This window comes from Zingiber officinale, chromosome 7A, assembly GCF_018446385.1.
Source record: "Zingiber officinale cultivar Zhangliang chromosome 7A, Zo_v1.1, whole genome shotgun sequence".
Taxonomy (NCBI): domain Eukaryota; kingdom Viridiplantae; phylum Streptophyta; class Magnoliopsida; order Zingiberales; family Zingiberaceae; genus Zingiber; species Zingiber officinale.
In genome coordinates this window covers 15,917,376-16,039,299 of record NC_055998.1, presented here as the reverse complement: position 1 = coordinate 16,039,299, position 121,924 = coordinate 15,917,376, and the positions used below count along the sequence as shown (strand labels likewise).

The following is a 121,924-nucleotide window of genomic DNA, read 5'->3' as shown; positions in this document are numbered from 1 at the left end:
AAAAATATATAAGTATGAATAAAAAAAATTTTAAAATAAAATTAATTGAAAATAAAAAAATTAAAATTAATTAAAAATATATAAGTATGAATATATAAGTATGAATTAAAAAAATTAAAAATAAAATTAAAACAAAAAAAAACAAAAAAGATAGAGGGTAGAATGGTCAAACAAGAACCCTCATCTCAAATGTGTCGTCACATTCAATTAGAAACCAGATACTTACAGGGAAAAACAAGATCAGAAGGCGCAGAGTTACGATCTCAAATCACTAACCTCCGTCGACAAGTCATCAGGAGCCATCGAGAAGAATGAATGCTACACCAGTATTAGGATGGGTGTATTCCACCAGAATCCAGTAGCTACCGATATACAACAACTAAAAATAAAAAATAGTTGTAAAATCCGATCACACAGGAATTAGATCCAGAAAAAAAATCGATTATAAAGGCCGAATCGTACTTACGGTAGATAGAAGTGCTCTTTGGTAATTCTACTTCTCTTTAGGAAGATCTTCGCAACGATACAGTTCAAGGTTGAGTAGAGTCTCCAAAGGTCACAATCAATCGATCGATCGATGGGAATTACGAGCAAATAAATAGGGGAGTTCCTCAGGAGCTTCTGACACGGAAATTGGAAGCAGCGTTCCCACTCCCCACAAAGACGGGTCGAGTTTATTTAAATATATTTTTTAAAAAATATAAATAATTAAAAATTATCTCAAATTTTAAAAATATTTTTTTTATTTTTAAAAAATATAAATGTAATTTAAATTATAATTTTATTAATTTGAAAAAAATAAAAATATTTTAACAAAATATTTTAAATACAATATATTGATTTATTAATTTTCGGTGTGCCATATTCAAGTTCAGATTCCAACACAGTAATCTGTATTTAAAAAGTATTTCAACATAGTTGCCACAATTTTTATAAATACTCACCATTTAAAAATGTAGAATATTTCTTATGACAAAAAAAATATATTTAAAACATAAACAAATAAATCATGAAAAATATTTTATCTTAATAGGAACCCTACATCCCACCAACATATGAAAAGAGAGCCTCCTTAACCGTAAAAAGTGAGAACCCAACCTGATTATAATGACCTTTTGCATTGGATAAAATTAATCTCAACATTTATTGAAATAAATACCCTAGTCTGTCAAGGAGAAACACATGGTCGTCGTTTGCAAGTCATTTTCATTTTTAGTTGATTTTAATAGAATAATCTATATTTGACTCAAAATATAGATTCAAAATTTTGGCAGCCACAATTGTAATTAATTCGACAATTTGAAAATTACTGGAATTAATGTTAAAGCACAGAAAGATTGCAATATGTTTTCCTAGTAGCATCCCAAATGATATCACAATTCTGAATCTAGAGATACAAGGCTGACAACCAATTTCACATTCATCAGAAGGGAGACATCCACAAGGCACAAGTGTGAGGGAACCATTGATTGAAGGCACCAGGCACTGGCAAGGTCTATCTCTTTGCAACTGTAACTCCGAAGAACTTGGAGAGTCGTACTGGCCCGTCACTCTCCTCACTGTCGCTGCAGCTGCTGCTCGAGTGTTTTGCCCTTGATCTATGCTTCCTTTTCTTCTTTGATCTCTTAGATCTAGATCTCCTTGATTCTTTAACATCATTGCTGTCGTAATCATCATCACTGCTCGATGATTCAGAGGGCGAACCAGAGGAGCTTGACTCAGATGATCTCTTGTGCTATTAAGAATCAAGATTACATTCAAAAGAAAGATAAGGTCGGATGCACTTGTTGATCAGTATGATGAATTTCATGCAAAGTAACATCAAACATGGTGCTGACACATGAGAAGAGAATATTAATCTATGTACAGATTTGGACATAACAAGTGGAAACAAATGTGGTTTACAATTATATAAAGCCTTTGCGAGAATCAAAGACCAGACTACCACATTCTTCTTTTCTTTTTCTTATACTACAAATTCCAGAAAAAGATGACAAAAGAAATAACATAATGAGAAAAGAGAAAAGACTACCAAACAAGTAAAGAGTTGCTATGTTCTGGCAATCAAATTTGCAATGGAAACAAAAGGGCATCACAAGCTGTTACTAGGGTTCTTAACTTGTGTTTAGTTCAATTGGACAGCTACATAAGACATCGATCAATGATGGAAATATAACAATACGAATGATATTATACAGAATGGTGTTATTTCTTTTTCTTACTAGTGAGGATTCAACCCCACTAGTGCAACAAACCACTAGTCACGTAAATCATATAATTCCTGACCCCCAGAGCAATCAAGCATTGAGGCTACCTTCACCAAACATTTAATATTTTAAGTTATTTTCAAGCTTTTGCAACTAATTTATTCAAGTACTTCAAGAATAATTACATGCATAAATATAATAATAGGTTATTTGGTAAAAGGGTAGGAAGAGGTTTCCACTTGAAGCTTCCAATATCTGATTGTATGTGTGATATTTGCATACTATATTTCCAAATATTGCTGGTCTTTACTTGCTTAATCTGAAGCAGAGGCCCTCCCTGACAAGTGGTAGGCCTGGTACAATGAGGAAAACACCCTTTGTACATAACACATGACAGCTTGCTTGAACCCATCTAGTTTCTTGGTGATAAGACTAGTACAAGGAAAGATAGTTTCTCTAGCTACACATCTCGTGATTTACAAATTTGAAGAAAACCTCATCACAGTTTTCCAATTTATATTCCTCAAAAAAAATGTTGAAATTAAATGAAACGATATCATAATATAGTCACTAACAAGTCATGGTCATAAATCCCTACAAAATAGTTTTCACAATTATGCAGCTACTACAACTCCCAGATATTTATCTTTGATGGGCATAAAATGGAGCTTCTTTTCTCTATGACAATAATAAGAACAATAAATACTTGGAGTGTGTTGCCTACAAATCCTTATAAGTTTGTGAATATTACATTCACTTTCAAAAGTTTTCACAAGAAAAGAAATAGTATCCTTGGGGACTATACCGTGTAAGCAAACTCTCAACAAATACATTACAAAATTCGAGGAAAAATTATGTAATAAGCAAAGTTACACTAGCATTTGAAAAGTGGCTTAGGTTGAGAATTCTGAATACCTTTCTCTTCTTGCTACTTCGTTTCTTTGACTCTTTACTCTTCCGGTCTGCATAAAGGCAACAAGGTAGTAGAGTTTAAAACCAAATCAAAGGCAGTTTGAGCAAAAAGCATAAGGTCTAAGATACTGGATTAATGAGAGATAAATGCAAGGATGACTTCTGTGTACCTTTTTTGTGATGTGATTTACTGGCAGAGTGGTTTCTTCCAAGGGCCAGCTTCCTAGCCCTTTCAGCATCTAACTGAGCTCTGTATTCTCTCATCATTCTATCCTTGTCAGCCTCAAGCTCATCTCTTTTGAGCTCATCCTCCTAAACCAAGAGCAATATATGTTGTACTTACAAGATGAATAATCGAGCAGATATTAATATTGTTGAGATGAAATGCTTAAAACACATACTACAACAAGATATCCTAGAGGCTTCATGACACAGGCAAGAGAAGCATTCTCGAAAGCAATAGCATATCAATCAAACATAAGGATGCAATACCTTTATCACCATGATTGGCTTTATTTTGCTTTAGGTACATCTATGCCAATGTACGAGCAAGGAATTGCTTCAGCTATAGTTAGTTAAAAATTTGAAATGCATGGCTAACAACCTTTGTGCATTTTCTATTTTCTATATAATTTTTAATAATTTTTCCAAAAAAAATCATTAAGTAAGATACAAAGGATACAACATATTTCTAACAATCTGCAAACATCTAAGGACTCTTCTTATCCTATTCCTGTACTAAAATATAAATTATAAGTTTTAGTTCCATGGCCCTTGGTTCACAATAGAAATCTTCTCTTTCAAGGGAAAATGGCATTGAGAACATCCCCTAACCTACTGCAGATTACATCTTCACTTGTGTTATTTTTCAGCCAATCACGTGGGATACTCTTAATCAATTCAATTTATGAAGTTCAGGCAAGATCAATATTTTACCTGTTACAGTTACTAAAAGCACTATCAAAAAATCACAATACCAAATACTAAATCAATAGAATCATCTACAGACAAGAAAAATAACCCTAACAATAATAAGAACTAAAGCACTTTATGAATGGTTAAAAAAACAAAATGATAGGACCTTTGGAGTATCTTAGTGGTTCATTATACAAAAAATTCCATGCGAGAATCAGAAAGATCAATGAGCAATTAGATCAAAATTTAGCCATTGTAGATTTCCTACAAATACCTGAATATAAGTGCCTTCAAATTACTAAATTTAGATCATAGCTCCTCAGGGGGCAATCTCCAGTACAATAATTCATCCGTCATAATAAAATGAATTAACATGGGAAAAAATTATTGAAGTTTGTGAAACCCAAACAAAAGAAACATTTTAGATAATATATGATTATATGCCCCTCAAATGAATTTTATAAATGTTTTTAACCCTCAAGTAAGATTGAATTGTTAAATCATAAGAGAATTGGTAGACACTCAAGCTGAGCCACAACCTTCAGCCCGGATCGAACCTCATCCCATGGCCTAGCCTGAACCATCAAAAACAGTATAAATGCAACTTTATGGATTTCCAAGGAGTCAATCCAATAGGACTCTTCCCTCAAAACCTCTGCTGCTAAGGACAAGGAAGAATTCTTCAAGTTCACTGACTCCACGGACAAAAGGAAAGCTCCACTGCCAAGTATCAAGTTGTGTGGAATTCTTCTCAGGATCATCAGCAGCAGCTTGTTTGGAGCTGACTGATCGGGATCAGCCCCAGAGGAGCTCTTTCAATTGGAGGAGAATGAAAAGTTGAAACATCATAATAAGAGGCCAGGAGAGAGGAAGATGTCAAGATGGAGATCAAGAGGTAAGGATGAACGGCTAAGGACCTAAGAGCCTCCCAGACAAACCACAAGGAAATAACCATGATTTCAAGGGCTAATACTAGGAAGTCTTTTAATTGTCAGGGAACAAGCCAATTATGCCCTGAAGTCCATGGATGACCTAAAGTGGACTAAAAATTGTCAATGTTGACCATGCCGTGGACAAGTATAAGAGCTTCAGCTTCCCAAGGATGGTACTCCTTAAGTGCAGAAAGTCCACATTTAATCTTGGCAAAAACCTCCAGCACCAGCAAGCTGTCTGGCAAGACCAAGAATTGAAATTTAACATCATAAGGATCCTGGAGCAATAAACTTCCAAAGGGAGAAGTTGTTAAATGATTCCATTGGCCTATCAAATCATCTCAAGGAGTTGATGGTCTAGTAAAAAGCACGAAAAACCAGGACAAAACATGTTAGCACTGTAGAAGGCCTGAATGGCCCTCAACAATTCTCTCGTGATTTTCATTTGAGAACTATGTACACACTTCACATTAAAAATGAAAATTTTACCTTTATGGCATATCTGAATGTCTTGAGCATTATGTTGTCTTATTAGTTATGGTATACATATAGTTTTGAATTTCTTTTTTCTTTGTCAATAATACTTGGTAATTGAGAACTACTTCATATATTTTGGAGTGTCTTATAATTGAGAACTACTTCAAGAACACTGGATCAAATTACAAAAATAGTTGCGTGGATTTGCTCAAAAGGATTTGAGATGGATTTTCAATGGAATGCATATCGTACTGTGTAACAAAATTATCTTGGCATCCACTTATAGGCATTTTTGATGTGAATAAGTTGACAGCGAAATAGATTAGTTTGATATTTAAAACTAAAACTATTTGCTAAAGATGAAAGGTTGGTAGATTCATTAAATCATCAAAAGTATGGATTGTATTTAGCAATTATGGTCTAAAGTCACATAGATCAACTATGCGTTACATACACTGAAATCAACAATCAAGTGTTGGCGTGTAGTGGACAAAAGAGCCTGTAAAATTAACAAAATATTTCGGAACATGCTATCTAAGATTAATAAAAAACATGGCGTATAGAAAGAAACATAACATTAAGATAGATTCAAAATTTTAGGTTTGCTTTAATTGCTCAAATTGCAGTAACGAAGTCAAAAAATGCCTTACCTTCTGTTTTTTCTTGAATTCTTCCCATGTTACGGTGTGGGATGTTTTTAAGCTGGCCAAACGAGCAGCATGCCACTCTGGTGAATGAAATGAACCATCCGTCTGTGATGGTCCTCATTAGTAATAATCCTTTTGATTGAAATACATGACAAAACTCATGTTATTTTGAAGAACATCACAAACTATTATATGAAAGAAGATAAAACAATAAATAACCACATTACTAGAAAGAATTAAGAGATATTGCCAATCAATTCAGTTGTTTAACAAAGCTATAATCAAGAAAGTGGCTAGTAGTTCATCAATATATGTACAATTTTCTTTGCCCAGGAAAACCTAGTATTTCACCAGCGGAAAAAAAAGTACAGAAGCATAAAATAATTTTAAAAAAGAGTAAATAATTTCATGGGACAAAACAGAAAAAATGGTTTGAAAAAGTAAAAAGCCAAGACGCCAGTCCTAAGATCTACGAGAGAAGAGAGTTTAATATGTTAACTCACTTCAATTTAGGGGTATGGTTATATCAGTAAACTAACCAGCAAATTAAAAATCAGAAAAAGTAATTATAGACCCTCTGTTTAACTAGTGTTGTGTCAAAATACATTCGAACTTGTGAAACATGTACAATTTACTCAGTAGCAATGAAGGGAAAATCATTAACTAAGTCCATATGTAAAAAAGAACACACTGCTATGATGTAGGTAAAGTATCAAGGATAGAGCTTGCCTAAACTTGGGCTAGGTGGCATCATAGTTGTCAAAGGCGAGCACTTCGCTCACTTAAGCACAAATCAACGTGAGACACAAGTCCTATGCTTCAGAGACCTCGGAAGCGCATGAGGTCTCTGAAGCACACACTTCATTGCGCTTTGCTTTAAAGTGCAAGGCGTTGCGCTTCAAAGAAGTCAACTCTCTCTCTTTTTTTTTTTTTTTTAAGTTTGCCGGAGTGAATAAGTGTGATTTTCACTTACCCCTATTATTAAATTTTTTTAAAAAAAAGTGAAGGGCTTAAGCCCTTTGGCCCTCTCCCTCCCGTCCGCCTCCCGCCTACCTGGCTGTCACAACCCATCCGCCTTGCCACATCTTCTGTCGTTTTCCTTGTTGGTGCAATATCTCTAGGTCAAGGCTAAGCTTGAGTTGGCTCAATCTTGAATCTTGATGTTTGGATTTCGATGTTTGACAATACATGGAGATTGCAGGTGCAATCGTTCGGTTGGATAGATTGTTGGTGCAATTCCCCTCTGATCAAGGTTGACCAGTTAAATATGAAGAAGAGTTAAGTAGGTCAAAGGTTTGACCGGATACTTGACTGGGAAAGTTACTAATTGGAGGTTAGGCAAGGGAAAGTCCTAGTGAGTGAAGCCAGGCAGTTGGGAAATCCTGGTGAGTGAAGCCAAGTGAAAGACCTAGTGAGTGAAACTAGGCAGGTAAAGTCCCGGTGAGTGAAGCCGGGCAATTGGGAAATCCTGGTGAGTGAAGCAAGGTGAAAGACCTAGTGAGTGAAGCTAGGCAGGTAAAGTCCCGGTGAGTGAAGCCGGATAGTGGGAAAATCCTAATGAGTAAAACCAGGTAAAAAATTCTAGTGAGTGAAGCTAGGTGAAAAACCCTAGTGAGTAAAGGTAGGTGAAAGTCCTGGTGAGTGAAGCCAGGCAGATGGAAAACCCTAGTGAGTGAAGCTAGGCAGAAAGAAAGACCTGGTGAGTAAAACTAGACGCATGGAGATTCAAGTGGGTCAAGGTTGACCGGCCACCTGGTGTTGGGAAGCCCAAATAGGTCAAAGGATTGACCTATTTGGCACAAGAAAATTCAGATGGGTCAAGGTTGAATGGACATCTGGTGAAATTCCAAGTAAGTCATGAAGGACTGGACACTTGGCACGAGACGGTAAGTCCAAGTGGGTCAAGGTTGACTGGACACTTGGCACGAGAAGAAAAGTCCAAGTGGATCAAAGGATTGACCGGACACGCGAAGAGGTCCCGACAAGTCAAGGTTGACCGGATGTTAGGCATGAGAAGTTCCAACATGTCACGGTTGATCGGATGTTGGAATTGAGGACCCTAAACTTGAGTTAAGCAAGTCAAAGGGAAGTCAATCGATCAACCGATCAATTGAAGGTGTGCTGCAAAGAAGGTTGGTCCAATCGATTGACCGATCGATTGGGAAATGAAATCGCGAGCACAGAATGTTCCCCAATCGATCAGCCGATCGATTGGGCTCCCCAATCGATTAAGGCAAGTTTTCTCGCGCAGACGCAGGAGCATAGAAGAAGGCTGAATCAATCAACCGATTGATTCATCCTCCCCGATCGATTGGGATGTGATCGTTGCGCAGGTAGAGAGCGATGGACGGCTGGGATAGCGCGGATCTGACGTGGCAATCAATTGAGAGCATGCCCAATTAATTGGGAGCCCTAAAAGCGCGAAGTATATAGCTGTTGGCGAGCTTCTTCTCCGGATCTCTTCCCCCGATTCACAGACGTTCTTCCTCGACACTCATCGCCAGTTCTTAGAAGCTCTTGGAGACAAGTGCATGTGCACTTCCAAGGTTCAAGAGACATCAACAAGCAACAAGTGAGCAAAAAGAAAGTTTTTATTTGTATTCGTGTATTTTTCTTCTTGTGTGTGTTGTATTTGTTGTGAGTGTTGTACGAGGTTTCTCCATCTCCGGTAGTTACCGAGAAGGAGGGTTTTTCATAGTGAAGAGCATGTCGTGTGGATCCTTGGATTAGTCACCTCTTCTTGAGGTGGATACTAAGTAACTCCTAGCGTTAACGTTACAAGTGTGCTTTGTGTATATTTCCGCTGCATGTCGTCATCAAGAAGCAAGCAATCGAAGCGCGACGAGCTATTCACCCTCCCTCTAGCTACAAATCAACCCTAACATTCCTCTCCTATTTGCTTCCTCAATATTGATAAAATTCTTATTTTCTATTAATTTTTTTTACTATTTTGTATTTTTTTTATTAATTGATTATTATTGATTTCAATTTTGATTATTATTGATTTAAGTTATCTTAATCCATGTTAATTTATTTTCTGTTTTGTATTTTTTTTGATTGATTTCATTTATCTTAACTATGTCAAATACAACCATCCCATCACTCAAAATGATATTGTTTGGAATTATACAAAATGTTCAGATCCTAAAAATCCAAATATTGTCAGTTGTATTTTTTTGGTAAAATAACAAATGGCAGGATTTATCGTCATAAGCGGCATTTAGTTGGAAGTAATAGAAATGTGAAAACTGGTCCAAAATGTCCCGAGCATATTTAAGAAGAAATTAAAGAGTTCATACAAACAAAAAGAGTAATTTGAAGAATTAAATGGATGATATTCCTCATTCTGATGATATTATTGATTTGGAAGATTCGGAATAATATAAAGATGATCTCCAAACTAAAGTAAAAGGGAAATGACCAATATCTTAGACATCCATCCTACAGTCTAAGGTAAAAAGTGTAAAAAAAACTAAACCTATTAATCTTTATTTTATGAAAGATGTTATGAAATTATCAAACAAATACATACAAAAAATAAAGGACAAAAATAAAAATAAGTTGCAAGATATTGCAGTTGAGAAATTTTTTACATGGATGTATGATGTTAGAATTCCTTTCAATGTCATTAAATATGATTCTTGTATTGAAGCTATTGGGCAATTTGGGTCGGGGATGAAACCTCCATCATATCATGAAGTGAGGGTTAAGTATTTGAATGAGTTGGCAAATATAAACTCGCTTCTCAAATCCTACGAAGAAGATTATGCTAAGTTTGAGTGCACAATTATAGCAAATGAGTAAACGGATAATAAGGGTAGGGCTTTTATAAATTTTTTGGTAAGTAGTCCTAAAGGAAGCGTATTTGTTATTCTCACACAACTGACAAGATGTTTAAGTTACATTCTAAATTTGTATATCGCATTGGAGAAACGAATGTGGCTCAGGTTGAAACAGATAATGCAAGCCACAATGTCAATGCAGGTAATATTTTAAATTTATGTTACTTTCAATTAAAAATTAGATCATATTTCTAACTTTTTGACTAAATTTACTTTGTTTTTTCATATCATCTTTTGGAAAACCAATTTCCATACTTGTATTGGACTCCCTATGCAATTCATTATTTAGATTTATTGCTCAAGGGTATTCAAAATTCCTCATCTCAAAAAATTACATGAACGAACATTGATGGGTTATATTTACAACAAAGCACATGTATTGAGCATAATGAGGGAGTTTAGTAACATAGAGACATTATAAGAACTGCAAAGTCAATTTTCGTAACCACTTTTTTTTTACTTTAAAGTGATTTCGACGTACAATAAGCAAATCTAAGAAAGTTGTTTATATATAAAATGTAGACAAAGAGTCAATTTTCTAAAAAGGCGACTGGAAAGCAGATAATAGAAGTGATATTGATGCCTTCTTTTTGAAAAATATGATTTTTGTATTAAAAGTTGGACACCCATTAGTGAAAGAATTGTGGCCAATAAACAGTAAAAAAAGATCTCCTATGGATTATATTCATGAGCCACTGGACAGAGCCAAAGAAGTTATCGCTACGTCATTTAACAATAATGAAGAGAAATATAGTAGTGCTTTTGAATTCATTGACAAAGGATAGAACGTTCAACTTTATCGACCTTCGCACATAGCCGGATATTTTTTGAATCAATAGTTTTTTTTACTTAAACCCTAACATAGAAAATGATATAGAAGTAATGGAGGGCTTGTACAAGTGCATATCTAGATTGGTGAGAGGTGAGGATTTACAAGATAAGAACACAAATCAATTGGAAAATACAATAAAGAAAGATTTTTTAGTCTTCCAATGGCTATCAGACTAGTTCAAAATCACTAGGTAAATCTGTAAAAAAATATATTGTGCAATATTAATATTAGATGGTAATAAAGTTAATCTTACATGTTTTTGTGTTTCAAGTTGATTAACTGTCTTCTTCATTTTAAGCTGGAGTTTTTTAATATATATAAAAATTTATATTATGGACTTAACCGCTTACTTTTAAATTTTTTGGCAGATACATTCTAAGAAAAGAAATAGGTTGTCTCAACAACGATTGAATGATTTGGTATATATCAAGTACAATTGAGCTATGAGACGAAGATATGACATACGAGATAAGATCAATCCTATTGCTTTGTCAGACATAGATGATAGTAATGAATAATTGTTCGAAAAATTAGATGGGATAAAGACGATGATAATGATTTTGTCTATAAAGGTGAAGATTTGCGTTGGAGTGATGTAGCACAAGGTCTGGGTTGGTGAAAGTGCGTATGACTTTTGATCTCAAAATGTATCTACTTCAAAAGGAGCATTATCATCTACTTTAGCAAAAAAAAACAATCTTCAGCTTGAACTAGTTTTGTTGATGAAGAAGAGATCAACCTTGATGATAAAATTGAAAAAGAAGATACTGATAGATACAAATCAAGCAATGGAGCTGATAACCTAGATTTGGACAATGAAAATGATGATTATTTTGACATTTGATAATCTATCACAGTTTCAAAGACTTTTGATTTAGTTTTAGTCTTTTGAAAATATTGCATTTATTGTGCTTTTTCCATAAAGCATGTGATTCGCTTTGCGCTTTAATCCACAAGACCCTTAAGCGTTTTTTTGCACCTTGCACTTTGACAACTATGGGTGACATCTAGCTAGTGGAGCTTGGCAGAGACCTAAAGTGGAGTGGAGTTGGGCACGACCCTATGGTTGGGCTAGATCCAATCTAAATGCTAGGCATAAAGTAAGCACATAGCCTAGTTTATTTTTTCCATAAATTACCAAAAGTACCATGCTTTTAATTTTTAGAATATATATAATAAGGGTATTTTGCTCTTTTTTATCCTAATCATAGTTGTCAAAAGCGCGAAGCGCAAAAAAACATGTCTTGGGGCTTAAAGTGCAAAGTGAAGCACAAAGCGAAGCGCATGCTTTACGGAAAAAACGCAATAAACACAATATTTTCAAAAGACTAAAAGTAAATCAAAAGTCTTTGAAACTGTGATAGATTATCAAATGTCAAAATAATCATCTTCATTGTCCAAATCTACATTATCAACTCCATCATTTGATTTGTATCCATCAGTGTCTTCTTTTTCAGTTTCATCATCAAGGTTGATCTCTTCTTCATCTACAAAACTAGTTCAAGCTGAAGATTGCTTAAAGTCATACGCACTTTCACTAACACAGACCTTGTGCTACATCACTCCAACGCAAATCTTCACCTTCATAGACAAAATCATTATCATCGTCTTTATCGCTGTCATCTAAATTTTCGAACAATTATTCATTACTATCATCTATGTCTGACAAAGCAATAGGATTGATTTTATCTCGCATGTCATATCTTTGTCTCATAGCTCAATTGTACTTGATATATACCAAATCATTCAATCGTTGTTCAGACAACCTATTTCTTTTCTTAGAATGTATCTGCCAAAAAATTTAAAAGTAAGAAGTTAAGTCCATAATATAAATTTTAATATGTATTAAAAAACTCTAGCTTATATGTTCAAAAACACTCCAATTACATTCACAGCTTGAAGAAGAGCATGTGGTTCAAAATCTTCATTGCAAATGTTTTTAATTCAAGTGTTGATGCACCATAAGACCACTAATCAGCTTGAAATAAAAAAAACATATAAGATTAACTTTATTACCATCTAATATTGAATAATATATTTTTTACGAATTTAAGATTTTGAAGTTCTTTGTCTGATAGCCATTAGAAAATCAAAAAGTTTTATTTTCTTGTATTTTTTCAATTGATTCATGATCTTGTCTTATAAATCCTCACCTCTCACCAATCTAGATATACACTTGTGCAAACCCTCCATCATTTCTGCATCATTTTCTATGTTAAGGTTTGAGTAAAAAAACTATGAATTCAAGAAATATCCGACTGCGTGCAAAGGCCGATAGAATTAAACGTTCCATCCTTTGTCAATGAATTCAAAAACACTACTATATTTCTCTTTATTATTGTTAACTGACGTAGCGGTAACTTCGTTGGCTCAATTCATTGACTCATGAATATAACTCATAGGAGACTTTTGTTCACTATCCACCAGCCGTAATTCTTTTACCAATGGGCCGCCAACTTTGAATGCAAAAATCATATTTTTCCAAAAAGAAAACATCAATATCACTTCTACTACACGCTTTCCAACCGCCTCTTTAGAAAATAGACTATATGCCCACTTTTTAGATGTAAACATCTTTCTCAGATTTGCTTGTTGTACTTGAAACCGCTTGAAAGTCAAAAAAAGTGGTTGCGAAACGTGTCTTTATGATTCTCACCATGTCTTTCTGTCTAGTAAATTCCCTCATCAAGCTCCATACTTCTGGTCTATTGTAAATATAATCATTCACCATTAACTCTCATTCATGTAATTTTCTAAGATGAGGAATTTTGAATATATCCTCGAGTAAAAAATCTAAACAATGAGCTGCACAAGAATTAGTGTAAGTGTGGAAATCAATTTTTCAAAAGATGACTTTAAAAAACAAAGTAAATTTGGTAAAAAAATTAGAAATATGATCCAATTCTTAATTGAAAGTAACATAACTTTAAAATATTACCTACACTCACATTGCAGCTTGTATTATCTGAACCACATTCTTTTCTCCAATATGATACACAAATTTAGAAAGTAACTCAAAGTGAGAATAGCCTGAAGCATCAACTGATTCAACAAATATGATTCCTTTAGGACCATTTACCAAAAAATTTACAAGAGTACTATCCTTTTTATCCGTCCACCCATCTGTCATAATTGTGCACCTAAACTTAGCATGATTTTCTACGTGGAATTTGAGAAGCGAGTTCGTATTTGTCAACTCCTTCAAATACTTAACCCCCACTTCATGATATGATGGAGATTTCATCCCCGATCCAAATTGCCCAATAACTTCAATACAAAGCTCAAAAGAATCACATTTAAGGACATTGAAAGGAATTCCGACATCATACATCCATGTAGCAGATTTCTCAACCGCAATATCTTTTAACTTCTTTTTATTTTCATCAAATTATCCTTCATTTTTTGCACGTCTTTGTTTGACAATTTCATCAACATCTTTCATAAAATAAACATTAATAGGTCTAGTTTTTTTACACTTCTTACCTTGGACCATAGAATGAATGTTTGGACAGAATATTAGTTGTTTCCCTTTCACTTTAGTTTGAAAATCATCTTCATATTCTTCCAAATCTTCCAAATCAACAATATCATTAGAATGAGGAATATCATCCATTTGATTCTTCAAATCTCTTTTTTCCACATGAACTCACTAATTTTTTCTTTAACATGCTTGGCATATTTCAGACAAACATTCACATTTCTATTTTCCCCAATTAAATGTAGCATGTGTCGATAAATCCCGCCATTTGTTATTTTACCCCCAAAAAATACAACTGGCAATAGTTGAATTTTTAGGATACGAACATGTTGTATAATTCCAAGCAATATCCTAGAATTGTTGTATTTGACATGGTTGAAACAATTGAAATCAATAATAATCAATTAATAAATAACAAAATACAAAAAAGTAAAAATAATAATAGAAAATAAATTCAATAGATTAAGACAACTCAAATCAATAATAATCACATAAATCAATCAATAAATATAAAAGAAATACAAAACAGTAACAGATAATAAGATTCTTACCAATATTGAGGAAGCAAATAGTAGAGGAAAACGACAAAAGATGCGGTGGCGGCCAGGAGGATGGGCAGCGGGGCCAAGCAGACAAAAGGTGGTGAGAAGAGGTTGGGAGGTAGAAGGCCAGAGGTTCACCTTGGCGTCGCCAACCAAGCAACCGAGAGGCAGAGGGCTAGAGGCAAGAGAAGATGGGTTTAGGGCTTTAAGCCTTTCACCTTGGTGGCAGCCAAGTAGACGGGGGGTGGCGAAAGGCGGACGGGAGGCAGAGGTAAGAGGTGAGAGAAGATGGGTTTAGGGCTTTAAGCCTTTTACCTTGGCCATGGCGGCAACGGGAGGCAGCGAGAGGTGGACGGGAGGCAGAGGTAAGACTCGAGAGAATATCGATCGGGTTTAGGGCTTTTAAGCCTTTCACCTTTTTTTTTAAATTCAATAACTCTACCAAACTTTAAAAAAATGACTTCTCTAAAGCGCAAAAGTGCACGCCTCGCGCTTTAACGCGAAGTGTGATGAAGCACGCACTTTAGAGACTTCATGCACTCCCAGCGTAGGCCTTGCGCCTCACATCGCTTTGTGCTTAAGCAAGCAAAGCACTCGCTTTTGACAAGTATGATCCTAATGATTAAAAAACATTTAAAAATTGGAAATTTTAAAAGAATCCTACAATCTTATATAAATACCATCTCCCTCGCCATTCGACCATCAAATCATCATCTCTTCCTCATTATCTCATATTCCTAGCATATCTTCCTCATTTTCAGTCTCTATCCTCAGCTATCTCACAAATTCATAATTTCTTATTACAATATTTTGCTATTCAGTTTGGAAAGTTAGACTCACCATCACCGATAAGGACATTGACATATAGTGTGTGACATGAGGCCCATGAATGATTGTGGTGGTTATAACGTGGCTTGATATTGTGATCCTCAAATATCAACCACCATAAATACGCCTCTTAAAATTTCCCCAATTCTAACCAATCTGGCATTGGGCCCGTGGTGGTAGTGGGTGGTGGGGATAGCTTCCCACATCTTTCTGGTTCTGAGTCTGACTCCCATTGCCAACCTAATTTTAAGACTAAAAAAAGACTAATTGCAACATCAAGAGAGCCGTACAATCTCATTGATATTCCCCTTAGATCAAACTTTTGCCGAAGTAAGAATGCTAAACACAATTAAAATAACTCAGTGATTGTCTAGATCAACTAATAAGGTACATAAAGCAAGATTGAACTTCCTAGAAGGAATGGAAGCTTAAGCTGCACAAATTCAAGGGAATAAAAGGGGAAAAAAATACATGTAACAAGAAATTCAGAAAGTTCTTATAAAATATATGTATATATATAAGCAAACCCCATCACAAACCTAAAGATAACAATTTCATAGCAAAGTCATTTTTGAACAGCAGATAAAACATGAAATCAGAAGCAATGGTATGAAAGGGTACAAACCATTCCGTCCTCGACCTCCTCCGGCCCAGCAGAGGACGAACCTAGCCTCGACCTCTGCATCGCCTTGTAAGCCTGATTCTTACCCATTTTGGAACTCTAAACACCCCTGGATCGAGAGGAAATCCAGAAAAACGGCTCGAACAGACGGTGAGGACTTGAAGAAGATAGACTTCCCGTTTGGAAATTCCGGATTCCTTTGGGCAGATCTCCAAAACAAACCCTTGGTAACCCCAAGGAAGAGACGGGCGTAAAAGGTCTCTGGAGACCACGAAACGATCGAGCGAAGCACCAAATCGAGAATCAAAAGATTGAGCCCGGCGGAGATAAAAATAAATAAATATTAAATAAATAATTGGCATTGTCAAGAGCCAATCATATCAAGACAGGAAACAGGAAACAACATTCTCTCCGAAACCGCTTCGACCATCGGCTCATCGCGATGTTCTTTGCGTCGTTAAAGATTTGCAGTGTGGTCACAGCGAGTGTTGTGCGTCTGCATAAATACAGGAGATCCCTTATACACAATCGACGGCTGATAACAAAGGATAGGGGGGAAGGCGAACTGGGGTAAATTGAGGGACGGTCGAGATGGTACTGAATACTGATATCCATAGGCGAAAAAAATTGGAAAAAATTTCGACATTTACGTTCCCCCCCCCCCCCATTTTTAGAGTTCACACTTTACATGGAGCCCTTCATTTGATAATTGATTATATATATATATATATATATTAGCCTAGACGACACGTGGGTGCATTACTTCTGTAGAGTTGGATCAATCATCTTCAGAAATAATATGTTCAAAGAACTAGATACCGAATTATCGATATATATATATATATATATATATATATATATATATATATATATATATATATATATATATATATATATATATATATATATCACAAGCCAGGTGCCCCTCCCTCTATAGTCGTATCACAAGCCTCCCTCTCAAATCTAGTCGAAGAAGGCTGCCAATTCGACTGACTGGACAAGTGGCGTTTCTAGTGTCTTACGCAACCGATCGAACCCTACATGTGCTCCCCAGTTTTTGATCGGCACAAGCATAATCACCAATCGGCTGTGTTTCATTGATCCAGGTTCGTAGTTGTCGCTCGAATCATGCCTCTCCCAGTAAATGATTCATCGATTGTTTGGAAATGTGCAAAATCCATTATCTCCGCCCAGTCATGACGTTGAGCAACAACACTTGGTGAATATTCTCTTTTCCTAGCGCCTCCTCGGCTGAACGTCCTAACGTCATCTAGATTTCTTGAAGACCATGCAAATCTTCGATCATTATGGCCGAGCACGCGGCCATATCTTTTAATTAAGCCTCATTAATAACCTCCCGGTGATTGAGCGTCACATGTCCTCCTTTCTGCCGCCACACGTTTGACGTGATAGACGGATATCCACTGGGGACGCGACAGACGCCTTTTCGAATTCAACGGCCGGAGCTTCTCCTAGTTTTTCACAACCCTAGATCGGATGGCTCAGGATGATCGGCCGCGAAGCTTTATAAACCCCTCGTCCGTCGTCGTCTTCTTCTTCCCTCACGCCTTCATCTTCGAGCTCTCTCCATGATGCCTTGTTGCTTCTTCTTCTTCGGCGATCTTTCCTGTAAGCCCCTTCATTTTTTCAGTTTAATCCGTTCGTTGTTCTTCCCCAACCTTTTTTTCAATGGTCAGCACCTCGCAGCCTCCTGTCCCTATCTTTGGGTTCTGATATACTTCCACTGAGTCCAGGTTCGATGGAGACGATATTGAAAGCTTGAAATCCATCTATGAGTTCTCATATGACCATGAAATTATCATTCCTTTCGCATACGATCGCCCGCATGCACCTCCACCGAGGTTTTTTGTATTTCTTTAAGGACCAGTTTATCACCGGTCTGCAATTCCCTGTCCACCTTTTCTTTTCCGCGGTTTGTAAATATTTTCATATTTCTCGTAATCAATTAGCGTCGAACTCCTTTCGGCTGCTGTGTGAGGCCATCATCCTGTTCTGCCTACACAACATTCATTTGACTCCTTGGCTCTTCCATTATTTTTATTATCCTAAGTTATTTGAATTGGGGGCCTTCCTCTTCCAAGCCCAAGTGGGCTTAGTCTTTTTTGATAAAATGTCATCCTTCAATAAGCATTGGAGAGACAATTACTTCTTTGTTTGTTTCCCCGAGTGGCCAGACTTTTCGACTGGCTGGCAATTAGAAGTGATGAATCCACCCTCGCTCGGGAAGTACAAAGGCCGATCGGACTATCTCCAAGCAGCCTCAAGCTTGGCCAGTCATAAGTACCACATCCATAAGTTGTTGTTGGAGGGAGTCCTCTACGTGTTTGGCCTGAGTCTGATCCGCACAAGGCTTTCGTCCAGCCTAGGTATGCTCTTTTTTTTCCTCAATCTTTGAATCTAACTGATTTTTCCTTCTCTTTTGCAGCTCGAATCATGTTGCGAGCACGTCTGGCTGGCAAGTGCAAGCTCGCGGATGCAGAGATCAACGCTGCAGATGTGACTAAGCTAGAAAGTCGCGGACTGCAGCCGGTCGACTCCCACGAGGATCCTCTCGGCGAAGAAGAGGGAATACAAGCATTGGGGAACGAAGTTGGGAGAAGTCAGACAACAACAAGCGACATAGCCGCCACAGCAGCGAACCTTCTGCCCGAGCTGCTATCAATGGTTCCGATCGCGGTCACTTCAGAGTAAGCTACTTCCGATGAACCTCTGCGATAACTCAAGAGACAACGCGCAGAGGCATCCTGTTGGTGCAGGGAGCATCCGACGATCGAACTCGTGTTTTGATAATGGCAAAGGATTCAAAGTTAAGGTGTTTTGTAATCTAACAAGTCTGCTTGAGGATTTCAGGAAAGTCCTAGCTGCGGTTAAGCAAAGGAAAAACCCTAGGGGGTGGTAACCCTAGGTCATAGGGGGTGGTAACCCTATGCGGAAAGTCTTGGCAGGTCAATGGCTTCATGCAAAAGTCCTAGGGGGTGGTAACCCTAGGTGGAAAGTCCTGGTGTCGCGAACCAGGTAAAAGACTGGATCAGTCGGGAAGCGGAAGTCCAGCAGAAAGTCCGGGAGCCTCGAGTGCCGAGCAAAAGTCCAGTCGATCTGGAGGATCGAACTGGCATCAGGTAATCTCTCCTGAGGGGAGTAGGTGAGGACGCGTTCCCCATAGAGGGAACAGTAGGTGTCGGGTTGACCTAGGGTTTCCGGTCGAAAACCCGAAGTCAGACTCGAACAGTCCGGAGACTGTCTATACTTCATTTATCATATTTATTGTGCTAACTTTGTGTTACAGGATAGTGTTTGGGATTAACGTATCTTGCAGGTGCAAAGGAGCAACCTAAAGCCTCGGATGAACAGTGTCCCAGGCGCCTTCATGGAGCTTGGAGGCGCCTTGGGTGCAAGACTGGAGCTGGCTGCGAGAAGCTGTTCAAGGCGCCTTGATGAACAGTGGAAGGCGCCTTGAACATATGAAGGCGCCCTGTGAACAGTGGAAGGCGCCTTGAATCTGTGATAAGATTCGACCAGTTCGCTCCTTATCTCCGCGGCTGACTCGGCCTATTCAAGGCGCCTTGGGTAGCATTCAAGGCGCCTTGAACACTATTTATAAAGGGGGTTCGACCAGCAGCTTGAATCAATGATTTCCAAGTCTTCCTTCTGCATTTAGCTGCTAACGAACTCATCTCGAAGTGCTACAACTTGATGCCGACGACCCGAACCTTCAATTTAGAATTTCCTATTGTCGGTATAATTTATTTATTGTATTTCCTTGTAAATCATCTTTTGTAAATTTACGATCTTATAGTTGTTGCCCACCGGAAGCGATCAAGGATCGCGGGCCTTCGAGTAGGAGTCGCCTTAGGCTCCGAATGAAGTAAATCCTCTGTGTGTCTTTCTCTATCTCATTTCCGCTGCATTAATTTCTGAACGACGTTTTAATTACTCCGATAGTTTTACGATTCCGAAAATCGAACGATTTAGCCACGAGCGCTATTCACCCCCCTCTAGCGCTTCTCGATCCAACAATTGGTATCAGAGCGGGGTTGTTTTGAATTGGTGCAACCACCATTCAAAACAGTTTTTTTTCGTGGTATTTTGTTTATTTTTTTTCGGAGTCAATTAGAAATTAGCTAATTAGCTAAAATTCTAATTCTTTTCAAAACAGTGTTGCTCAAAGTTGGTCAATACCACTTGAGCTCGTTATTTTTTTCTTCTTCTTCCCGCACTATTAATCCAAGACTCAGTCTTGGAATAGATCTCCTTGTTTGTGTTTTTCTTAGATCTAAATGGCCCAACAAGAAGGGTATAGCACTGTTCGTCCCCCATTATTTTCTGGAGAAGACTTCGGATATTGGAAGGGACGAATGGAGATATATTTGAAGATCCAGTTCGACACCTGGATGATAGTCAAGACAGGACTGCAACTACCAACTGATACAGACGGTAAGCCTACATCCTGTGAGAACTGGGAGCTAGCCTTTATAAAAAAGGTGGAAGCCGACGCCAAAGCTACCTGCACCATCCAGTGCAGTCTTACCAAGGAAGAGCTCAACAGAGTCAGTCCGTTCTCTTCCACAAAGGAGCTGTGGGAGAAACTGATCGAACTTCACGAAGGCACCTCGGAAACCAAGGTGAGTAAGCGTGATTTGTTATTTAAAAACTATACAATTTAAAAATGCAGGAAGGCGAGACGGCAAGTTCGTTACACGCTCGAATTCAAGATATTCTAAATTCTCTTCATGGAATCGGGCAAAAGGTAGAAAATAGGGACATTATAAGGTATGCTCTTAACTCGTTTCCTAGGAGTACATTATGAGCATCAATGGTAGATGCCTACAAAGTCTCCAAGGATTTGTCTTCTTTAAAATTAGATAAATTGTTTAGTGAATTTGAACTTCATGAACAAACTAATGCACAGTCATCCGAGAAGGGTATTGCTTTGGTTGCAGGTACGAGTCGAACACGGGAATCAAGAGTACGGCGAAAAATTGAATCGGAATCAGAAGACGAACCCGACTCAGAAGATTCAGAAGATGAACTGACCAGCGAACTAGTGAATCTCGTGAAGAAGCTCTACAAGAAGAAGAAGGGCTTCAACAAAAAAGATCTGAAGAAGGCAGTTCAATCCAAGGAGGCCCAACCAAACTCGAAGGTAAAGTTTGAAGTCACCTGCTACGGGTGTAATCAGAAGGGGCACATCAAAGCAAACTGCCCCAACCAAAAGGAAGCCGAGAAGCAAAGAAGAAAGAAGGCCCTAAAGGCAATGTGGGACGAATCTTCCTCGGAGGACGACGACGACGAACTCGATCAGATGAGTCTACTCGAACTGATGGCCCGGGACCAGATCATCAAGAGCGAGAGCGAGTCAGAGGCCGAGTCCGAGCAAAGCCACGGATCCGCATCCGTTTCAGAAGGGCCAGACTCCACTGTAAGTATTCCAAGGCTCAATAATTTAGTTAATTACTTATTACGCAAGTTAGCTAAGTCAAACAATGGGATTAAATCACTTCTAAAGGAAGTAGCTATCCTTAAAGAAGTGACTAACACTAATTTATTACCTGATCAAGTTCAGACTGGAAACTCAACTCAAGTTCAAAAACTTGAGGAAGAAAATTCTAATTTGAAAAATCAGGTAAAAGATTTAAAAAATACCTTAGAACGGTTTTCTCTGGGCTCCAAGAATTTGGACCTAATTCTTGGGACACAAAGAGCCGTCTACAACAGAACTGGGCTAGGATATAAAAGTAAAAAAGAAATATAGATCTTATCTATCCTTAATAAACAAACAAAGTAGTAAATCAGTCCAAGCATGGGTCCCCAAGTCCAAATTGATCAATCAAGTTGGACTTGGCCAATACTGGGTTCCAAAGGATCAAATACACTACCTTGATAGACCATATCGAGGCTATGATCCAGGGAGAGCTAAAAGAAAAACGATCTTAAAAATTTAAAATTCGAAATTAATTTATAAATTCAAAATTCAAATTAAAAATTTGAAATTAACTTATAAATTCAAAATTCAAAATTCAAAATTTAAAATTCAAAATTCAAATTAAAAATTCGAAATTAACTTATAAATTCAAAATTCAAAATTCAAAATTCAAATTAAGAATTCGAAATTAACTTATAAATTCAAAATTCAAAATTCAAAATTCAGAATCAAATTAAAAATTCGAAATTAACTTATAAATTTGAAATTCTAAATTCAAATTCTAAATTCAAAATTAACTTATAAATTCTAAATTCAAAATTCTGAATAAAAAATTTGAAATTAAATTATAAATTCAAAAAATAGCTGGAGGACCCAAACTAGCTGGCACCTCAAACTGAACTACCCGACAGGGTAACTGAACTTAATTTACCCGAAATGGGTAAAAACAAGAGTAGATAACCCGGCAGGGTAATTAAGGTTAGATTAAAACGGGCTAAGTTTAACTTGAACCACAGTACTGGTGAAGTTTTTGGATGATAGTACGTTAGGGAAGCTTGGGCATCGCATGTCTAGGAAGATATGGCTTCGACCTGGTGCATTTGGCCAAGTGGAACTGACCGAAGCTACCCTTAAATGGATCCTAACTAGTTAGACCAAGGATTAGTATTAAGTTCAATGGGTAAGACTATTTGGAAAACCTCGAAGGCATGATTACTTTAATAAGCTCCTTGTGACTCACCATAGCCCAGAAGTTTATCCAAAGAATGCTTACTTGTTGAACCCAAAGCTAAACCTAAATCTAACGCAAAGTTCAACCAGACCCTTAATTTCAATAATAATTCATCTCACAACCATTATAGGATTCCCTGATTCACAATTTAGATCGGGTGAGATGACTAAGAAATTAAACTATGAAAATTGTTTTAAAAACTTAAATTTCAAATTGTTTTAAAAAACTTAAATTTCAAATTGTTTTAAAAAACTTAAATTTCAAAATTGTTTTAAAAACTCAAATTTCAAAATTGTTTTAAAAACTCAAATTTCAAAATTGTTTTAAAACTTAAATTTCAAACTTAAATTTCAAATTGTTTTAAAAACTTAAATTTCAAATTGTTTTAAAAACTTAAATTTCAAAATTGTTTTAAAAACTTAAATTTCAAAATTGTTTTAAAAACTTAAATTTCAAAATCGTTTTAAAAACTCAAATTTCTAAATTGTTTTAAAAACTCAATTTCAAAATTGTTTTAAAAACTTAAATTTCAAAATTATTTTAAAACTCAAATTTCTAAATTGTTTTAAAAACTTAAATTTCAAAACTGTTTTAAAAACTTAAATTTCAAAATTGTTTTAAAACTTAAATTTCAAACTTAAATTTCAAATTGTTTTAAAAACTGAAATTTCAAATTGTTTTAAAAACTTAAATTTCAAAATTGTTTTAAAAACTTAAATTTCAAAATCATTTTAAAAACTCAAATTTCTAAATTGTTTTAAAAACTCAATTTCAAAATTGTTTTAAAAACTTAAATTTCAAAATTATTTTAAAACTTAAATTTCTAAATTATTTTAAAAAACTTAAATTTCAAAATTGTTTTAAAAACTCAATTTCAAAATTGTTTTAAAAAACTTAAATTTCAAAATTGTTTTAAAAACTCAAATTTCAAAATTGTTTTAAAAACTTAAATTTTAAAATTGTTTTAAAAACTTAAATTTCAAAATTGTTTTAAAAACTTAAATTTCAAAATTGTTTTAAAAACTTAAATTTCAAATTGTTTTAAAAAACTTAAATTTCAAATTGTTTTAAAAACTTAAATTTCAAAATTGTTTTAAAAACTTAAATTTCAAAATTATTTTTAAAACTCAAATTTCAAAATTGTTTTAAAAACTCAAATTTCAAAATTGTTTTAAAAACTCAAATTTCAAAATTGTTTTAAAAACTTAAATTTCAAAATTGTTTTAAAACTTAAATTTCAAATTGTTTTAAAAACTTAAATTTCAAATTGTTTTAAAAACTTAAATTTCAAAATTGTTTTAAAAACTTAAATTTCAAAATCGTTTTAAAAACTCAAATTTCTAAATTGTTTTAAAAACTCAATTTTAAAATTGTTTTAAAAACTTAAATTTTAAAATTATTTTAAAACTCAAATTTCTAAATTATTTTAAAAACTTAAATTTCAAAATTGTTTTAAAAACTCAATTTCAAAATTGTTTTAAAAACTTAAATTTCAAAATTGTTTTAAAAACTTAAGTTTCAAAATTGTTTTAAAAACTCAATTTCAAAATTGTTTTAAAAACTCAATTTCAAAATTGTTTTAAAAACTTAAATTTCAAAATTGTTTTAAAAACTCAATTTCAAAATTGTTAAAAAAAAAACTTAAATTATTTTAAAATTGTTTTAAAACTCAAATTTCAAAATTATCTCTTCAAAATCCATTAACTTTAATTTTTTTTTTAAAATCTTTATTAAATTACTTAAAAGGCCTCATGGGGGCGCCTCCCACACTGGAAGGCGCCTCCAAGAGCGGCGGGAAAAGTTCCCGCCGCATCACCGATCCGAGGCGCCTCCTAAACCTACTCAAGGCGCCTTAACATACCTAAGGCGCCTTCAATTCCCAGCTTAAGAAAATGAACAGATTCCTTCTGTTCATTTTTCTGCCGACGTCGAGCACGTCTTTCGCGTGGATTCTAGCAACCAAGGCACCTTCAACCCGTTTAATCTCCCCTCAAAAACTTGGCAATGCCTCCTAGGTATAATCTCAATCCTTCCCGATCAAATTTTACGTAAAATTTCTGCTTATTTCTGTCAATTTTTGGTAAAATCATTGAAAATAGGAAACGCCGACACGTTGATCCTGATCCAGCTAGACTTCCATCAGCAGATATCAGATTCCCTACTATACATCTTAGGGATACCTTTGCTAATTACACTTTTGAACCTATCAAACCTAGATATGTAAATAGGACCTTTTATACCCAGTTTTGTTAGTCATCTATCCAAATGATAGAGCACTATCAATTGGACCAACTGGTTTACTGCACTGATACAGTAAACCAAGAGTTATGTGCACAGTTTTATCACAACCTTGAGAGGGTTGATGATAATAGGTACTCCACTAGAGTCGCTGGCGTTGACATTGAGCTTACCCCCACTTTGTTACGCACCACTCTAGGACTTAGGGTTTCAGACTCTACTTTCTTATGCTACCCCAGTAGGGACCTGCCATTTGGCGATCCTTACTCCCATATTACGTTAGATACTATCTATACGTATTTCTTCGGGGAAGAGAGACCTGCTGGCCTGACCGAGTTCAGGTCAGTATCTCTTCGGGTTCAGGACTATGTGATGTATAGGGTTCTGACATCATGTATACTGCCGATCTCATCTCGGGATGTCCCGAAGATGAGGACTTCCCACTCATTTTTCCTATACGCCTTGTGTCATCGATTAGATATCGATATAGCCTTGCATATATTCCATAACATCATCTGTGCATCTGACACAGTCACTTCCAAGATAGTACACATACCCTATTGTCATATTTTGACACGCTTCTTTTCTACCATAGAGGGTATAGATGTGTCCAGGGGGACAGCCATTCCTCTTACTATATATGGCGAGCTAGGATCCCGTAGTTGTAGACTAGCCGGTGCTGATATCACAGCTGATGGAGTTCTAGCTTGGACAGGACGACCACAGCCAGCAGCTACCCCTATCGCTCCAGCAGCCGAGGATATACCAGGCGAGGGAGAGGAGTGGACTGATTTCTTAGGTGAGGATCTTTTCGCGGATCCTTCCCCGTCTGCCGGACCATCCACCTCAGCTGGACCTTCGACCTCTACATCACTCTCCGTCGAGGACAGACTTGCTCGACTCGAGGTCGAGTCCATCCAGACACGACGGATAGTTCTCTCTATTCGGTCCGAGATGACTGCCGGATTTACGTCTCTTCGTGACGAGATACGATGTTTAGGTCAGCCAGCACCTGAGCAGCCCTATGCACCACCTTCTGCTGATGACCCTCCAGCTGATGCTCCTCGAGTGGATGATCTTGCCATTTGATATGACTATTTTGTGCATTGTACTATGGATTGTTGTCGATAGACACCCTCACTTCACTACCTATTTTTGTTAGACTTCCTTGAAGTGATTTGCATGCTTAGTCAGTTTCACAAACTCTGGGTTTAGTTATCATCTTTCAAAATCTAGGAAAAATAATTTTTAAAATTCCACTTTATTAGATTTTTCAAATTGGACTTAGCGTAAGCTTTCCCCCTAGAAATCTTGTTCCCCTAGACTCAAGCCAGAGCATCTTACAAACACCTAGGTATACCTTGATTGTGTTTGAAAGACTTAGAATGACGTGAGATGCATAGGGTACAGCCTGGACTCAAGAATGCTTATATCTGTACATCAATATGAGTCTGGGCTTTAAACACTCAATATACATTAATCAAGTCAAGTCTTCCAGCTCTAGTCAAAGCTAACTGGACCAAATTGACCTAACTTGACTAACCATGTGAAAGTTGTTGCCCTATAGGCAATCAACAAGTAGCTAAAGGTTAGACAGTTGGTAAAGGACACTCAATTTTCTAGTTAAGCATGTTTGATCTTTAAGGCTCTGATACCTAGTAAGTTAATCTATTGAACATGATTCATGCTTGGACTTAAGGACCAACTGACTTTAAATGAATAACCTAAACCAAAGTTTTAGCTACTCTGCTCCCTCCTAGCCCTAAAATTTAAGCTAAGTTTTTTTTTAAGCCATAGCCTTCCAATCCAATACTTGCAAAGAACTTAGTTTTATTTTCAAAATTCTAAAACTCAGCTTACTTTGAAATCTAACTTTATAAATTACTATTTTCTTAAGTAGAGCAAAGATTTCAAAGCTACTTCAAAGGATTCTAAATAAAGATTATTGTTTTACTAGCTTTTTAACTATAAAAAAGATCCACTTTCTAGAAACTTTTTCTAAGTTTCTAAAAAGCTAACATCATTTAACCTGTTAAATATTTTCTCACTTAGCTAAACTGTTAAATTTTTTTTCAGAACCCTTGTTAAATCAAAATGACTATTTTTACTTATTTTTGATATATGGTAAAGGGGGAGAAATAAAATTCAAAATTAAAATAAAAAAGGGGGAGCAACAGTTAAGGGGGAGCATATAGTTGGCGCTAAACTTTAATTTCGTAGGGTTTACTTTAGCAAATTTACTTTGTTAAATGTGTTCATCTATTTTTAGCAAATTTGCCTGTGTTAAAAGTATTCATCTATTTCATCTATTCGCTTGTTTACTTAACTTTGAATTTGAGTTGCCATAATCAAAAAGGGGGAGATTGTTGGTGCGGGGAGCATCCGACGATCGAACTCGTGTTTTGATAATGGCAAAGGATTCAAAGTTAAGGTGTTTTGTAATATAACAAGTCTGCTTGAGGATTTCAGGAAAGTCCTAGCTGCGGTTAGGCAAAGGAAAAACCCTAGGAGGTGGTAACCCTAGGTCATAGGGGGTGGTAACCCTATGCGGAAAGTCTTGGCAGGTCGATGGCTTCATGCAAAAGTCCTAGGGGTGGTAACCCTAGGTGGAAAGTCCTGGTGTCGCGAACCAGGTGAAAGACTGGATCAGCCGGGAAGCGGAAGTCCAGCAGAAAGTTTGGGAGCCTCGAGTGCCGAGCAAAAGTCCAGTCGATCTGGAGGATCGAACTGGCATCAGGAATCTCTCCTGAGGGGAGTAGGTGAGGACGCGTTCCCCGTAGAGGGAACAGTAGGCGTCGGGTTGACCTAGGGTTTCCGGTCGAAAACCCGAAGTCAGACTCGGACAATCCGAAGACTGTCTATACTTCATTTATCATATTTATTATGTTAACTTTGTGTTGCAGGATAGTGTTTGGGATTAACGTATCTTGCAGGTGCAAAGGAGCAACCTAAAGCCTCGGATGAACAGTGTCCAAGGCGCCTTCATGGAGCTTGGAGGCGCCTTGGGTGCAAGACTGGAGCTGGCTGCGAGAAGTTGTTCAAGGTGCCTTGATGAACAGTGGAAGGCGCCTTGAACAGATGAAGGCGCCCTGTGAACAGTGGAAGGCGCCTTGAATCTGTGATAAGATTCGACCAGTTCGCTCCTTATCTCCGCGGCTGACTCGGCCTATTCAAGGCGCCTTGGGTAGCATTCAAGGCGCCTTGAACACTATTTATAAAGGGGGTTCGACCAGCAGCTTGAATCAATGATTTCCAAGTCTTCCTTCTCATTTAGCTGCTAACGAACTCATCTCGAAGTGCTGCAACTTGACGCCGACGACCCGAACCTTCAATTTAGAATTTCCTATTGTCGGTATAATTTATTTATTGTATTTCCTTGTAAATCATCTTTTGTAAATTTACGATCTTATAGTTGTTGCCCACCGGAAGCGATCAAGGATCGCGAGCCTTCGAGTAGGAGTCGCCTTAGGCTCCAAACGAAGTAAATCCTCCGTGTTCTTCTGTGTGTCTTTCTCTATCTCATTTCCGCTGCATTAATTTCTGAACGATGTTTTAATTACTCTGATAGTTTTACGATTCTGAAAATCGAACGATTTAGCCACGAGCGCTATTCACCCCCTCTAGCGCTTCTTGATCCAACACATCCTCCCATTCTGCAATCTCTACCTTGCAGTCCCCAACACCAGCTGCCTCTTGACCATCCTCCGAGTAGGGCAAGACCTCCATTCCTCCTCTTGAGCAGGGAGTCGTAGAACTTCCGACTTCCATGTCATCCGATCGGATACCCTCCTTGTCTGTGCTACCTCAGGGGACAATTTGTGCATCGTCAGTTGCCTTTATGCCACCATCTTTGCTAGCATCCCGGTCCTCGGGCAGGGTGACTTTAAACTCCTCTGGCCCGAGTAGCCAGAGGCAAATAACAACAATCATACATTTGCCGACCGACGAGTATCATAGTATGGATGACCCAGCGTCCCTCACCCCCGAGCACCAAATAAGAATCCAAGGGCCAATCACACAAATATATGTCTATATCCGAGCCCGTGCGACAGTCATCTCTCTGGAGGAGCTTGCCAATAGTCACACCCAGATATCCACTGGAGTACGTACATTGCTTTGACTTTTTATTCGTTTGACGCTTACCATTTTCCTATTGTTGTCGTTCTGGGTAGAGAGTCTGGCCATGTGCCACAGGCTCACCTATTTGGAGCATGAATTCCAGCAACTGCATGCTCCGAGCGGCCAAACGTCTACTTCACAGGCGCGCTTGGAACAGATGAGTGCCGAAGCAGCCTAATTAAGGGCTGACCTGCAACGGACCTCCGAGCTGTTGGAACCCCAAGGTGTTTTGATGTGATCAAACAAGCTAAGTTAGGTCCTGCGTTTGTTTAACCCTTGTGTCTAAGTGTGCAGGAGCTTAGGAACACAGGAAGTCGAGCGGAAGACGCGGCTAGCGAGAAGGACGGCACGGGAGAGAGCCGACGGGCTCGGTGCGTCCGAGGGACGAGGTGACCGCGGAAGAGTACACCGGTGGACGAGAAGAACGTGCGCGGCGTTCGAGGGACGAGAAACCGGGAAGGAAGGCTGCTCGAGGAGAAGGCCGGAACATGGGTTCGGGTGAGCCCTATTCCGGATGGCCGAGATCACCCAAGCTAGTGGAGCCGGAACAGAAGACCCGGACCGAGACGAGCTGAACCGAAGAGGAGCGACCGGACGGAAAAAGTCAACCAGAGTTGACTTTTGGGGTCCGGGGCGCCCGGAACCATCCGGGGCGCCCGGAACCCTCCAGGGCGCTCGGAACCCTCCGGGGCGCCCGAAACGAGGTTTTTGACCAGATCGAGTCAAACTCGATCTGAACATTGGGGGATAAAGTTTTATCCCCCCAGGGCGCCCGGAACCCCTTCGGGGCGCCCCGACCAGTGCTATAAATATAGCATTGGGTTGCACAAATCAGAATAACTAACTGGTAATCAATTCCTTCTGTGCTTTCAATTCTGTTCTTTTCATTTGTGCTGTCAACGTTGTAAAGAGGCTCCTCCGCCCAGAGGAGAATCAGATAGTGCGCTTACATTCCTTGGATTAGCAATCCCCTGATTGCAAACCAAGTAAAACTCTGGTGTCTGTTTTTTTTACTTAGTCTCTTTTATTTATTTATTACAAGTGTTCATTATATAGTTGAAATCCGAGAAAGGTTCAAGTTTTATTTTGTAGGGCAATTCACCTCTCCCCTCTTGCCGGCCTCCAAAGGGACCAACAAATGGTATCAGAGCCAAAGCGCTTCAGGAGGACTAACCGCCGATCGAAGCAACAAAGATGGCCGGACCAAGTATCGTCCCACCAAAATTCGAGGGGAACTTCGCAGACTGGAAGCGTCGTATGGAGGTATTCCTAAAAATAGATTTTGAAATTCGGTTTATTATGAAATATTGTTTTGTAGTTCCAATAGATAAAGATGGAAAAGAAAAAGAAGAGAGCGATTGGACAAAGAAGGAGCAGAATGAGTCGGTAGCAAACAGCCGTGCGGAACATCACCTGCTGAGCGTGTTACCGCCTCAAGAGGTCAACCGCATCGGAAACTACTTATTTACTAAAGAACTTTGGGAGAAGTTCTTGGAACTCCACGAAGGCACGTCCGAAGCAAAGCTCGCTAGAAGGGACATCCTCCGCAACAAACTGATGAACATCCGTCTGGAGAAAGGTGAGAAAGTAGCCGGTTTACATGCAAAGGTAAAAGAACTAGTTACTGGTCTCGAAAATCTTGGTGAAACGGTAACAAATTGGGATACTATTCGTTACGCACTCAATGCGTTTCCAAGAACTCCGGAATGGACATCAATCGTCGATGCTTACTACATCTCAAAAGACCTGGAGGTAAGTACTTTAGAAGAGTTGTTTTCTACCCTTGAATTACACGAAACTAGATATGCAGAGATACCAAAGGGACCAAAGGACACAACCCAGACTATGGCGCTGAACGCAACCAACAAGGATGAACCCGAGTCAGACTCCGAAGACGATCAAGAAGCGTACATGGTAAGAAACTTTAAAAAGTTTTTTAGATCTAATAAATTTAAAATGTAGAATAAAAAGAATTAAAAAGGTAGAAGAAAGGTACGGTGCTACCAGTGTCAGAAGGAGGGACACCTAAGGGAAGACTGCCCAGAACTCAAGAAAGTGAAAATGAAGACACCCAAGAAACACAACCTAAAAGCAACTTGGGATGACACTTCTTCATCTGAATCAGAAGCTCAAGAATATGCGGGGATTGCACTGATGGCAAGCCACGAAGGACAAAGTATATCAGAACCCAGCATCGATGAAGGGGGAGCGACCTCAGATGGAAGTAGCGAAGCAGGGGGAGATTCAGGCTTCAAGTCTGATATGGTAAGTGAGGTATGCCTCTTACCCCCTGATGAACTTTATTTTGGTATCAAAGCTATGACTAAATCCATGTATAAATTAGAAAATAAAAATGCCAAATTAGAAAATGAAATTTTAGAAACAAAGAGAATTTTGGCAAAATCATGTCTTATAGAGGATTTTGAAAAATTGAAAATTGAAAATGAAAAACTAAAAGAAGAAATAGAAAGATTGAAAAAATCTAATGGTTCAAATATTTCTACTTTTAGAAATTATGGAGGTTTAAATTGGTATTATAGATTTCATCAAAATCAAATTAGAAATATATCAAAAATCTATATACCTAGGAAATACTTGGTTAATCCTGTAAGTAGGAACCTCTATTGGGTTCCAAAAACCTATTTAATTTAAAATAAAAAATTAGACTTAGCATTTTCAGCAAGGAAATTAAACAACTAATTTCTTTATGAGGTTTTGTCTAAGGAAGTGGTTGTTGCTCCAATAACCAAGAATGCCTAGTGCCTCGCTACGACCTGGAAGCCAAGTATCGAAATGAAAAGTTTAATTGACTAACTGAAAAAGCATTAATTTAAATTACTTGATGCTTTAAAATAGTTATTCAATTTGTGTTAGAAAATATTTTATTTTCTTAATTTTTTTATTATCTTAGAAATTTTTATGAAAATTGACTTAGAATTTTTTTTAAAGTTATCTTAGAATTTTTTATGATAATATTGTCTTATAATTTTTTAAAAAATTAACTTAGAATTGTTTCTTATGAATATTAACTTAGAATTTTTTCAATTAATTAGAAAATTTTTTTTTGGGGATGCTGAGATAAGTTTCAAACTTAAAATTTTTTTTAACACTTATGACTGTTTTATCTGAAAAATATTTTACTTAAATGTTTTTTTCGAAAGAAAAATTCTGAAGAGTATCTTTAAATTGAATTTTACTTAGACGTTATTAAATATTTTACACTTAAAGCTTTTGTTTGAATTTACCTTAGACTTATTTATAACCCCAATTTTTATGTGATCAAAGGGGGAGAAGTATGTTAAGTCTAGGGGGAGGTACTATAATTTTTCAATTGAAAAATATTTGGCCTTATTGAAATATAAATCGTTTTTATTGCATATGGTTACCCTAACTTAACTTGGGTTGCTCACATCAAAAAGGGGGAGATTGTTGAAACCCCAAGGTGTTTTGATGTGATCAAACAAGCTAAGTTAGGTCCCGCGTTTGTTTAACCCTTGTGTCTAAGTGTGCAGGAGCTTAGGAACACAGGAAGTCGAGCGGAAGACGCGGCTAGCGAGAAGGATGACACGGGTGAGAGCCGACGGGCTCGGTGCGTCCGAGGGACGAGGTGACCGCGGAAGAGTACACCGGTGGACGAGAAGAACGTGCGCGGCGTTCGAGGGACGAGAAATCGGGAAGGAAGGCTGCTCGAGGAGAAGGCCGGAACATGGGTTCGGGTGAGCCCTATTCCGGATGGCCAAGATCACCCAAGCTAGTGGAGTCGGAACAGAAGACCCGGACCGAGACGAGCTGAACCGAAGAGGAGCGACCGGACGGAAAAAGTCAACCAGAGTTGACTTTTGGGGTCCAGGGCGCCCGGAACCCTCCGGGGCGCCCGGAACGAGGTTTTTGACCAGATCGAGTCAAACTCGATCTGAACGTTGGGGAATAAAGTTTTATCCCCCCAGGGCGCCCGGAACCCCTTTGGGGCGCCCCGACCAGTGCTATAAATATAGCACTGGTTTGCACAGATCAGAATAACTAACTAGTAATCAATTCCTTCTGTGCTTTCAATTCTGTTCTTTTCATTTGTACTGTCAACGTTGTAAAGAGGCTACTCCGCCCAGAGGAGAATCAGATAGTGCGTTTACATTCCTTGGATTAGCAATCCCCTGATTGCAAACCAAGTAAAACTCTGGTGTCTGCTTTTCTTTACTTAGTCTCTTTTATTTATTTATTACAAGTGTTCATTATATAGTTGAAATCTGAGAAAGGTTCGAGTTTTATTTTGTAGGGCAATTCACCCCTCCCCTCTTGCCGGCCTCCAAAGGGACCAACACGAGCTGCTGGAGGCAGAGAAAGGGAAGAGTGTCGAGCAGGCAACGCAGCTAGCGAGGCTCAACAAACAGGCCACCTCCTTCGAAGCGAAGATCCACTCGGCCAACACCAAGAAACTCCGAGCTATCAAAGATTTAGAAATCAAAATCAAAGAGTTTCGGGTGTTGGCCCAAAACCTGAAGGAGGCGGAGGCCACCCTAAAGTTATAATGGGAGGGTTGATCGGCTGAGAAAGCGGCTATGAAGGACCAGTTGGCCGCCAAGGACGCCAGTTGCCCTGAAGGCCGAACTTATGACCTCCCGATTAGTACTTGAAGTTTATCAGCATGCTGAGGCAAGCCGGTTTGAGGCGATGAAGTGGGACTACCTCGGATCAGACCCCCTTCAACGACCAGCTCACCGAGTGGGTGCTCCATCTCTTCAACCTCGCTATCGACGGGACATTTGACCAACTGAAGGACGGTGGCTATGTGTTGGATCGATCGCACGTGAAAGGGGGTGAATAACATGGTTTTTAAAAACTCATTTTGTTGGTTTTTAAAATTACAAGTACGCAATGGAAAAGAATAAGAAAACAAACAAATACCAGAGAATATAAGTCACTTTACTTGGTTCTGAGTCTTTGGTGACTCCTACTCCAAGACTCAGGTCCCGCGGATCTATCGATGGGTAACCTACTAAAAACCTCTTCCAGTACCTCCGGACGAAGGAATCGAGTAGAAGAAGATTAGAACAAGTGCAACACACTACACTTGTCCTTTTGTAGTAAATAAGTACACAAATGGAACTTGTTACCGACAAGTAGGATCAAGCGTGGGAGTGTTTGTGTGTCGTTGTCGATCTATTGGCCATGATCGGAAGTCCTCAGAATAGTTGTCGGGCGCAGTAGCTTTGCAGCAAAGTCGTAGAAGAAGCTTAGAGTAGTCGGAAGCTCAAAAGGATGCGCAAAAGCTCGTATGTCAGTTGTGTACCACTGCATTCTCGAGACAGTCTTATAAAAGGCATAGAAGGGGCCTCCAATGAGGCAGATTTGATCCCAAACAGCCCGACACTTATCCATGACTTCGGTAAACATTTATCCTACGGAAGGCTCCTTCCGTAGCCATGGAAGCCGCCTTTTATAAACAGTACGAAGATGCCTTCACTCCTTGAGGGCACCTTCGACACTGTTCATCCGAAGACAATTTTTCTCTTTTTGTCCTGCAAAATAACATTAGTCCAAATGACCTGCAAAATAAGTATTAGGACAAATAATAATTAATAAAGGATAGTAATTAGTTCATGTCCTCCCAGGACCATGAACTAGTCAAGGTCTCAGCTTAGGGATCCCAAATGGACCTAAACTGGACTGACGCCTACTGTCCCTTCAACCGAGATGCGTCCTCACTTGATCACTCTTCTCTAGTGACTTACCTTAACTTATCAATTTGTCAGACATCCGATTAGCCTGTCTACCTATCTTAACTTCATGCCAACTATCCGTTCGGCCCGTTGACTTAGCTAGACTTCTTGCCAGATATTTGGTCATCCGGTCGACTTATCTGGACCTCATATCAGCTATCCGATTGATCAGTTGACATAGCTGAATTTCTTGCCAGATACACAGTCAACCCGTCGACCTATCTGGACTTTGTACCAGCTATCTGGTCAGCCCGTTGACCTAGATGGATTCCTTGCCAGATATCCGATCAGCTCATCGACCTATCTGGACTTCTTCTGCACAATTAATCAAGTGGTTAGATCATACCAACACCTAACTTAACTTACTTATCATTCATCAAAACCTGAATTAGACCGTCAGTACAAACTGCACCAACACTATGTTTCAACTGCATTGACCAATGAGATTATTAGTCTGGACAAGCTAGCCGAGTCGCTGCCCGATGACGTATTAGACTACCTTAAGTGGATCAGCCTTTCGCAATGCTAGCCCCTTTTTTGTATTGCCTTTCTGGTCTTGTAAAAACTATGCAAGTGCCAATGAATGGTTGTCCATTCGGCGAGCCTTTTTATTCGATGTCACTCCCTCATGTTGCGTCGTTCGACGCTTCCTTGTTTTATTTTCCAATTTGTTTGTTCCTATGTTGCCGCTCAGGCTCGAGTAGAACTATGAACTGCTTACCACTTTACGAAGATAGTTCCAAGTGTAGCTCCGTGGGGCACTGGTCGGCGTCGTACTACTCACTTAGATAGCCACTCGATCAACTCAAGATTGTCGATCGACCACCTTTTAGAGAAACTGTTGCTTCTTGGAACAGCATATTTCCTGGTCGGCCTTATCTTCGGCATATACGTTTCATCGATTTTCTTCATTCGACATTGCCTCAGCCTTAGAGTGGCTGATAAATCATGTTTCATTGTAGCATCGGGTTTATAATTGTCGCTTGACTATTGACGAAAACTGGGGTTTAACATCACCACTCGACGGTTGAAATGTGTAGACACGAGTTTAAGGTTGACGCTCGACCATCAATGAAGACGAGGGTTTTAGGTCACCACTCGATCGCTGATGAAGACTAGGGCTTAATGTCGTCGCTCGACGATTAATGTAGACGAGGGTTTAAGGTCATCGCTCAACTGTTGATGTAGACGAAAGTTTATGGTCGTCGTTCGACCGTCAGTGAAGACTAGGGTTTAAGGTCGTCGCTTGACTGTCGGTGAAGACTAGGGTTTAAGGTCGTCGCTCGATCATTGGTGAAGACCAGGGTTTAACATCGTCGCTCGACGGTTGATGAGGACGAAGGTTTAAGGTCACCGCTCGACCATTGATGTAGATGAGGGTTTAAGGTCACCGCTCGACCATTGATGTAGATGAGGGTTTAAGGTCGTTGCTCGATCGTAGATGAAACCTAGGGTTTAAGGTCACCGCTTGACCATTAACGTAAATGAGGGTTTAAGGTCGTCGCTCGACCGTTAGTGAAGATTAAGATTTAAAGTCGCCGCTCGACCGTCGGTGAAAACTAGGGTTTATAGCCGCCACTTGACTTTTAGCTTGGCAGATTGGCTCAAGAGTCTAGAACACTTGTGATTTTATTCATATTTATCCTGCATTTTGAAGCCATACATGCACTTATACAGATACATTTGTATTTATTCACACACCTCTCACCCGACCCTATAGGGTTGAAGATGGTTTGCGGTCCACGACCGCTCAAGCTATCTTCCGTCTTCGTCCTCCAGATAGTAGACTCCCTATCGAAGCTTCTGCACGACCTGGTAAGGTCCCACCCATGAGACTTCGAGCTTGGTGACGTTACCGACCGACTTATTCTCTTTCACACCAGATCACTGACCTAGAAGGATCTCAGGATCACCATCCGATTATAGTTCTACTTTATCCACTGTTGGTACGCCATTAGCAAAGCGACAGCCTTATCGCATGCCTCGTCCACCAAATTGAGCTCCATAAGTCTTCGCTGAACGTTCCCCTCATTGTAGAGCTACACCCGATTGGATTCTACTCCAACTTCCACCGGGACTAACGCTTCACCGCCGTACACTAGATGAAATGGTGTTACGCCGGCCGCCTCCTTTGGAGTTGTGTAAAGGGTCCACAGGACGCTGGGAAGCTCGCCGACCCACCTGTCTCCTGTATGGTCCAGCCGAGCTCGTAGACCTCTGAGTATCTCTTGATTGGAGACTTCCGCTTGGCTGTTGCTCTGGGGGCAAGCCACTGAGGTGAAGGCTTGTTAAATGTCATAACCTTCACACCACTCCCGGAGCCTCTGACTGGTGAACTGTCTCCTGTTGTTTGAGAAGAGACGTCAGGGGATACCGAACCAGCACAAAATGTTCTGCCAGACATATTTGATGACCATCTGCTCGGTTATCTTTGCTAACAACTCGGCTTCCACCCATTTTGAAAAATAATCTACAACGACGAGCAGGAATCTTCGCTGATCGGTCGCCATTGAAAACGGTCCAACAATGTCCATACCCCATTAGTCGAATGGGCAAGACACCGTGGAAGCCTTCATCTCCTTGGTCGGTTGGTGCGGGATGTTTTGATATTTTTAGCATGACAGGCAGGTGGCTACTGTCCAAGCAGTATTTTGTTGAAGTGTGGCCTAAAAATATCCGACCAGAAAGATCTTCCGTGCTAATGAGCGGCCGCCCGGATGACTTCCGCAGGAGACTTGATGCACTTCTTAGAGGATATATTCTATGTCTTCTGATCCAACACATTTGAGCAGTGGCCTTGAGAAAGCTCGCTTATAAAGTTGATCCCCAATCAACGTAAATCGCCCGACCCTCTTTTTCAATAGACGAGCTGCTTTCTTATCAGACAGTGTGCTTCTTGATCGGAGGAATTCGATCAATGGCATTCTCCAGTCGTTTGGAAAGGAAATTCCCTCCATCCGGTCGATATGCACCACCAGTGAGACCTGCTCGATCGGCTGACTTATCACAACTAGGAATAATGAATTAGCTATCTTAACCAGTTCATTTGTTGCCTGGTTATCTGATTAGGGGATCTTCTGTATAATGACTTCTTGGAAATTCGCCTTCAGCTTCTCGAATACTTCTGTATAGAGCTTGAGTCAAGAACTGCTGATTTCGAATATCCCCGATAGTTGCTGAGCGGCTAACTGGGAGTCTGAGTGGATGAGGATTTTTGTAGCTCCGACGTGTCGAGCTGCTTGTAGACCGGTTATCAATACTTCGTGTTCGGCTTCATTATTCATCGCTCGATAATCAATCCGAACGGAGAGTTGCATCCGGTCCTCCCAGGGTGAAATTAACAGAATGCCGATCTCACTACCTTGTCGAGTGGATGAGCCATTGACGTATATCTTCCAAGCTGCATCCGGCTCAGTGTTCTGGACCTCTGTGACGAAATCAACTAAGGCTTGGGCTTTAATCGTCGTCCTGGGCTGATATTGAATGTTGAACTCACTGAGTTCGGTCATCCACTTGATCAATTGTCCAGACGCCTCTGGGTTAAGAAGAACCATTCTCAAGACACTATTAGTCATCACGATAATCAAATGTGCCAAGAAGTACGGACGGAGTCTCTGAGCGGCTAGCACCAATGCATACACTAATTTTTCAAGACAGGTATAGCGGGATTCTACATCTTTCAATATATGACTCAAAAAATACACGGGTTGTTGTCTATGACCGTTCTGCTTCACTAATGTCGAGCTAAACGCGTACTCAGTTGATGATAGGTAGATCCAGAGCGGCTCGCCAATGCTTAGCTTGGCAAGTACAAATAAGGAGTTGAGATATTCCTTAAGCTCTTCTAGCGCTTTGTCGCATTCTACGTCCCATTGGAATTTCGTCGCTCGGCGCAACACCTTGAAGAATGGATGACTCCGTCGGATAACTTGGAGATGAACTTTATAGCGCGGTGATCCGTCCAGTCAGTCGTTGGGCCTCCTTCAAACTACAGGGTGGGGGCATGTCTTGTAATGCCTTCACTTGCTCGGATTCGCCTCGATGCCTCGTTCGGTGACGATGTATCCGAGGAAGTGGCCACTCTTCATATCGAATAGTCATTTGCTTGGGTTTAGCTTTATCCCATATGCCTTTAAGGTTTGACATGTTTATTCGATATCTACACAAAGATCAATAGCTCAGAGGGATTCTATTAATATGCCATCGACATATACCTTCATATTACAGCCAATCTGTCGATAGAACACTTTATTCATTAGCCTCCGGTAGGTGGTGCTAGCATTCTTCAATCCGAACGACATCATATTGTAGCAATACGTTTCATCGGGCGTGATAAAACTAATCTTCTCCTGATCCTCCCAGGTGAGCGGTACTTGGTGGTACCTGCGTCGAGCATGCAGATCAGCTCGCAGACTATCATAGAGTCCACCATCTGATCGATCCTTAGCAACGGGTAGAAGTCCTTCGGGTACGCCTTATTCAAGTCACGAAAGTCGATGCAGACCCCTCCATTTGTTACCTAGCTTGGTGACTAGCACAATATTCGCGAGCTAGCTTGGGAATTGGACTTCCCGGATGTGTCCGACCTCCATTAATTTTTTAATCTCCGCGCCGGATGATCAGGTTCTGCTCCGTACTAAAATCCCTCTTCTTCTGCTTCACGGTCCTAGTGTCCAATCGGACGTGAAGCTCGTGCTGAGCCACACTCGAAGAAATCCTAAGGAGCTTATGTGTCAACCAGGTGAACACATCATGATTTTGTCTGAGGCAGACGACTAACTCTACCTTTTTCTCGCTTTCTAGGTAAGTGGCGACGAAGGTAGTTGCCTCCGACCGGCTTGGGTGAATTTGCACCTCCTCTTTCTCATTATAATCTAGCGTAGGAGGTTTCTCTGTGATAGCGTTCACCTCCAAGCGCGGGTTCTTCTGACAGAAGATGAATACTACCGCTCGGAACTCATTGAGTGCTGATCAGCCTAGTATGATGTTGTAGGCCGATTGCGTGCCCACCACAATGAAATTTGTGGTCATTGTCCTTTTCAACGGCTCCTCCCCGAGCGAGACGGCCAGGCGGACTTGGTCGATCGACAACACTTCATTGCTTGTGAATCCGTAGAGTGAAGTCGTCATGGGCAGCAAATCGCTCCGATTGATTTACAGCTGATCAAACGTCTTCTTGAATATGATATTTATCGACTCTCTGTGTCAACAAACGTTCGGTGAATAACATAGTTAGTGATTACTGTTGGTTAATCCTAGGAAAATTGTACCGGTTTCACTGTACAAAAAATTTTGTACAAGTGTCGAACCTTTCCTAAATAACCTATTGTGTTCTTTAGAAGTTAAATTAGGAATCGCAAACGGAACTTAATATTATTGATTCCAAATTTAACTTATCTGTTCTTAATGGTTTAGACTTAGATCGCAAGTGTAACTTAACACTATTGATCCAAATTCACCTATGTTATAAATTCAATTAAATATTAATTTCCAAAATTGGCTTCCAGGACTGCATGGCGAGGTACATGGCCTTCTTGGATATGGGAGCATCCACCACCGCCTAGACAAAGCCTTTTAAGGAAAGCTAATATTTAATTTCCTTATATAACTCTAGGTTTAACCAAAAGGAGCAATCGAATCATAAATTCGAAAAACAAACATAAAAAAACACAACTTCGAAACAAATCCGAAAAACTAGAATCTAATGCCTATTGTGTTTAGAATTCACACAAAGAAAATAACTAGCATGATGCGGAAGAAAATTACTACTTATACATTCTCTTTGCATGCTAATGACATCGAGATCTTCTGCCGTATTCCTCGCCTCGCCTTGGACGTCGGGTGGGCGACGATCCTCCAAGATGAACACCACCCAAAGAGCTTCTCCTCCTTCTCTATGTTTCAGCCACCACCACCACCAAGGAAAAGAGAGCAAGGGAAAAGGAAGAGGGGAGAGGTCGTGCACAAGAGGAGCACCAACAAGAGAATAAGAATTGTTATGTCATGAGATCTCTCCTTCCCTTATTTTATATTACTTGCCCAAGGCAAATAAGGAAAGACTTTTTACAAAAGTTAAAATCTTCCTCTTGTTTTTCCTTTTTCCTTTTTATTTTTCCTTTTCTTTCCTCTTGATTGAATCAATCATCAATCATGGATTGATTGGCTTGATTGGCCGGCCCTTGCTTGGGCACCAAGCAAGGGTGGCCGACCACATCATCAAGAAGGAAAAATAATTTTTATAAAATTTTATAAAAGAAAAAATCCTCTTATAAAATTTTACAAGCTCTTTTTCTTAAAGTGGATGTTAAAAAAAGGAAAGTTTTAAAAAAATAAAACCATGTTTTAAAATTTAAAACTTCTATTCTAAAAATTTCCTTTTTAAACATGTTTACAAAAATAGAAAATTTTAATTTTAAAACTTCTCTACCTTTTTTCTAAAACCATGAGGATGGTTAAAAAAGGAAAATTTTAAAACTTTTAAAACTCTCTATTAAACCATGTGACCTAATTCAAATAAGGAAAGTTTTTCATTTTAAAAATTTCTCTTTTAAAACTTATAATTTTCTACAAAGAGAAGATTTTAAAAATTCAAAACACCCCTTCACTTTTGAATTAATATGGTCGGCCCCTTCTTGCTTGGGCACCAAGCAAGGGGCCACCCTCTTAAGAGAAGATGGTGGCCGACCCTTGGCTTGGTCACCAAGCCTTGGGCCGACCCTCTCTTGGACACCAAGAATGACTTTTATTTGGATAGACTTGAGGCTTTAATGAGGCTACGACAGGGACCTAGAGGAGAAAATGGTTTGGCCTTCCGATGAGCTTGAGTATCCCATGTTCGCCCCGAACACACAACTTAAGTTCATCAATAATAACTCATTCCACTAGAGAGTTATTATTGCACTACCGTACCAATCCCAAATTACATTATGGGCTTCTTCTTATTATGAGTGTGTTAGTCTCCCTGTGTTTAAGATAACAAATGTCCACTAATTAAGTAAGTTACTGACAACTCACTTAATTAATATCTAGCTCAAAGAGTAGTACCACTCAACCTCATTGTCATGTCAGACTAAGTCCACTTGCAGGGTTTAACATGACAATCCTTATGAGCTCCTCTTTGGGACATTCTCAACCTAGATTACTAGAACACAGTTTCCTTCTATAATCAACAATACACACTATAAGTAATATCATTTCCCAACTTATCGGGCCTATTGATTTATCAAGCTAAATCTCACCCTTTGATAAGTTAAAGAAACAAATACTAAATATATATGCTTGTTATTATATTAGGATTAAGAGCACACACTTCCATAATAACTAAGGTCTAGTTCTTTTATTAAGTCAGTATAAAAAGAACTTACCTAAAATGGTCATACTCAATACACTTAGAGTGTACTAGTGTAATTTATTAGTCAAGATAAACTAATACCTAATTACACTACGACTATTCCAATGGTTTGTTCCTTTCCATCTTAGTCGTGAGCAACTGTTTATAATTTATAAAGAACTGATAACATGATCTTCTGTGTGTGACACCACTCACCATGTTATCTACATTATAAATTAATTGAACAACTACACTTAATAAATAAAATGTAGACATTTGACCAATGTGATTCTTTTATTTCATAAATAAATGTTTACAAAAGTTAGGCTTTTAGTATACACTCTAACAATTACCACTCAGATGATCAGCGCGTCGTCATGAGGGATCTCCACTCCCTTTAGGCCTCTCAGGCCGAAGCTGATCTCGGGCCCTTTTGCCCTCTCCTTACTGCAGCCAACAATGTGGATTTCAAGTCGTCAAGCATGCGACTTCCTCACTTGGTTGGAATCACCACCGGTTAGCCCTCCGGCGATTATTCTTATTTTTCCCTGAGCGGCATTGAACCAGTTCTCCTCTTCTCAAGCCGAAGGCCTGCCCCGCTCAATGGATGCTTGGGCGGGACTTGAGTTGTTCCTTTGTTGGGGATGGTGGTGTCGGGGCTCGACCGTCATCCTTTCTTCTTCCCTTCGCTTGGCTGATCAGTGCTTGTGTCTTTGATCAGGAGATGGTGATCGACGACGATACCCCCTTGGAGCCGATCTGCTGGCTATCAGCGTCAGGTCATAGCAGTCCCGGGTGTTGTGTGTTGCCGACTGATGGAAGGAACAAAATATTGGCGTCCATACTCTGCCTTTTGCAGCCTTAGGCGATCGACTACCTCATGCTGCGCGACATGCATCCTAGGCTCAGGGTGTGGCTGGGCTCCTCCTAATCGAGGCCAATTAGGAGGTTGTTGGTTGCTCGGATGCCACCGTTCAAATGCTACTGCGGGCTCGGCAGGCGTCTTCCTCCTTCTCGCCACCTAGGCTTCTTCCACGTTGATGTATTTGGTGACCTTCTTTTGTAGGTGGCCGAAGTTCCTTGGCGACTTTCAAATAAACGATTGGAAGAACTCGCCCTCGGTGAGCCCCTGAGTGAAGGCGTTTATCAGCACATCTGAGGAGTCCGCTGGAATGCCCATGACCACCTGATTAAAGCGCTGGATGTAAGCCCTCAATGCTTCCTTGGGCTCTGCTTCAGCGAGAACAAATTCATGCTCGTCTTCTGATGGTGACGACTGCTGGCAAAGTGGTGTAGGAACGTCACTCGGAAGTCCTTAAAGTTGTGGATTGATCCGTCCGGCAACCTCTTGAACCAGCGTTGTGTTGACTCGGAGAGAGTGGTGAGAAAGACCCGATACTTCACTCCATCAGTGTACTGATGAGGTGTGGTCACGTCATCAAATTTGGTCAAATGGTCGTCTCGGTCGGTAGTTCCGTTATACTTTCCGATCGCTCGCAGCATGTAGTGTCTTGGCAAAGGGTCATTCACAATCTCCTTCAAAAATTGTTGATTGATTCGTTCGGGCGAATCATCCTCCCTGGGTGCCTTCCCTTTCCTTACGTCCTGAATGGGTGCATCATCTGAAGAAGACCCCCCGATCCTTGTCTGCTCCGCCCCATTTCTCCGATGGAGTCCTTAACAGTGCTCGGTGGAAGGGGATAGGCGCATTGGGTGCTTCCCCATACATGCCAACCGACTTCTTACTATTATCTCGAGCAGATACTCGGTCCGTTCTATCACCATGCTCAGCTGGTCAACCAATGGCTGATGCTGCAGGCTCCTGTGTTTAGCGTTCGGCTAGCGCTTGTTGTTGTTATTGCTCCACTATCTTGGCTGCTCGGGCTTGTACCAGCATGTCGAGCTCCTCTTGTGTCAGCGTCACCGTGGTGAATTGTCCAACACCCTCCATCTTCTCGTTCGGATGCAGGCTACGTTCTCACAGACGACGCCAAAATGATCCTGTTCGAAAGCAGGAAGGTGGAAAACTGGGGATGTGGCGGCTTCGCTGACCGGTTGAAGACCTCGCTCCGCTCTGCAAAACAAGTAACGTTAGTGTCAAGCCAAGGAAGAGATCTCAGCATTGGTCCTCTGACACTCAAGTCAGTCACCTGAATGTGGAGAAAAGTAGAACAACTGTAGAACTATGCACAAACAATAGATAACGCTTACCTTCGCCGGTGATGGACCCCCTTTATATAGAGCCCTGGTGGGCGGTGTGCACACTTCTCGAGGCATGGACACACTCTCTAATATGTCCTATGAAAGGATCTGTCAGGAAAGTACCTTTGACAACATACCTTAATAGGGTATGCATATTCCTGATGAGACAGTAGAAGCTTCTGTCGTACGATCCGTTTGTCGATCATGTCTCGTGTCAGCGGCACTACCTTCCAAAAAAGATATCGAGAGATACTGCAATGGTCTCGTTGCTTGGCTGAGTGGGGTAGCCGCTCGACCGGGACTCCGCTTCGTCCACGGCCAGGTCCCGCTGCTTGGTTGAGAGGGGTTGCCATTCGGCCGGGAGCCCTATGCTCTGGCGACCTCAGTTGCTCTTTCGTGCGATGACTGTGTAGTAACATGTCCTCACCCATTTGGACTAGCTATCCGATCTCCCTCGGTATCCTGCTACTCTGTATTGAATGTCGGCTGTCTTACGTATCATCCCGAGCTGGACTGGAGGTTTGCTTAGGCATATCTCCCTGCGGTCAGGCCTTGACTACCTGACCGACCATTGCAATTGTCCTCCGTCCGATCCTTTGACACTTAGGTATTGATCATCTTAACTTTAATCTCTATTTTGACAATTGACCCATACCAAATGAACCTCTCTAATATACAATTTTTAACTGACAGATAAATCCAAAAGTATTTATAACGGCCTAACAATTCAACATCTCAAATTTATTATCTATTAGAAAAACATTCTTTATAATATGTCGTAAGTTAGCATCAAATCGAATCGAGAGATTCCATGATAGCCCAGGGGCACTTTGTTAATGTTACTTTGCCAAGTACCTTGTCTTGTCATGGATAATAATTCAATGAGAAACATGCCACATCCGATCATCATAACAAGGGAAGGCTTTTTTTTAGTGAATTTTAGAAAATCCTCATAATTGATAATAATTGTTTCTGCAAGGTCAGCAAAGAATCACATTCACATATTTATCTACCTCTCGCAGTTTTTTCTATTCTTCCAATATCAGAGCAACTACAAATATAGAACAATAAACTAGTCAATTTCCCATGAACAGACTCATCTTGAATGTGAAGAGGGGGGAAAAAACGAGGGAAACCTATATGCAATACATGAGACCTAACTAAACTCATTGGTTCTTTATCATGCAGTTCTAACTTGAGCATAGGCTTATTTAGCAGTCCTAGATATAACAAGAAACCATTCAACATGGGCAAATGAGATACCAAACCTAGTCCAAATATAATGTGTACATAGGATGTGGGAAGACAAATAATATTCATCTAAGATGCTTTAAGACAACTTGATTTACAAGATACTAATATGTTCTCGGCAACATGCTACAACATTAAAATACTAATACTAACATATTGATTTCCTCCCTACATCCGCCAACCTTCTACATCACTTTGCTACGATAAGTTCATCCAAACTTTCAGCATCTGTAATAAGGGATGGTAAAAGAGTATCAGCATCTGACGAAAAATGGTACTTTTCGCCAATAGCTTGCAGAAGCTGGTAAACTTCAAACATGGTTGGCCTCTCCTTGGGGCCAGAGAGAGCACAAGAACAAGCAACTTTCAAGAACTGAAGCAGCTCACTGTCATTATCCTTCCCAATCAATGATTTGTCGATTGCATCCTGGAGAATAGAGTTATTTGAGAGAAAAGTAACCCACTCCACCAAACTACCTTTGAAGTTTTCTGAAGCCTTGGATACTTGAGTTGGCTTTTCACCAGTGACCAACTCAAGAAGAACGACACCAAAACTGTAAACATCACCTTTTGGTGTTGCAACCAGGGTGCGTGTGTATTCAGGAGCAACGTATCCCAGATCCCCAAACTCACCATTCACAAAAGTGCTGAGATGCGTATCTATAGGATTCATCAGCTTTGCAAGCCCAAAATCAGATATTTTGGGCTCATAGTCTTCATCCAGGAGTATACATTTAGAACTAATGTTTCGGTGCAGAATGCGAGGATTGCAGCTGTGGTGAAGCCAAGCTATTCCCTTTGCTGCCCCAATACTAATTTTCAGTCTTGTCAGCCACTCCATACTTTTGCCTGGTGAAGCAGAACCATGTAACTGATCGTAGAGAGTCCCGTTGGGCATGTACTTGTACACCAAGAGCTTCTCCTTTTTGGCAACACAATAGCCTAGAAGGGGAACCAAGTTTTTATGTTGGACATTTCCAAGTGTTGCCATCTCTGATCCGAAGTGTTTTTCAGAATGCTGCGAGTCCTGCAACCTTTTGATAGCTAAATAAGTGCCGTCCGGAAGTGTTGCCTTGTACACGGTCCCTGTTCTACCCGTACCAATAATGTTATCTTTGTTGAAATCATTAGTTGCTTGCATGAGATCACTCAACTTCATTTTTGACACTGATTTCTCAAACATAGACACCTAAGTATAAGAAAATGGATTCGACTTTAGGCTACGGATATAGATTGAAAAAGAAAGAGGACAGCTCCTATTGTAACTTAGCAGGCTTAGAAAGAAAGTCAGCTCATAAACAAATGAAAAGTGCACCTAACTCACCTTGACGCCTTTGACTCCTTTCATTGACTTCACCCACTTGTTTTCTTCTACGTCCTTCTCTTTCTTCTTGATGGGCATTCTCTGCATGCAGAAGTACAAAACAACACCAACAAAAATGATGGTTATAACAACACCTGCAATAGCTGAGCCTATAATTACACTGGCATTAGATTTCTTTGAACTCCCAGTGCAACCATTCAAAGGTAATCCACAGAGTCCCTCATTGCTTGCAAAACTTGATGCTGGAATACTAATAGTAAAGGTAGGTATCTGTCCAGACAAATGATTGTTTGAAACATCAAAGTCTTTCAGTCTTGCAAGGCTGCCAAGTTGCCCGGGAATTTGTCCAGTCAATTGATTATGCTGAAGATTGAGGGTATTAAGATAACTGCAATCAGATAGATTGGGCGGAATTTCCCCCGAGAAATTATTGAATGAAAGATCGAGTGATGTGACAAAATGTATCCTTTTTGCAATATCAGCAGGAATAGGTCCTGAAAAGTTGTTGTTTGAGAGATCAAGCCCAGTCAAGCTTGTGCAATTTTCGAGCCCTGAAGGGAACTGGCCTCGAAGCCCCATGTTGGAAAGTCTCAGGTTGAGGACCTTGCTTTCATCTTCATGCCAGCATTCAACACCAGAAAACTTGCATAAAGCTCCTTCTGTTAGGTTATCAAACTTCCAAGAGTAAAATGCATAGCCTTCAGGATCTTCTACTGATTGCTTAAAGTCTTTTAAACATTGGATGTCGTTAAGAGTACCATGACATCTATTATTGATCAAAAACCAAAGCAGTGTCTGAATAAGAGCAACAGAAAGTCTCCACTTCATGGCCATAAACATAAGAGCTCCTTCTTTCCCCCTTGTCTGTTGCTAATTAGAGGAACACTCAAATGCAGCCAAGTGTTTTATTTCCATGATTCGGCTATATCTATCTATATGGAAAATAGAGATTAGACTCAGCATTAAATCTATAATGTTTTTCATATGAACTTGCTCAAGAAGAAGCGAGAATAAAATTCAACTAACAATCATCAAACTGTGTTAGTCCCAACTATTTGAGGTTGGCAAACCTCAATTACGCCACAAATAAAACTGACTACGCAATAATTTATAAATCATACAACAATTAGCAAGAGGCTATAAATCATACAACAATTAGCTCCATTTAGAATTTAACACAACATGTTACGAGCTCGACCAAGGTGGTCAAGTCCAACCAATTATGCAAAATTAAACATGACATCAGAATCTCAAAAGCCAATAAGAACTCTTATGTGTACAAGTATTATGGAAAAGGACCAAAGGCTCCAATGGCACCCATCGACACTATGATCTAAACCTTGACGACAAACAACTGCTCCCGTAACCAAGTTTGCAAAAATGAAACGTTTTAGAAGTGTAGCAAAAGACAGAACATCACCTTCAAAATATACAAGATTAAACAAGCAACAAAATTAGCCTTGTTGAATTTTAGAAAACTGACAAGAAATCCTTAGGCTGCAGATCGCCAAGTGACGCAAACATAAAACTAAGCTCAAATACACAAAACAAGAGACAAAAACGCAAACAGCCGACTAAGATTTTCCATTCTGTTTCCGACAAACGAAGTGATAACGGCAAATATACCATACACAGGTAGAACATGAGAGGACACCAGAGGATCACCCTCTCCCAACACGGGAAGCCCACTACCTGAGAGATGTGACGGATTAAAACTGCATCGAAGCAACAAATTCTCTCTCCCCCTATTCTTCACCGCGAAACACGAGCAAACTCCCTCACACTCAGATCCACAGGAACTGCCTAAAACAAAATCAAAATTTTCCCGACGCAAGGTCAGGAAACCAAAAACCCCAGAATAAAAATAAAAAAGGTGGTAACATAATCGCAAACTCCAAGATCATCATGAGCAAAAGAAACATAAGAAAGAAAAAAAAAATCCTCTACCAACAGACTAACAATCACTAGAAATGGACAAACTTTATCAGTAGCAAACCTAAAGAGCAATCTAAAACGCCTAAAAAAATTCTTATTTCTGAGAGCTAACCGAGAACAATCAGCCTGGGAATTGCCCGCAAAAACCCCAGCCTCGCCTCCCACCATTCACCAAGCAGAGCCCCCACTCCGGGACGCGGAGTTCAGAGAAAACTTTTCTCGTTCCCAGCGTTGTCTCCACTTCCAGTCTCCGCTCCTGAGTAATAAACACAGTGTGAGGAGAGAGACTACCTGCAGTGCCAGGATTCGTAGGCAAAGCACCGAACTCAAGTAACTCCCACCAGTCACTGAATATTTCCAATCCGACCGAACCGGAGCGAACCGTCTTTACCGGTCCAGTCGAACCAATCAATCTATCTAAAATATTATTTTAGAGCTATAGCACATGAATTCTTAACAAATCCAATGAATTTTCCATTTTAAATCCCATTTTTATTTTTTTAAAAATAAATATGTTTAGTGATTCTGACCGGGTTTGGTTCTCGGTTTTTTTCTGATGAAGCAAGTAGACCGGGTGGCGGGGTACATGCGCTCGAGTGAGAATAAGAAACGTCTGCCTCTCTTGCAGGCCAAAACACACCCATTTCCTGGATTTGACTTGACCAGTCCAATCAGTTAATAGAAAAACGAGTCACTCGTAAACATCAGCACATCTGCTTACCCATGTTCTGGTTGGAAAAGAATAACGATCTCTGCCCGGTATGTTGAAAAGGTGCTTGAAATCTGTATACATCATTGCTTTTATTTCCATTAACAAAACACCACTTTTTTAAGGAAAAAAAATAGTTTTTTTTGGTAAAAAATAAATGCGGCCCCTTTATTTTTGTTATTGTGAAAAGAACATCCTATTTTTAAAAATATCAAATGGATTCCTATTTTATTTTTATATTACTAAAATATTCTTATTCAAACATTTTCATCCCTCCGATATAAAAATGATAAATAAATAAAAATTTATCATTTGAAATGGAGAGATTGAATCTCAAAATTGGTGGAGCGTAAATCACCCTTTCTCTAACCACTTGCCTTTTCAGTTATATGATTTATTTATTAATTTTAATCAAGTTAAATAATTTTCAATTAAATTAGAGTAGTTTTAACTAATATTTAAATAATTTTAACTATAATTATTTAATAATTTTAAGAATATTTATAATAAACTGAGTCATATAAGACGCTAATAAAGAAACTAAGGATGTTCTTTTGAAAGTTTTCCTTTTTCCCAAACGTCCATCGAAATTTGAAAATCAGCAGTGCAGTCCTTGTTGTTACATTTTATTATGCCTTTCACACAAAAAGTGATGCTAGGAATTTCCTAAAACACTGCGACGGCAAGTCATGGGACGAAAAAAGAAGAAAAGACACCGCAATTCATGGTCAATGGTCAGAGCAGTTAGCAGTTAGCGCTAATCATTTGAGGAGAATCACAATTAAATATTTTTGTAAAGTCGATGTATGTGTTTACCTTTGCCAAATTCCAGAAGTAAAATATTTTTAAAAAGATAATTAAACTTTTTTTTAAAAAATAAATTGACGACAGTCTAATTTTCTATATAAAAAGATATAAAAGGATGGCACGGTTTTCAAAGTTGTCAAATCGGTGGCAGCTTAATTACTGAAAGGTGTCGTCCTGTGCTGGTGTGGCAAGGTATCGTCCTAGGGAAATCCAATTGCTTTTCAAAGTTTGAATTGAAGGCACCGTGGGGCAAGGTGAGCAGGGATATAGCAGCCTTTATGAAAGGAAAATGTTTTTGCTCTAAAATATTTATGACAATACTTCTAAAAGTTTGACTCTCTTATAATTTTACCCTTGACTATTTGATCATAGTTAGATTAACAAAATAATAAATATATGTTTTCCATTAAATAAATTAATACTACTGTAAGTAAGCTTAAAAATTGTTATAGGCATTTTATTGTGTATATTTCATATTCGACTGATAGAGTTAGTAGTGGAATTATAATAATGCATTTATGAAAGTAATATGTGTCTTTTTATGAAAGTAATGAAGTGTAATGATTAAAGACAAAATTGATAAGAAACGGATCAAATCGAATAAATGAGCCGGAATAAATTAGGTAGAAAACTAAAAATAATCTCACCTCTTTCCAAACGCAATATATAAAAGAAATTGAATTCATCATTAATTGGCCTGTTGAAGCTTTGGAAGATGAGCTCCTCCTCTTTCATTCAATGGAATAAAAATATATGTTAGACCTAATCACAGTTTATATCGACTAAATGAATCAAACATATATGTTAGGCACACACCAAGCTACAGAAAGAAAGAAAAGGCGAACTGCAAGAATCTTATTATTACTATAAAATCTGGAATATTCCTACAAATGTCTCACACAGAGGGGGAAAAAGCCTGCTGAAAGAAACATTTTATCACTTGAAAAGCACATGCATTTAAAGATTTGGGCAAAGGAATAGTAATTAACAAATCATTTATTCTACTGAATGAAGAAATTGATAATGATTCTGTTTATCCGAAATATATAAAAACAGAAAGAAAAACCAATTACCTATCCACGAAGGTGAGAAGGCAAAAGGGAAGAATCGAATGAACCTGATCTCCCATCTTACAGAAAATATATACATGAAATCACTTGTAACCAAGCATGGCGATCAATCAAGATAAAATAGAGTCACTAGTTTTCGAAGCTTCCTGGCTTCTTGGCAAGTCTCCAGGAGTAATCTGCTGTCATGGAAAGCAAAGCATATGACTTGTTGTACCTTCGACAAAATATCCATATTGCACAGCCTGTTGTTGGAGTGAACAAATTTGTAAGGAAGTTTAGAAAAACTAGCAGAGAAGAAGCCGTATCGGCAGTGTAGTACAATTATACCTTTTAGTTTCACTACTCGAACCTATGAACCGTATTAGAGAGTGCCAGAAGCAGCAACTATTCTACTTATGAAAGGAGTCAAAATGGTTTGTGTAGTTCTTAAGAAACTATATCTAGAATTCAGTACTTATTTTTCTACTTATATAATGAGTGTTAATAAGAAACGGTAGAAAAATGTCTTTCCGTGCACATGCGTTACATAATTATAATTTAAAATAGATTTCAAAATTGAATTCAGTTGAACTATGCAATTATGCGATTTTTCTACCGCCTTGATGTACACATTATTTTTATAACTGAATAAATGATAATGATCTACAGAATATTTTTGTTTAAGAAACAAAAGTTAATATAATAAGTTACTTTAACAATATGAAAATGTTTGATTTATCTATGGATTCAATAAAAATAGATGGCAAAAGGTTAATTTTTGAGTAATTAGATATAGACAAAATTTGGAGTGGGTATCCAAGGGGAAAAAATAAATAAATAAATTGAACCAAATATAACTAAGCGAAACCAAACTGAAATATTTGGTTTATCAATTTATGGTTTGGACTCATTTTGGAATAATGGTAAATCAATAAAATTGGAAAAAAGTAACGAGGATAAATGTGTACATATGTACTTAAGCATATAATTATAGATATTTTATATCAGATATTGAAAATAATAATGGTAGGTCTGAGAAATTTGAACGAAGTCTTGATATAAGAAGAGTAGAAGAATTAAGCTACAAGTTTCATATTGGGATAGGCAAGCAAATGCCCAGTTGAATGCCAAAAAAAAAAAAGACAGAGGAAATTTGGCCATAGAAATGCATTCAATAAATATCTAAATTATCACCATCAGTAATATAGAAGAAACTACTGGAATGTGCATCATTCATATATTTTTCAAACGGAATGTATGAACTTGCTATATTTCTCCTGGAAAGTAGGAATCAGTCACTGTGCCTTTGAAGTTTGACTGGTTCAACAGTTCAACGAAATAATTTTTTTTTACAATAGCTAATAGCGTAGCCATCATATTGTAATGTAGAATGGGTACGACAATTTCCTGAATTTAACAAAAAAGTGTGAAGCCCCCTTTGAGTTTGGGAATATTTCTGGTACCCATTCCTATTCCTAAATTGCCATTTTAGTTCATAATCTAAAGGGGATGGATTAAAAAACAACGATAATTCAAAATGTCATTCAATTCATGGCAAAAAGATTCGTTTTTCTTCGTTTTTTAAGTCCTCTAGTTTGACATTTAAAATGCCACTTGAAAGTAGTCTATGTGGATTATAATTTACCAAGTCTGTTTTATAAAATTCCCATGTGAGAAACAGAAATGTTTCCTTAAACATTTACTTTCCTTTGAGAGATCCACGTCTGTGTGTGCAAGTGTTTATTAGCTCTCTGGAAGACAAATAAATGATCCTAAGAATGGCCGAAGCATCGGCTTAAGTTAGTATTCTACAATTTGGAATGCTAATAGTTGTCTAAGAAAGGAAACATAGTGGCACAACGGACCTGCTAGCTTCCAGTAATGGCAAATTATCATTTTTAGGCATCTCAATCAGATTTTGAACCTGAAAAGTAGTTAATAGAAAAAGAAGGTCATCAAATCAAGATTGAATCAAACAAATCTCATCAGAAGCTACATAAAAATATAATAAGCATTAAATTTTTGTTTGAAACAATAAGAGTAGTGAAAATATTTCGAGCAAATTAAGTTCAAATCATCCCATCTGATGTCTAAGAAAATGCTAAGGGGGTGCTTGGTTTGTGGAAGGGAATGGGATTAGGAATGGGATTCATTGAAGTAAGAATGGGAATGAGGAGTTTTGAATCCGTGGACCCCACCATTCCCATTCCCCCCATTTTACTTGGTAATGGCCAAATCCCATATTTGGGGGTTTGAATCCGTGGGCCCCACCATTCCCATTCCAAATATTAACATTCCAAACACTAACTTTCAATCCCTTTCCCATTCCTCATTTCCATTCCCTCCAACCAAGCACTCCCTAAATTATTTGGACATGGGCAGAGACGGTTGCTCATAGTTTTTCTCAAATTTGTCCATTTGCCTTACTACATCCTATTTGGAAGAAATCAGAGCAAGGTGAGCCAAAAGCCTAAAATGGAAGTACATTCAAGAAGGAAAGCTCTCCATCAAAGTGCTTACAATAACATTCTAAAAAGTTATACAATTGAAAAAAAAAGGACAGCTCGGTGCACGAAGCTCCCGCTATGCGGGGTCCCGGGGAAGGATCCATTGTACGCAGCCTTATCCTGCTTTTTTGCAAGAGGCTGTTTCCAGGTAAAAAGTTATACAATTGGTGAATGAATATTATTTTGAGAGGAAGTTAGAGAATGAAACAATAATATTAACACTGATGCAATAAAGATTTTTAAAAAGGAATGCAGAAAAGGTATCATAAAACATCATTTGAAATTTGCAAGGCTTGCAAAAATATTCAAATTGTAGTTGCCTTACTTTTATCTGAGTCCTGTAAGTTATAGAAGTATCATTACAAGACTTGCAAACATATTGCATAAAAGCTTGTGAGGGGAAATAAGCAAACCTAGGTTACTACTTGCCTTAGATAATAACTCCTGACTCTCAGGTGGTTGCATTTTTAGGCTCTGGGGTAAGATCACAGTGAGCAACTCTGGCTTCTCTGCTCTTAAAGCACCCCTAATAACTGCTGCATTAGTCCCAGAGGCTCCTGAAGTAAAAATATGGTTCTTCTGCAGTGGAATTAGTGTGTTTGAAATTAAGAGCTGCAATTAGGTGATGAGGAATTTGGAGAATATCCCATAATACATGTAAAGCAGTCTGCAGCCACGAGGAAACCTTACAGTAATAACCATTGCATAGCTGAGAATCTCAATAAGTTGCTGATGCATGAATCCCATGTTCCGTGTCCCAAAGAACCCAATTGATCTAGGTCCTTGCTGTTGGATGGTCAAAAGTTCCTGGAAAAGAAGACAAAAACATTGCTATTTTCCTTCAACCATAATATGATGGCAAGTAAGCACATGAAAACATCAGTTTAAAAAAGATATAAGTCTTTTGGACCTGTAAGCCAAGCCATGTAAGCCCTAATTATTGGGAATTAACTCCATAAATTTTAACCATTGAACTATGTTATATCAATAGTAATATTGAAATCAATTAAATCACTTTTCACTTCACTATCTAGAGTTTTTTCCCCCTCTACTCCTTGCCTTAACTCTGAATGATTCAATTCATCTAACTATAGAAACTAATGATTGCCTTTCCATAGTTATTCTTCCTCCTATTCAACACCTTTGTTGCTATATGAATGAACCAACCAATCTCAACAATGGCATAATTTAGAATACTAAAGTCTGTTATACTTTCCACTTTTAAGGGTAAATTTTAGATAATCTGTTGTAGCTTAAGGTAGAGATGTCCATTCAACAAGGAAGTCATGGAAGTGAATAATGAAAACATTAAAAAAACAAAGATAATTAGTAGAAATATATAGTTGTTTCAAAGAAAAGGAATTTCAATTTGTTGAAGGCAAAACCATTAGATAATCAATGTCTGGAATTGACTTGTACTCTGATACAGCAGCTGTGGGTGAACCTTCAACAAGAGATTGGGCTTGAGTTGGAAGTTGGATATCACTTTCTTCTGATGAGGCAGATGGAATTGATCCATCTCTCTGTTCACTACTCCAATTACCACTATCACCGTCTCCTTTTTTACAAACAAAACCTCCCTATACCATCAAATTGAGATGAGAAATAAACCCAATGATAGTGAATGATTATTGAACAATTAATTATTCAATTGAGCATATGAAAAAATAGAAAGCCTATTGTTAGATTAAGAAGTGTAAATGTAATAAGGAAAGCAAAGCATTAGGGAATAAAGAGTTATGATACTACTAGCCCTTTTCCTTTAGAACTCAATATTATTATTCGACAAAAGAGGATAATAAATAAAGGTATTCAAAAGGCATCACACTGCCCAAATGGCCTGCCATGCAACCTTCTCCACTATGTGTTTCCACCAGTTAGCATACCTCTAACGGAAAAGGAGGTTTATCCCAAATCACTGCAGGATAGATTAACTTTTTCATCCATTTATAATTTTATTTGACGATTGACAATGCCCAACCTTCATTACTCTGAAAGGCTAGGAATATTTAACACTAGCGTGGATGTAGGTATTTAATGCTTTATTTTCTAGAAGTTTTTATACGTTGTCAATAGAGTGTCATTGTCCACCTGAATATTTCCTGATCTACCTCGGATATTTCCCATCAATGTTATCCTTAGCATCATTATGTTATTAGCACTAAAATTTATAAATGGATGATCATCAATAATACCTTGAAATTGAAAGCGATATTATTCCGTCAGAAACCAGGCTAACGAGTGGATACACATTGTGAAAAAAGGAAGAAAAAAAAAAATCTAATCTCGCAGTCAAATCAAGTTTCCGACTGACGAGCTAAGATATCATACCATGAGAGCTCGATATGGAAGATGCGACCTCCGGATTCCAATCCATGCAGAATCAAACGGATGACGGGTAGAAATGCGGGAAAACATAGGGCTTCGAGAAGAGACGCAGAGGCCGGAGTCGAGCGACGCCATAGGCAGAAAAATACCATGGTCGGGAGCCTTGAAGATGAACCGCAAGGGTGGGGAACAGGAGGCCATTGTTCCTCCTCTTCCTGCAATGAATCCTCAATCCAAAGCCTACTCGGACGCTATCCTATCTGGATCCCTCCTTCCTCCGCTGCTGTCGAGAGCAGTAGAATGCGAAAGGGACGAAGAGGAGAGACGAGGGGCGGTTTAAGGAGACGTATCATGGTACAGAGTGCACGAATCTAAAAGCGCCGTGGAAGTGAGAAGAGATATTTTTGTGCTTTTGGGTTGCGGCACATTCAATTGAAGCCACTAACGTACAGGATTCTAAGGTAAATAAAATTTCACGAGACATAGTGGAGTTGATTAACATATTTGATTTATTCCCTTCTAATGCGTACCGGATTTCAGTGATTTCACTCTTTTTTTACATAATCTTTGATAAATGCAACTTTGTAAATTTTTTAATGGGTAACGGATTTCTTTTTTTTAGATAATCTAAGGTAAATAAAATTTTAATTTTTTTATAATACTAAATTTATATGAAAAAAAGATAAATTACGACGTCAGATTTAACTGCAAGAGGCCATGGGATAGGAGGATTTTCATTGTCAAAGAAAGTGCTTTGGAATTTCTCTTTATTATTTTGAAAATGGGATTGAGGATGAAACCCACTCGATCTGTACCTACCTGACGTTCGATAATATCTTTATAAGTTGCTTCCAAAAGATTCGAAACCTTTATGGGATTAAGCCAGTGATTAGTCGAGTGAGACATAAATATTAATCTCCGTGTTAAACAGCTTTCAAAATAAGTAGGGTTGGGAATCCTGCCAATGTTGACATGACAGTCAAACCGCCGAGGGCAGAGGAAAGCAAGGCCAAGAAACCACAACTTGGTCCCCACGCACGCACAAATTAGAATATATATATATATATATATATATATATATATATATATATATAAAGGCTACTTTTAATCATTTTATAGGCAAAAAAAAAAAAAAAAAAAAAACTTTGATCACGCATGCATTACAACTATGAGTTCAAACTGTATCACAAGGCACCAACTCCCTTCGATATGATCGATACTATATATATAAAGGCTACTTTTAATCATTTTATAGGCCAAAAAAACTTTGATCATGCCTGCATTACAACTATGAGTTCAAACTGCATCACAAGGCACCAACTCCCTTTGATATGATCTAGTAATTAACATATGAGATGTTATCATTATGAGATCTAAATTTAAATCTTGACATAACTAAGATAAATACCTCCTTTATATACTAATCACTATTTCAAAAGAATGTTGAGAACGAGTATATTCATTTTTTTACCACCATATATCACAAAACACCAATAAACAAAGTTAAAAATTCTCTAATAATTTAGTAACTTTGGTAGTAGATTATTTCTAAACGATCAATGGCCATATTATAGTAGAAAAGGAATCTTAAAACAAAAGATTTGAAAAGGGCATTGCAAAATACTCCACTGAATTTAACAAAAATTAAAAGCTCCCATGGCTGTGGCAAGGAAGATCAAGAGGATCACAATCAAAAACACCTCATGATGTTCCAAGATTTATTATTATTATTTTTTTGCAAGTTATCATTTGTTGGTGTCAGTATCAGATAAATACATCCTCAAGAAGATCAAGCTGAATCTTAGAAGAAAACATCTGCTTCAATCATAATAAACACACATACATTAATACAGATAAGATAAATATTCTGGCTATGCAGATTTAGTTAACATATCTCGGCTATGCGGATTTAGTTGATTAACATATGGTACCCAGTGGGTTAGAAAGCTAGTAGTTAGAGAGATAATGATCATTGTAGCTTTCTTCATTAGTGTAAATAGGCAGTCTGGTACTGAACCTGGTAAGCATTTCCATAGTAAGGGGTATGTGTAGGGGAGATGGTGTATGGAGCAGAGCCCAGCACAGTAGGATAATGATTTTCAGTGGCATAGATATACTGCCGATCGTAAGGGAATGGGAACCTCTCAGGGCTATCATATGGCTGCACAAACCTATCAGAGGGTGCTCGGTAGAAGCTTTTGTTGGGCATGCTGGTAACACGAGGATTGTAAATACTGCCGCCTGCACGAGGTCTCTTGGACTGTGGCTTTGCAGCTTCAGCAGCTCTCCTCTTGTCAGCCTTTGCTTTCTCCAGTTGTATAATCAGCTTCTGAAGTGCATCAATAGGGTATTGCTCCTCCAGCTTATGTTCCTCAATGCACTTGATGAGAGCTCTAAGAGCAGATAATTCAAGTTCATTTATTTCATTCTGAAATAGATAAAAAAAAGGGTGAAATTTATGTTTATGAAGCAAAACTCATCAGATATAAGCTAATATAATAAGAGAAAAGAAGATAGCAAACTTTCATAAAAATTGAAAAGAAATCTGACAAAATTTCAAGTTTTTATTATGGAAAATGATGTTGGCTTCAGGTAATATCTATGCTTTAAACCATGACAGCCTTAGTCTTACCTCAGAAACACATCAATATAAGCACACATACAGAATTGACAGAATAGGCACACATATTACCTTCTGCTTGACTGTTGGATCAATAGTTTCATAACTCCATTTAACATTTGAAATTTAAAGATAAAGAGTTTGTCGTTTACCGATGTGGTATTTAGTGCACACAGATTCAATAAGCACTCATGCCAAAGCCAAGATAAAAATTTGAAGATCTATTTTGAAGGGAAGATGCTTCTTGAGGCTTGTGGAAAAACAAATCCAACATGTTGATGTTGATGTATCAAATTGGAGATAAAGAATAAAGGTCATGTTTGTCAATTGCATAAACTTACTAACCTTCCTAAGCCTTTATAGGTCCAAACATGAGTTAGAATGTCCACAGCATGATACTAACAGAGCTCCACCACTTGAGGAATATTTCTTCTAGTTACCTCAAGTGAGATTTCCGAAACACACTTCAAGCAGGTCTAACTAAAGAGAGATTCTACTCTTGTCAGTACATGCACTAAACCATGCAGGCTACATCATTGAGTTCCAAAATTGATAAACTTTTTCATGTTGAAGTTTTTGTATATATAAATTGTTAAGCAAATTACATGACTATATGACATGATAACAGTGTGAACTCATATCATCCAGCATTGACCATCAGTGATTTCAAGTAAGATATTTTAAAGATTCTTAATTGAACAATAATTCAACCAAGAGTGCAAAGATAGCTACATGGCAAATAAATAAATAAATCTACAACTAAATCAGTTGACATGATTTAACCAATATTTCCTAAAAAATGGGGAAGAAGTGAAACATTACTTGTGCTACAACTACCTAAAATGATGTAGCAATCATAGAAATTGTTAATATGCAGTACCATGTCATGCATGACCTTTTATAAATTTTTATTCTTTCTTGAATTGCTGAACTTCATTCCCTTATTAAACTGTTTTTGTCTCAGCTCCAACTTTCATATTCTTAAGAATGTTCCTAAAGCATTATAAGAAAGGATTATCAAGGGTATATCATGCATGTGACAAGCAACTGAAGCATTGTTTAACCTCAGCAGGTCGCTATCCCAGTCTAGGTTCAAGCAGTTAGGATGCCCACAATCCAGAATGGGCAATTATAGCAGGAAAACATACTAGAGTTCGGCCAATCAAGTTCCAAATCAACATTTTTTAAGGAAACACTCCAGTCTACATGAACAGATTGTCAGTCTCACATGAATTCATCCACTAAAGAAAGCATCCTGACATAGCAATGCTAACTAAGCAACATGGTTATTAAATATAAATTCTTATCTTGAAGGTAAAAGGTTAACAACGAATGTTAGAGGGTAGCACCTATTCTGGATAAAGGCAGGGGCAAAAGGGATTTAGACAAATATACCCTGTGATAATATCAAAATGAAAAACAAATCTTGTAACAAGCTAGTAATGTCAGACCTGTGCACCAGGTGACATGCTTCCAGCTTTGACCTGAGATACCTTTCTTGCCTCCTTAAGATACCCTTTAAGCAATGGGACTGGAGGGAATTGCTCTGTAAGCTCAAATGCAAATGCAAGATTAACAGCCTCAATTTGCCTCCCAGTGTTCTGAAGAACTTCAATCAAACCTAAGAAAAAAAGGGATATGAAAATGCAAAGGACCATGGAAAAGGATGTCAAAAGGCCATAGATAACTAAGGTTAATCACAAATACGACCCTGAATTGCAAATCTACTTGTAACAAGTACATTTAGTTGCCTATCAACCACACTATATGATCTAACCATTGAAAGCAAGTTGCAAATTTAACTAGAAGAATTAGTACCCAACTTGTTTAGAACAGACTACATCTATTAGAAGCTAATAGATGCTTCAAGCAATGATAGCAGAAACATTCTAAAAACCAGATGCGCAAATGAATGGTGTTGAAGCAAGAAAAAACTTCAACCATAAAGAACACACAGAATATCAACAAGATTACTTGAAATTTCCATGAGAGATGTCTGAGATGTTAGTCCTAACTATTTGATTTTGAGGCTCTATGTTCTCTCTAATATCATTTTAAACAACTACCAGACTGTCATAACCAAAATCATGAGTTCATGACACCTGACTCCCATGATGCCTTTGTAAGGTGTATGAATAGCGTAAGAAATGGCCAACCTGGCATTTTGTGTGACAAACCAAGTGAACGACACAAGTCAACAGTTTGACGGCGTCGTGTAACAGCTGGAATCAGTTTGCAGATTTCATTTTGTTCAAATTCTGAGATTATATCAAAAGTAGCCAAGAGTTGAAGAAATGCATGTGCTTCCAATGAATTTCCACTGCTGGCTTCAATGTCCAGGTGATCCAATTTTGGCTTCCATTCTTTAGCTATCACCTTTGCTTCCTCTTTAATGTCTTGTGTCAGTAATTGTTTATCAGATAGGGAACCCTGCATAGCATCTGCTAGTTGTTTGAGTGATTCCATTAACATGAGACAAGTCCTTCGCTGACCCAATAGGTTGCCATCCTTTTTTGACCCTAGAATCTCTCCGGCATAGAAACCCTTCAGGCAATCTAAAACTAAAATGAATGGACTGGGTGCCTCTTTAAGAGCAAATGGGACTTCTTCACGTATGGAATTCAAGTCTTTCCTATTGTCTGAAACAAACTTAAGGAGGCCTTTTGCATCCATTTCTTTACAGAGATTGACCAGCTCTGAGGGATGTTCACTGCATTCATTTCCATTCTCTGTAGAGCACACATCTGTGCTAGAAATGGCAGGTGTGACATAAGAGTTCACATTCAAAACATCGTCAGCCATCCCAATGGTGACACCCTCACCAACAGCAATGGGTTCTAGGGAACAGGCTTTGTATTTATCAAATAAAGCAGAAAGGGTAGAATCTCTTTTTTCCTGCAGTTTATCAAGGGAGGCAAGCTCCTTAGCTACAACTGCAGCCTCCCGTTTCTCTAACATCTCTTGGGTCTCTTTGAGCTGTGTAACATATTCATTCTCTTGATCTTCCAGCTCAACAAACCTTTTATTTAGAGACCTCTCAAGGCCATGAAAATGTTCTTCAAGCTCTTTCCATTTCAAGTTCAAAGATATGGCACTGTGGCTCTCGAGTTCAGCAAATGCCTGGTGCAATTGTTGTAGCTTTGAAGTAGTAGAATCGATTAATGTAGCAACTGATTGTGTATCAGCCATAGCAGAAATTTCTGTCAAAACAGGAAAATACATATACATTTATCTGTCTAATGAATTATATTATGCAAACACATAGGGATAATCATTGGCTGGATGCAAATCATGTTATCATCCAAAAAGTAAAATGTTAAATATAGATTAAAGAGTGTTCAGATAATTGATGCTTTTCTAAGATCTACTAAAAAGGGTATGCTGTATGAAGCACGGTTCCAGTTGCACCAAGGGAAAGCCACAGCCTGTTGCTACCAATTTCATATTTCTCTTAGGTTTGTTTACATGATAAAGCCAAGTTTATTTATTCAATTTGGTAACATAAAACCAACAAGTAATATATTTGCAATAACTAGCCTGAGCTGGCCTTTTGTATTTCTCCTTTCTGAGCTACAACCATTCAAGGAATTGATCAAGAGTCATATGCAACCATAGGGACAGAAACTCATATCATTTTAATCCACAGAATACTGAGGTTAAAAGTGTCTCTGTCAATGTACTTGTCTAGGACCAAAACATGATAAGCCAAAAGCACACGAATATACAGGATGTTAAGGTTGGGATAGGAAAAAGAGCTTGCCAGAAATTTAATGGATGAACAGAAAACAAAAGGCTCAAACATCTGGAGATTGTCAGTATGGGTGCACACAAAAATATGCGAAGAATAACTGGAAAAAATAGTTGCTACTAAGGTTGTGTTTCCTTCTAGGGAAAGAGTAGGGAGAAAAAGTTAGGAAGGGAAAAGAAGTGGGAAAGCAAAACAATTTCTTTAGCGGGAAGAATAGTAGGTAGACTAATACATTTGCCATTTATTTTTCTCTTTTGTCTTACATTCGAAGCTGATCTCAAAAATGTGTAAGGAGCCAGCTAAATGGTAGAGAGATGAAATGCGCGAAGAATAAGCATGAGAAACGTATCCTGATCTAGAGGGTGCCCTCTGGTAGATTGGTGAGCTGGTCGTAATGCTGGTCACAACCACACAAGTTAGTTTCCTGTATATGAAGAAGATGAATAATGCAGGATAATAAATAACAAAATAAGTATATACAGGAGTCTCTCTCCTTTTCCTCTTCCTTTTCTCCTCCTTTTCTCCTCCTTTCCTCTCCTGTGGGATAGAGCTTTTTATAAGATGGACATGTCAAGACAAAAGATGTCAGAAGGTAATGTTACCCCTATCTTGGTGGCAGAGGGTCATGTTACCCTTGTCTAGGTGTCAAAGGGTCATGTCTAGACAAAGATGTCAAAAGGTCATGTTACTCCTGTTTAGGTGTCAGAAGATGAGACAAAGGGTTGATGGACCCAGCGGTTTAACAAGCCTTTAATGGATCAGCTCGGTTCTACTCTTCCAGACAGACTAGTCGACTCAGCTCGATCAAGAAGACTGGTTGGCTCTATTCTACTTGGCCAAGAATAATGGTTGACTTGGCCCCGCCAGGAAGACTGGTTGGGTGAACGATCGGGTCGGTTGGTCGGGTTAGCCTTAGAAAGGTGGCCGATCAGACTTTCTGGCGGGTCGGCCTTTTGGGCGGGTCGGACTTTTGGCGGGTCAGACTTTTGGTGGGTCGACATTAGAAGAGTGGTCGGTCGGACTTTTTGGCAGGTCGACCTTAGAAGAGTAGCCGGTAGGACTTTCTCACGGGTCAGACTTTTGGGCGAATCGGACTTTCTGGCAGGTCGCCCTTTTGGGTGGCTCGGACTTTTGGCGGGTCGGCCTTAGAAGAGTGGCCAGTCAAACTATCTGACGAGTCAGCCTTTTGGATGAGTCAGACTTTTGGGCGGGTCGGACTTTCTGGTGAGTCAGCCTTTTGGGCAAGTCAAACTTTTGGCGGGTCGACCATAGAAGAGTGATCGGTTGACTCAATCGAGAATAGATGGTCCTTGACCTCTCTTGACTTTGACCCAACTCAGCATGTCATTTTGACCTTCTTCGCTCCCGTGGCAGCTTTAACACTTGCCGCATCATTAGCCTCCCATTCGTCTAGTCGAAGGAGGCGCAAATCCGACTGACTAGACAGTATGTTGTTTAGCTGAATTGCTCTGACTGCCTAGACTAAGCTTGGGCGGAACTTGATCGATGTTTTGATGTTGACGGATAAAGAGGGATACGTGTATATATATTTTTAAGTATAAAATTCAAGTTTCATACTTATCTGGGAAATAACTTGAGTGGATAATCTTAAGTTGCCAAGTAGGATGGATAAGCTGCTTGGGAAGACTAAGCTGCCCGTTGGAGATGTTGAATGCCTTGGAAATTTTGGCTTCTTCAGGTATGGAATTAAAAGGGGAAGAAAAGACACATCGAGGGTACTAATAGTTGAGAAAATAGACAAAAAGACTTAAAGCACACTTTTAAAGCCCAAACATGTAATCAAAATAGAACCATCTTATCCACGATTTTTTCTTTTAACACGTCCAATGGGATAGAACCCCTTCAGTGAGCCAGCTTCAATATGACCAGAAAAGAAAATGACACAACTCTACATCCAAAATGGAACAAAAAAGAAATAACAAAAAGAACAAGCTAATTATTGTCATCCCTTCCTCCTAGCACTTTTGATGCTATATCCTATTATCCCTTAATACTGTCACTTAAGTCACAGTAAAGTAGATTGCTTTTGTATCTCATCATATGTATGTTTCAGCCAAACATAAAACTGGAAGCAAACAATTTCAGACTTAACTTCAAACAAAAGATTAGAAACAATTATTCACAAGTAAAGTTAGCTCAAATTTCATCCACTCAGAAAGTTGAGGAATACCGTATTTCAAATTGCAATAACCTACCCTTGGAAGGAAAAATTGAGAATGCTAGTTAGCTAAAGGTTACTTTTCTTCCAACACCTACTTATCAAAGTCGTCAATTTTTCCAAACAGCTTTACATTTTTCATGAATTATCTGTTTCATCACTCGGACACGGCTTCCCATGCCTCAAATCCTGAATGATCGACTACAAAGACAAGATAATGAAAGGATCAAGTGCAAAAGAACCGATAAAACCACAAACTTAAGCACCGCTGGAATCAGCCTAGCCATTAGGATTTCACTCAACTCTTTTGTCAAACCCTAGAGACCATATAACTATTGAAAAGCCAATTTTGAGCCTCGAAACCTGAACTCCAGAATCCGAAGTGATGAAAGCCGGAACACTCCCAAACAACGTAGTTGATTGGCAGAGAAGAACATGTTCCCTCTCCTCAGATCGGCAAAAAAAAAAAAAGCACTAAGAAGCAACAACCTAACCAAAAAAGGACCGAAACCAAGACGCGAGAGAAAAAAATATGAAGGAAAGTTCACAGGATTTAGCAGCCGTTAGGGATCAGAGGAGCAGCCAGCGGGAGCACCATCCGAAGACGCTCATCAAGCCGGCCGACGCAGTCAGAGAGTGAAAGAGGGCACATTTCCTTGGATGCTTTCTTCGTTATATAGCGGCGGCTTTAATAAAGCGCGGGTAGACAGTCGGTTACGGACCGTCGATATTTTCATCGACGGTTTGGATGGCAAGTGAGCAGAGCAGTTGGATGATGCTGCTGTGCTGGCTTTGCTGAAAAAAATCGTGCTTTCCTTGCTGATGCTTTGTCTGATTTGCAAAGGCCAAATAAATAAATAATAATTCTTTCCGTCGTAAACGACAAAAAAGATATAAATTCAAATCTTATACCATATTATGAAATAATGGAGACTGGCGTTTGCTTAAAAATAGTAAAAGCGAATATTTTATTCAAACTTCGTTTTATTTTTGCTAAAATTTTAAAAATGGTCACCAAAACATGGATTCTTTTGTTAAAATACCCTTCAAAGTTTTACAAATTATCAAAATACATTTCCTAATTTTCTGCCTTGTTTTAAAATGTCATTTTTCCATTAGAACCTAACAGAAAGGACTAAAAGGTCTACCACGTGAGGTCGGTGGTGGTGGTGGTGGTGGTGGTGGTTAGGCATCTCGGACGATGTCGTTGTTGCCTTGTTGGTGGTCTGTAACAATTGTCGTTCTTTAAAGCTAAACAATAACATTAATTATCTTTATATTTTTAATAATTCAGATGTCCAATTCTGAAAATAAACCTAAACACAATTTATGCATTCAAAAGTTGGACCTCCGTAATATTCGTACCTATAAGATTCTAGTTCTGAAAGCATGATCTTTAATTTTAGTTGTAAGAGGCAAGTCGATCTTACTACTCAGTTGCCCCATCGAACTAACACAGATGATTCATATAGGAGTGTTGCCACAAATTTTATCACTCAGTTAGGCTGCTCTGGTCTGGTAGCCACCAATTTTGTCAAGCGATAATGAAGGCGATGCCTAAGGATGCTTTAACTTTCTACGCAACTGCCAAGCTCCACAAGGCGAACATACCTCAATAATCAAGTCAGAACACTTGGCGAACCAACTTCACTCTTAAAACAACAAGAAGATTCTTTTCTCCATACAATTCAATTATTGTCTACTGAAAAATAAATAGAAAATGAAAAGGTAGATAGAGTGAACGGTTCCAATTGAATGGCCGTTAGGCCTTGGTCTTGGAATAGAAGGTGAGGTAATACCAAGCCGCAGAGGCCACAACGAGCACCAGCAGAGGAAGCAAGTAGTCCGAAAAGCTATAGGATGGTGCTTGTTCTCTGTATGCAGTGGTGGCCGGCTTCGAAGGCTTTTGATCACCAGAAATGTAACCTTCAACTGTGCCGATGAGGTAGCTCTTCATCGAGCTAATGGCAGCGCTGCTGTGGCCTACCTCTTCAAATGCTTGGGTAGCATCTCCAGAACCTGTGTGTCAATGCCAATGAATCAAAAGAAACAATAATTTAGAAGAACTGTAATGAGGATATTCTATCAAGAACATATGGAATACTTGCTATCAACAACTATTTATACTTCTGAAAAAAATGTTCAGATCCTTGAACAAACTTAATTAAAGTATATTTACAAATTAGTAATCGGAGAAAAAGATAAATGTAATTCCACTATGGTATTTTAATTGGAGCAAAGGTGAAGTCATCATCTTAGCGGCCTTTCAGGATAGCTCCCACACTTTCTGGAAGGGAATAAATTACAGGGAGCATTTGCCCTAGAGCAATAACCCTTTGTATGGGGAAGGTCAAGCACTCAGGGAAACATTTTGCACCGGCTGAGAATTAACCCTAAAACTATGGGAGCAACCATCTATGCAAATACCAATTGCGCCAACCTGGGGCCATTATGGTATTTTTAATAAACTATGATTCTGCTGCAGAAAGGTACAACAGAAAATGTAATTTCATCATATGGTATTTTAACTAGTCAAAGGATTAGTTTCACAAAGAACTGTCGATGCTTCAAACTTGTTCACTTCTATAACCTTATACTAAGCAATCATGATTATCATCATTAAGCCATCATTTCTATAACCTTATGGAGCAATGGTAAAGCCCTCACCGGCCCTCCAGTGCAGCCTTACACTATCCAGAAAGGAGCCATTTGCCTTGGCGCAGTGGCCCCTTTGCATGGGAGAGGCCAGCGAGATATTTTGCATCCGCTAGGAATTAACCCAAGATCTATTGGAGCAATCATCCATGCAAATCCAACCCATGGGGGCATCATTTCTATAACCTTGTACTAACTTATAATATATAAATCACATCTCTCCATTAGCGCTATACAGGATAAAGATTCATATTCATGACAGTTTAAACAAATTCTAACATGCCCAGCATCAGCCTCAATCAGAGGTGCTATTACTAATTTTTACTATTTGAAAGACAAATATAGGATAAATTCTTGAATTCAATCTGAATGCTTCAATTGTTAAATAGAGCAACAAAATATTTAGATCAGCTGATTCCTTCCAAACAGAAAAACGTTTCAATTCGAGATCACAACATCATTATCCCAATGAATCGTAAATCAGGTAGAAAAAGGAACTTCAATGAGAAAGATCAAGATGGGGGGCAGAAGTACCTGATTCATGAAGAATAACATGCTCTCCCCCCGGATGTTCCTCCAAGAAATCAGTCACGTCGTAAACCTAATCCAGAACCAGAGATCGGAAATCAGAGAGTACTAAACGACCATCGAACGCTTCAAATCTAGTGCCCTAAAACGTAAAACCCTAATTCTATCCTGAAGGAAGAGGATTTGCACCTTGCCGCCGATGGACAACCAGCAGTCCTGCGTGGTGGCGTGGCGCGAGATCTCATCGGGAGAGAAGGACTTCAACTCTGCCATGATGGATTTGGGAACCAAGAAGGAAGATTTTTAAAGAGCGCGGAAGAGAAGACGTTTTGAAGCCGATGTCTGCTTCGGAAACGTTGTTGGGATCCTTTGCAATAGTTGCGGTAAAGTGTAACTTGAAGTTCCTAGCGTTTTGATTAAGTACTTGACTACTAAACAAGAGGCGGTCGCTGATTGGTTTTTCGTTTAGGTTGTTTAAATGCTCTCGTGATGGGATCTACTCGATGGTTAATAGCGTACTGGAGCATCGAACGTCGACTGCGATAGGTCGCAAATGGCGGCCGTTTAGATTTTGAACAATTGTGAAAAGGACTAATTAAGTTTACCAGTCAAAACCCTGTTAGATTTTGTTACGTCGTCATTAAACGTATATACATGAAAAAAAAAACGTTCGTTTTTTTTATTAAAATCATCCTCAACAATACTATTTGATATTATTCTTGATTCAGGTATTAAATCCACAATCGATCAATTAGTTATATAAATAAGATACGTTCATATGGTAGCAATTATAAAATTATAATTATTATATCATTATAATAGTCACGATTTCATAATTACAGTCATAATTGATCCCGTCCAAAAATCTTTGTGAAAAAAGTGGACCACTAATAATATGGTGCTAGTATTGATCGTAAGGACTAAGGAGACTTCGAGCTAAAACCAAGAGGAGGGGATGAGTTATCCCCATCATTGGACGAATCTACAAACAGATTGGACTTACCCTAGTCTTATATTCCGATGTTTGAGATTGGTTCAAAATGTGTAAGGAGCCAACTAAATGGTAGAGAGATTAAATGTGCGAAGAATAAGTATGGAAAACATACCCTGGCCTGGGGGACCCTATAGTAGATCGGTGAGTTGGTTGTAATGCTAGTCGCAACCGTTCAAGTTAATTTTCGGTGATGTTATGTATGAAGAAGATGAATAGTGGAGGCCAATAAATAACAAAATAATTATATGCAGTCATGAGTCTCTCTTTTTCCTCCTCCTTTACTCACATGTGGGACAGAGCTTTTTATAGGAGGGTCATATCAAGGCAAAAGATGTCAGGAGGTAATGCTATCTCTGTCTAGGTGTCAAAGGGTTATATTACCCTTGTCTAGGTGTCTGAGGGTTATGTTACTCCTGTGTACAAGTCAGTAGATGAGACAAAGGGTTGATGGACCCAACGATTTAATGAGCTTTTAATGGATTGGCTCAGTTATGCTCTTCTAGACAGACTAGTCAGCTCAGTCAGGAAAACTGGTTGACTCTGTTTAGCTCAGCCAGGAATATCGGTTGGCTTGACTCGGCCAGAAAGACTGGCTTGGTGGACGGTCAGGTCGATTGATCGGGTCAGACTTAGAAAAGTGGTCGGTCGAACATTTTGGCAAGTCGACCTTTTGGGCTATGAAATAACTTGAGTCGATAATCTTAAGTTGTCAAGTATGATGGATGAGCTGCTTGGAATGATTGAGCTGCCGATTGGAGATGTTGAATGCCTTGGAGATTGGAGGCACGGCGTAGGACCCGAATGTCTTAGATATTGGAGGCATGGTGTATGACCCGAATGCCTTAACTGCTGGAGGCACGATGTAGGACCCGAATGCCTTAGATTTTGGAGGCATGGTGTATGACCCAAATGCGTTAAAGATTGGAGGCACGATGTATGACCTGAATACATTGGAGATTGGAAGTACGGTGTAGGATCAGAATACATTAAATTAATTTTGGAGGCACGGTGTATGACCCGAAAGTCAGTTCGGTCTACACTTCTTGCTTGATAAAGAATTATTTTAGAATTTGAATTCAAGTTCAAACTTATCTTGACATGGCTTGAGTCAATAATCTCAAACAACCAAGTTTGAGGAGTGACTGAGTATGCCAAGAAGAGTGGTGGATCGGCTTTGCTCAACTAGAAAAATTGGCTAACTTTGCTTTACTCGGCCAGGAAGACTGACTGACTCTACTTTGTTCGGCCATGGAGATTGGTTAGCTCTACTCTATTCAACCAAGAAGACCAGTTGGATCAGCTTAGAAGAGTTGCGGCTCGGCCAGAAATATCGATCCAATCAGAACTTTTTATGATTTGTTCTTTGGTGTCAAGCTGCTTGCTGTTCTGATTTTACCACACGGATAATTTGAATTTGATACCTTTGTAGTCGATAACTTTTGTTTTCGATCTGATCTGGCCCTCTCTCGAAGAAATTTGATTGGAATGTCTGATTTTAATTGAAATTGCGGATCGACGTATATTTTTACCAATTTCCACTATGGATTTTGACTTTGTCATATGCCATTTAATGCCAATTGGACATTGCCTATGCGTCTTTTCTTGCCTATTGAGCTCCTCAACATGAAGTGAGGCTGTCAATCAAAGCCGTCGTTCAACTTTTACAACTGACTGACTTTTTGGGAGATGTTTATTGATATTTCTGGTTGCTTCAACTGAACGGATTGGTGATGCCGGCCAGTTTTACTAATTCGAGCTGAAACATGGATATGCTGATTGCTGCCGATCGATCCAATTTAATTGGAGTGTCAAGATTATTTAGAATTGTTAGATTATATTTATTTATTTATTTATAATTTTTAAAGTAATTTGATCTTTTTCTCTTTTATATTTAGGGTTTAGAATTTCTTAACTAAATATATAAAGGCCTTATATTCTGTATTTTTAATCATCAATTTTGGATTTAATAATATGACTAATTTTTTCTTTTTCTTAATTTCTATATGGTATCAGAGTCAGATTATCTTTCTCTGACCTAATTTTTTCTACCGTCCCCTTTTATTGCTTACTATTGTCGATGTCGTCTTCTCTTACTGCTACCGATTTTGGCGCCGATGTCCTGTCCTACCGATTTCGACGCGGACGACCTGCCCTGCTGATTTTGACACCGACGCTCTTTTCTGTCGATTTCGGTACCGACGCCCTATGTTATCGATTTTAGTATTGACGTCATTTTCTATTGATTTCGACACCGACGTTCTGTGCTGCCGATTTCTATGTTTGACATCATTTTCTGCCTCAAATTCTCTGTGAGACCACGGGTCTTCCTGACACCAGTTTTACAGATCATACAGATATATATCCTTACAGTTTGGTTATTTTGAGCATTATTCATTCTGTCATCATACTTGGTCATGCAAATGCTTCATAAAAATCTGATTCGTATATGTTGGAGCAGTTTCAACAGTTTCTTGCTTCACAGTCCTCTGCCAAGTCAACTTTTTCTCATATAAGTTTGTCATCATCTGATATTTCAGGTATATCTTCATCCTTATGGATTTTAAACTATGGTGTCTCTCATCATATGTCATCTAATTTATCATCTTTTATTTCTTTTTCTTCCTGTTCATCTATATCTATTGTGACTGCTGATGATACTCCTATGTCATTAGTATGTGTCGGTTCAATTATTACATCTTGTTTATCTCTTACTGATGTTTATTATTTATGTTAGTCAATTATGTAAGTCTAGATATCTAGTAGTTTTTTCTTCATTCAATTATTATGTTTAGGACTCGCAATCTCAGAGGCTGATTGGGACAAGTCGTAGGTAAGGAGGACTTTATATTTTAGATCAACTCAAAGTACCAAAATTTGTAGCTTTGAGTGTGGATTTATCATTTTTCATTTGAATCGCTCATCTTCTGATTTTTATTTGTGACACTCTCGTTTATGTCATGTTTCAGCATCTCGTTTGTAGTTTTTAGCTTCTACAGGAGTATTAAGACTTTTAAAAAGTTCTGATATTTCTGATTGTAGTGGTTGTAAACTGGTCAAATTTTTTACCTTACCATTTTCTAAAAGTCTTTTTTTTTCTTCTGCTCTATTTGATCTATCTATTCCGATATTTAGAGTCCCTATCATATTCCTACAAAAGAGAGGGGGGGTTAAGGTATTATGTTTCATTTATTGATAATTGCACTCATTACATTTAGACCTATCTTATGAAACATAGGTCTGATTATCTTATAATTTTCAACAACTTCAGAGCTCTTGTGAAAACTCAACATTCTAGTGCTATAAAGTATTTTTGTTATGATTTGGGTGTCAATACACTTCGAATCATTTTTCACAATTACTTGCTTTTGATGCTACTATTCATCAAACCTCTTGTACACATACTCCTGAACAGAATGGTGTGACTGAATGAAAACATAGGCATCTTGTTGAAACATCCCATTCATTTTTATTGCCTGATAGTGTTCCTAATATCATTTGGGGGGAAGCAATCCTTACCGCTTCTTACGTGATTAATAGAATTCCAACCTCACACAATTTAGACTTGTCATTTTTTGAAAAATTATATGGGCATGCTCCTCTCTATTTCTCTTTGCGTGTTTTTGGTTGTACTTGCTTTGTCCTTTGTCCATATGTCAAGCATAACAAATTAGCCTCTCGGTCTGCTCTTTGTGTCTTTTTAGGTTATGGTATTACTCAAAAAGGATATCATTGTTTTGATCCCGTTAGTAAAAAATTATATGTCTCTCGTCATGTCGTGTTTCTTGAGCGTATTCCATTATTTTCTATTCCAACTAGTTATATGACAACGTCAGATCTACTTTGTATTGATCCTTTTAATACCGACACTGAGGAAGTTTCACCCACAACTCCTATTGGTAGCTCAACTGAATATAGTACTTTAGTTCCTGAGATATCCGCTCCACATGCTCCTCCTTCTGCCACTACTTAATCATCTCCTGAGATTGCGGATGATCCTTCTCTCCATCGCCGTCAATCTACTCATGTTCGTAAGTCTACTAAATTGCCAGATTTTGCTTACTCTTGTTATTCTCATTCTTTTGCTTCATTTGTTGCATTTATTCATTGTTTTTTTGAGCTTGTATCCTATAGAAAAGTTGTTTGTAACCCACATTGGCAGAGTGCTATGGCTGAGGAACTAACTGCTTTGCATCAAACTTATACATGGGATTTGGCTCCGTTGCTACCAAGAAAACTCACTATTAGTTCTCGTTGGGTATATAAGATCCAAACTAAATCTGATGGATCTATCGAGCGATACAAAGCTCGTCTTGTTGTTAAAGGTTATTCTCAGGAGTATGACATAGATTATGAGGAAACATTTGCTCCTGTTACAAAAATGATGACTGTTTGTACTCTGATTGCTGTTGCTTCTGTTCGTCGATAGAGAATATCTCAGATAGATGTCAAAAATGTATTTCTAAATGGTGATCTTCATGAAGAAGTTTATATAACACCTCCTCTTGGTATTTTACACCAACCTGGTGAAGTTTGCAAGCTTTGTAAAGCACTTTATGGTCTCAAAGAAGCACCTCGTGCTTGGTTTGAGAAGTTCTCTACAGTGATTACTTCGCTTGGCTTTCATCCTAATAATCATGATTCAACATTGTTTGTTAGGTGTACGAGTATAGGTCATATTCTTTTATTATTATATGTTGATGACATAATTATTACTAGTGATGATTCTGATGGAATTGCTTCCCTAAAGTCTGAGTTGGCTCGTCATTTTGCTATGAAAGACTTGAGTTACGACGCTAATTTCTGGGCATTGAGGTTACTTATTCCCTAAAAGGTTATCTTTTATCCCAGTAAAAATATATATCTGATATGTTTGAGCGTGCTCGTCTTATTGATAATAGATTCGTTGATACTCTTATTGAGACTAATGCTCGATATTCTCCATCTGATGGTTCACCTTTGTCAGATCCTAGTTTGTACAGAACTATTATTTAAAGCTTAGTTTATCTCACTGTGACTCGTTCAGATATTGTGTATGCTGTTCATGTGGTTAGTCAATTTGTCGCTATACCAACTATAGTTCATTGGGCTACTGTTCTTCGTATTCTCAGGTATTTTCGGGGCACTTAATTTTAAAGTCTTTTATTTCCTTCTACTTTATTTATTGAATTACGTGTATATTTTGATGTGGATTGGGATGGTGATCCTACGGATCATAAATCTACTAAATGCTTCTGTATTTTTCTTAGTGATTCTCTCATTTCTTGGAAGAGTAAGAAGTAAGATATTATTTCTAGATCTTCCACAGAAGCTGAGTATCATGTCATAACCTCAACTACTTGTGAGATAATTTGGTTACGTTTGTTGCTTGCGGATATGAGTATTTCTCTTCGTCAACCTACTCCGTTATATTGTGATAATTAGAGTGCTATGTAAATTACATGTAATTTAGTTTTTCATGAGCGGACGAAATATATTAAAATTGATTGTCACATTACTCGTCATCATCTTCAGATTGATATCATCATATTACCTTTTGTTCCTTCAAAGCTACATATTACTGATATGTTTACCAAGTCACATTCAACTTCACGCTTTCATTTCTTATCAGATAAACTCTCAATGCTTGTAGCTGTAGTATCGTGAGTTTAAGGGGATATTAGATTATATATATTTATTTGTTTATACTTTTTAAGATAATTTAGTTTTTTCTTTTTTATATTTAAAATTTCTTAACTAAACTACATGAAAACTTTACACTCTATAATTTTAATTATTAATTTTAAATTTAATAATATATTTAATTTTTGTTTTCTAACTTGTTACTGGAGTCTCTAGTCAACCGCCAAATTTGATCGGACTTTTCATGCAATTTAAAGGTGCTTGCCGATCGGTATTGGCGAAGCATTTGTTGGGAGCATGTGATTAAATTGTAGCAAAATCAAAGCACGTGATTGGAGCATATGTGAGTGTTTTGGAATTTTCCAATTTGTGTGTGCCCATCGGATTCATTCTATGCATTTGATTGGTTTTTCTTTGAATTGTCAAGCTGCTGAGGGAAGTCGATGGGAAACTTTTCCTTTTGAAGCCAATCGAATTTGTCCATTTGCATGCGATTGGAATTCTGCCCTTGATCAGCTTGGATTTAGCCACCGATCGGTAATTTTTCCCCATTTGACTCTTGCCGATCTGGAATTAGAATTGGGAGATGCCGATCAAACTTTACTTGATGCTGCCATAGATTTTGGTGTCATTGATTTGGATTGTCAATTGAACGCTTGATTCAAGCGTTATTTAGGAAGATCCGATGCTTGACGTCATTAAAATATTATTGCAACAATATTGCATTCTCGAACTTGTATAAGTCATCTTCGGGATCGGTCCGATCCTCATATTCTCCGATCTGAAATGGCTGGAAATGACGGGGTAGCTTATCTTCAGAATCTCTCGAGAGAAGGAGTATTCTGCAGATACGACGGTAGCTGCTAACCACATGAGCTTTGCCTCATGGAGGCTGCTCTCGAGGTACATCTCCCGTGGGGGACCTCTGAGATCGCTCGGATCTCATGGATTCTACTGTAAGTACTTCTGAAGGTGAAGGATTCATCACTTGTTATTTTTGTTAGAGTGTATACTAAAAGTCTAGTTTTTTGTAAACATTTATTTTTGAAATAAAAGAATCACATTGGTCAAATGTTTACATTTATATGCTAAGTGTAGTTGTTCAATTAATTTATATTGTAGATAATATGGTGTATGGTGTCATACACAGAAGATCATGTTATTAGTTCCTTATAAATTATAAACAGTAGCTCACGACTAAGATGGATAGGAACAAACTATTGGAATAGTCGTAGTGTAATTTGGTATTAGTTTATCTTAACAATAAAATTATACTAGTACACTATGAGTGTATTGAGTAGGACCATTTGAGGTAGTTTTTTTTATACTGACTACATAAAAGAACATGACCTCTGTTATTATGGAAGTGTGTGCTCTTAATCCTAATATAATAACAAGCACGTATACTTAATATTTATTTCTTTAATTTATCAAAGGGTGCGATTTAGTTCGATAAATCAATAGGCCTGATAAGTTGAGAAATAATATTATTTATAGTGTGTGTTGTTCATTATAGAAGGAAACTGTGTTCTAGGAATGTAGGTTGATGATGTCCCCAAGAGGAGCTCATAAGGATTGTCATATAAACCCTGCAGGTGGATTTAGTCCGACATGACAATAAGGTTGAGTGGTACTACTCTTGGAATTAGATATTAATTAAGTGAGTTGTCAGAAACTCATTTAATTAGTGGACATTCAATATCTTAAACACATGGAGATTAACATACTCATGATAAGAAGGAGCCCATATAGTAATATGAGATTGGTGTGTTAGTTCAATAATAACTCTTTAGTGGTATGAGTTATTATTGATGAACTCGAGTTGGGTGTTCGGGGCGAACACAGGAAGCTCAAGTTCATCGGGAGACCAAAACCAATTCCTCCTCTCGGTCCCTGTCGTAGTCTCTTATTTATAAAATTTTATACCCACCTAAACCCACCTTCTTACCCATCCTAAGGTGGTCTGCCAAGTCATGCTTGGAGCCCAAGCAAGGGCCGGCCAAGATAAGGCTTGGATGAGTTGAGGTGTGGTCGGCCTAGCTTGGAGCCTAAGCTTAGGTGGCCGACCACAAATAAAATAAAAGGGGAGTTTATTTTAAATCTTTCCTAATGTGGAAGACATGATTTTAAAAAGGGAGTTTTAAAATTAAATCTTTTCTTTTATAGTTTTATCAAAGGATTAAGAGAAAGGTTTGATATCTTTCCTTATTTGTAGTTAAAAGGAAGATTTTAATTTTGAAGAAAACTTTCCTTTTTGTAATCATCCACATGTTTTAAAAGAGAAATTTAAAATTTATAAAACTTTCCTTTTATAATCAACCATGAAGGAAATTTTAAAAGAGAAATTTTTATTTTAAAAATTTCTGAAAACAAATTAGAAAGTTTTAATTTTGTATTTAAAACTTTCCTTAATTGGAGGACTTGTGGTGGCCGACCATTGAAGGATTAAAAAGGAAGTTTTAATTTTTTGTTTTAAAACTTTCCTTTTTAGTCATTGGCAAGGAATATAAGGAAGTTTTAATTATGTTTAAAACTTTTCTTATTTGTCAAGACCAAGGATTATAAAAGAGAGGGTAGAGGTGCCTCACCTTATAACATATCTTCTATTATTCCTCTCTTCCTTAGTGGTGGCCGACCCTCTCTTCCTCTTCCTCTTCCTCTCCTATTCTTCTTCATTGTGTGGCCGGCGGCATCTTCATCTCAAGAAGCTTGGTTGGTGGCCGAATCTTGTTAGAGGAAGAAGAAGAGATAGGAGACTTTGTTTCTTAGCATCCCTTGGAGCTTTGTTGGTGGCCGAAAGTTCTTCATCTCTTGAAGATTATTGGTGGCCGAAACTTGCTTGGAGAAGAAGGAAGCTTGGGTGGATTCTCGTCTTGGTAGATCGTCGCCCACACGACGTCCGAGATAAGAAGAGGAATACGACAGAAGATCGTGAGGTCTATAAGCTACAAAAGGTATAACTAGTTATTAGTTTCCGCATCATAACTAGTTCATCCTTTTGTTTAGATCTTGAAATACCAAACACAAGAGGCTAATGATTCTAGGCTATAGAATTTATGTTTCGATTTTGTGTTTCTTTTATTTTTTCGATCTTGTGATTCAATTGTTCTTAATGGTTAAACCTAGGGTTACTATAAGGAGATTAAATATTGAATTTTGTTGAAAAGCTTTGCTTAGGAAGTGGTGGATGATCCCATACCCAAGAAGGCCTAGTGTCTTGCCATGTTTAACCTGGAAGCCGATTTCTGAAATAAATATTTAATCGAATTTGTAACATGGGTGGATTTGGATCAATAATGTTAAACATCGTTTGCGATCCAAGTCTAAACCTCTAAGAATAGATAAGTTGAATTTGGAATCAATATGTTAAGTTCCATTTGCGATTCCAAATTTAATTTTTAAAGAACACAATAGATTGTTAGGAAATGTTTAGGACTTATACAAAATTTTTGTATAGGGGAACTAGTACGACATTTCGAGTAGTAATCAACCGTTTTTGCATCATTTCTTTCACTCTGGCCGCTACCAACAGACCAAAGTCTTCTTGTGATAAGCTGATGGGAGAGGATTTTCTGGCATTATTCATGACCCTGTCCAAGAGTCGAGGTGATGGATGTTGGGGACATGGCGCTCCTATTGATCGCTGGTGGACTTCGTGTCAGTGAAACCTGCAACCACAACAACGTCAGTGCCGAGTCAGAGAGGGGTTTCCCGGCGATGACCCTCCGATGCTCAAGTCAACCACCGACGATGTAGAAGAAACGAGGAAGTAAAGTGGCAGAGTAACTGTAGCTACAGTAGAGATTATACATACCTCCGTTGAAGCTTGGGGCTCTTTATATAGGGCTCCGAGGGAGTGCATGCATGCTCCTCGATGAGTGCGCGCTTCTCAAGGTTTTCCTGAAAAGACATGTCAGGAAAGCGTCTCTGACACTATACCTCAATGACCCGAGTATATCTCTGACATGACAGTGGAAGCTTCCATCGTACGATCCTTTGCCTGTCCATGCCGCCAACCATGCCGTCTGTCGGTGGCACGTGTTCCCAAAAGGATATCGTAAGATCCCTAATTTGTTTGTTCTGGGGCCGAGCGGGGGGACCACCCAGCCGTCCTGCTGTCCTGATGTCTTCGAGCCGAGCGGAATGGCCGCTCGGTCGTCTATCCGCCGCTCGGGCTCCTTATTGCGACGAATGGGAGGTCGTGCTTGAAAGTCGTATACTGGTTCCGAGACTTGATGTAAGTTCGAGAAGGTTAGCCGCTCGGCTTCTGTTTTGCCGCTACTTTGGTTCTCTGAGCGTTGAAAACTCGGTGTGTGGTCGAGCTGTGATAATGTCGGATCAGACATTCCTTATTCCGATCGAGAAAGTAGGTTACCCGATCGGACGATGACAGGAGTGTTAGGATCGATGGTCGCGGCTAGAGAGGGGGGGGTGTGAATAGCCGACCCCAAATCTTCATTTCTTTCTACAAATCAAGTTAACGCAGCGGAAAAATAACAACAGAAACGTAAATGGAGAAATCAAACCTCAAGCACAGCGATGTAACGAGGTTCGGAGATGAAACTCCTACTCCTCGGCGTGTCCGTAAGGTGGACGAAGCCTATCAATCCGTCGGTGGATGAAACCCCGGCTAATATGAACTCCTTCTGGGTGGAGAAACCTCACCACAAAGTCTTTGCAACAGCAAAATAGAGGAGTACAACAATAGAGGAAACAAACAAGAACAATAGAAATTATAAACACACTTGCTTGCCTTCTCGTCGGAGTCCGTTGATGAAGCAGCAGCTTCACGGCTCCAGCAACCAGTCGAGAAGCTCACGCGAAGCTTCAGCAAAGAGGAGCTCGGCAAAACTCAAATCGCAGTAAGGAGGAAGAGCAAGAACTATTCCTGTAGAGGCCCTCGACCTCGATATATAACCTGCACAAGAAGCACCTGTGAAGTCGCAATGGCTAGGGCTGGACCGATCAGCACACTCCGATCGGTCCAGAGTCCCTGATCGGTCTTGGGGACCGATCGGGACCTAGGCTGATCGGTCCCAGACCGATCAGCCATCTCCTGAAACCACACTCCGGACTACGATCGGTGCAGCGGGCAGATCGGGCCTTTGATCGGTCCCGGACGATCAACTCTGTGAGAGTTGGCCTCGTCTCTGATCGGTCTCCAGACTGATCAGTAACCCTCACAGAAAGCTACTGATCGGTTACTGATCGGTCACCAGACCGATCAGATAACTCAGTGTATCACTGGATCGATCAACTGATCGATCTAGCTCTTGGTTTTTACCCAAACCAAGTCCCACACCTTCCAAACCAATATCCGGTCAACCTTGACCTATTGGTATCTCATGCTTAGCATCTGGTCACTCCCTTGACCTGCTAAGACTCCCTACCAAGTGTCCGATCAATCCCTTTGACCCACTTAGACTTTTCTTTTCGTGCCAAGTATCCGGTCACTCCCTTGACCTTCTTGACCTTCACAACACCAGATGTCCGATCAGCCTTGATCCATCTGGATTTTTCCTTGCCCGGCTTCACTCACCAGGACTTCCCAACTGCCTGGCTTCACTCACCAAGACTTTCACCAACTGCCTGGCTTCACTCACCAGGACTTTCATTTTCACCTAGCTTCACTCACTAGGGTTTTCACCTGGCTTCACTCACCAGGATTTTCAATCTGCCTGACTTCACTCACCAGGACTTTTCCGTCTGCCTGGCTTCACTCACCAGGACTTTCTATCTGCCTGGCTTCACTCACCAGGACTTTCACCTGACTTCACTCACCAGGATTTTCACCTGACTTCACTCACCAGGATTTTCACCTGGCTTCACTCACCAGGATTTTCCATCTGCCTTCCTGATCTAGAGAACGAGCTACCGAGCCCTCTCTGACCTAGTCTGGAGAACGAGCTACCGAGCCCTCTCCGTCTTTCACTTCCGGTCCAGAGAACGAGCTACTGAGTCCTCTCCGACTTCCACTTGCTAAGTTCCCATACTTGGACTTCTCCGTGCCAAGTCAACTCACCTCGGGTCAACCAGGTCAACCTTGACCAAGGGTTGCACCCACAACCTCCCAAGTTTCTGTTCTTGTCAAACATCAAGATACAACTTGAGTCAGGTCAACTCGAGTCAGGTCAACCTTGACCTAAGGTTGCACCAACAATCTCCCATCAAAATACAACTCTTCTGTTCTCGTCAAACATCAAAATACAACTCGAGTCAGGTCAACTCGAGTCGGGTCAACCAGGTCAACCTTGACCTAAGGTTGCACCAACAAGGAGGCCCGTGACCATTGTGACTTTGACCTCCAGTGTGGCAGTGACCTTTTACGGAGCGGAATCCGACCTTACCACCGAATCACGTGCCTCCCCTCAAGTCTAGTCGAAGGAGGCTACAAGTCCGACTGACTGGACAATTTAAGTCTAGAGATCAGTTGGCCGATCGGCCATGGAACTGATTAGACTCCTCTAGGTCTGCCGAAGAGTGGGTCGACCGTGGGACTGACCCTACGGCTTGCTCGGTGCTTCGCAATTTCTTCGCTGGCGTCCTTGGGCAAGTGCGATTAATGCTGACATCATCCGAATCTCTTCGGGATTCATGCAAATCATCTCCATTAAGGCCGAGCACGCACCCACTCCAAGTAATGACACCCTTTAAATGCGAACCAGTGGGGGAGTGCCACGTGTCACCACCGCAACCGCCACACACCCGAAGTGACAGGCACCGATGTGACGTCTGGCGGTTTGAATTATGCGGCTAGATTTATGCTCCGATTTCCGCAACCTAGATCGGACGGCTCCGGTCGGCCAAGCCCAATCTTTATAAAGTCGCAGTGTCGGCTTATTCTTCAACCTTAGTGTCTTCTGCGAGAGTGCTCCAGTGACTCCCTGTGCGTGACCTGCTCCGGCGATCTTCAGTCTCCCCTTGCGGTAACTTTTCACTTTTGTAAGCCTCCCCGAGCTTTCCTTTCGTCGATCTATCGCGGTTCTTTTCTTTTATTTTCATACCACGCTGCTTTCTAGCGTTTGCTTGGTGTTTTTCCGCCCTCTTTTCTCTTTGCTGACCTTGTACCCTCGTTTTCTAGTGATGGCCAGCTCTGCATGGACGTCAAATCCCGCCCCTGACCTCTGATACACTACCGTGGAGACCAGGTTCGACGCGGGTGACGTTGAGAGCCTTAAAAATGTTTTCAAACTCCCTTCTGATCACGAGATCATTCTAGCATCTCCATTCGATCAACCAAATGACCCACCGACCGACACTATCTGTTTGTTCAGAGACCAATTTGTGGTCGGGCTTCGCTTCCCCATCCACCCCTTCATCCTTGAAGTTTGTAACTACTTCCGCAACCCCCTTCCACAGCTCATCTCTAATTCTTTTCGCTTGCTGTGTGGCGTTGTAGCATTGTTCCGGCTGCACGACATCCCCCTAACCCCTCAAGTCTTTCATTATTTCTACTATCCCAAGTAGTCTGAGCTGGGGACCTACCTTTTTTAGTCTCGGGCTAGCCTAGCATTTTTTGACAAAATGCCAACTTCCAATAAACATCGGAAGGAGTATTTTTTTTTCTTTCTGCGACTTTTCGAACGGCCAAGCTTTCGGACGCGGTGGCAAGTTGGACTACCCCCTCAGCCGGATCTGAAGAAGTACAAGAGCCGATCAGATTATCTTCATGCAGCGAACATGCCAGCCGGTCAGAAATACGACATCCATAAGCTACTGCCGGAGGGTGTTATGTATATCTTTGGGTTGAGTCCGATCCGCACGAGGCATCTGAGTGGCTTAGGTACGGGATTTCTTATCCTTTTCCCTAGAATCTAACTGATTTCTTCTTTTCTTTTACAACTAAAATCATTATGCGAGCACGTGCGGTCGGTCTGACAAAGCTTAAGGATGTTGAAATCGAGGCAGCTGCAGCAAAGGAAATGGCGAGCCTCGGCTTGACGCCAGTCGGCTCCCACGAAGGCACGTTGGCGGAGAGCGGGGGGATGCCTACTGTGGAAGAAGGCGACACCGGCCGGACGACCAGCATAGAGGTGGCGGGTGATCCACTCCCCTCTGGAGCGCAACTCACCGCCGAGACCGGAGGCTCGGGGTCTTCAAGTGATGGCGAGCCGCTCGTTAGGCGCAAGAGATGTCGCACGACCACACCTTCCCGATCCGCCACCTTGGCCGTGAGACCCTCCGAGCGAGGGGGTACGTCGTTGCCCGCGATCGTCCCTGAAACAGTGGAGGCCACTTCATCCGATCGGACACCCTCCTTGGTCGATCTGCTATAGGAGACTATCGCCGCGAGACCGATCGCATCTCTGCCTCCGTCCTGAACCCAACGGAGGCCACTGTAGTCCAGGATCGATCCTACGTTGACTGCTGCTCCTTCCAGTCTGACGGTCTCCTCCTCGTCGGACCCGAGCAGCCGGGGATCGGTGATCGCAAACCTCAACCTTCCAACAGAGGACTACCTTGAGTAGTGTGCTCGCCTGACCATCCCTGAGCATAAGATTCTGATCCGCGGGCCACTTGCCGGTATTTAGGAGGAAGCGAGGGCCCGAGCGGCTATGATGACCCCGCGATAGCTCGACAATAGCGACCTGCAGATGTCCACCGAGGTATGTATTTTGCTACTAATTTACTTGTTACCTCTGATCGACGCTAACATTTTTTTGTTCCTTTGCAGTACTGGGTGGATAGCGTGGCCATGTGCCAACGACTCGCCTTTATGGATGATGAGCTAAAGAAGCTCAAGCTTTCAGGCGGCACATCCTCTACCCAGGGGCCATCACTCACCAAGCTGCAGGCTGATTTGGAGAAGGCCAACAAACTCTTGGAGCCCGAGTGGAAGAAGTCCACCGACCAGGCTATCATGTTGGGCCGGCTCGAGGGGCAGGTGAAGACTTATGACAAGAAGATCGAGCTGGTCACAACTAGAAAAAACTGTGCCCTTGTCGACCTGGAGCTGAAAAACCAGGAGGCTAGGTCCTTCGTCTAGAAGCTTAAGGAGGCGGAAGACTTACTGGCCACTGAGCGAGACGGTCGCTCGTCTAGGGAAGCCGCTCTTCGAGGGCAAGTGCAGACCCTTGAAGACACTCTGGAGGTCTCCCGCGCTACTTTGAAGACTTACCAGGAGGGTGAGCCGAGCTGGTTTGAAATGATGAAGCAGGAGTACCTCCACTCGGACAAATTTATTGACAAAGTCATCCATCGGATCATCCGGGTCTTCGAGATGGCGATTGACGGGACGTTTGGTCAACTGAAAGCGGGCGGTCACCTCCCCAATGCCCTGACGAATGGCGTCATCAACTGTAGCCAGCTGAACGATTCGATGCCCGACGACGTTCTCGATTATCTTAAGTGAGGTAGTCCTGTAAGAGTTTTTTTCTTTTTCAAATCTGAATGTATGCCCGCCGCTCGGCGGTGCCCTTTTTTGATTAATGGATATTCGCTTGTTCGGTGAGCTTTCTTTTTATAAATTTCCTTGTATGTTTGCCCTCGATCCTTCCGGTCGGCGATAAGTGTTAGTCTTCCATTGCCTTTAGTGAAGCATTTGACATCATGGCCCCGAGCGGGCGGAATACTCGAGGGCTCGGGCTGTCGTTTGACCCTGTATGAATTCAGTAGGATTCTCTCGGGTTTAAGGTTGCCACTCGACCTTTGTCGGATGCATGGGTTTAACGTCGCCCTCGACGATTTATCGAAGTCCAGGGTTTAAGGTCGCCGCTCGACCATTGGTGGAGACTAGGGTTTAATGTCGCTGCTCAACGATTTGGCGAAGACGTGGGTTTAAGGTCATCGCTCGGCTGTTGGTGGAGACTAGGATTTAACATCGCCGATCGACGATTTGGTAAAGACGTGGGTTTAAGGTTGCCGTTCAACCGTTGGTGGAGACTAGGGTTTAACGTCGCCGCTCGATGATTTGGCGAAGACGTGGGTTTAGGGTCGTCGTTCGACCATTGGTGGAGACTAGGGTTTAACGTCGCCGCTCGATGATTTGGCGAAGACGTGGGTTTAGGGTCGTCGTTCGACCATTGGTGGAGACTAGGGTTTAACGTCGTCGCTTGACGATTTGGTACGCCATTCGACCTAGAACTTTGAGACCCTTTCAAGTTCTTTTTTACTTATCTTGCAACCAGAGAAAAAGGCTATCGGGATACAAAGATTAACTACTACATGAGCGCACCTCTTATCCAGCTCGGTAGGGCTGGAGATGATTTGCGCTCCATGGCCATTCCAGTCGTCTCCCATCCTCGTCCTCCAAGTAGTAGGTGCCCAAGCGAAGCTTTCCCACGACCTTAAAAGGCCTGCCCCAGGGGGCTTCCAGCTTCGAGACGTCGCCGACCGACTTTACTTTCTGTTGGAATGTATACTATAAGCCTAACTTTTGTATGAACATATATTTTTGAGATATTTAGAAATGAGAATTACTTTGGTCAAACGTTTACATTTTATATTTATATATATGCAGTTGTCTATTTAATTTATATTGTAGATAACATTGTGTGTGGTGCCACACAGAAGATCATGTTATCGGTTCCTTATAAATTATAAATAGTAGCTCACAACCAAGATGGATAGGGACAAATCATTGGAACAGTTGTAGTGTAATTAGATATTAGTTTATCTTGACTATAAAATTACACTAGTACATTATGTGTGTATTGAGCAGGACCATTTGAGGTTGTTCGATTTATACTGACTGCATAAAAGAATAGAACCTCTATTATTATGGATGTACGTACACTTAATTCCGATATAATAACAAGCACATATACTTAGTATTTATTTCTTTAACTTATCAATGGGTGAAATTTATTCGTTAAATTAATAGGCCAAATAAGTTGGGAGATAATACCATTTATATGGTGTGTTACTGATTATAAAAGGAAACTGTGTCTGTTGGTTGTTCCTAAGAAGATCGTATCGGTTCCACTGTACAAAATTTTTGTACAAGTGTCGAACCTTTCCTAACAACCTATTGTGTTCTTTAGAAATTAAATTCGGAATCGCAAACGGAACTTAACATTGTTGATTCCAATTTTAACTTATCTGTTCTTAATGGTTTAGACTTAGATCGCAAGCGAAACTTAACACTATTGATCCAAATCCACCTATGTTATAAATTCAATTAAATATCAATTTCGAAAATGGGCTCCCAGGTCAAACATGGCGAGGCACATGACCTTCTTGGGTATAAGAACATCCACCACTGCCTCGATAAAGCCTCTTAACGAAATTCAGTATTTAATTTCCTAAAATAACATTAGGTTTAACCAAAAAGAACAATCGAATCACAAGATAGAAAAAATAAAAAAAAACACAACTTTGAATATATAATCCGAAAATCTAGAATTATATGCCTCTTGTATTTGGAATTCATACAAAGAAAAACTAGCATGATGCGGAAAATAATTACTAGTTATACATTTTCTTTGTATGCAACGACCTCTTGATCTTCTACCGTATTCCTCTTCTAATCTCGGACATTGTGTGGGCAACGATCTACCGAGACGAGAACCACCCAAGCTCCTTCTTCACTAAGCTAGTTTCGGCCACCACCAAGTCTCCAAGAGATGCAGAAGTTCAACCACCACCACCAAGCTCCAAGGGATGCTAGAAACAAAGCCTCCTTTTCCCTCCTTCTTCTCCAAGTAAGATCCGGCAACCTTCCAAGCTCCAAAGAATGAAGAGTTTCGGCCAAGGAGAAGAAAGAAAAAGGAGAAGGAAGAACTTGAAGGGCCGGCCACACCAAGGAAGAGAGGAGGAGAATAATAGAATAGAGTTGTCACCCATGAAGACACCTCTACCCCCTCTTTTATAATCCTTGGTCTTAGTAAATAAGGAAATTTAAATAAAAACTTCCTTAATTCCTTTTGCCATGAAAAATAAAATTTAATTAATTAAAACCAAATTCCTTTTCTTAAATCATAAGGCCGACCACCTTAAGAGCTTCCAAAATAGGCAAGTTTTAAACATAAATTAAAACTTCCTTATTTGTTTTCAGAAATTTTAAAATAAAATTTCTCTAATAATTTATCCCTTCATGGTTGGTTATAAAAGAAAATTTCTTTAAATTAAAATCTCTCTTTTAAAACATGTGAATGATTTCTAAAAAGGAAAGTTATCTCTAAAATTAAAATCTCCTTTTAATCTACAAATAAGGAAAGATATCAAATCTTTTCTTAATCTTTTGTAGAAACTTATAAAAGGAAATATTTAATTTTAAAACTCTCTTTTTAAATCATGAACATGGTTACAAAAAAGGAAAGTTTTATCAAAATTAAAATCTTCCTGTCAATATACAAATAAGGAAAGATATCAAATCTTTTCTTAATCTTTTGTAGAAAGCTATAAAAGGAAAGATTTAAATTTTAAACTTCCTTTTAAAACTATGAAATCCACATAAGAAAAATTTTAAAATAAAAATCCTTTTATTTTGCTTAGGGTCGGCCACACCATGCTTGGGCTCTAAGCATTGGCCGGCCCCTCTATTTAGCTCATCCTTTTTTACTTTGGCCGGCCCAAGCTTGGGTTCCAAGCTTGCTTGGCCGACCCCATTAGGATGGATAAGAAGGTGGGTAAGGGTGGGTATAATACTTTATAAATAAGAGGCTACGATAGGGACCGAGAGGAGGAATTGGTTTTGGTCTCCTGATGAAATTATGCTTCCCGTGTTCGCCCCGAACACTCAACTTAATTTCATCAATAATAATTCATACCACTAAAGAATTATTATTGAACTACCGCACCAATCCCAAATTACATTTTGGACTCCTTCTTATTATGAGTGTGTTAGTCTCCCTGTGTTTAAGATATTGGATGTCCACTAATTAATTGAGTTACTGACGACTCATTTTAATTAATGTCTTAGTCTAAGAGTAGTACCACTCAACCTTATCGTCATGTCAGACTAAGTCCACCTGCAGGGTTTAACATGACAATCCTTATGAACTCCTCTTGGGGACATTATCAACCTAGATTATTAGGACATAGTTTCCTTCTATAATCAACAACACACACTATAAGTAATATCATTTCCCAACTTATCGGGCCTATTGATTTATCGAGCTAAATCTCACCCTTTGATAAGTCAAAGAAATAAATACTAAATATATGTGTTTGTTATTATATTAGGATTAAGAGCACATACTTCCATAATAACTAATGTCTTGTTATTTTATTAAGTCAGTATAAAAAGAACTTACCTTAAATGGTCCTACTCAATCTACTTAGAGTGTACTAGTGTAATTTATTAGTCAAGATAAACTAATACTTATTTACACTACGATTATTCTAATAATTTGTTTCTTTCTATCTTAGTCATGAGCAACTGTTTATAATTTATAAAGAACTGATAACATGATCTTCTGTGTGTGACACCACTCACCATGTGATCTATAATGTAAATTAATTGAACAACTACACTTAGCATATAAGTGTAGGTATTTGACCAATGTGATTCTTTATTTCTAAATAAATATTTATACAAAAGCTAGGTTTTTGGTATACATTCCAACAATCTTCCACTTATACTAAAAGACTATGCTGCCATATATCCTACCATACATCTAATTCCCAACCCTTCAACATATCCATCAAAAACTTTTACCTTAAGGGCCTTAGTGAAAGGATCTTCTAGGTTATCTCTTGATGCAATCTAGGCAGCAACAACTTCTCCTCGTTTATATGATATCTCGTATTAGGTGGTACTTGTGCTCTATTGTGTTTACTTGCCTTATGGACTTATGGTTTCTTCAAGTTTGCTACTACACCACTATTATTACAATAAATTGTAATAAATTTTGGGCAAACCAGAAATCATGTCTAAGTCCTTCATGAAGTTTCTGAGCCATTTAGCTTCTATGGTTGCCTCAGAGACTTCCACATACTTAGTTTCCATGGCGGAGTCCGAAAAGCATCTATGCTTAACACTCCTCCATTGTTATGGCTTCACTTCCTAAAGTAAACACAAAACCCCAAGGTTGACTTACTATTGTCCCTATCTGGTCAGAATCTGTGTAACCTACAGGGATCAAATCATTTGCCTAGTAAACTAGCATATAATCTCTAGTCCCTCTAAGGTACTTCAATATATGCTTTACAGCAGTTCAATATCCTCGTCCTGGATTACTTTGATATCTGCTTAACATGCCCACGGTAAAGCAGATACCCGATCTCGTGTGTAGCCTACATTAGGCTTCCGACAGCCGAAGCATAAGGAACTGCCTCCATATCCTCTATCTCCTTTGATGTCTTCGGAGACATCTCTTTAGATAAAGCTACTCCATGCTTGAAAGGTAGAAAGCCTTTCTTGGAGTCTTGCATGCTAAAACGAGCTAGGATAGTATGAAGCTCGGGATAAGCACAACATTCTTTGGTCCCGAGAATATGTGTGCATTTTCCCAAGTCCTTCATATCGAATTGCTTGGACAACCATACCCTTACTTCTGACAACACTTTGATATTGTTTCCAACTATCAAAAATGTTATCTATGTATAGTACAAGAAATACCACCACATTTCCATCACACTTCTTGTATACACAAGACTCATCTGGACACTGAATAAATCCATACGACTGGATTACTTCATTAAACCAGATGTTCTAAGACATTGAAGCTTTGCTTCAGTCCATAGATTGATTGAGCTTGCACACAAGATGCTTTTTGCCCTTTGTAATGAACCCTTCTGGTTGCTTTATATAGATGTTTTCTTCAAAACTTCCATTAAGGAAAGCTGTCTTGACATCCACTTGTCAAATCTCATAGTCCATATGAGCAACAATAGATAAAAGAATCCGGATAGACTTAAGCATGGTTTTCGATGAAAAAGTTTCCTTTTTTTTTAACAAGCCTTGCTTTAAAAGTTTCCACCTTCCCGTCTATCCCTCTTTTCCTATTATAGACCTACTTACACCCAATGACTTTTACACCATCTGGTGGTTCTATAAGCTCCCAGACTTTATTAGAATACATAGATTCTATTTCAGAGTTCATTGTATTTTTTCCAAGATGCTGCATCTTTATCTTGGAGTGCTTCATCATATGTCCGGGGATCAGATTCATGTTCACCATGGATCAAGTCCAAAGACTCTCCCAAAACATGAATCTTTTAGGTTGCCTAACAACCCTCCCACTATGACAAGGCACTTTCTGCAATTGTGTATCATTTGTGATACGTGTTGCAATTTCTTTGTGAGATCTAGGAAAATTTAAATAAATAGGGTTATTCGAGAAATAGCCTTATAAAATTTTTCCGAAATTTTTAAAAATTTTCTGGGAATTTTTCCGAGCTCGTAAGACGGGTTTTGAGGGGATCAATTTCGGGTTCGAATTAAAGCCTATTTGGGATACCCGTTTAAGTGAGGAAATGCTCATTTATATAAATTCCATTTCTTTTCTTTTTATTTTCTCCCCAAAAACGCCGAACCCAAACTCCTTCCCCGATCTTCCCCCCTGCTCGAAGCCGAACCCCCTTTCCCTCTTTCTCTGTTCTCTCTCGCAGACAAGCGACGCTGAAGGGATTAGGGCTTCCAGCTCCGGCGATCCTCCTCTACCAACATCGGTGGCCGTGAGCTCAAATCCGGGCGGCGCTATTCCTCTCCGGATCATAGGCACGGCGTCGCGTCTCCTCTAGCCGACTGCTGACCTTTCTCCCCCTCTCATGTCTCTGCCCTAGATCACCGACGCACCAGTTCTTGGCGATCGGCGATTCTTCTCCGTTTCTTGGTGTTGCCGGCGAGGAGTGGATCTTGGAGTTTTGAAGGGGTTAAAGCTAAGTCGATTCTTTGGTTATCCTTCGACTCTATGATTTATGCCTAGTTCGAATCTTCTTTTCCGATTCTTGCTCGCTTCCTCATTGATTGTTGGCGATCTCAGGTTAGGTCGTAGATCCCTTCCTTCTTGTTGATTGAGGGGTAGAGGAATTCCGGGAACATAGAATCGAATCGGGCGACACCTCCTGGAGACAATCGGTTGAGTGAGGACCTGTTCTGTGGATTTCAATTTGTGTGTTGTGGATTGTTCTTGATCCAGTAGCTCACCTTCATCTTGGCAGAACCTCCATCCAGCAACATCTTGGTTGACAGCAGCTTGATCCGAACAGAGGATTGATTCCAGTGAGGTTGAGTGTATTGTGGATCTGGAATTGGGTTCTGTGGCTTCCTGTTCCAGCAGATCACCTTGTTTTCCAGCAGTTTAATTGAGGTAAGGTGTAGGGATTTTGGCTACATGTTGATGAATTAGGGTTTATGTATTAGTAAGTTGAATGTAGGTTTTGATCTTAGATGTAGATCATGTTTCGAATTTGGATATTTGTTAGATGATCACGTGTTAGATGATTAGGTATGAACTTGATACCTATTGATAATTTATTTATCATTAGGCTGTGTAGATTAGTTAGGTTATATGGGTTTAGGGTTTATCCCTAAATTTCTATTTAGGATTTATTTAGCTATTTGCTTGTATTCTAGCTAAATAAAAGTAAATGTATTTGTTTACACAGGACTCTGATTCGAGACGGGTGTCTCGACTTCGGATTCGGATTCGGATTGACTTGTACCTTCTATTTTGAGGCGGGTACCCTTTGACTTATCTCTTGATAGTGTCTTTTGATATGTGCAGTTTATATATACTTACTAGTGATTGGTAGATTTAGCACTTCCCTGGTTATAGGTTATTCGATACCTGTAGACGGTTACTAGTGATTGGTAGTTCAACACTTCCCCTGGATTTAGGTTTGGTTGATACTTGATACATGCTTCTACTGTTATCTGCTATACATTAGGCTGGTATACCTTTACTTCTTACTATGTGTATATGTGTTCGTGGATATGGATATTTATAGTGCTTCACTATACTGGATTGGTTGTTATACATATTGGATATGTGATGTTGGATTCATATTGCTTATATCGTTGTTATATATGTGTTCTTGGATTTATGCTGCTTCTATCAGGGTTATTTATGTGTGTACCTTTTGACACACATATATATGGAGGAGGATATGTTCAGGTATGACATATTGTAGCCGCACGCATCATATCGCATGATTGCATGCTGGGCGATTGACGACTCCATTATTGTTGAGCTCGTCGGCCGGCTACATGAGGGCCTGCACATAACGTGACCACTGCATGGGTAGTGGCACAGCACTCAGGGTGTGTATGGCAGGTTGTTCGGTGGTGCACCGCCGGGGTGCTCATGGGTAGCACGATACAGCGAGGTTGCAGCCGGGATCCCTCCCCGTCATCGCGTACCGGGAGTTGAGAGCATTGCGCTCCCTCACTATGTTTGAGGTAGGAGGATAGGTGTACTTCGACAGCATCCCGTCCACTCGGTCACTCTTCAGGGGTAGTAACGGCAGAGTGCACGGTGTCACAGCCCTACCCACGTGGTCTCACCATTGTGTGTGAGATTCTGACTGGCGTAAGGGGTGACCATGTCATATTGCATCATATGCACAGATTGCATTTATTGTGATTGTTGCATATTAGATGGTGCACTTGGGTGATTGCATATGATTGACATGCATACAGGATACATGCGTATTTGCTCTGACTATCTTTATCCGTGTATGTCCACAGTCATTTGCCCAAGCCTCGCAGGTGAGTACAGTTTATTTCAGTTATGCATTTTCTTATTATTCTTGCTATAGACTGTACTTTATGCTTATTGCTGGTTATTACAATTTATTTCAGCTATGCATATCTGTTATACTGTTAGGAGACTGTACCGTAGGTTATATTGTTAGGAGACTGTACTGTAGGCTCTATGGTTTAGTGTACTGTACCATAGGATGTTACTAGTGGATATATATTGCTGTACATGTCTATTGGTTTACCTGCTGAGTTCTTTGAACTCACCCGTTGTTACTATTTTTCAGGTTGAGGCTGTCAGGAGAGATTCCAGTCGCTAGCCCCTTTGTCGCGAGGAATTTCTAGATATCGTTTTCTGTATTCGCTTTTATACGTATACTTGTGATGTGGGTTTGTATTGTGGACTTTATATCGACCACTTAACTTTACTACTTTTGGTTTTTTCGCTGCGGATATATTTTCATTACTTCATGGATTTTGTTTTTCTTCGTTGTAGTGGAGTAGGATGTGTACGTATATCTTCATTGATTTCTATATCATCTTTTCTTTATATAACTGCGTGGATTGTTCATATTATATCTGTGTAGAAATGTTGAATATAACTGCGTGGATTGTTTACTATTTCTTATTGTACTATTCCGGCCGTGTGTGGCCGAGGTATAGAGATATATGTATTCTAGATTCATATTGTCACCCGTACAGGGGAGATGCTGCCGAAATTTCTTCGGACAGGGACTACCTGGGGCGTGACATTCTTGTTATATCTCATTTGTACAGTTGGTACTAGATTAAACATGTTATTTATTATTTCCTTAAGAACAAATTTACTTATGGGCTTGTGGTTCATTACATAGTCCTCTAAAAACGGGCATTGGTGCTAACCATGACCTTTTGATTTTTAGAACTATAAACCTCCTTTCGTTTCTCTAGGATAACCCACAAAGAGGTGAACTCTTGTCCAACTTATCAGTGTCTCCCTTCAGCACATGTGCTGGACTACCCCAAATCCGAATATGTTTCAAATTAGGCTTACACCTATTCTACATTTCTATGTGAGTAGAGAGTTCTGACTTAGAAAGTACTATGTTCACTTCCATTTTTAGAGTATATCCTCAAAACGAATCTGGTAATTTTCTGAATAACTCATCATCGATCTAATCATTTCCATAAGAGTCCTATACCTTCTTTCTTCTACACCATTCTGTTGGGGTGTATCAGGTGCAGTTAGTTGGGATTGAATCTCGACTTCTGATAAGTAACTCCTAAACTCTCCTAAGAGGTGTTCGCCACTACGATGTCACCGTAGTACCTTGACGTTACTCCATATCAGCCTAGTACTCTTTGAACTTATCAAAGCACTTAGACTTGCGGCGCATCAAGTAAATGTACCCGTATCTTGAATAGTTGTTTATTAAATAGACGAAATATTTGAAACCACCTCTTGCTTGGATAGTCATAGATCCACACAAATCAGAATGAACCAATTCTAACACATCTTTGGCTCTATACCCCTTAGACTTAAAATGCCTCTTGGTAATTTTTCCTTCCAAGTAAGACTCGCAGGTTGGAAAGTTTTCCACCACCAATGAACCCAAAAGTTCATTGGCTACTATCCTTTGAATCCTACTCAAGTAAATATGACCTAGCCTTAGATGTCAAAGATATGATTGGTTCATTTCTGAAGGTTTCTTTCTCTTAGAGTTAGAAGATGTGTTATTTGTTGCATTGTGGGAGTTATTGGATTTATAAATTGCCAACCAATAGATAACTTTCCTCTTTTTCTTGATAACAACTTTGTTATTAAAAGAGACAGAATATCTAGTTCTTTGAATAGTTTAGAAACTGAAATCAAATTCTTTCTAAACTTGGTACGTAAAGATAATTTCTCAAAATCCATGTTTTATTCCTATCAAAGGATAAACATCTCCCACTGCAACAGCTGCTACTTTTGCAACAGTGCCCATATAGACGGTGTTTTCCCTTTCATATAGTTGTTAGGTTTCCTGGAACCCCTGCAATGAATTGCAGACATGATTAGTGTTAGGATCGGTTGAGCTAGGAGGGGGGGTGAATGACTCACTTCTTTTGCTGACTAACTTTGTTTTGCACAGCGAAAATCTGAAGGCAATGCTAACACCGGTATTTACTTGGTATCCACCTCCTCAAGGAGGTGACTAGTCCAAGGATCCACACCACTCACACTCTTTCACTATCAAAAACCCTCCTTCTCGGAATCACACCGAAGGTGGAGAAACCTTAACAGAAATACACCTCTCCCTTTTCTTCAAAATAAATATCACAAACGCTACAAAGAAGAAGTAGAGAAGGATTACAAGCTTTAACCAGCTTCTTCTTTGCAGGTGAGATTTCAGTACGTAGTGGAGAGGAGCTTGAACCCTTTGCTTTGAATCTTGATCACTTGAGAGCTTTCAAAAGGCTTGGAGAGCAATGGAACAATATGTTTTTCGTTGTTGTGTGTTTTCCAGTTTCTTCCCGTGTTTTATACGTTGAGAAAACTAGCCGTTTCTCATGCTGCCGTCGCCGTGGATCGATTGAGGTTATATTCCAATCGATTCACAACTATCCGTTGGAAGCCATCGCGTCAAGATCGACGGTGCAGATTCTTTTATTTGACTTGGATCGATTGGGGGCAGCGTTTGAATCGATTCAGCCGCTTGCTCATGAAATCGCAGTTGCGTGAATCGATCGGCCGATCGATTCAATACCTTGAATCGATCGGCTGATCGATTCAGGACGATTCTGTGCTTCGCACAGAATGTTCATGGATCGATCGGCCGATCGATTCAATCCCTTGAATCGATCGGCCGATCGATTCAGAACGATTCTGTGCTGCGCAGAACCTTACCAATCGATCAGCCAATCGATTGCCTAACCTTCAATCGATCGGCTGATCGATTCAGAGGCAATCTACCGCACAGCCATGTCTGAATCGATTTTCCAGTTGATCTCTGACAGTGAGCCTATCACACACATAATCTTGTGACTTGCAGGAGCTTCTCTTACCAAGAATCCGGTCCCCGACCTTCTTGGACTTCTCTTGCCTTGTATATGGTCTTCTGACCTGCAAGAACTCTTTTTGCCAAGAATCCAGTCCTCGACCTTCTTGGTCTTCTCTTGCATCTGGTCTTCTGACCTGCAAGAAGCTCCTCCTGCAAACTCACAATGCATGTTAGTTCCACCGTATTAACCTAAACTTAAATAATTGTCAACACATTGAAACTTCCAGGGCATGATTGCACCAACAATCTCCCCCTTTTTGATGTTTGACAATCTATTTAAGTTTAGGATAATTTCCAATACCATGATAAATAATGATTGTAGCTTGCTGAAATAATAATTGCATAATTGCAGTAAGCTTGATTTTAATTTACTGAGATAAGCATAAGCAATAAGCATGAACTTCAACATAGATCTCCCCCTTTGTCAAAAATCAAAAACAAATAACTCCTCCTCAATAAATGCACAAAACAGATATGATAAATCCGAGGAATACTCCCCCTAAAACACACATATATTAACGGAACATAACAACACTGAAATGTAGAATCAAACAGAGAGTTTAGCATAAAAGTATATCATACATTCAAAATGAAAGAGAGTTCACAAAAAAAGACTCTAGAGCAACCATCCATACAACAAAATAAAAATATATCACAAAGGAACATAAAACTGGATAAGCTCGTCTCCAGGAGGAGTGGGAGCAGGATCAGCAGCTGGAGCGGACGTAGTAGCCGGAGCAGGAACCGCCGCAGAGTCAGGATCAGGGACATCCTCAGCAGGGGGAACAGGGGCGGTGGATGGACCAGACTGAGACGGGTGACCCGTCACCCACGAGCCCACTAAGTCCACTAGTGTATCCAGAGTCCGCTGCATCGAAGTCTGCTGCTAGACCACAGTATCCAACGTGGTACGCATGCTGGCTACCTCCAGGGTCTGCTCCTCAAGGTGAGTGGAAACCGTCTCCTCAAAACTCGGAGAAGCTGGCCCATGGAACTCCTCCTCAGCCTCATCCTCCGCAGGAGCCAAGGCCTGTGCCTCCCCCCTGTGGCGAGCTCGGGGTCCCTCCCCAAAAGCACGGCCATCGATCCATCTAACTCCAGCTGGACCACCAATCAGACCCGACTTCTTGAAAGAGCGTGAAGAAATCCGAGAGTAAGCCACGGTCATGTGCTCCAAACGTTCCCGGGAGATAGCAACCTTCTGGGACTCCAGCCAATCTGTGATAAGATGCCCGAAAGGCATATGTATCGTCTGCTGCACAGGCTGGGTGAAATGGATGATACAATGAAAGATATTCAGAGGGATGTTGATGTCAAGGGAATGACGAATGGCGTAGAGAGCAAACATATGAGGCGGTCGTAGAGTGGCTAGGGCACGAGAGGCAATTGGGAAAAGACAGTTGATGATCACTTTAAACAAAGCGACATTTTCAGCCGATAACTCAAGAGAAGAAAACTTAGTGATATGAGCATCTGGCCCATCCGGACGAGGACGACCAAAGAAGAACTGATGCATGGAGGCAATGCTAATATGCTCAAAAGGTGGAGGCAGCTCATCGGGAAGATTCGGATAAAAGACAAAATCATTGTTTGAGGGTAGACATTCGAGATAAGATTGAAGAATCTCATAAGAGAAATCCAGGCTCCGTTTTGCAACACGAGTGCGATAATTTACACCATCTGAAGTGTGTAAATTATTATAGAATTCGGAGACAAGACCTATATTGACGTCCCTCTCACAGGTCAACAAGGAGTCAAGTTTATAATGCTTGAACCTATTATAGGTATCAAAACAGGATGTCCTATAGTATGGTAAATCAACTGATCTAGGGGGTATAAGTTTGAAAGCATTTTTGGTGAAAGCTTGTTGCATTGCAGCATTTGGAAACCTAGGGTCAGTGGGAGGTTGAGGACATGAGGAAGGAACAGACGACCCTTCGCCCGATTCACGGACCTTTTGTTTCTTTCTGTGGGATAGAAAACAAATGCACGAGATGCCCAGGGTTGACAGTGAACGGGAAGGAATGCAAGTAATGCAAAGATTCAAGGGTAATGCAAGTAATGCAATGCATGAGGGATAATGCAATGCATAAAGACAAAAAAAACATACAGATTAGGTCAAAAATAGGAGCAAAAAGAACAACAAGGAGTAGTGCAAGAAATGTTACCTAGGGTTAGGGTTTGGAGTCCGCATCTTGTGTGAGGACGCGGAGATGAGGAAGGGAGCTACCTAGTGCGTCGAGAGAGAGTTGGAAGAGAAGTGGAATAGCTCCTCTTCGCCGGAGAAGCACGCCGGAGTGACGAACGAGACAGAGGAAAACGTCGCCTGGGAAGTCGCCTAGGGCAAGACCGCGTCGAGAGAGAGAAAATAGGAAAAAGAGTGAGGGGATCGATTCGGATCTAAGGGTTTAAGACGGGTTTTAGGGTCTTGATCGATCGACCGATCGATTGAGAGTAAGTGAATCGATCGGTCGATCGATTCACAATGCTTCTGTGAAAATCGAACAGACGGCTGAATCGATCCATAGATCGATTCAGACGCCTTCTGTGGAAAACCGACAGGGCGTCTCAATCGATCCATTGATCGATCGAGGTACTCTGAATCGATCCATGGATCGATTCAAATGCCTTCTGTGACCGAGTGCGAGCCTCCCAATCGATTGACCAATTGATTGAGAAGCCTGATTTTTCTGCACTTCTGAAGAACTTTCAGAACCCAGATTCGAACAAAAACAGAAAATTGTACATTACTCCAAAAATCACGAAATTTTGCATAGACACTATATATGTCCCATATTATCAAGGAAAAATAAAGTTTAATAAAAATAAACTCGTCTTAGTGAAAACTTACACAAACCACAAATTATTGAAAACTTCAATGATATGAGGAAGTTTGTATCTACCTTTTTCATAATAATCCCCAGCCAATAACACACTTCAAGCAATGTTTCAGAAGTGAGTTGTTATATGGTCAATTGAAAATTTCCAATCATAATCGTAGGGCAACGGGCACATGAGTTGTACACTTGCTTTCCCTATGATTGGACAAATGAATGTTTCATGTGAAAATCATTTTTCTTGGCCAACTTAATGCATCATAACAAGCATTATGACCAAGACAAATGTTCCTAACCTCTCACCCCCATCTAAATCACACAAAGAAGATAACCCTATGTGTTTGTGAGAGGCAAAAATTAAGGTGAGGAACAAAGGCTCTACCTATAAAGTGACCATGAAGGATTTGATTTAATCAATACAACACATTCCCAATTCTCTTCTAAGAAAGCTAAATTCAACTTCGGGAAGAGGTTTGGTGAAGATATCGGCTAAGTTAGATTTTGATCCAACATAATTTAAAATGATATCACCTCGAGTTACATGATCACGGATAAAATGATGTTTAACCTCTATGTGTTTCGTTCTTGAATGATGAACGAGATTTTTTGTTAAATTGATTGTACTCACATTATCACAAAGTACTTGAACAGTGTTATAGGTAAGTTTATAGTCTTCTAGAGTATGAGTCATCCACAATAATTGCGATACACACTCTCCCATGGCAATATATTCCGCTTCGGTTGTGGAGAGAGCTACACAATGTTGTTTTCTACTTGACCAACTTATTAAAGAGGACCCTAGAAATTGATAGCTACCACTAGTGCTTTTGCGATCCAACTTGCATCCGGCATAATCGGAATCGGTATAGCCCACTAGGTCAAAAGTTTCGGTTCTAGGATACCAAAGACTAACATTTTGAGTCCTCTTAAGATAACGAAGAATTCGCTTAACGACACTCAAATGTGACTCCTTGGCACAAGATTGATACCTAGCACATATACCTACGGCGAAAAGTATATCCGGTCTACTAGCCGTGAGATAGAGAAGACTTCCTATAGCACTACGATACACTTTGGAGTCAACTTCTTTCCCCTCAATGTCTTTATCCAACTTAGTATTTGTCGCCATGGGGGTAGATATTTCCTTTGCATTTTCCATTCCAAATTTCTTAAATAGCTCTTTGACATATTTGGATTGATGAATGTAAATGCCTTCTTTTGTTTGCTTAATTTGTAATCCTAGGAAAAATGTCAACTCACCAACCAAACTCATTTCGAATTCACTCTCCATGTGATTAATGAATTCATTTAAAAAATCTTTATTTGTGGAACCACAAATAATGTCATCTACATATACTTGGGCCACAAACAAATCATTACCATTATTTTTCAAGAATAAAGTAGGATCAATTTTTCCTCTATGAAACCCTTTTGATACTAGAAATGTTGACAATCATTCATACCAAGCCCGAGGAGCTTGTTTTAGTCCATATAAGGCCTTTTGGGTAGAGTCCAAGAGCAAAACCATGAGGGCTTAGGCCCAAAGTGGACAATATCATGTCATTGTAGAGATATCTAAATTCTTTTCGATCCTACAATTGGTATCAGAGCCCGGACTGCCAGAAGGTTTAACCACCGACTGTGCATAAGAGCTATGGTCTGATTGAACCATGTGAGTACAATATTGACCTCGAACAAAAGGAAGTGAGGGCTCCCGTGTAAGGGAAAGTCCCAGTTGTGGCAGGCAAGGAAGTCTTAATCCGTGGGACTGGAGTTTTGCTTGGAGCCCATTCCCCCTCAAACAAAGGACCACTCCACGTCCGATCCTCGACCCACCAGGTCTCCCCCGGACCTACTAGGACTTCCTTGCCTAGCCGCAACTAGGACTTCCCGCCCCTCGGCCCACCCGACCTACTAGGACTTCCCGCCCCTGGCCCACCCGACCTACTAGGACTTCCTTGCCTAGCCACAACTAGGACTTCCTGCCCCTCGGTCCTCCCGATCCTACATAGGACTCCCTCCTTGTTCTGGTCAATATTGTACTCACATGGTTCAATCAGACCATAGCTCTTATGCACAGTTGGTGGTTAAACCTTCTGGCAGTCCGGGCTCTGATACCAATTGTAGGATCGAAAAGAATTTAGATATCACCACAATGACATGATATTGTCCACTTTGGGCCTAAGCCCTCATGGTTTTGCTCTTGGGCTCTACCCAAAAGGCCTCTTTGAGTTTATAAACATGAGTTGGACACTCCAAATTTTCAAAATCCCGATGGTTGCTCAACATATACTTCTTCTTTTATTACACCATTTAAAAATGCTGATTTTACATCCATTTGGTACAATTTGAAGCCCTTGTGGGCGGCAAAGGCCAACATCATTCTAATTGACTCCAATCTTGCTACGGGTGCATAAGTTTCATCATAGTCCAACCCTTCTACTTGATTGAAACCCCTAGCGACCAATCTAGCTTTGTTTCTCACCACTATCCCTTTATCATCAAGTTTGTTCCTAAAAACCCATTTTGTATCAATAATTAATTTGTTGTTAGGCCTAGGAACTAAATCCCAAACTTGACTTCTCTCAAATTGAGATAATTCATCTTGCATTGCTAAAATCCAATCCGGATCAAACAAGGCATCATCAATGGTTTTTGGTTCTATTTGAGATATTAAGGCAACTTGACTTCCTTCATTTCTAAAGTAAGATCGAGTTCTCACTCCTTGAGTAATGTCTCCTACTACTTGATCTAAGGGATGATTTACATGAGTCCTAGTAGGTCTTGAGTCTTGATTTGTTATAATTTCGGGTTCAAGTGGCAAAGGTTCATTTTTCTCACCATCACTTTCTTGATATTCTTCTCCTTGATGATTTACCTCATTTAGTGTTAATTTTTCTAACTCAAATTGTAATTCTTCATCGTTTGTTCTTATAGAGTTTAAAGAGGGATTTTCTTCAAATACAACATTTAGTGATTCTTCAACTAGTTTTGATCTTTTGTTGTAAATTCGGTATGCCTTGCTATGACTTGAGTACCCTACAAGAATCCCCTCATCCGCCTTAGTGGGACTTTCCCAAGTGATCCTTGGTGTTTAGAATATAGACCTTACACCCAAATACTCTAAGATGCTTAATTGTAGGTTGTTTACCAAACCACAATTCATGAGGTGTTTTTCCTAGAAACCTATGTATTAAAGTTCGATTTTGGACATAACAAGCCGTATTGATTGCTTCGGCCCATAGGAAACTATGTAGTGAATATTCATTTAACATGCTCCTAGCGGCCTCTTGTAACACCCTATTTTTCCTCTCAACAACTCCATTTTGTTGAGGTGTTCTAGGGGTTGAAAACTCATGTTTGTAGCCTTTTTCCATACAAAAACTTGTGAATCTATCATTTTCAAACTCACCTCCATGATCACTTCTTATTTTGTTTATCTTATGAGCCTTTTCATTTTCTACTCTATTACAAAAAGCAATCAAGGTATCTAGAGTTTGATCCTTATGTTTCAAGAAAAACACCCATGTATATCTAGTGTAATCATCCACAATTACAAAGCAATATCTACTACCATTTAAAGAAATATATTTGCTACTATCAAATAAATCCATGTGAATGAGCTCTAAAGCATTTGAAGTACTTACAACATTTTTACCTTTATGAGTAGCTTTGGTTTGCTTACCCATTTGACATGCATCACATATTTTGTCCTTTTGAAACTTCAACTTTGGCAATCCGTGCACCAACTCCTTTCTTGAGAGATTTTTGATATTCTTCATGTTGGTGTGAGCGAGTCTCCGGTGCCAAAGCCACGTCTCCTCTTCTTTGGACATGAGACACTTAGCAAACACATTAGTAGCACCAAATAGTTCAACTTGATAAATATTTTCTTTTCTATGGCCTATGAGAACATTGGTATTAAGTTCACTATGTTTGACTAGGCATTGAGATGAGTTGAACTCAACTCTATACCCCGAGTCACATAGTTGACTAACACTCAAGAGATTAAAAGCCATGCCTTTTACTAGTAACACATTTTTTATTACAAATTTCTCGGAAATTCTAATATCTCCAATTCCTATAACTTTTAGCTCACCACTATTACCAAAAGAAACGGTACCTTTACTTTTGTGTCTAAATGATGAAAATTTTGATGAGTCTCCTGTCATATGCTTAGAGCATCCACTATCTACGAACCATGTTGTTGGATGCTCCCCCTTTGCGCATGCCTGTTTAAACACGATGAACCAAATGTTTTGGTACCCACACTTTGGGTCCGGTAGCATCAATAACAAATTGCTTGGGTACCCAAGCTTGAACAACCTTAACCCTTGAAGCATGGTTTCTACTAATTAGGGACATGAATTTAACTTCCTTATCTTGAGATTTAAAACCTAGTCCCGCTTTATTGTACACGCCTCTTTGAGCTCCTAGAATCATGTCTAAGTATTTTGAGCTTGAAGTAAATTTTACTAGAGCACATCTAAGATCATCAACTTGTGATTTCAATGATACATTTTCTTTTTCAAGATCATCAACATCATTTTTGTCATTTTCATGAAGCATGCAACTTTCACATGGCACAATTTCATTTTTGAGTGATTTCAATTTATTTTGCAATCTTTTGACCTTCCCTTTTGATTTAGCTAGTGCATTGGTTAAGCATGCAATGGTGGCATACATCTTATCAAGCTTGGGAGAGATTACCTCATCATCACTAGAAGATGACTCACTTGAAGACTCCACATCTTCTTCATGACTATCTTCATCTTCACTATCTTCTACATGACTTAAGGCCATGAGAGCCATGTGCTTTGAGCTCTTCCTTTCATCTTCTTCCGATGAGCTTGATGATGAGTCATCCCATGTGGCTTTCAACGCCTTCTTCTTTTTCTTGATCTTTTCCTCTTGCTTCTTCAACTTTGGACACTCCGTTTTGTAGTGCCCCTTTTTCTTACATTCATAGCAAATTACATCAGTTTTATTCTTAGAATCCACAAGAGATTTACCTTTTCTTTTCTCATCATTGAAGATTTTCTTAACATCCTTTTTGTCAAACTTCCTTGAATGTCTCATCATTCTTCGAACGAAGTTTGCCATTTCACTTGATGATAGCTCTTCATCACTATCACTATCACTATCTTGTTCGGATTCTGAAGATGACTCCTTCTTCTCCTTTTTCTTTTCCTTGTGCTTCTTTTTGCTCTTTTCACCTGCAACCAAGGCTATACCTTTCTCCTTATGGCTTGTGTTAGCTTGCTCATGCAATTCAAGTTCACAAAATAATTCATCCAATTTCACTATTGACAAATCCCTTGAAACCTTATAAGCATCCACCATGGATGACCATAAAGAGTTTCTTGGGAAATATTTTAAAGCATACCTTATGAGATCTCGGTTCTCCACACTCTCTCCAACTGAATGAAGACCATTTAGAAGTTCCTTGAATCTCCCATGTAGTGAGCTTACCGTTTCTCCATCCTTCATGGTGAAGTTTTGAAGTTGATTTATCAACAAATCCCTCTTTGCAATTCTTGAATCCTTGGTGCCTTCATTTAGTTCAATAAGCTTATCCCACAAATCCTTGGCATTCTTAAAGGGTCTAACTTTGTTGAGTTGTTCCGAGCTTAATCCACATTGAAGAGTCACAATCGCCTTTGCATTTGCTTGAGCCTTCATTTTTTGTTCAACAGTCCACTTGGATGACTCAAGCATTTTTTCATTTTCAGTTGGCACCATGAATCCCTCTGTGATTGAGAATCACATATCAATTTCGGTCATGAGATAGTGTTCCATGCGGCTCTTCCAATAAGCAAAATTGCTGCCTTCATAGAATGGTGGTCGTGAAGTACTATATCCCTCCTTCATTGACATCTTGTAGCTCTTTAACTTGTGCTTTCTTGACGATGAATCCTCAAAAGCAAACCAACGCTCTGATACCACTTGTTAGGATCGGTTGAGGTAGAGGGGGGGAGGGGTGAATGGCTCACTTCTTTTACTGACCAACTTTGTTTTGCACAGCGAAAATCTGAAGGCAATGCTAACACCGGTATTTACTTGGTATCCACCTCCTCAAGGAGGTGACTAGTCCAAGGATCCACACCACTCACACTCTTTCACTATCAAAAACCCTCCTTCTCGGAATCACACCGAAGGTGGAGAAACCTTAACATAAATACACCTCTCCCTTTTCTTCAAAATAAATATCACAAACGCTACAAAGAAGAAGTAGAGAAGGATTACAAGCTTTAACCAGCTTCTTCTTTGCAGGTGAGATTTCAGTACGTAGTGGAGAGGAGCTTGAACCCTTTGCTTTGAATCTTGATCACTTGAGAGCTTTCAAAAGGCTTGGAGAGCAATGGAACAATATGTTTTTCGTTGTTGTGTGTTTTCCAATTTCTTCCCGTGTTTTATACGTTGAGAAAACTAGTCATTTCTCACGCCGCCGTCGCCGTGGATCGATTGAGGTTATATTCCAATCGATTCACAACTATCCGTTGGAAGCCATCGCGTCAAGATCGACGGTGCAGATTCTTTTATTTGACTTGGATCGATTAGGGGCAGCGTTTGAATCGATTCAGCCGCTTGCTCATGAAATCGCAGCTGCGTGAATCGATCGGCCGATCGATTCAATACCTTGAATCGATCGGCTGATCGATTCAGGACGATTCTGTGCTTCGCACAGAATGTTCATGGATCGATCGGCCGATCGATTCAATCCCTTGAATCGATCGGCTGATCGATTCAGAACGATTCTGTGCTTCGCACAGAATGTTCACGGATCGATCGGCCGATCGATTCAGTTCCTGGAATCGATCGGCTGATCGATCCAGACGCATTCTGTGCTGCGCAGAACCTTACCAATCGATCAGCCAATCGATTGCCTAACCTTCAATTGATCGGCTGATCGATTCAGAGGCAATCTGCCGCACAGCCATGTCTGAATCGATTTTCCAGTCGATCTCTGACAGTGAGCCTATCACACACATAATCTTGTGACTTGCAGGAGCTTCTCTTACCAAGAATTCGGTCCCCGACCTTCTTGGACTTCTCTTGCCTTGCATCTGGTCTTCTGACCTGCAAGAACTCTTTTTGCCAAGAATCCAGTCCTCGACCTTCTTGGTCTTCTCTTACATCTGGTCTTCTGACCTGTAAGAAGCTCCTCCTGCAAACTCACAATACATGTTAGTTCCACCGTATTAACCTAAACTTAAATAATTGTCAACACATTGAAACTTCCAGGGCATGATTGCACCAACAATTAGTGGCCCCTGTATCTACACACCAGGTACCGGTAGATAACACCACTAAACATGTTTCAACAACTAATTAATAAAATACACTTTTATTGTTCTCATTTTGAGAGGACAGTCCACCTTAGAGTCCAAGTTTTGTCCAATCATAATTGGGGCTTCTAAGTCTATTATATAGTATAGTGACTAGGGAATTGACAAACATATGAAATCCTAAGAATCATAAAAATATTTGGTCAAGACCAACACCTTAAAATCCCCGTGAATTTTGTATGCCACGATAGTGTGGACGTATACATATTCAAAGAATAGATTTTATCCATTAATTTTATTATATCGTCAACTTAACTTTATGACAAATAAAATTAATAGTTGGTCTATCTTTGATCAAATATTTGGTCAAAACTTTGAATTTAAAATAATATTGATTCCTCAAAATAATATTATTTAAATTCACCAATACCTCAAACACCATGAATTTTGCATGCTACGATAGTGTGGACGTATACAAAATTGAACATTTGTAAGAGGAGGGTTTTACCCATTAATAACCTTGTCAACCTCTCTTTATGACAAATAAAATTACCTCAAACACCGTGAATTTTGTATGACACGATAGTGTGGACATATACAAATTCAACATTTGTAAGAGGGGGTTTTAATTTTATTATCTTGTCAACCTATGACAAATTAATAGTTGGTTTTCCTTTGATCACACAAATAATAGCAGTGACTCCGATGGGGAGGATACTATTAAATGTGTCTAAGTGTATACCATCACTTGACACTTAGTCCATTAAATAAGATTGTGCTCCTTCCGATGGGGAAGATCACATGCTCCTAATTATATTTCCTATAGTCATCCAAAATGGAAGTTTGATCTAGTGATCCACAGACAAACTCATCCGATATGGAGGAAGACACTCAGAGCCAATGCGCAAATTTATCGCATCACTTACAAACCAGTAATAGAGACCGTGTAATTTATTTAAAAATCCCTCTCCCACTTAGTTATTTAAGGTGAGAAATTTTAACCTAGCAAGCACACATCACACACATTACAGTAAATAAAAGAAATAAATATGTAAATTAATTTTCCAACTATTATGACCTTTTTCTTCACTGTCCTTCGCGTGCTGCCAGCCCAAGGGTTCATACCGTCGGGTCCATCGAGCTTCCTTTTCCGCTGCGCCACTGGTCCTCCAATAGTACCACGCCTCGCAAGGATACGATCCGTGACAAAAATAGAATTTTACATATATCGATCCTATATTCCATAAAGGAATGTACATGTAATCTAGATCGAAACAAAATGTAAAATCCTAATAACTAATACAGCTCCTGCTGTATTTAATATTACAATCATGCACACACAATAAAATGCCCTTGACATGTCCAAGGGTCCAATCACACACAATATCTATATGCTATAATAGTTGGAGCCTGCAACCACAAAGTTAGCACATCCTACTATTATCCTGCCTAAATTATGTATGACATGTGCATAATCTATCTGAAAACCAAACACACAGAGGCAAAACCCTAGCTCTGATACCAATTGTTGGTTGGTCCTAGGAAGATCGTACCGGTTCCATTGTACAAAAATTTTGTACAAGTGTTGAACCTTTCCTAACAACCTATTGTGTTCTTTAGAAATTAAATTCGGAATTACAAACGAAACTTAACATTATTGATTCCAATTTTAACTTATCTGTTCTTAATGATTTAGACTTGGATCGCAAGCGGAACTTAACACTATTGATCCAAATCCACCTATGTTATAAATTCAATTAAATATCAATTTTAGAAATTGGCTCTCAGGTCAAACATGGCGAGGCACATGACCTTCTTGGGTATGGGAACATCCACCACTGCCTCGACAAGGCCTATTAACGAAATTCAATATTTAATTTCCTAAAATAACATTAGGTTTAACCAAAAAGAATAATCGAATCACAAGATCAAAAAAATAAAAAAAACACAACTTTGAATATCTAATCCGAAAATCTAGAATCATATGCCTCTTGTGTTTGGAATTCATACAAAGAAAAACTAGCATGATGCAGAAAATAATTACTAGTTATACCTTTTCTTTGTATGCAACGACCTCTTGATCTTCTACTATATTCCTCTTCTAATCTCGGACGTTGTGCGGGCAACGATCTACCGAGACGAGAGCCACCCAAGCTCCTTCTTCACCAAGCTAGTTTTGGCCACCACCAAGTCTCCAAGAGATGCAGAAGTTCGGCCACCACCACCAAGCTCCAAGGGATGCTAAAAGCAAAGCCTCCTTTTCCCTCCTTCTTCTCCAAGGAAGATCCGGCAACCTTCCAAGCTCCAAAGAATGAAGAGTTTCGGCCAAGGAGAAGAAAGAAAAAGGAGAAGGAAGAACTTGAAGGGCCGGCCACACCAAGGAAGAGAGGAGGAGAATAATAGAATAGAGTTGTCACCCATGAAGACACCTCTACCCCCTCTTTTATAATCCTTGGTCTTAGTAAATAAGGAAATTTAAATAAAAACTTCCTTAATTCCTTTACCATGAAAAATAAAATTTAATTAATTAAAACCAAATTCCTTTTCTTAAATCATATGGTCGGCCACCTTAAGAGCTTCCAAAATAGGCAAGTTTTAAACAAAAATTAAAAGTTCCTTATTTGTTTCCGAAAATTTTAAAATAAAATTTCTCTAATAATTTATCTCTTCATGGTTGGTTATAAAAGGAAATTTCTTTAAATTAAAATCTCTCTTTTAAAACATGTGGATGATTTCTAAAAAGGAAAGTTATCTCAAAAATTAAAATCTCCTTTCAATCTACAAATAAGGAAAGATATCAAATCTTTTCTTAATCTTTTGTAAAAACTTATAAAAGGAAATATTTAATTTTAAAACTCTCTTTTTAAATCATGAACATGGTTACAAAAAAGGAAAGTTTTATTAAAATTAAAATCTTCCTATCAATCTACAAATAAGAAAAGATATCAAATCTTTTCTTAATCTTTTGTAGAAAGCTATAAAAGGAAAGATTTAAATTTTAAACTTTCTTTTAAAACCATGAAATTCACATAAGAAAAATTTTAAAATAAAAATCCTTTTATTTTGCTTAGGGTCGGCCACACCATGCTTGGGCTCCAAGCATTGGCTGGCCCCTCTATTTGGCTCATCCTTTTTTACTTTGGCCGGCCCAAGCTTGGGTTACAAGCTTGCTTGGCCGACCCCATTAGGAAGGGTAAGAAGGTGGGTAAGGGTGGGTATAATACTTTATAAATAAGAGCCTACGATAGGGACCAAGAGGAGGAATTGGTTTTGGTCTCCTAATGAAATTAAACTTCCCATGTTCGCCCTGAACACTCAACTTAATTTCATCAATAATAATTCATACCACTAAAGAATTATTATTGAACTACCGCACCAATCCCAAATTACATTTTGGGCTCCTTCTTATTATGAGTTTGTTATTCTCCCTGTGTTTAAGATGTCGGATGTCCACTAATTAATTGAGTTATTGACAACTCATTTTAATTAATGTCTTAGTCTAAGAGTAGTACCACTCAACCTTATCGTCATGTCGGACTAAGTCCACCCGCAGGGTTTAACATGACAATCCTTATGAGCTCCTCTTGGGGACATTATCAACCTAGATTAGTAGGACATAGTTTCCTTCTATAATCAACAACACACACTATAAGTAATATCATTTTCTAACTTATCGGGCCTATTGATTTATCGAGCTAAATCTCACTCTTTGATAAGTCAAAGAAATAAATACTAAATATACGTGCTTGTTATTATATTAGGATTAAGAGCACACACTTTCATACTAACTAAGGTCTTGTTATTTTATTAAGTCAGTATAAAAAGAACTTACCTTAAATGGTCCTACTTAATACACTTAGAGTGTACTAGTGTAATTTATTAGTCAAGATAAACTAATACCTATTTACACTACGACTATTCCAATGGTTTGTTTCTTTCCATCTTAGTCATGAGCAACTGTTTATAATTTATAAAGAACTGATAACATAATATTCTGTGTGTGACACCACTCACCATGTGATCTATAATATAAATTAATTGACCAACTGCACTTAGCATATAAGTGTAGGTATTTGACCAATGTGATTCTTTATTTCTAAATAAATGTTTATACAAAAGCTAGGCTTTTAGTATACATTCCAACAGTGTCCTATTTATTTAGGTTGATGATGCCCTTTTGAGGAGCTCATAAGGATTATCATGTAAACCCTGCAGGTGGACTTAGTCCGACATGATAATAAAGTTGAGTGGTACTACTCTTGGAGTCAGATGTTAATTAAGTGAGTTGTCAGTAACTCATTTAATTAACGGACATACGATATCTTAAACACAGGGAGATTAACGCACTCATGATATATAGGAGCCCATATTGTAATATGAGATTGGTGCGGTAGTTAAATAATATCTTTTTAGTGGTATGATTTATTATTGATGAACTTGAATTGGATGTTCGGGTCGAACACAGGAAGCTCAAGCTCATCAGGAGGCCAAAACCAATTCCTCCTCTCGGGCCCTGCTGTAGCCTCTATAAAGCCTCGTATTCACCCGTTTTGTTTTTACTTCCTACCCAAGAGAGGGGTTGGCCACATCCTTGCTTGGAGCCCAAGCAAGGGGCTGGCCAAGCCTTGCTTGATGCCCAAGCAAGGGGCCGACCATTATAGTAATAAAAGGAAGATTTTATTTAAAATAGAATTTCGTTAAAAATTATTTCCTTTTATAACTATTTACAATGGTTTAAAAGAGAGATTTTAATTTTGTTAAAATCTTTCCTTTTTTGTAACCATCCATAATAGGAATAAAAAAAATTATTTAAAAAAATAAAATTCTATTAGAATCTTTCCCTTTTAGCCGTCAGCAAAGATTATAAAAGAACAGTAGGAGGTGCTCCCTAAAAAATAACCTAATCTCTAATCTCTCCTCTCCACAATTCTCCTCAATCCCTCTAGGGCCGACGACACCTAGTTGTTTTTGCCAGGGCCAACGGCAATTCTAGCCTCCACATTTTTTGTGGCTGGCAGCAAGACGACAAGAGGAAGGGAAGAGAGAAAGGAGAAGAGGCAGCATCCACCTTCAACCTATAGGGCTGGTGGCAATCCTTGCTTCCACCTTGGTGGCCAACAACTTTAAGAAGAAGGAGGTACCCCTTTTGCTCTGCATTCTTTGGTGGTAGGCGACTTGGAAAGGAAGAAAAGGTTCGGGTGTTTTGTCTTGGTAGATCGTTGCTCACATGACATCCATGAAGAGGAGAGGAATACGACAGAAGATCAAGAGGGCTTTAGCTACGAAGAAAGGTACAACTAGTTCTTTAATTCCGCTGCATAATTGGTTTTATTTTCTTCGTGTCAATTTTGGATATCGATTTGAATATCAACACACATGATTTAATAATTTAATACTTAATAAAATAATTTAAATTTCATATTAATTGATTGAGTTGGTCAATGAAAGTGTCAGTTATAATTTGTTTTTTTTATTGATTTCCTTTTAAGTAGGATTAATTTAGTTTGAAGTAGCATGAAGTTAAAGTTATTAAACCCAGTTAAGTAAGGTTTAATTTAAGTTAATTTTAGTTCTCAAATAAAGTTAGACTTAAACAATTAAGTTCTACTTATTAATTACATAATTAAGTTTAAAGTTTAAGTTAATGGAATTTAAGTTTTTAAGTTAGGTCTCTACGTCTTAAATGAATTTAAAAGAATTTTTTTTTTAGGGATTTCTAAAACAGTGTTTAAAAGGATTTTAAAATGATTTATAATATGTTTAATGGAAATTAACATTCATTTAATTTAGTTTTGATTTTAGATTTAAATTAATATTAGTGGTCAATTTAAGTTTAAGTTCATTTTTTTAATTGTAATTTTAATATTAAGTTTTAATTTAAGTTTTAATTTTTAAAATAATCTATAAATATAATTTTTAAAAAAAAATTAAAATAATTTTTAACAGTTTAAAAAGATTTTTAAAAGAATTTTAAAATTAATTTTTAAATAATATTTAAATAAATTTTAAGAGTTTTTAACATGATTTTTAAAAGAGTTTTTTAAATGATTTTTAAAAGAATTTTTTAAAATAATTTGAAAAAATAATTTTTAAAAGAATTTGAAAAAATATTTTAAAAAGAATTTTTAAATAATTCCTAAAGTTTTTTTAAAAAAATTTTTAAAATAAATTTTAAAAAGATTTTTAAAATGAATTTTTAAAATATATTTTTAAAAGATTTTTAAAATAATAGATTTTAAAAATAAAAGATTTTTCAAATAAATTTTTAAAAGATTTTTAAAATAATTTTTAAAATACTTTTTAAAATGTTTACTAAAATAATTTTTAAAAGTTTTTAAAAGAATTTTTCAAATGATTTTTAAAAGTTTTTTTAAAAAAAGAATTTTTAAAATGATTTTTAATAGTTTTTAAAATAATTTTTGAAAGAATTTTTAAAATGATTTTTAAAAGCTTTTCAAATAATTTTTGAAAGAATTTTAAAAATAATTTTTAATTAAAATAATTTTTAAAAGTTTTTAAAATAATTTTTTAAAGAATTTTTAAAATGATTTTTAAAAGTTTTTAAAATAATTTTTTGAAAGAATTTTAAAAATAAATTTTTAAAAGAATTTTTAAAAGTTTTTAAAATAATTTTTTAAAGAATTTTTAAAAGTTTTTAAAATAATTTTTGAAAGAATTTTTAAAATAAATTTTAAAAAGTTTTTAAGAGAATTTTTTAAATAATTTTTAAAATGATTTTTAAAAGTTTTTAAAATAATTTTTAAAATAAATTTTAAAAAGTTTTAAAAATAATTTTTGAAAGAATTTTTAAAAGTTTTTAAAATAATTTTTAAAATAGTTTTTAAAATAGTTTTTAAAAGGATTTTTAAAATTATTTTTAAAATAATTTGTAGTTTTAATTTAATTTAAATTTTAATTTTGATTTAAATCCTAAGTCATCTCACCTAATCTAAATTATCAGTCAGGGAATCCTATAGTTTTGTGAGATGAATTAGATTCCATTTTAGGGTTTGATTTAAGTTTGTTTTAGATTCAGGTTTAGCTTTGGGCTTAACAAATAGGCATTCTCTCGATAAACTTCTGGGCTATGGTGAGTCACTTGGACATCATTGGAGTAACCATACCTTCGAGATTTTCCAAATATTTCTATCCACTGGGCTTAGTACAAAACCTTAGTCTAACTGGTTAGGATCCATAAAGAGTAGCTTTGGTCAGTTCCACTTAGCCAAATGCACCAGGTCGAAGCCATATCTTCCTAGACATGCATAGACTAAGCTTCCCTAACGTACTATCATCCAAAACTTACCAGTACCGTTTGATCAAGTCAAACCTTTGTCCCTTTTTATTCTAGTCCTAATTGCCCTGCCGGGTAAGTTGGTTTCGGTTACCCTGCCGGGTAAATTATTTTTGGAGGTGCCAGCTATTCTGGAGCCTCCCCTGAATTATTGACCTTTATTTTAAGATTTTTGTATAATTAGAGTTAGTTTTAGTTCAGTTTTAATGTTTAATTTGTAATTTAAATTTAAGTTTTTAATTTTGAATTAATTAAATTGGTCAAATTATCTTTCTTTAAAAGAGTATATTTAATATTTAAATTTTCTTTTAATTTCAATTTTATTAGGTTAATTGAATTATCTTTCTTTAATAACTTATTTTTAAGGTTTAAATTTTTATTTATTTTTGAATTTGAGTTTCTTTAATAACTTATTTTTAAGGTTTAAATTTTTATTTATTTTTGAATTTGAGTTAATTAAATTATTTGAATTATATTTCTTTAAAGATTTATCTTTTAGCTTTTTATTAATTGTTAATTTTGAATTTTCTAGATTATTTTTGTTTAATATGTTATCTTTAACATTTAATTTTAAGTTTGTTAAAGTGTGTGATTTTATCCTTATATTTTCTTTGCCTTTTAAATTGAAATGATTAATTGAATTTATTAGATTAGTTTTATCTTTAAAATTTATTTTTTTGTTAATTATATTATCTTGATTTTGGATAGTATTTTCTAGACTGATTTTATCTTGATTATTAAATACTTTATTAAGGTAATTATTAATTTTATCCATTTTCTCATTTTTAACTTCTAAATTCGAATTTATTTTAATGTTTGACTTATTTATATCTAGATGCTCACTTAATTTTAAATTTTCTGAATTAATTAAATTATTTGAATTGATTTAGTCATTGTTCTGTTTGACCAAGTCAAGGTTGATGCCAAATTGATCAGAGTCTTGATTGACTTGATCAGAGTCTTGATTGACTTGATCAGAGTCTAGATTATTTTGTGATTTTGAATTTAAATCATTTATATCTAGATTATCATGCACCATATTTGGAATAATTTCATACTTATTTGAATTATCATGCTGACTATTTAAACTACTATCAACAGGGGTATTTTGATAAATATTACTAATCTTGAGCGTAACCCCTAATTCAGTAGGCTTTTCTGTTGGATCTGACTCAAGTTTGAATTCGATTTCAACTTGAACCTCTAACTCCAACGGCTCCTCGCGAATTTTGATTAACTGGGTCCAAAGCTCATATGCATTCTTGTACTTTCCTAGTCTGCATAAAATATTGTTAGGTAAAACACTACAAATAAGTTTACTTACATTTTCGTTCAATTCTGATTCATGAGAAGGTTTTCTCAAAATTAGCACATTGTCGAAATCTAAGCTTCCTAAGAAACATTTTATTCTTCTCCTCCAGTAGTTGAAATTTTCTTGATCGTATGGTAGTGGTTCGTGGGAGTTCCATCCTTCTTGAAGAGACATTATTCTTGTACATAGAGAAACAAAAAAAAAATCTCAAGACTTGGTCTTGGATTAGCAGTACGGGAAAAAATTTCATTATTTTTGAAAAAAATAATAAAATATTATTTCAAATTTTTGAAAATGTAATATTTTGTCAATACTAAACAATGGTGAAAGGATGACGATGTATTTTTCAAAAATAGTTTTGGAGAGAAAAAAACGAAAGGCGGTTTTTCAAAAATAGTCTTGGTAAAGACGAATGATATCTAATTTTTCTTTAAAAAACACCTCACTTTGCCTGATTGGTGGTTGCACCAAATCAGAGCGGTACCTGCTCTGATACCACTTGTTGGACCGTGAATTTCGATAGAGGGGGGTGAATATCGATTCAAAAATATTTCGAAAAGAGTAAGCGCAGCGGAAAAGACGAAATCAAAGCAATGCTAACACAAGAACCAATTTTACTTGGTTTGGAGCCTTTGGCGACTTCTACTCCAAGGCCCGCACACAAGGGTGCTTTCGTTGGGCAATCCACTAGCAATTCAAAGAATGTTACAATAACGAATTATAGGAAATGCTAATAAGAAAATGAATACCGATAAACTGAAAGAATTAAACTGAAGATAGCGCTTTGTCGGAGTGGCCTCACGGCGTCGCAAGAGCACAGTAGAGCAGTCTGAGAGTTCTAAGTTGTGTTTGAAGCTCCACCCCTGGCCCTTCTTTTATATGATGCTCGGGGCGCCTGGATCCTTTCCGGGCACCCTAGTGTGACGTAGCAGTCCCAACCAGCGAGTTCCACGTGTCAACGCCGCGTCTTGGATAATATTTGCCTCCGGGCGCCCGGACCTCCTTTCTCCAGAAAGTCCTTCTCCTACAAGACAAGGATAGTCTGAGGCAAATATTGTAACGACCACCCTTCTTACTACTACTACTCTCTAAGAGTGACCGTTACTTATCTACTAACTCTACTTAACCGGTTTATTAAAAATCTCTAGGAAAACCCTACCGAAAAATTTCGGTAGAATCTCCCCTGTACCGGTGACCATTTTCCATAATACAAGCATAATATACTCAGCCACAGGCGGCTGGAAATATATTTCAATCAACCACGCAGTTTAATAAGAGATGAAAACTAACCACAACCATGCAGTTTAATAATTCAATCATGCAAGTAATGAAAAACCGAAAACATAACTTCTTACTACGTCCTTTTCTTATCAACTTAATAAGAAATCAAACTAATCACATTCTTAAACTAAATGAATTCCTTAGCTAAGTCCCAAGGACCTCCATAGTCCACACATCACACACTCCTCTTACATCTCCTTGTCGCCTTCCTTCACTGTATCTTTTCTTTACCTTTATCTGCAGTAGGAGGAAATGCAGTCTATAAGCATAAAGCTTAGTGAGCGCTATCTACTCACAAAAACTCGATATGCATGTATATAAATAAAAACATGCTAAAACTGAATGCTAACATATAAAACTACTCATGCTCATATATAGCAAAGGAATCATGCTAACTGAAATACTAAACATGTATAGCTAATCATGCTCATAAGAATAAAACTATAAAACTATAACTGCATACTGAAAGCAAATAAAGCTAAACATGCTGAATAATCTAATAGCAAGAAACAAATAAACTACTACTGCATGCTTCAAATAACAAGAAACTAAACTTTTCAATTCTAAACATATTTGAAGCTCGTTTCATTTGTTTCAAAAACTTATACTTTAATACTTCAAAATAATAATAAACTTCTTTTGGGCGCGGCATTGTACCAATTTGCGCACATCCTTAGTAAGAGTCGAGGTAGCTAATCCCGAAACTACTAAGGTACTTCTAGGCGATCTTGTGCCTAGGGGCGATCTAGGAGCCCACCCAATGGACCTTGTGTCCTGTACCTCGTGTCCGGTACATGCCATTAAAAAGTAAAATACTTTCTTTTTAACTATAACTTCTTTATACTTGCCCTTACTTGGCATTTAAGCAAGCACCTTGTGTGCGCTTTTGATATTCAATCTTCTGGAATTGAAATCAAGTCTAGACCTTAGTCTTTCTTGCTTATAGTTCTTAAAGACAGAAACTCATGCTTATGTAATAGTAAAGAAACTAATAATTGCATGCTCAAGATATACTATCTGTAATAAAACAGAAACAAACTGCTTTCTGGAAATTAGAGGTTGTTCGTGCTTAATAACTAGCAATGAAAACTTCATTCTTGCTGGAATAACAAATAGGAAATCTCATGCTTACTGGAATAACTTCATACTTCAAAAGAAATCCGAAACTCAACACAAATTGTTCATGCTTGTTAAAATGCAAGGTACCCAAAACTAAAATACTGATGTTAAGGACTGTTCTTGCTCCTTAAGTGCAAAGACAAGAAAGCTATAATGCTAAACTCATTCTAACTAAATAAAGATTGTTCTTGCCCTTAAAACAACAACAAAAGATCTATTCAAATATACTAAGGTACCAAGTTGTGCATGCTCATTAAGGAAACTACACTACTGTTCATGCTCAATTAATAGCAAGGAAGAAAAATCAAGAAAATCAACACTGCAAGCTAAAGACCGGCTGCTCATTCTCATGCAGTAGCAAAGAAAGGAATTTAAAGATATCAATGTTGCAAACTAAAGGGTCGGCTGCTCATGTTCAACTAGTAGAAACCGAAACCACATGTTAAACCTAAACAACTTATTCATTTATCTCAGATTTCAACAAAACTAAATCTGCACTTGTAAAGGCTGTTCATGTTCGGAATTTACAACAAGATTTCAAAACTGAACTTCCAAATCAAGGTTACTCAAGCCTAATGCATGGCACAAACCCAAATCCGTACCAATCCGATTTGCACAGCAAGGTCACAAACCCGAATTGCACAGCAAGGTCACAACAGAAAATTCTAACTCTAACTTGAATTTCTAATTGCAAGGCATGAAGGAAATCCAAATCATATGCCTAAACTAAACAATTCATTCCTTTTCTTTGAGATCCCCGGCAGTAAGCACAAAACCATAATCTTTACAGCATGTTTCAAAATCGAGAAGATCAAGGTCCGAAAACTACTCCTACTGCAGGTGAGTAGCAACTCACCGTGATTTGCTTGGACTTACAACTGACGGGAAGAACTCTAGGGTTCCGGTTTGCTCGGAGCTTCAACCTCCCTTGTGCCCACAGACCCTCCTCCATGAGGGAAGCTCGGATCCGCGAGGGTTCGCCGGAGAGAAAACTTCACCGGCCGTCAGAGGGAGGAAACCCTAGGAGAGGCTGCGGTTTTCGCCCAAGCAGGAGTCGGCGTCGCCGTGTGAGAAGAGAAAGGATTTTTTAGAGACATTGTTTGATTTTTCTGAAAATCCAAAACCTAATTCCCTTTCTTATATTCGGGTTTAATCAAAACTATATCTTAAATATAATCCGTTCTTTCCTTAATTAACAAAAACTCGCCAGCACAGCTGGTTAACCGGCTTTTAACCGAAACAAGGGGTCTCGACTTCAATCCCTCAGCCGCGCATTTTTTCCAATTAATTCCCTAATCATTAACTATGCTATAAACTTAATTCTCACCATATAAGGTTAACAAGACCGTGTAGCTCAGTTGGTTGGGCCGATTTTGCTTGGGTCCGAGGAGTTGGGTTCGAAACCTAGCTTCTACAACTTTTTTTTTTTAACTTCTTTCTTTTTGTAACCCTACTAAACGATCTCCAAAAATTACGTAAAAATACTCTAAAAATTCCTAAAAATCTCTAGAATATTTTAAAAGTATTTCCAAATATTTTTATGGACTTTTAGAACTTGAAATAGGGAAAATTGGGTCGTTACAAATATATAATGTATATCCTGCAAAACAACGTATTAGCACAGTTTATAAGTTCAACATAAAGAGTATGACTTAGATTCCGTCTTTCCGAGGCCGGAATCTAGTCACGATCTCGACTTAAATATCCGAAATGGATCTAAGTCGGATCGACGCCTAATGTTCCCTTCCCGGGAACGCGTCCTCACAGTCACTCCCTTCTAGTGACTTACCTTTACTTACCTGCCAGACGTCCGGTCGGCCCTTCGACTCGTCCGGACTTCTCGCCAGCTATCCGATCAGCCCGTCGACCTAGCTAGACTTCTCGCCAGCTATCCGGTCAGCCCGTCGACCTAGCTGGACTTCGTGCCAAGCGTCCGGTCAGCCCGTCGACCCGCTTGGACTTCGTGCCAGCTATCCGGTCGACCCGTCGACCTAGCTGGGCTTTGTGCCAAGCGTCCGGTCAGCCCGTCGACCCGCTTGGACTTCGTGCCAGCTATCCGGTCGGCCCATCGACCTAGCTGGGCTTCGTGCTAGACAACTAGTCAGCCCGTCGACCTGTCTGGACTTCGCCTGCACACTCGGTCAGAGTGTTAGATCAACAGCAAGACTAACTTAACCTATTTTGTCATTCATCAAAACCTGAGTTAAACCGTTAGTGCTAACCGCACCAACATTAAGTCCAAGTGGTTAAGACTTAGCAGACAAATTCCTAGATGGAGGTTAGGTTAATCAAGTCTAAATGATTAAGAGTTGACATATATTCCTAGCTAGGTACTAGGTGACTTAAGTCCAAGTGTGTAGAATTAGCTGGAGGCTAATTGCTTGACAAACAAAAGTGAGTGGAATCAGCTAGAGGTTAATTACTTGCACAAGTCCAAGTGTGTGGAATCATCAAAGGCTAGTTGGTTGATAAAATCGAACTAGATGGGTTAATCTAGTCAAGTAAGTGCAAGTAACTTAAGATTCTATATTATATTCATTAAGTGTAACAACTACAGAAAAGCATGCTAGACGGTTCTAGTCAGTCAGATGGAGTTTGGAGGCAACTGATTGGTGATAACTCTCAATAAAAGGATTTCAGAGGGTCCAAATGACCATATGGGTCTAGGTAATCGAGTATACTGATGACTGAGATTGTCACACCCCGAGGGTAAGGTTTGTCCGATAAAAATCGAACAACACCTCCCCTGTAGCAATGACAAATGAATCATAGATATACAACACCTCCCCGGTAAGGCCACAAGGTCGCACAAGTAATAAACAACATCCCACACGGCTGGAACGTATATAACCACATAGTTATATACACAGCCCACTCAGCTGGAACAAAATAATTACAACCACGTAGCTGTATAATAAATAGCTCACACAGCTGTACTAAAAACACAATAGAAAATGAAAGGAAAGCCCATAAACCAAAAAGATACAATGCGTGTCGGCATGGCTTAAACACAACCGAATACCAAAATGATAAAGTAGCAACACGGCTAAACACCAATACAATGGTAATGCCATAAAGAAACTATATACGAAAACCAGAGCAAAATAAAGACCATCTTCTAATTTGTCATGGGATTGGCAGACATGATCTCTGAGCGACATGACATATCAATGTGCTAACTTGAAAACAAAAGAAAAAGCAAAGGTTAGTAAGTATAACATACTGAGCGGGTATAAGAAGATAGTGCATGATACTATAAGCATGTAAGGAGATCAAAGGAATCAGTCTCAAAAGAAATACTTACCATAAAGTAAGAGTACCCATGCAATCATCTGCTAAGCAAAATATACCTCATAATATAAGCTCCACTAACCTGCTCCACCAGGTGTAACCATTAAATCAGGAGAGTCTACAGTACGTCCTAACCCTGCACAAACAAATGCATAACCAACAAATAACAAGTCCTTACTGTCTCAACAATATGCTACCACGAAGGGTCTCATGGGCAGTCAAGGTATGTAAATGTCCGCGAGAGAATGCTCTACCACAGATGGTCCTATGAGCGGACAAAAGGAGGTAGCGATCTAGCACCTCCACTACTGACTATGGGAGAACACCCTACCACGGATGATCTCGTGGCCAATTAGGGTATGTAAACGGTCACTATCTGCGAGATAACGCTCTACCATGCATGGTTTCATGGGCAAATAGGATGCATAAGTGGCCATTGTCTACGGAAGAACACTCTACCATGGATGGTCCCGTAGGCAGATAGAATATATATAGATACCAAGCCATAATGACAAATAAGTAGTAACCATCCATCTGAGGATAATACTCTTCAAACTACCTTACGGTCTAAAATCAACTATAGATGGGCAGGAGTCTAATTTTTAATCAAGGGTCTAGTAGGATACTCGATATCCTACATTTCGGTCTAATCTTACCAATGTGTAGGCTTGAGCCTACATAACAAGCAAAGAGTCTAGTAGGTGTTGGTGCAATATTCCCTGGGTCATGTTGATCAGGTTGGCTAAGCTTGAGTTAGTTCAATCCTGAGTCTTGATGTTTGGGTTTTGATGTTTGACAATACATGGAGATTGCGGACTCTGGTCAAGATTGACCAAGTTGATGTGATGAAGAGTCAAGTAGGCCAAGGTTGACCGGATACTTGACTGGGAAAGTCCTAACTGGAGGTTAGGCAAGGAAAAATCCTGGTGAGTGAAGCCAGGTGAAAGACCTAGTGAGTGAAGCTAGGCAATTAGAAAGTCCTGGTGGATGAAGCCGGGCAGTTGGAAAAATCCTAGTGAGTGAAGTCAGGTGAAAGCCTTAGTGAGTGAAGTTAGGTGAAAGTTCTGGTGAGTGAAGCCAGGCAGATGGGAAGTCCTAGTGAGTGAAGCTAGGCAGAGTGAAAGTCCTGGTGAGTGAAGCCAGGCAGAGAAAAGTCCCAGTGAGTGAAGTCGGGCATTAGAAAGACCTAGTGAGTAAAGTCAAGCACGAGAAAATCCAGATGGGTCAAGGGTGACCGAGCATCTGGTGGAAGGAAGTCCAAGTAGGTCAAAGTTGACCGGATACTTGGCACGAGGAGAAAAAGTCAAAATGGGTCAAAAGTTGATCGAACACTTAGCGGTCGTAAGTCCAATAGGGAGTTGGCATGGAACTAGGAAGTTCGGACGTAGTGAACTTCCGAAGGCCATAACTTTTGACTCGGATATCGAAATGAGGTGATCTCGGATGCAAAATGAAGCTAATTTCAAGCTCTACACAGTTTTCTGCTTGCCAATCGATATGGGGCTTCAATCGATTGGTTGACGTGATTTTGTACAGAAAAGGTCTAGATCGATTGGGTAATCGAACAAAACTTCCCCAATCGATTGGTCAATCGATTGGGAGTGTTTCTGAGCGAACAGTAAGCTTCTGAATCGATCAATTGATTGATTGAAACCTCCAATTGATCATCCAATCGATTGGGAGGCTGGAAAATCGCACGATAGTCCTAGAAATCGCGCGAGACATGTTGAATCGATTGGGAAATCAATTCAAGAAATTTCCAAGAGCACAGAGGCGCTCTGGATCGATCGATCGATTGATCCAAATCCTCCCTAATCGATTGGGAGCAATCTAATCGATTGGGATTCGACCGTTGGCACAAGTTTTAGCCGTTGGTGTGCGATTCCTTTGGTATTACTTCGATTCTTCTCCACAGCTCTATACAGCGATTTCTCCAGAGCTCACCGCCAGATCTTGAAGCTTCTTGGAGTAAGGTGTTCTTGCATTTCCAAGGTCAAGAGGCATTCCAAACAAGAAGGGAAAAGAAGGCTAGGGTTTTATGCTGTAAAATCTTGTAAGATTTTCTTGTATTTGCTTCTTCCTTTCTTCTTGTTGTGTGTGAGTCCTGTACAGGCTTCTCCGCCTTCG

The 121,924-nt window shown here is 38.8% G+C and overlaps 5 protein-coding genes across 8 annotated transcripts; all 5 read right to left on the bottom strand.

The window, feature by feature from the left end:
* Positions 1-1,278: 1,278 nt before the first annotated feature.
* Positions 1,279-16,557, bottom strand: LOC122001045 (corepressor interacting with RBPJ 1-like). Its single transcript, XM_042555604.1, has 5 exons — positions 16,238-16,557; positions 6,094-6,195; positions 3,290-3,431; positions 3,123-3,169; positions 1,279-1,735 (listed from the first exon to the last, which is right to left on the bottom strand). The coding sequence occupies exons 1-5, from the start codon at positions 16,322-16,324 to the stop codon at positions 1,496-1,498; spliced, it is 618 nt and encodes a 205-aa protein (XP_042411538.1). The 5' UTR covers positions 16,325-16,557; the 3' UTR covers positions 1,279-1,495.
* Positions 16,558-45,761: 29,204 nt separating this feature from the next.
* LOC122001044 (probably inactive leucine-rich repeat receptor-like protein kinase At5g48380) lies at positions 45,762-49,351 on the bottom strand. 2 transcript variants are annotated; one of them, XM_042555602.1, is made up of 3 exons: positions 49,137-49,351; positions 47,090-48,021; positions 45,762-46,954 (listed from the first exon to the last, which is right to left on the bottom strand). In XM_042555602.1, exons 2-3 carry the CDS (start codon positions 47,927-47,929, stop codon positions 45,956-45,958), a joined length of 1,839 nt encoding a protein of 612 aa, XP_042411536.1. In that variant the 5' UTR covers positions 47,930-48,021; positions 49,137-49,351; the 3' UTR covers positions 45,762-45,955. The 2 variants fall into 2 exon arrangements, with proteins under 2 accessions (XP_042411536.1, XP_042411537.1); XM_042555603.1 differs by having other exon boundaries at positions 47,090-48,017.
* Positions 49,352-51,518: 2,167 nt separating this feature from the next.
* LOC122001042 lies at positions 51,519-56,776 on the bottom strand. The gene is made up of 6 exons (XM_042555601.1): positions 56,428-56,776; positions 55,482-55,676; positions 54,787-54,903; positions 54,526-54,675; positions 53,455-53,513; positions 51,519-51,852 (listed from the first exon to the last, which is right to left on the bottom strand). Exons 1-6 carry the CDS (start codon positions 56,623-56,625, stop codon positions 51,717-51,719), a joined length of 855 nt encoding a protein of 284 aa, XP_042411535.1. The 5' UTR covers positions 56,626-56,776; the 3' UTR covers positions 51,519-51,716.
* A 1,449-nt stretch (positions 56,777-58,225) lies between these two features.
* LOC122001040 (FRIGIDA-like protein 3) lies at positions 58,226-65,669 on the bottom strand. Of its 3 annotated transcripts, none has more exons than XM_042555597.1 (4): positions 65,520-65,669; positions 61,201-62,244; positions 60,496-60,665; positions 58,226-58,852 (listed from the first exon to the last, which is right to left on the bottom strand). In XM_042555597.1, exons 2-4 carry the CDS (start codon positions 62,231-62,233, stop codon positions 58,412-58,414), a joined length of 1,644 nt encoding a protein of 547 aa, XP_042411531.1. In that variant the 5' UTR covers positions 62,234-62,244; positions 65,520-65,669; the 3' UTR covers positions 58,226-58,411. The 3 variants fall into 3 exon arrangements, with proteins under 3 accessions (XP_042411531.1, XP_042411532.1, XP_042411533.1); XM_042555598.1 differs by lacking the exon at positions 65,520-65,669 and adding an exon at positions 65,009-65,489; XM_042555599.1 differs by lacking the exon at positions 65,520-65,669 and adding an exon at positions 65,070-65,489.
* A 935-nt stretch (positions 65,670-66,604) lies between these two features.
* Positions 66,605-68,546, bottom strand: LOC122001041 (cytochrome b5-like). The gene is made up of 3 exons (XM_042555600.1): positions 68,344-68,546; positions 68,161-68,227; positions 66,605-66,990 (listed from the first exon to the last, which is right to left on the bottom strand). Exons 1-3 carry the CDS (start codon positions 68,425-68,427, stop codon positions 66,734-66,736), a joined length of 408 nt encoding a protein of 135 aa, XP_042411534.1. The 5' UTR covers positions 68,428-68,546; the 3' UTR covers positions 66,605-66,733.
* Positions 68,547-121,924: the final 53,378 nt, after the last annotated feature.

What these genes read in the sequence shown, in the direction of transcription:
- LOC122001044 (XM_042555602.1), bottom strand. Translation starts at nt 47,929, where the DNA reads ATGTTTATGGCCATGAAGTGGAGACTTTCTGTTGCTCTTATTCAGACA. An exon ending in AAGGAGTCAAAGGCGTCAAG is followed by an intron (nt 46,955 to 47,089) that starts GTGAGTTAGGTG and finishes TCTTATACTTAG; the next exon opens with GTGTCTATGTTTGAGAAATC.
- LOC122001042 (XM_042555601.1), bottom strand. Translation starts at nt 56,625, where the DNA reads ATGGCCTCCTGTTCCCCACCCTTGCGGTTCATCTTCAAGGCTCCCGAC. An exon ending in TTCCATATCGAGCTCTCATG is followed by an intron (nt 55,677 to 56,427) that starts GTATGATATCTT and finishes TTGATGGTATAG; the next exon opens with GGAGGTTTTGTTTGTAAAAA. An exon ending in CAGACATTGATTATCTAATG is followed by an intron (nt 54,904 to 55,481) that starts GTTTTGCCTTCA and finishes CTTCTTTTCCAG; the next exon opens with GAACTTTTGACCATCCAACA.
- LOC122001045 (XM_042555604.1), bottom strand. Translation starts at nt 16,324, where the DNA reads ATGGGTAAGAATCAGGCTTACAAGGCGATGCAGAGGTCGAGGCTAGGT. An exon ending in TAAATCACATCACAAAAAAG is followed by an intron (nt 3,170 to 3,289) that starts GTACACAGAAGT and finishes GCCTTTATGCAG; the next exon opens with ACCGGAAGAGTAAAGAGTCA. An exon ending in GAAGTAGCAAGAAGAGAAAG is followed by an intron (nt 1,736 to 3,122) that starts GTATTCAGAATT and finishes GATTCTTAATAG; the next exon opens with CACAAGAGATCATCTGAGTC.
- LOC122001041 (XM_042555600.1), bottom strand. Translation starts at nt 68,427, where the DNA reads ATGGCAGAGTTGAAGTCCTTCTCTCCCGATGAGATCTCGCGCCACGCC. An exon ending in GGTTGTCCATCGGCGGCAAG is followed by an intron (nt 68,228 to 68,343) that starts GTGCAAATCCTC and finishes GTTCTGGATTAG; the next exon opens with GTTTACGACGTGACTGATTT. An exon ending in TGTTATTCTTCATGAATCAG is followed by an intron (nt 66,991 to 68,160) that starts GTACTTCTGCCC and finishes ATTGACACACAG; the next exon opens with GTTCTGGAGATGCTACCCAA.
- LOC122001040 (XM_042555597.1), bottom strand. Translation starts at nt 62,233, where the DNA reads ATGGCTGATACACAATCAGTTGCTACATTAATCGATTCTACTACTTCA. An exon ending in TTTGTCACACAAAATGCCAG is followed by an intron (nt 60,666 to 61,200) that starts GTTGGCCATTTC and finishes TTTTTTTCTTAG; the next exon opens with GTTTGATTGAAGTTCTTCAG. An exon ending in GCATGTCACCTGGTGCACAG is followed by an intron (nt 58,853 to 60,495) that starts GTCTGACATTAC and finishes TATCTATTTCAG; the next exon opens with AATGAAATAAATGAACTTGA.